This window comes from Magnolia sinica, chromosome 15, assembly GCF_029962835.1.
Source record: "Magnolia sinica isolate HGM2019 chromosome 15, MsV1, whole genome shotgun sequence".
NCBI classification, from domain to species: Eukaryota; Viridiplantae; Streptophyta; class Magnoliopsida; order Magnoliales; family Magnoliaceae; genus Magnolia; species Magnolia sinica.
The window spans coordinates 74,893,111-75,037,289 of NC_080587.1; the positions used below are offsets into that span (position 1 = coordinate 74,893,111).

General features: G+C 40.4%; 5 protein-coding genes across 11 annotated transcripts; 1 reads left to right on the top strand and 4 right to left on the bottom strand.

Annotated features, from left to right (window-relative positions):
• Positions 1–23,672: 23,672 nt before the first annotated feature.
• On the top strand, positions 23,673–29,621 carry LOC131227052 (beta-galactosidase 15-like). Its single transcript, XM_058222754.1, has 19 exons — positions 23,673–23,903; positions 24,790–24,885; positions 24,997–25,109; positions 25,225–25,291; positions 25,448–25,540; positions 25,672–25,815; positions 26,111–26,199; positions 26,322–26,427; positions 26,526–26,613; positions 26,823–26,941; positions 27,031–27,192; positions 27,326–27,519; positions 27,608–27,711; positions 27,825–27,934; positions 28,031–28,144; positions 28,229–28,333; positions 28,644–28,852; positions 29,017–29,293; positions 29,422–29,621. Exons 1-19 carry the CDS (start codon positions 23,748–23,750, stop codon positions 29,530–29,532), a joined length of 2,457 nt encoding a protein of 818 aa, XP_058078737.1. The 5' UTR covers positions 23,673–23,747; the 3' UTR covers positions 29,533–29,621.
• Positions 29,622–38,568: 8,947 nt separating this feature from the next.
• Positions 38,569–50,511, bottom strand: LOC131227011 (U-box domain-containing protein 35-like). 7 transcript variants are annotated; one of them, XM_058222701.1, is made up of 10 exons: positions 49,618–49,864; positions 48,464–48,585; positions 48,244–48,315; positions 46,941–47,062; positions 46,654–46,858; positions 46,509–46,548; positions 43,805–44,241; positions 41,101–41,523; positions 39,753–40,493; positions 38,569–38,772 (listed from the first exon to the last, which is right to left on the bottom strand). In XM_058222701.1, the coding sequence occupies exons 5-10, from the start codon at positions 46,816–46,818 to the stop codon at positions 38,668–38,670; spliced, it is 1,911 nt and encodes a 636-aa protein (XP_058078684.1). In that variant the 5' UTR covers positions 46,819–46,858; positions 46,941–47,062; positions 48,244–48,315; positions 48,464–48,585; positions 49,618–49,864; the 3' UTR covers positions 38,569–38,667. The 7 variants fall into 7 exon arrangements, with proteins under 7 accessions (XP_058078684.1, XP_058078683.1, XP_058078681.1 ...); XM_058222700.1 differs by lacking the exon at positions 48,244–48,315 and having other exon boundaries at positions 39,790–40,493; positions 49,726–50,511; XM_058222698.1 differs by lacking the exon at positions 48,244–48,315 and having other exon boundaries at positions 49,726–50,505.
• An 11,531-nt stretch (positions 50,512–62,042) lies between these two features.
• On the bottom strand, positions 62,043–62,979 carry LOC131227313 (ethylene-responsive transcription factor ERF017-like). Its single transcript, XM_058223088.1, has one exon. It carries the CDS (start codon positions 62,915–62,917, stop codon positions 62,336–62,338), a length of 582 nt encoding a protein of 193 aa, XP_058079071.1. The 5' UTR covers positions 62,918–62,979; the 3' UTR covers positions 62,043–62,335.
• A 17,318-nt stretch (positions 62,980–80,297) lies between these two features.
• LOC131226999 (uncharacterized) lies at positions 80,298–81,339 on the bottom strand. The gene is made up of 2 exons (XM_058222686.1): positions 80,620–81,339; positions 80,298–80,537 (listed from the first exon to the last, which is right to left on the bottom strand). The coding sequence occupies exons 1-2, from the start codon at positions 81,337–81,339 to the stop codon at positions 80,298–80,300; spliced, it is 960 nt and encodes a 319-aa protein (XP_058078669.1).
• Positions 81,340–100,998: 19,659 nt separating this feature from the next.
• On the bottom strand, positions 100,999–101,973 carry LOC131227081 (ethylene-responsive transcription factor ERF017-like). Its single transcript, XM_058222786.1, has one exon. It carries the CDS (start codon positions 101,904–101,906, stop codon positions 101,340–101,342), a length of 567 nt encoding a protein of 188 aa, XP_058078769.1. The 5' UTR covers positions 101,907–101,973; the 3' UTR covers positions 100,999–101,339.
• Between the last annotated feature and the right edge of the window lie 42,206 nt (positions 101,974–144,179).

Below are 144,179 nucleotides of genomic sequence, written 5' to 3' on the forward strand. Positions count from 1 at the left end.
GTTGGCTAGTGGAAGGAGAGGAGGAGTGGGGCTGGCATGGTGCCTGATAATGGGGTTGGGGCTGCTGGCCATAGGTAAAAGGGGAGGTGTGGGGTTGAATGGGTGAGTGGAGCTAGGGAAAGGGCTGACTGTGGGTTGAGAAATAGGCTAGCGAGGCTGCCAGCCAAAATTTGTTGTGCTGATGGCAGGGAAGGGGTAGCTGGGCCTTGGGCGACGGGAAATGAACAGGGATAGATGGCATCAACCAGCAACAGTGGGGAGAGAAGGGAGGATGTTTGCTCGAGGGGCTGCTGCTGCGTCTTAGGAAGGGGAAGCGGAGCTACACTGGGTATGAGGTGTAGATGCTGTGGCCGGAGGGCTGAATAACTGAGGCCTTGTGATAACAGTCTGCTAGAGATAAGATCGGATGGAGGGGTTGACGTCAGAAACGTGGCAATGATCGCAGCAAGAACATTTTGAGGCGAGATTAATCCCTGCTTGCTGCACAACAGCATCCACAGGAACGGCCCTACGCATAACTTTCCAGTAGAAAACAACTATGTTTAGGCCGGGGTGAGCGAAGCTTGGCCCAAGCTGATTTGAGGGTGAATTTGTCATCCTTGGAAAGGTTCCAATTGAGCTTGTCATCTTTGTTTGTGAACAATATACCGCACTTTGAGATAGCCTGGGGGGGGGGGCAAGTAGTTTGCTGCTTGGGTGAGATTCCAGGTACCGGATGAGTTCCTGAATTCAGAAACAGATTTGTCTTTGAGAGGTGGCTGAGGAGGAGGGGTAGCCGCTAGCAGGTCCATACCTATCCAATTTTGGAGCCAAAATTTGACGTTACCAGAGCCAATTAATTATCTAGATTTGTGGATGCAAAATTGCAGCTTGTTGTTAATGTCCTTCCATAGGCTAGAAGTTCTGCTCCTGCCATGGTGGAGAGGGGTTGCAGGTGACCGAAAATACTTAGCTGAAATAAGCCTTGCCCATTGGGATTTCCCCTGGATGAGGTGCCAAGTCATCTTGCAGCGGAATGCTTGCATGGCGTCGTTTATACGGCAGATCCTAAGGCCTCCCTCTAAGGTTGGATAACAGATCTCTTTCCAGCTGACCTAGTGGTGCCAATTTGACCCTTCTGCTAATCCCCAGAAGAAGGAAGCCATTGATTCTCAATGTACTGGGTGGCTCTAGCTGGAATATTGACTAAGGAGAGGATGTGCATGGGCATGCTAGCAAGGACGTGCCGAATAAGAACCACCTTGGTAGTCATTGAGGAGCTTAGCCTTCCATCATATAATCCTTTGGTAGATCTTCTGAATGAGGGGTAGCAGGTGGCAATATCAGACCCTCCCTTTGAGCAAGGGGACACCAAGATATGTGATGAGGAAGGACACTTTTCTATTGAGGGGATCTCTTGAGAAGAATGAAGCTGCTCTTGGAGGAATTAACTTTCTAACCCGAGGCATTCTATAGTATGGTTCACTTAAGTATTGAATCTACTACAGTTTTGGGCTCATGACCTAAAAAAAACTGACAAGAAGGATGGACAAAACATTGTTGATCATGGTGGGGCCCATATCCTGTTTGGGTCACCACCCAATCCGCTGCTAAGGGGGCATCTAAGCATGGCCACTAACCTAGCGGACCACACCTTCAAGGGCTGTCATAAAATCTCTTAGACAGGAACTTGTAGCCAGTCTAACCACCCAACGGCCTCCTCTCTATTGAATGTGGACAGTTGCTACATTTTGTTTCTCTACCTCTGTGTATTTTTCCAATTAGGGAGATTTCAAGGACCTGTTCCATGCGGGCCATCAGATCAACGGTCTTGATCACAAAACTGACGGTTCACGACACAAACCGCATCTTCAAGAACCAATACACGAGTAGCAAGGGTACTTCTGTCATTTAAGTAAAGTTAAGAGGGCAATTTTGTCATACGGGCTTACATCCCTCTCTGATCTGACATCCCCAGGACGATAGTCAGAACTTACAAGGACCGTCAATTTCATGCCCACGGCCCACCACTGAACATTTTCACGTGGGAGCGCAACGTGGCCATTTCTTATTGGTTGATCTCTCTCAAGCCACGTGACGCAACAGGTGTCGATTTTTTGCCACTACGCGACGGTTGTAGACGTCACGACACGTCAAGATGTCGACGGCCTTTCGCTGTCGCTTTTTCTTTTTTTCTTTGCCGGAAAAGGAATCCCTTTTTTCGAACGGACCTCAAAAATCATTTCAATACAATTAATGGATTTGCGACCCCAAGACGCACCCTTTTCTAACCCGCACTTTCACACGCACCCCTTTCTACCCGTACCTTTACACGCGTCAATCTTTCTATCCTCCATCTATTTCGAAAATCTGATCGGTTCATAAGGTGTGGCCCACATTTTTTATGGAAATATACTGTGATAAGGAGGGTTTTCTCTTTGTGACGTCCACACTGATATGTCTAACTTGGACCGTTGGAGATTTTGTTTAAACCGTCCACTGTTTCATCCTGATATTTTTGTTTGGTCATCATCTGTGTGTGGTCCACTTTAATCATTTTCAGATGTAAAAAAAAAAAAAAAAGGTTGGCTCGTGTGAAGCGTGTAAAAGTACACGTAGGGATGATGCGTGTGGGGTAGCAAATCATGTAATTAAATATCATGGCCCACCATATGCCCGCTTCTGGTTTTGGAATCCGCTACATTTCAAAACTCTTTAAATGAGAAAAAATCTTAGCCACCCACGTGTCCACTAATGAAGAGTGGTTCACATTCCGTCTCTAGGAGAATAATGTTTGGTTCTCGACCCAATGAGATCTGGAGGAATGATCGCGTACGTATGAATGTACGGTGATTACCATACGTCCAAGATGTGTTGGGCCCACCCGTAATGTTTATGTAGAATCCAAACCGTGCATATGGTGAGATTTCTATTGATCAGCGTACATCCCAAGAACCATCCGGATCGAAAACTGAGTTGGGGCACGCAACAAACGGTCTAGATGATCATCGGAATTTTCTACTTGTTCCAACTGTCAACGGTCAGAGAGCTAGGGTTGGACCCAGCTAATGTATGGATCCTATAATAGAGGGTGGGCAACGTATATTGGAAATTCTGACGGTCTGGATCGCAAAGAATGACCACACGTGCAGAGCTACTGAGCAGTGATGGATATGGCTTATATACACATGCGTTTCAAGTTCTGGGAAGTGGGGCCCATCGATCGGTAATCTAGACCATTGATCTATTGCATTCCACTGAGGATGGACGATTCCCCAACCACATCACAGATTGCATGAACTCATCATGATTTTTCATGGACCACGGTCATATTTCTCTTCTTAATGGTCCATCAGTGGGCCAAAAATTGAAAGGCGGAAAACTGTTCGTCTATGAAGATATTTGGTAAATAATCCATCCAAACCGAGATGCAACAGGTCAACGGCCTGGATTACCAAAAAATGGGCCCCACTTGTTGGAATTAAAAGAAGAAGAAGAATGCCAATCACCCATCATATAAACCTACTTACTCTGAAAAGGGTGGCTGATTTTTTAATAAATATTATTTCTTAGGTGAGAAGGAGTTGCATTGTTCTTATAAAATAAAAAATAAATAATTAAACAGATTAATAGAGTTTTAATCTTGATGAAATTTCTAATGAAAGTGATGTTAGAAACAGAATAAGATATTTGGACAATGACTCATCTCCTTCTCTCTCTAATATCAAATTATTATTAATTAAATATTTTATAAGTATTTAATCTTGATAAAATTCATAATGAAAGCGATGTTTGGATGGTTTTTCTTTTTTTATTTTAAAAAACTTCAATAGTGCATAATCTTGATTTTACCATTATAATGTCTCCACCAATTGAAGTGCTCAAAAATTATTATTTTTTTCAACAAAAAATGACAAAAATGTTCTCTTCCATTTTTTAGAAACTGGCTAAGTTTATCGTTGCGCCGCACATGGTTTGTGTACAATCATTATACCTAAGCATATTATCAAACTAACAAAAAATCAGGCAACTCAAATCATTACATGGGCCACATGTGAATTATGGCATTTTGGGACATGGAGGTTGCTTTTATGGTATGGCCTAATTTATGATTGGATGGACCAATATTTTTTTGTTATCTTGATAATCAGGTTGGAGTGGGCCTCTTGAATAGCTTCAATGTTGTTGGAGTGGTGATAAGGAAAACCAATGTGGGTCATGATCTACTGGCCTTGTAGATGAGATAGGGCCAATCTTAGTTATTAATCTTGATGAACATGAGTCATTTAATTAATATATTGTGTATCCTTAAACGTGTATTAATCATGGGTTATGTGAGAAAAGATTCCTTTATGTTTATTGAGAATTTGAGATTAGACATAACGGTTCTTAACTAGGTAGAATTGTAATCTATGGATCTTAGTACCTTGATATGCTATGATTATTACTTATGCAAAGGACACATATGTAGACATTATTGTACAAGATGAATAATCATCCTTTAAGAGAGGCCTGACTTATGTAAGGATGGACAATTTTCATGATTGAGAGCCGACATAGTGTCGGTTATACTTTCGCCCTTATTCTACACGAGATTGTAAGTGTGCTAATGATATAAGCTTTTAATATTGGACATTTGAATACTTGTATTGGAAGATCTAATTCAATCCAATAGTTTAGGAGCTCATTAGACTAGACTATGATCATTGTAATTAAAGAATTGATTTGGCATGAAAATGATTAATCTTTAACCTTGAGTACATCTAAGGATTGTAATTTTAACTATAGTTCATTGTATAAAGTTTTCTAGAGGTCATTGAACATGGGTGATGCTAGTACATTAATCAAGATTCATTGATTCTTGCACGAGCTAACATGGGATCGACTAGGTTTATCCAGAACTTGTTTATGACTAAATTATCTTATATTAGAGACTTATTAAGTGATTTTATCACTAGTTCTATCACATTAAACATTTTAATCAACTTTACAATGATTTTCAACTACTAATTTTATTTTATTTTAATTATTAAAACTATTTTAATAACACTTGATGATGGCCTAATGGTCTAGATTTGATTGTCCACTATTTGATTAGTATGTATTGTTGATAATACTTGATTAAGATAGTTTAACAGATTTTTCTTATAGTAAAGTATAAAGAAGTTTCGTATGATGGTAATGTTCCATACCTATATACACCCATGAAACCTTGACACCATCTTATTAAAATTCTATCTCAAAGGAAAGTGCAGAGATTTGGAGAAAGCCCCGAACGCCAAGTCTTGTTGACCCCCTCCCCACCACCGTCACTTGGAGAGAGGGAAAAGGGAGATAATGGTTTCTTATCTCACTCATCATCCTTCTGTATCTATTCACCTTTACATTTATGGATGTGTGTGGTCCACCTATTAGATGGTGTACATCTCCTTGACTCTCACCACAGGAGCTGATAACGACTCTTTCACCTCTTCCACCTAAGATAGATTAAGAAAGGACTTTTTTTTTATTATAAATGATTATGTGAAATTTGAATTTGAAATCCTCTATCTGTATATATTTTCATTCATTGTAAATATTAGTAAATAATGTATAACAAGGAGGATAGCAAGTAATCTCATGATTGGTGAGATATTAATTACAAGGATTTGCTGAAATTCTAGTAAAACAAATTCAAATTTTGAATTGCCAAGAGGTCTAGTCAATTATAAAAAATCCGATATACTCATTCAAATTAGAACATAGATGTTATGCATGCCCCGTTTGGATATTGGTATTGCATATCCTACCCAATTACTCTTTTCTATGATAACAAAGCAATATTACACATTGTTAATAATCATTTATCCCATGAATGAAGAAAGCACATCGAATTAGATTGTCATCTACTTAGTAAAAAGATACAATCTTGACTTATCAGGATTGCTTACCTTCATACTTTCGACCAGCTTGTAAACCTTTTTAATAAAGCATTAGGATGATATTGTTTTTATTTCCTAATTAGTACTTTAGTCAAGTAATTTTTATAATTGGTGGAATCCTAATTACAAGGATTCAGGTATGGCTCCATAATTCAGTGGTAGACAATCTCTGTTTCAACACGGAGATCATGGGATCAAGTGTTTGTGTGGTGTAGGTGTGTGTATATAATTTTTTTTTTTTACAAAGATTAACTAAAATTCTGGAAATACAATTTAAAATTGAATTGATTAAGAGATCCTATTAATTATAGAAAATTTAATAGTTTGATGGCAAGTCATCGTGAAAAATCGTCTTGTAATGCAAACGTGTAAGGTAAGATCTCTTCATGATGTTTGATCTTTAAATAATTTGATATTGTTGCAATTAGAGATTTATAAAGGAATGTTGAATTGAATCTTAGGATTTTGTTGATTTTCTGCTACATTTGGACCTAAAAATCTAACATATATCATCCACGACATTAGTGCCATGATGTTTAATTCTACAACCAGTCATAAAATCATGAGGGCATTTAGGTAATTTTATCTTAAAATGGCAACTAAGTTTTTATTAATATTTTTCATAAAATGAATTTTTTACAGTTTTTATGGTCCAACAATCTTCGAGGAAATAATGGACTCACTTTTCTTTTTTTTTTTTTCAAAATTGGTGCCATTTAGAATTATGGGCCTATGTGATGTGTGATGTTCATATGATAACCACATTGTCCCAAAAAAAATAATAATAATAAATTATGTTAATTAGATGACGCATAAATAAATACCAGCCACTTCCCAGATGACCCACACAGACATGTCAAGTAATTAAGGTATGTACACCACGGAAACACAACAACCTAATGGTGCCAAGTGATGTGTTATTCACATATAGTGCATAAAATAAAAGGCTCCATGGGATAACCATTATGTGTGTATGACATCTAATCTATTAATTCATCATTTGTAACATATTATATTACAATGTCATTCCATTAATCAAGCCGCTACACAACTTAGGGGAGACCCAAAATATAAAAAGTGAGGAGGGGGCTGTTGTAATTGTGTATGACATCCATTCCATCTATCATCTGCAACAGATTATGTTAGTATTGAGGTAGCGATGATGAAATAGGGAGACATGTTTCTCTCCTTCTTTCTCAGTCTCCTCCTTACATGCCTACTATTTGAAGCCTATCTGTATTAGGTTTTATCATGTGCTCTCTTTCTTGTAGTGTCTTCTATTTAAGGAGAACACATGTAGAGAGCGAATTTTTCTAAGATATTTCTTGGTGAGATTGACAGACCATGTAAATCTCTATTGCCTTTTCTCTCATACTTTCTCTTAAGCTTTAGCTTTTGGTTTGATTTTATTTTATTTTTTCTTTTGTAGTTTTATATTGCTTACATTAGTTGTAAGCAAGTATTTTTTTCGCAATAATAGAACATAATCTGATTAATCAGGCCGATCCACAACTTAGGCGGGACACACAAAAGATGGAGACCCAAAAAATCTAAACCTTCATGTGGTCCACTAAATTTTGGGTATGGTAGTGGTTTTGCCCTTAATAGTATTGATATTTCAGTTTAATTTTTGTCACGTGTAGTATGCCTGAGCGTGCCAGAATTGAGATAACAGCTCGATCCAAACTGATCAACTTTGGCCCCAAGCATCGAAATAAGCAAATACGTTCAATATGAACGTAAATGACCAGATTCTAAGAAAATCAGTCTCTTACTCAGCCACTTGTAGAATTTGATAATAATCAAGTGATAATCGGAGGATGTGATTCTTCCTCCGAAGATGGGTTACTTTGTGTATTCCATAAGAAATGACTTTCAGAAACAAGTGCAATCAAACAAAAAGGAAAAATTTACAATCGATTACTAAGAGCAACTGCAGGAATGCATATCTTGAAAGGCTTGCGTGATATAGGATAAAGAACAAATCCATCGTATGAGTATAGATTTGAATTACAGTTGAAGATTATACCTAACAATTACCGCTAATAGATTATCACTACTCATAGGATAAGCTGAGATAAAAGAAATTTTGATTGATTTGATTTGATTGGTTATGTTGGAGTGTTTTTTTATAGATATTTTGCTCTGTTGATTTCCTATGACATTTATAGAGTTTTGTTGTAGTTTATTTTTTTATATCCTTTTACCATTACTGCAATGGTTACAGTAGTTGAAAAGTCTTTCTAAATCTTTCTCTTATTTACATCTTTTTTTAGTTACATTTCTTTTCATGATGATTCTTCTTCTGTCAACCAAGACTTTGTTCCTCTCGGTCACTTTTGTATCTCAAACAGCTCGACCATATTTCTCTCTTAACTCATAACTTGACCACAACATTCTGTCGACCATTCCTTGACATGTAAAACTGAATTTACGCAAGCAATAATCTTGCCACTCCAAGTATCTTGAAGATCTTTTCATCCACTTCCTATTCCCCATGCAATGCCACATGTCGCCCTCCTATTGCCTTTCCCAAAATGGCCAAAAATATGGTACAACAAATGGTAGTTGTGTGGACTTTATGAAAGAGTTGGATGCCATATAAACATCATGGTGGGCCTTAAAAAAGTTGTAATGGTGAACGTCCTTGTTTCCACTATTCCTTATTGTGTGGCCCACTTGAGTTTGGATTCAACCTGAGTTGTGGGTTCATAGCTCAACGAATAGATTAAGTGAACATTTGCCACACATCATGGTGCCCCACAAAACTTTTGGACGTATAAGCCAACGGCTTGCTGCTCAAATTCTATAAAATAAGAAAAAATAATAAATCTAGCCACAAATTTGAACGGACCATCGTCCATCAAAGCAACATTAGTCGCAAAGGTCATGTGGGGCTCGCTCAACTGTGTTGCTGAAAGTGACATACCCTTGAAGCCATACATTACATTTATTGCCACATGAGCGTCCTTGTTTCCACTATTCTTTGTTGTGTGGCCCACTTAAGTTTGGATTCAACCTGAGTTATGGGTTCACGACTCAACTAATAGATGGAGTGAACTTTGACACACATCATGGTGCCCTACAAAACTTTTGGACGTGTAAGCCAACGGCAGACTGCTCAAATTCTATAAAATAAGAAAAAATAATGAATCCAGCCACAAATTTAAACGGTCCATCGTCCATTAAAGCAACATTAGTCGCAAAGCTCATGTGGGGCTCGCTCAACTGTGTTGTTGAAAGTGACATACCCTCGAAGCCATACATTACATTTACCGCTACTATCATTTCAGCCAAGTAAGTTGATATATATGTCCATCTTGATTTCTTTTATATAAAATCTTTAAAAAAATAGTAAAAATTCAAAAATAATGGATTAATAAAAAAAAATGAAAATAAGATAGTATAGGATGCTCCATTTACATTTTCAAAATTTGAAGACCGAGGAAAGAAACAAGCTGGACATCCCTTCATGCAAAAGGTGGGCCCCATCATGAAGATCAAGCCCTCTCACTCACCATGTGGGCCCCACACAGATGGGAGTCATATGACCATCGTCCATTGATTAAAATATTGTGGCCCACTAGATTAATGTACTGGTTTGATTGTTAGGGGAGGTAATCTTCATGATGAGCCCAGCTTTTACACTAATCATATATCTTACATGTGCCATATTGGTGAGAAAGTTGATGTAACTGGGGTTATATGCATGGTGTTCATCCCTATTGTTACCAATTCCTGGGAAAGCCAATCAAAATGAGTTATATGTAATCATGATGAATTTGCATGGTGTATTTGAAGATTTTTTGGGATATACAAAAAGGATTCTACGATAATACAGTTGGCGCGCATCGAACAATGCCACATAATTTACTAAGTGTTCGAGTGAAGAGTGATCATGCTGAAACGGTTAAAGGACAGATGACAGGTTTAGAAGCAGAAAGAATTATGTCATGTTGAAACAATTATAGTAACCGTCAGAAGATGAGAAACATCTAAATGGCCGGGTTAAGGCTATGAACAGCAAAGTAATTCAGGAAAGCAAAGTATCTTGTACCAACCGAGCCAAACCAAATGTATCTTTCAATTATCTATCATTTACATTCCTTAGTGTAACCCTTTTTTACTTTTACCCATCAATTACATTCTGTAATATAATCCTTAACTTTTTCCTGCTATTTACATTCCTTAGTGTAGCCCATAACGGTAATCAAGTAGCTATTAACTTTAGCTATAATCCAAGTTTACGCTCATATGCTGGATTCAGTTCAAGCATCAATTAGAGTTCTCCATCGAGGAAAGTATTTTACAACTATTTTTCATAACAGATTGTAAGAATTCCTATCTTGTTGCATTTTTATTTGTATTAAAAAAGTCATTTCATACGGAAGGCAAATGTGCAACTCTTTATCAGAGGACGAACTCTACCCTTTGAGTATCGCCTGATCATTTTGACATACTGTGCAAGTGGCTGAATGAGCGACCGATCTTATTCGATCTTGGTCACATACTACGTGTTTGCCTATCTTGACGCTTGGGGTCATAGTTGTTCGGTTTGAATTGAGCCGCACATTCAATTCTGGCACCCCTGCATTTATCACGTGACCGAAACTGTAAATCGAATGACAACACATGGTTAAAGGACTAGGTGGCTCAATCTGACTCATTCGGCCTTGAATCAAGTTGTGACTTGCATGAGTAGGGGCTGAATTAGCTTGGCTCGGGTGACTGAGAGGGTTCGCAATATCAAATCGGATTGGGTCTAGCCAAGTTTGAGTTGACTTGAATGAGTCATAAGAAACTAGTCCAAGTCTTAAAACTATATATATATATATATATATATATATATATATATATATATATATATATATATATATAAAATTTTCCTCGATCTTATAATATTGTAGAAGCATTAATTGATTTGTACAATAGAAATTATTAGTAGCTTGATTTCATGTCATTACACAATGATGTAGAGAGGGCCACCGATGCATTCTTAGCATAGTTGGATTAAAAGAAACTTGAACAAAGTGTAAGTAGTTCATCAGAATCGGGTCCAATTCTACTAGGGATAAGGCATGACATAAATGGGTCCAAGTTTGAAGAGATCCATTATAAATATGGGCATGTCCGTATCGAAGAGATTCATTTTAGATATGGAGAAATTGTTGTAACCGTAAAATAGTCGTAATTTTTTATTAGGGCATGGTTGCAAAATGCACGACCTATCGATCTTTATATAACAATGCAATATTCAGGATCAACTTACCACCTATGCTGTTTAAAGACGTTTGATTTACAAGAAAACACATGTCTTTGGGTCAGCATCGAGATTAGGAGAATTTTTTTTTAAAAAGAAAATCTATTATTGTCATTTTTAGGAGTTTTAAACTTTTCATCTTTTTAGAAGTTGCTTGTATTAACGCTAGGAGTATTTCATTAAAATCTTATTGAACATTTTTATTCTTGGCAAAATTAGCACTTGAGTAGATTTGCTATTTTAATCAATTTCTATTTGAATTAAGGTTTTTGTTCACCTATATAATTGATGTAATCAAACAATCTTAGATTATTATTCAATAAAATAAAATATTTAAAATTTCTTTTTATGAAACTCACCTTGTAGATTTAAAGTCTTGAATACTTGAAGAAGATGATGATATTCTTTTTACCATTTCATACTCCTCCCAAATTTAGGATTTGAATGAGAATGCTACATGACTCGTTCAAATTGGCTTGAACTTGGTCCAATATGGTCCAGTTTGACACCACGAGTCAAAATTGAAAATACCGCGTGACTAAGTGTGACAAAGTCAACTTAACTACCCTAGTCACTAATTTGGGATGAATGAGTCAATCTGAGTAACCGAGTCTTAAAACAATACATCCAAAACAACATTAGGATGACATTTACCAATCTAGGCTGGATGAATGGACTTAAAATAAATTCATTGGTTATCATACGTGTTGCTATCATCTAGCTGAATTAAAATTTTTTTAAAGGAACCTGACTTTTTAAATATTAGTTTGGGATACCTACCTTTGATTTTGTAAACATGGATTCATTGATTGATTAGATTAATGGATTTTGATGATTCAATGAAATCCGGAAGGATATTGACATAATATCGATTAATTTTATTACGTGTATAATTTTATTTTTTAATGTGATTGTGATGCCTCAGCAAGAAAATGGTCATCTAGTGGTCCCCACCAATGTTTTTAAGAATCAGATGAGCGTAGTGCAACTCAGTTGAGTAAGCTCGGACTCAATCCGATCTGACCCTGTTGGACGCAACGAGTCGCTAGTGGGCCCCACCATTCTCCCTCAGCTTACTACATGTGTGCCTCCCACGTTGGGAGTGGATTAGGTGTGGCCCTTACGGTGGGGCCCACCTTGATATATGTATTCTATATTTGTGCTATCCATCCAATTTTTTAGATCATTTTAGGGCATGAGCGCAAAAATGAAAAAGATTCAAATTTCAGGTCAACCATACTATAGGAAACAGTGGTGATTGAAAGCATTACCGTAAAAACTTCATAGGGCCTATTGTAATTTTTAATAATATTTATTCGCCATCCAATACGTTGATAAGGTCGAATAAATGAAGGAAAAAAAAAAAAACAGATGTCAGCTTGATCTAAAACATTTTTGACCTATTAATGGTCAATCACTACTGTTTCCTATGGTATGATCCACCTAAGAACTGGATCTAGTTCATTTTTGGGCTCATGTCTTTAAAATGATATGGCTAATGACCTGAGGATCGCACTTGGGCTAGGCCTAGCATGGGTCTAGCAATGCAACCCTGAGCTGAGCCCGGGAAAATGGTTAGGCTCAGCCCAACCAAACCAATCCCAACTAGCTTGAAAATGGAAAAAACATTTTTTTTAAAAATCCTTTTAATCTCACTTAAATGTTTTTAAATTATCTATTTATCAAGTGGCCCATACATATACAAAGAAATAAAACCATCCTTTGACCTTAAGAAGTATAGTCGCCTAACCAAAGATTGGAATACATGTAAGTGAGGTTGGTCTAAAATGACTGGATCCATTTGGGCTTGGAGCTTTGGTTTCTTTGAGCTTTTTTTTTTTGGTACCCACGCGCACACACCCACACACTCACGCTAGTGGAATTTCACCACCTATGGATACTCGAACCCTTGTCCTTGTTCTTTGAGCTTTGTTGGCCTTGTTCTTTCGGCCTTTGGTCCATTTGGGGAACGGATTAGATGTAGCCCTCACCGTGGGGCCTACATTGATGTATGTATTTTATACTGTGAGATCATTTTGAGGCTTGAGCCAAAAAATGAAGGAGATTGAAGTTTCAAATGGACCATATTATAGGAAAATGTGGTGATTGACTATTAATGGGCCACAAAAGTTTGATCAAGCTGATATTTTCCTTTTACTCCTTTATCTAGGTTTGTGTTCTTATCAATACGTTGGATGGCAAATAAACAATATGGAAACATTACAGTTGACCCTAGAAAGTTTTTAACTGTAGAGCATTCAATCACCATTGTTTCCTATGATGTGGTCCACCTGAGATTTTGATCAGCTTCGTTTTTGGGCTCATTACCTATAATGGCCTAGCAAAATGGATGGACGGCATGGATATATCAAGGTGGGCCCTAGGCTCATACCCTCGTGGTCCTCTCCATGCTGATCTTCCAAACAAAAATAAAAAAAAATGATTGGGTCGTGCATGTGCGGCTCAAGTGCTAGGCCCAAAGCTGGGTCGGCTGGGTTACCCAGACCATTGCCACATAGAAATCCGCTGCATTTCAAGGGTAAGGGTAGAGCTGGGCGAGTTAGGGCTGACCCGCCTCGATCTAGTTTTGAAATAGGTATGACCCAAACTCGACCGACTTAGTACCGAGTCCAACATACTTGACCTAATCCGAGTTCGGGTCCAGCCTGGACTAATCCGGACTGAGTCCGACCCAGTCACAAGTACCGAGTCAGGTTGAATCGGCACTGATGCAAGTCGGGTGCAATGGGTATTCACGGGCTAAAATGACAACTCAAAACCTAGATTCACATGCCAGAATTGCAACTTCTCCATTGCATCCTCTCCATCAACTCGAAACTTTTATTATTATTATTATTATTTTTTAATACATATGTAGGAGTCAAGTTTCCGATTGAAGTCACTATCGAGTTGGATTTTGAGTTGAGTCGAGTCGGGTTTAGTTACTCAACTCGATTCAAATTGACTCACCCATTTGGTTCAGACCGGATCTGAACGAGTTCGACGAGTCGAGTTTGTCAATTCAAGCCGTCTCGTGCCCAGCTCTAGGTAAAGGTGTGAAACAAAAGCTTTATGGGGCCGCCGTGATATGCGTCCAACTTCCACTTTGTCCCTTAGTAATGACACCTCATTTTAAGACTTGGGCCTACCCCAGTTGATACAAAATTCAAGTGGACCACACCACAGTAAATAATGTTAATTAGGGCACCGCCATTGAATACGTGGCCCACCGTGATGTTTACGTGCCATCCAATCCGTTAATAAAGTGAGTCTGATGGAGATGGAGGGGAAGAAAAAAGAACTTCATCCAAAGCTTCAAGTTGGAGAGATGGATTTGATGGTGCTTGTTTTCATTATCCTTGTTCTACTTGGGACCCAAAAATAGACCGACCTGAAATTCATGTGGGCCACATTAGGTAATATAATGTGTGTGTGGCCCACCTGAGTTTTTTTAATGATTTTGTATGTGTCCAGTCATCCCAGTAGGGTGCATCTTCTGAATGGATAGGATGGCGTATACAAAATACATGTGGGCCCCACACATAATCTGCAAGGTTTTTAATCGGTGGGCATCCCCATCTCAATTTCTCATGTGGAGTGGCCCACCTGAGCTTTTAGTTGGCCTTGTTTCGGGTGCCCAGGAGAACATAAGAGAGCCCACGTGATGGACGGATGGGATGTTATGGTCTGCTGACACACGGAATTACTGTAGTTGATTAGGCTTCCGTTGTGATTTTTTTCGTGATTGTTCTAATGTTTTGAATGGTTGGAATTTTGCCACGTGGCCCATCCCTGTTGGGCCCGTGACATGGATGGTCCGTACAGAAAAGAAAGTCACGTTAATGTTTATAGCGAGCCGAGCCATCTAACACCCGTTTGGTGCCTTCTCCATGGGGGCAGTACACCGAGTCGAGCGGGCCTCAGCTTGACTCGGCTCGGCCCCTAGCTCACCTCAGCTCAAACTCGGCTCAGTCCTCGAGCATGACTGGCCAGCTCGGCTTGGTTAGGTCAGCAGCTCAGGCTAGATCGAGCCGAGTTCGAGCTCAAATCAAGCCTCTGTGGTATTTTCACAAACACATGTATTGCATTTCATCAAATAACTTATAGGCAACATCAAAAATTAAGGAAAAATGGTATTTGTTTCATATGCATACCTTTCTTGTCACTAGCCAACACTTTGTTGAGTCATTTCATCAAATACTTGGTGAGCAACATCAATATCAGAGTAATTGAGTCACTGAGCTAGTTCGATCCAAGTTTGATTCGAATCAAGTTGAGCTTGGGTAATCTCGAACTTGGTTCGAAATTTTTTCGAGCTAAAAAAATCAGCTTGACTCAGCTAGAACTCTAGTTCAAACCAAGTCAAATCGAGCTTTTTTGAGTCGAGTCGAGCGAGCTAACCGGGCTAACTCGGTTCGTGTACACCCCTACTCTCTATTGTTTCGGAGCCCTTGACACAAAATCCACGCACTCCTCTCCTGGAAATGCTTTGTGGCCCCACCATGATTTACATATTTTATCTATGTCGTGTTGTTTAGATGCCTTCAATTTGTATATGAAATAGGAGTCCTAATTGATTGACCAGGCTAATTGATCAATCGAGTGAGTCTCAAATTATACAAATTGGTCTCTAAACATTTTTAGACATATTTGGTTGATCAAACTATTGGGTCGATTGATTGACACAATTTCAAAAATACTTATAAACTCTCTGGATCCTTTTGAGCATGTTCGAGCGATCGTTAGATCACTCAATCAATGTCAATCGATCGATGCTTAAACCAATGATGTGCGCGATTTTACATAATTACATGAATTGTTTCTTATTCTGGTTGTTATACTATTAATCGTGAATTGTTTTCCTATTCTAGTTGTTATACTATTAATATGGGTATAATATGTGATTATGGTATGATTAAAAGAACGAAAACATTTTTAAAAGGGTTTTGAAAGGAGGCTGGGTTTTGTGAAGAGTTTCGAATCAATAAGTGATTTTATCTCTTGTAAATCGTTATTTCCAGTGAAATTTATTATTGCTTTGTGCTGTGGCTTTTTCCTGCAAGGATTTTCTACATAAAAATCATGTGTTTTATACATGCTTTGTTACATTTATCTTTCAATGTTTAATTCAAATTCGGAATTTGCTTCCTCAATCCCCCAACAAATGATATCAGAGTTATATGTTGAGATTTGAGTTTGAATATAAAAAACATCGATTTAATTATGCATGTTCGACGATGTCTTTTATAATGTTCTTGATTAAAAGACTACCGTAAGGCTTTGAAGGATGTTAAAAAGCTTGTACATGACAAAATTTCTATCAAATCGTATGTATCTTAAAAAAGCAATTCTATAATCTGAAGATGATAGATGGGTCTATTATTAATAAACACATCAGTGCATTTAATCAGTTACTTTACATATTAACGAGTGTGGAGTGAAGATTGACAAGGAAGATCAAGCTTCGATTCTGTTGAATTTTATTCTAGATTCTTATGAGAGTCTCCTAGATACTACGTGATATGGTAGGAAGACCATTGACATCGAAACTGACTTCTCAGCCTTTCATTTGAATCAGTTAAGAAAGAAGGACAATGGCGATGATTCTTTTACAGTTGCATTGGTAGCTAGGGGAAAAAATTCTGAGTGAGAAAAGGGAAACTTGTGATCTTAGTTAAAGTCTAAGGGCAAAATGAAGATAAAGTGTTGGAATTGTGGAAAACAGGGCATATGAAGAATGATTTTGAAATCCTAAAACTCAAAAGGGAGAAAATTTAGATAAAACATGGTAGGAGGCCAACACAGTAGAGTCTAAGTGAGGAAGTAGGTGGTTGTAACATTCTAATTGCATTCAAATCAAAACATCTTAACAATTAGTGGATTTTGGATTCAGGGGCCTCATACCACATGATTTTTCAGTGGACTTGGTTCGCCAATCACATCGAGTATGATGGTGGCCATGTGTTTATGGGTAATGACTTTGTTTGTATAGTTATTGGATTTGGATCGGTGCACATTAAGATGTTTGATGGAACAGAGCATATCCTGATGGATGTGAAACTTTTCTGCTCTTGTGAAAACTTTAAGTTTCTTTTTTGGTTTACGAGTTTTGGTTGCTGAGTTCATTATTGAGATAACTTAGCATTTTCTAGTTAAACTACAAGTGTTTCAATTCTGCTTTTAGTGAATGCACTGCTGGGACCGGGTCATAATCGTTGTATTCTTGAGATCGATTGCTTTGGAAATATGTTACACTTGGAACATTATCCAAGGAAAGCAAATTCTATTTCAAGCCAAGTGACTCACATCACGCCTTGACTCAACTTTATAAGTTTTCTATTTCATTTATTAAAAAATAAATAAAAATTTTTTTTTTTAAATTTTTTTTAATTTTAAATAATCTATTTGATTCAACCAAATGTAAAAGGATAGGGTAAATGATATTTGGTGTGCCTCACAAATGAAAAAGGAGAAAATGGAAGAAAATGGGAAAATTAAGGTTTAGAAAAGACCTATTGGACCGGGCCGGGTTTATGGGCTTTTAAGGTGCTATCGGATTCCGGCCCGATTTACAATCTGGGTACTGATTTAATCCGAGCCGACCATCGGGCCTGATACATCACCCAAACCCGGCCTAAGATGGCCCAAACCCGAGGTCCACGGGACTACCCGGCCCATTGACAGCCCTTAGTATGAACACTCTATGTCAACACGTGTTTCATACACCACTTAAAAAACCCACGTCTTGGGGGAAATCATATTCAAAATGTAAAATCCGCTCCGTCCATCCAGTTTGAGATTTGATGTTAGACATTTAAGTCCAAACATAAGCTATATCTGTCCATCGGGTTTGGGAGCAATTCTACATTATTTTTATTAGTGTGCCTATGTAAGTTTTTAATTGAGATTATCTCATGTATCGTTCAAATGACGGTTGTCTCTTGATGGACGGAGTGGATTTTATATACACAACATGGTAGACCCCACACATGATATCCTCTCCACGCTTACAACAGGCAAGAAAAATTAAGGCTACATGGGAAAGAAAGGTAGGAAGGAGGTCCAATCTAACCCGTCCATAATGCCCAAAATCTCTACTGTTTTTTGACAAGTAGGTATATTTTTTGTGATGAATTTATCCTCTTTTAACTGATGCTACCAAGACTAATTGTAAGGGTAAAATTGTTCAAAATTACGTTAACCTTACGCATGGCATCTAGGGTTGGGTTGGGTCCGGTCGGGCAGGTTAGGTTAAGTTAGTGCTCAACTCTAGCCCAACCTAAGATTCTTATACTTCGATCCTAACCCAACCCAACTCAACCTCGGGTTAGCAATTCTCAACCCAAGCTCAACTTAGGCAGGCTCGGTCGAGTTCATCCGGTGGACATATGCTAATATTTTTGTTATTACATTAGTCTATTATATTTCAATACACGTCTTATTTTTTATACCTATGATTTTCTTAATTATATATGTAGTTATTAATCATAAATAACTTTATTTTTTCTAAACAATCAAGCTAAAATATAAGACAACTACTCCTTTAAAAGTTGTGTTGTGTAGCATGCAATCTATTTGGGAGAGAGTTATCTAGTGTATCTGGTTAGCTTGAGGTCATTGAAAATGACGTAGACTATTGAGACCCGATAGCAATGGAATTTCCTATGCCTTCATCATAGACGTTTCACATTCAATTATAATCTATAACTTATATATCGATCGGGTTCAACCCAAGTTTTATTGAATTAGTGTTTGTATAGCCTTATATATCGATCGGATTCAACCCAAGTTTTATCAGATTGGTGTTTGTATAGCCCAAGCTTGAAACTGAACCTGATATATTCTGCCCAAGCCCAACCCAATGTCAGGTCAGTCACGGGTCAGTCGGGTTAAACCCGCCTGACTTTCAGCCCTAGCATCCAAGGTCAAGTAGCCGGGTGATGTATCAAAGTCTGATAAGCACAAGAACGAATGGCTTAAGTTTCGTATAATCCTATTTATTTAATTTATTATTATTAATATCTTTTTCCCTACGTTTCAGATAATCCTATTTATTATTATTATTATTATTATTATTATTATTATCATTATTATCATTATAATAGCCATTTATCAAATGAATGGAGATTTTCTTATATTGGTGAATTTGAGATAAACCATCCATGCCAGGCCCCGCATACAGGGGATCTCAGTCTACAAAACTGTCCAATAATTTATCTAAAACATTCATGAGCAATTCATGATAGAGCCCATTAGATGGACAGCCCTGATACATTTCACTGCCACGTGTAGCTTAGAGAGATGGCTATACTATATTGTTCTAAAACCATGAGATTATTTTACAAAATTGCGCTTGCAGAGTTGGCATTGTTGTAAACAGTCTCAAACCATCTCGAGTGAGAAATGGGATTGAATTTTAAGGCCCATTCCAGCCCTTGGACTTGATCCTCCAACCTAAGCATGATCAGAGACAGGACAGTCCCAACCCAGCTCAATTGAGAAATGGGCTTAAATTTTAGTGCCCATTACAACCCTTGGGCTTGATCCTCCAACCTAAGTCTGGTCCACTTGAGCTATGGATTTGCCTCATTTTTGGGCCTGTCCACTTAAATTATCTGGCAAAATGGATGGACAGCGTGTTGGGAGACTATGGAAGTAAACTTTGAATTCGAATTGAACACAAAAGATATATTGGAACATTTGGTTGAATCAAATAGATTATTTAAAATTTAAAAAAAAAAAGATTTTTTTTTTTAATAAATGAAATAGAAAACTTATAAAGTTGAGTCAAGGCGTGATGTGAGTCACTTGGCTTGAAATAGAATTTGCTTTCCTTGGACAATGTTCCAAGTGTAACATATTGCCACATAAGTTCTGGCAGGGCTCGGGCTTTGTGTAAATTTCCTGGGCCGGACTCGAGCAGTCGAGCTAGACTATTTCTGCACCGGCACAAGCTTTTCTTCAGAAATGCAGGCATCGCCTGGAGAGAGATAGGCCCAGATCTAACCCGGCCCATTGACAGCCCTAGTTCATGCATGTTTGTTGCTGGCCCTGTCAGGCTTTTATACTTAGACCACCTTGAGCTGGGTTGGGTTGAACCATTTTGGCAGGTCACATGCCTAGACCGAGCTTGGGCCTATGTCGAAGCTCTAGCCGGGCCTTTTGACACCCTGACTCTCTGTCTCTCACCACGTGAGTGGCACGTTCCGTGTTCCCACTCTATGTAAAATCCACTCCGTCCATCGTTGGAATTTTATTGGGCCCCACAAAAGTTTTGGATCATGCTGATATATATATATTTTTTTCTACTTCATACTAGTGGTAATCTCCCTTTGAACGGTTTGGATGGCACACAAACATCACAGTAAACTCTAGGAAGATTTAAATGGTGTAGTTTTCATTTCGTGTGGCCCACCTGCTTCTTGGATCCGTCTCATATTTGTGCTCCTAATATAAAATGATTAGGAGAAACGGATGGACGAAGCGGATTTTAAACGTTGATCTCAGGATAACTCCTCAAACACGTGTTGCAGACGCTCACGGAATTTGCTGGATCACATCCGTTTTGCATACGATACGTCAAAGCTGGAGTACATCGGACGTAATGCGATACGATACGTCAAAGCCGGTGTACATCGGACGTAATGCGATACGATACGTCACCAATAGGGGATCGGATTAGGTGCGACCCTGGCCTTATTGAAGATGGTGCATTCCTTACGTGGGCCCACCTTGATGTATGTATTCTATATCCACACCGTCCATCCGTTTTTCCAGATCGTTCTAGGGGATGATTCTGAAAATGAAGAAGATCCTATTCTCATGTGAACCATGCCATAGGAAATAATGGTGATTGAACGCTCTACCATTAAATACTTCCTAAGGCCCAACGTAATGTTTATTTTCCATCCAACCTTTCGATAAATTAACATAACCTGGATGAATAGGAAAAAAACAAATATCAGCTTGATCCAGAAATTATGTGGCCATTAATGGTCAATTACCACTATTTTTTATGGTATGAGCCACCTTAGAATTGGATCTGCTTCATTTTTTGTATCATGATATAAAATGATCCGTAAAAACAGATGGACAGTGTGGATATAGAATAAATACATCAAGATGGGCCCCATTGTTAGGGCCGCACCGCCTTTGGTGATGCCGAGGCCGAACCTAATCCGGACGCGGATTTCCTGCCAAAGGCGTAAGAATTTTGGGTGGGGCCACTATGATGTTTGTGAGAAATCTAACCCGTTCATCAGTTTTTCGAGCACATTTTAGTAAATGAGACCAAAAATGAGGAGGATCCGAAACTTAAGTGGGCCATACAAGATGAAACAGTGGGGAAAGGAATGGCCACCGTTGAAACCTTCCCTGGCTCCACCTTGATGTTTACATTCCATCCAAACGTTTATAAGGTCATTTTCACTGAGATGAAGTGAAAACACCGAGAACTTAAACTGATACAAAACTTTTGTGGCCATTTCCTCTCGTGTGGCTCATTTAAGTTTTGGATACACCTTATTTTTTGGCCGCATGTACTAAAATGAGCTCAAAAAACGGATGAACAGAGCGTCTTTCTCACAAATATGGCAGTGGGCCCACACAGAATCCTTGTTCCTGCGAAAGGCTTTCGCAGGAAATCCGCGTCCAACTTAATCCTCTCCCGAACGGAAACGGATTGGCTAGTGGCTGATGGTCAGTCATATATAGGCTCCACCATGATGTATATGTTTCATCCATTCCGTTAATCCATTTTTACATATCATTTTAGGGCTTGATCCCAAATATGAGATGGATAGAAATCTCAGGTGGACAACACCACAGGAAAACAATAGTGATTGGATATCCACCATTAAAATCTTCCTAAGGCGCACTGTACTGTTTATTTCACATCCAATCTGTTGATTAGGTCATGCAGGCCCCGATGAAGGTAAAAAAACAAAAATCAGCTTTATCCAAAACTTTCATGGCCCCCAAAAGGTTTTTAATGGTCGACGCTCATTCAACACTGTTTTCCTATAATGTGGTCCACCTGAGATTGATATATACCTCATGTTTTGCCTAGTTTCATAAAATGATCTGAAAAAATAGATGGACGGCATGGATGAAACACATACATCATTGTGGGGCCCACAGAGCACCGACCACCAGCCATCGGCTGCTGGCAGGGGGAGTAGCCAATCCGTTCCCCGAACGAACATATCCCCACAGTACACGTGGCAGGGTGATGATAAGTCCGTTGTTTTTGTTTGACCCGATACCCACCAGTCTTACTCGGAGCGAAAAACACCAAGCCTTTGTGGGGCCCACCATTGTGTACATGTAACATCCAATTCGTCCATCAGGTTCTATCTTCTATTCCAGGTGTTGAGGGGTAAAACAATCATCCAGAGACACAACTCAAGTGGGCCTAGCCATAGGGAAGAATAGGGATGTGATGCCAGCCATAGATTTTTGTGTAGGGCTTCCATGATGCGTATCTTTAATCAAAACCGTTAATCATGTCTATCTTACCATGATGAAGTGAATAAACAAAAATTAGTCTGATCTAAAACTAAGGCGTGTCACACCTGGAGATTTTAAAGGTTTTAGTAACAATTTTACATTTTTTCTGTTGGTAGGGCCATGGAGGTTTTATATCCGGATGATGTTTTGTATGTATTGTTAAAATGAGAATTATCATCTGATGGACGGAGTGGATTTTGATAGAAATCATGACGTGTCATATGTTTTAGGTATTCTAGAACAGCTGTTGTTTAAGATCACAGTCTATCCCGTTATCTGATCCTCCGTTCTTTGCTAGGTCACGCGCGTGTGCAAGTAATCTCATGCACCCACCACACATGTGCCAGCATGGCACATATGTACTAGATCCAATCCATCCATCAGGTTACTCTGACTATCTAAATGTTTTATAAAAATAATTATTTCCATTAAACAAGTGGAACCCACTACTGGAGACAGACTAATGCATTAGAAAACTTTAGCAGTGTTTTCAGAGCCGTACATCTGTATTATAAAATGTTGCCCACATGATCAATGGACCAACCTTCTTGTCAAATGGATGGACTGGATTAAGGACCTATTATGCCTGCTGGCACATACTGCAAACACGTGTACGCTTAACAAGGCAAGACATTTGAAATAAGATATTTTTTTAATCACAATTCACACGTGATTATCTAAAATGCATTTTTTTTTGCACTTGCAAGTGTACCATGCACCAACCCACATATATGTCAAATCAAACGGTTGAAATCATTGTCCCACGTTAAATAAGCTACAACACAAAATCACATCAATAAAAGATCTTGATTGTACAACCTAATTTTATAGTGGGTCCCACTATTTTGAATGGCTTGGATTTAGTTATGGTGTACTAATTGTTAAATGGTTAAGTGCATGTGTACAGATAAACTATACTCATATAGTGTACAGATTTAAAAAATAACAATTTAAAAAAAAATTAAAATCAAACTCTTTCCTATATCCATTTATCACGTCCAACACAAACATCCCTATAAATACTATCATTTACATACATTCATGAAATCCTACTTTAGATTAATTTCTAGATAATCAAGATGGGTAGTTTTATTTTCTCTTTTATTTTAGTATTTGGGTTTTTATCTTTAGTATCAGCAACTATTGTAAATCATGATGGAAGAGCAGTCACCATCGATGGACAGAGACGAATTTTGATAGCTGGTGCAATCCATTACCCTCGCAGCACTGCAGAGGTTTAGATTTTTTTTAGAGATTTTTATTTTAATTTATTATTTTCCATCTAATACATTTTTTTACATATTTCTATTTTTGTATCATATTTTAATTCATGTATTTTTTTTTCTTTGATGAAATTGAATTTTATGAATAATTATGTGGGACCCACTAGACAATCATATAGGATCTTTTATCAAACTAGTAATGTGTGGACCATCATAGTGCATGTGGGAGGATGTATGAATAGGATTTGTGCATGGTATTTTCGACAAAATCCAATTTTTAAATTATATGATTTTACCACCACTTGAATGGACCAAATTGCTTGGATTTTGCACCATAGGAAATAGTGGGGACCACAAAACTTTTAAATCAGGCTTATATATATATATATATATATATATATAGCTATAGCTTCTTCCCACGTGAATAACCTTATATTTTTTGATAAGGTATATTTGCTTTTTATACAGGATTATCCTAACATTCAGTATCTATTGATACTCTGGCACCGTATGATTATGATACACAAGCACTCACAGATTTGCTGCAACTCAAATTAAATCATCTAGTTAGCGAAAGCACTTTTGAGATATGTCATTGCTTGTTTTTCATCCATCTGTCTAATCCCGAGCTTCAAACACAAATGCATACTAATGAACGTTCCAGATCCAAGCACGTGTGTCATACTGTTTATTATTGTGTATATATGTGTTCTGTGCTTCATGTTCTTATGACGGCTGTACTATAATTCTTTGTTTCTTGTCGTATCATTCCACGTACCAAAATCAATATCATTTGTTAAATTAATTAATTTTACTGGAATTGTTTATTTTGATTTATATATTTTTACTTAAATTTTTTTTTGATTTTTTTTTAAAAAATTTTATATTATGTTGTCAGATGTGGCCAGATTTGATTCAGAAAGCGAAGGACGGTGGAATCGATACAATTGAAACATATGTTTTTTGGAATTTCCATGAACCACAGCGTCGCGAGGTTTTAATTTTCTAATATGATCTTTGAATAATTCGCTGAGAATTATTTATTAATTTAATGAAATAATTAATAAATCATTAAATACTAATATTTTTTCTTTTGATTTTGTAGTATGATTTCAATGGAGATAAGGATATCATCAGATTTCTTAAGACAATACAGGATGCAGGATTATACGCAATTCTTCGAATTGGACCATATGCATGTGCTGAATGGAATTATGGGTAATTTTTATAATTTAAATGAATTAATTAATAAATATTTTTAATAATTAATATACATTGTAAATTATTTTTAATTTATTAACTTTTATTTAACAATTATTTTTTTTTGGGTCAGTGGATTTCCAGTTTGGCTGCATAGTTTGCCTGGGATAGAGTTGAGAACTGACAATGAAATATTCAAGGTTTTACTTCTTCTCTATTTTTTTTTCTTCCCTTCATTTCTAGTGTGGTGATTGTTCCATAGTACCAAACGCTAAAACGTGGACAATCCGATTTTTAGGCCAATATACTTGTTTATTGCTCAATTTTTATTTATTTATTTATTTTGTAATTCTCAGAATGAAATGCAAAATTTCACAACATTAATAGTGAATATGGTTAAGGAAGCAAAGCTCTTGGCCTCACAGGGTGGCCCAATTATTCTCACTCAGGTATTCATTTAATGTATACATTAATAATTTTATTTTATATTTCTTATACATGTTATTTTTATAATCATCGTTGGAAATTCATATTTATATGAATTAAAATTACTTATTTTTAAATTTTTTATTAATGACAGATTGAAAATGAATATGGTAATGTTATGTGGGCATATGGAGCCAAAGGTAAAAACTATCTTCAATGGTGTGTGAATTTGGCCAATTCCCTTAACGTCGACATTCCTTGGATCATGTGTCAGCAAGGAAATGCGCCGCAGCCAATGGTAATTACTTAATATTTTAGTATCTCTCTCTCTCTCTCTCTCTCTCTCTCTCACTATATATATATATATATATATTTATTACTTAATATTTTAGTAATATATGCTAAAACTTGTGAGAACTTTTTAAGAACTCATCTCACCTGGTATGAGTATGAGATCCCAATTGTCCACGTAATGCAACACCCCGTGAAACTTCAAAGGCCCAACTTTTATCTTGATTCAAATATATATATATATATATATTCAAATTTTTTTATAATTTGTTAAAAGATTTTTTGTTTATATATTCAAACAGATTAATACATGCAATGGATATTACTGTGATGCTTTTACCCCAAATAACCCTAGCAGTCCAAAGATTTGGACTGAGAATTGGATTGGCTGGTATGATCTCTCTCTCTCTCTCTCTCTCTCTCTCTCTCTCTCTTATCTCTCTTTTTTTCTTTTTGTTATAATTTTGAGTAGAGCTATGTTCCTTGAAAATGAGATAAAAGAGTTACTCTTAGGTTTAAATCATGGGGTGAGAGGGACCCACATAGAAGAGCTGAAGATGTGGCATTTGCAGTTGCTCGTTTCTACCAAAGAGGTGGTACTATCCAAAATTATTACATGGTACGTACTGTTATTACCATGCATGTAGTATCTTTTACATATATATGTAAATTTGTTTTTTTATATATATAATTTATTGATATTACACATAATTTCAGTACCATGGAGGGACCAATTTTGGCCGTACAACAGGCGGTCCATACATCGCAACATCTTATGATTACGATGGTTTCCTTGATGAATATGGTAATTGCATTCTATTAATATTATCTTAAATTAGAATTTAATTTTACATGACTCTACCATTTAGATTTATGTTAGAAAATCAATTGATTCTACTATATGCGAAACATATTTGTAGAAGACGTAAATCCTATACGCATAAATCATAGACTCACTCATTAAAAATTACACTTAAATATCTTCATCAAACTTATAAATTTAATTTTTCTCAGGTAATTTGAATCAACCCAAGTGGGGTCATCTCAAGAATCTTCATTTCATCATCAAATCAATGGAGACAGTTCTTACGTATGGTAATATAGAAACGATGAATTTCGGTAATGGAGTTGAGGTGGGTTCACAATGTATTTTTTACTGTTCTCTTGAAAATTACTAATACTCGAACTTACAAAACTAATGTTTCGAATGCTGTATTTATAGGCCACGATGTACACTACTAATGATAACTCCAGCTGCTTCTTGAGTAATTATAATCAATCAGTAGATGCAACAATCACTTTCCAAGAAAAAAAATACTTTTTACCTGCATGGTCTGTCAGCATTCTTCCTGATTGTGATCAAGTCGTCTACAACACTGCAATTGTAAGTTTAAACTTACTAATTTTTCATGAAATTCATTCAAATTATTATTTTCTTACAAGTGCATTGATTTTTGGTGATTTTCTTTTATCATATTTGAAATACTTTATTTGTAATTATTTTATTTTTATTATAGGTAAACACTCAAACATCTGTGATGGTTAAGAAGTCAAACATGGCTGAAAATGAGCCCGAGAAGCTAAATTGGGTATGGCGTCCTGAGGATATAAACGATTCTCTCAAAGGCAAAGGTTCGTTTACTGCAAATAGCCTTCTTGAACAAAAAATAGCGACATCCGACGCAAGTGATTATTTATGGTACATGACCAGGTAAATTTTCATTCATTCATTCATTTATTCATTTTTAATTTTGATGATTATGATTATTAACAAATAAAAATGTTTGAATATTTTGCAGTGTGAACATTAGCAAGAACGATCCATTCTTTAATAAACAGGTTACACTGCGTGTTAATACAATGGGTCATGGTCTTTACATCTATTTCAATGGGGAGTTAGTAGGTAAATCATTCATTATCAATGTTGATTAATAATTCGAAGGTGGTGATGCATGCAGTGCGTAATTTTTGAAATTTATTACAAAGAACTAAATTTTTTTAATTCAATATGATCAGGATCAAAATATGCTACGGGTGGAAAATACAAATTTGTGTTTGAAGTACCAATCAAGATGAAATCCAAAACGAATTACATTACCCTACTGAGTGTTACAGTTGGATTAAAGGTTAATAATATCTATTACCCATCTCTTTGCATTGATAATCTCTACTTATGTTGTAAATTAATTAAAATATCTATTTAATGTTTTTTCTATGAGTAGAATTACGGTCCACATTTTGATTTGGAACCTGTTGGGATTGCGGGCGGACCCGTTCAACTAATCGGTAGTGGAAACATTACAAAGGACTTGTCAAACAACGCATGGACGTATAAGGTGAAATAATTACAAAAATCTTGTTATTTTTTAAAATTTTAATATTTTGACCCATTGTTGAATAATTGCTATGGGAATAAATAGGTTGGACTGAATGGTGAGGACACACAAATCTACAATGATTTCTCACATCAACTTGAATGGCATTCAGATGATATTCCTATCAAGAGGCCTATGACTTGGTACAAGGTATTCTCTTTTCCTCTCAATTTTCTTTTTCTTATCAATGAAAGTACGACTTAGAAGTCTCATATTTCTCAAAAAAATGATTCATTTGGTAACATTTCTCGAAAAAGTGATTCGATTGGTAAGATAAAGATGAGATCAATGAGAGTGATAGTCAAATATTTCTTTTAGAACATATTGATTTGACCCCATAAGCGAGACCACCACCCAATAGCATGTTACCGCCAGAAGCAGAACCCCATATTTCTTCTAATTTATTACAACCCATATTGATAGTTTAATCCTTTTTTTTTTCTTTTTTTCTTTTTTGTAGACAACATTCAAGGCTCCTTTGGGATTAGAACCTGTGGTGGTGGACTTGCAAGGCTTGGGAAAAGGCCAAGCATGGGTAAATGGTCACCACATTGGGAGGTATTGGCCCACCTTCATGTCACCATCATATGGTTGCGAGGAATGTGATTATCGCGGAGCATATGGTCCAAGCAGATGCGAAACTAATTGCGGCGAGCCCACACAAAGATGGTAAATCTCATGCATTTATCACATTGTACAAATCTAATTTGTGCGTTACCAGTGTACTAGTGTTGCTTTTTATGGGTGAATCTTATCACTATTTTATTTTTAAGATCTCTACTATACTTCGATGCAAGATTGAATTGATTAATATGAATTTAACTTGAATACAGGTACCATGTGCCTAGATCATACCTCCAAACAGATAATAACACATTAATCTTGTTGGAGGAAGCAGGCGGCAATCCGACGATGGTTAATTTCCAAACAGTCACTATTGGGACTGTTTGTGCAAATGTTAATGAGGGGAAAACATTAGAATTATCATGCCAAGGCGGTCGGGCCATTTCTGAAGTCCAATTTGCTAGCTTTGGGGACCCCGAAGGCACTTGCGGGTCATTCCGGAAAGGCACTTGTGAGGCTGTTGATGCTCTTTTGGTGGTACAAAAGGTGATTTAAGTTCACTTCATGCTCCCCTCCTATAGTTTCAATTTGTAATTTAAATTTCCAATGGGCTTCTAAAGACCTAGGTTTGCAACTCTGAATTTTTTTTAAAAATATTTTTGAAAATTTCGCAGGCATGTGTGGGACAAGCAAGCTGTTCGGTGGATGTTTCAGAGAGCATGTTGGGGCCGAGCAATTGCGATAGCAGCATCAGCAAGAGGCTTGCGGTCCAAGCTATTTGTTAGTGTAATCATTTTAATGACTTTTTAATAATAAAATGTATTTTATTTAGTTTAATTGTTATAGTAGGAATTTTATTTGAGATTTTACATTAATAAAAGTTTAGCTATTTTAGTAATTTGGTTGTGACTTTGATTCAGATTTTCATCAGATTTTGAATATCATCATGGCCAATGTGGCTTATTGATGGTAGATTTTTGTACACATGACATGTCTATAGTTGTTATGTTGCACCCCTAGTCCAGATCATGGATTGGGAAGTTTGTGCAGTGGGAAGTTAAGTGGGGCCCACCATGATGTTTGTGTAAAAAAAAAAAAAAATCAACCCCGTCCATCCATTTTGCCAGCTGATAAGTTCAGGTGGGCCACACCACAGTGGGAATGAGATGGTGACCATAGGTTTGCGTGTGAGGCCACCTTGTGGTGTCTTTCATCAAATCCGTCAATCAGGTCTAACTCAGAGGATGAAGAGGAAATATCTTCTTGTGAGAGCAATTACATTGTTCTCATTGGTGTAGTCCTTGTGAGTTTTTAATGGGGATTATCTTTTATATAGTTCACCTGATGAATGGAGAAGATTTTACATATGTAACATGGTGGACCCCATGCATTGTATTCTCTTCATGAAGTCCTTGATAGTGAAAGAATTTTTCACAAATTTTTAAATAATTAATATATTTTAATTGTTATTAGGGCTTTTATTCATTTATTAAGGTTTTTGAAGCATTAAGGAACTCATCAGAAGAAAAGGTACTGGGATTTGTACTCCACCTTTTATATTAATAAATATTTAAGAGTATTACATTTATACCATGTCTGAGAAATCAGTCCTATGTGTGAAATGTATGGATTTGGATCTGAAGAGGATGATAGGCACCATGAAAGTGCATGTGGTGGTATACCATCTTGTGTTGCTCTTCAGTGGTACAGAGATATTAGCCTGCAAGATGTATGCACAACATCCAACCCGTCCATCTGATGGGTCACCTCATGTTACTCCCAAGTCCAAAAAACCCGGCCCAATCCATGAACCATGTAGGCCACAGCTAGTGAAACAGCTGGGAGGGGATTCACACCCTTGATTTGCGCCAGGGCCAAATGATTTGCAACTCTACTGATTTTGGTCTGATCCTTCATCCAGGCCAGATGAATGGTGTGAATGGCCTTGGATTCCACATACAAAGTTACAGTAAGGTTGGGTTATGTGGGCCCCAATATGTTGTGTATATGATATCTGAACCGTGCATCCAGTGACTCCCCTCTTAAGCATGGGATGTCCCAAAAATCAGCCATCCCACTGATATGGTGTGGCCCAATATGGAAGGCTCCTTGCAGAGGGGGGAAAATGGTGAATCTTTAAGCATCATAGGTGACCCATTGGCCATATTTTTAAAATTAAATATCTAAGTTTTTGACCACTGATCGTAGAGTTACAGTTGCCGCCTGATGGACCCCACATTGGACTGAACATGATGCAAATCGCTATGCTCAAACAATCCTACCCATTAGATGAAGTGGTCATGAATAGACAAGTCTAAAACCGAAAGGAGGGCTGCCAATGATGTTCAATGACTAAAATCTATTTATTAGGGCGTGTTGGGATTCACGTATAGGGCTGTATTGCATTGTTATTTAATCGTTGACAAACAGATTGTTTGGGAAGGACTGACTTTGGAAATGTAATTAGTTGATATATGCATATTCACTGTTTGTTGAAGGATCGAACTGAAATGAACGGTTAAGCAGACCACATACAATACAAGGTATGGACCTCGTCTATGACATAATCTCATTTCACCATTGATTTTAGATTGTAGCTACGTGGGTCCCATCACGATGTATGTGTTTTATCCAAACCATCAATCAACTTATATTGATTAACATACAGTATGACACCCAATATTAAGCCTATCCTAGATGTAACATAGATAATAAGGATCAATCTATCTAATCAATATGTAGAACACCAATATCACTGTAGAGTAGGCCAATGAAGGTTTATAGTGTTGGATATCCATCTACTGATTATTATGGCTGAAATTGAGGTTCTGCTTTCATATAGACACAACACAGACTTACCCTTTGAAAATTTACTGAAAATTAAAGAACCGGCGTTTAAATGAAGCAAACAAACACAGTTGGAAATAACAGTAGACATACAATACGATAAATACAAATAAAAAAAACGATTTGGCCGTAAACTGAAAAGGAAAAAAAAAAAAGAAGGGGGTGACCAGTGTTTTGAGGGTGTAACAAAAAAAATTACAGTCCCGAAAAGAAAACGCCTCATTGGTCCTGAGCTTTCTCAACTCATTTTAAATTACCATATCGGCCACACCCCACCTAATGATCCCATATCATCAGAAACTTGAAAAAAATCACGCAACTACTGCGTATATAAGCACGACTCCAATCAGAATTTTAATGATGCCGTTCAAAATCCCTTCGTCATTAGTATTTCGATTTATGTCCGATATCGAGACGCCAGATCCCTGCACTATATTTTGATGTGGCGGTGGTTGAAAGGGAGCGGAACCATCTTCAACTTTTTCCAATGGTCTTTCTATTGTGCTTGATGACGCCTCGTTATGTACACCATAGGTGTTGCCCTACCCAACTTGCTGTAGAGTGGCCTAAATACATGTAATCAAGTTACTATTATACCTTAGATACAATGGATGAATCTGATAATAACCATAAATTCCTAAACATGTTTTCAGAATTTTTCGTATGCAATTTAAGTTCATACCTTGAATGTGGTCCACTCTGTGATAGCCTCAACATGCGTTCTGAACGATCGGTGTCTGGACCCACTGAATCTTTCAACCTGTTCCCGAGCATCCTCCCAGTTGTCATATATTCCTAGCACTCTACCCACAAATACGACATACTATTTACCCATTTCTACCTGCAAATAAAACACTTTATCAAAATTGAAGTGCATTGTGTGGTCATGGAGTATCCCGAGTCTTATATAAAACTAAGAACAGCGCATATGGTCATGCAGTATCCTTGTTTTCTCACCTGGAAAAAACCTTCACTTCAATCACAAACTCTTCTCGAATATACTTATCCAAATGATGCAAAAAAATTCATGCTTGATATATATATATATATGGGAAAAGGTACTATGTGCTCGACCTCACGATAAGCTCCTGTGAGGTCAAGTTGTGTGGGCCCCACCGTGATGCGTGTCGACCAGCAACACCATGCATTTGATGGGTCCCCTCTAAATTATGGGATATCCCAAAAATCAGCCGTATACAGAACTCAGGTGGGGCCCACCTGAGTTTTGAATGCTGCTGAAACTTGGTCTGAACCCTCATCCAAGTGGGACACACATAATGGATGGGCTGGATTTGCAAACCACATCTTGGTGGGCCCAAAAAATGATTATGAATTTTTTAATGAAGCACGGCCCCTCCCCACTTCTGTATGTGGTGTGGCCCACACAAGTCACAGATTGACTTGATTTTTGAGACCTAGGCCCACGATGGAATGGTGCATCTGACTGATGGGGTAGATGTTCGAAACGCATCACTGGGGACCCACACAACTTGACCTCATCGGACAGACTTGTGAGGTCGAGCGCATAGTACCTTTTCCCTATATATATATTTAAACCCTCTTTATCTATAAGCAGTATGCATACGTAACCAAGTATCATTACATGAAGTCAGACTGTGACACCACAATTATGACTGTAAGAAGAAGTAATCATCTCTGTTCATTATATTTATCAATAGCTGATTAGTGAGATGGTAGCATTACGATTGAGATATCAGAATATAAAAGATAGAAGCTAAAATATGGAGATGAATGAGATTTCTTAATAAGGAAATAGTAGCATCAAATTCAATCAATTTGAACGATCTTAGAAGCAATTTGAGGCAGACATCACACCAGGTTCCTAAATTAACAACTGAACCATACAGTTGACAATATATCAATTGAAGACAATTGAAGAAATCTAGTCTGCAAGTCTGAGGTAGACATCACAGCAGGTTCTTGCAATATATTTATAACCTACAGTGGACAATATATCAATTGAAGACAACTGAAGATATCTGCTCTGATAGTCTGAGGCAGACATCACAGCAGGTTCTTGCATTATGTAAAAGACCTACAGCAGGTATCTTGACTATAAAAGGATGATCAATATAAGCAAATATAAATAAAAAATAACTTTTGGATGGTACGACAATCAACATCATCAAAATTCAAAATTAATTGTCAGAAGAACAGCGCAAGCAAGCCTAAATCCCACAGCATCCAAACTCATCCAACCATAACATTTATACAACACATTTAAAAAAGAAAAGAAAATTCAAAACAGTTTGTTCAAGAACTCATAACCAAAGTATCAAAGGCAAAGTTTTTCTAAACAGAACCACTGCGTTCAAGGAGTTTTTGCACCCACTCCTTATGCCTCTTGTGACTCATCTTCATGAAAAACCCAACACTAACAAAGTCCCCCCTGCATCATCCATGTAGCACGCAGTTGATCCTCAGGGCTGAGTCCCTCTATCTCTTCAAGTATACTCAAAATTTTCTGGACTCGGGTCATTTTCTTGCCCTGGGACCTTGTAATAGTGAGGGATTTCACAACATTAGCCACTTCACCCATTCAATCGCCAATTACATCCCTCGGCTTCCCCTTTTTTTACGGGACAAGCCGGTAGCGGTAAAATGAGTGTTCTTGGACCCCCTTGAGGTATCCACATTTATTGCATTAACCTTATTCAACCGATTAGATGCATCATTGACATGAGGGGTTGAACTAGTGTCGTGGTCCTCCCCAGAGTCTGAAAAAAGGCGAACTGTGTCAGTCCCATATTCATTTGAATCAGAGTCAGAATTTAACTCATTTCTACTTCATCGGCAACCCGAAAGTGGTGATGAGTAAGTTGTGCTCGCAAAAGACCCATGAGCACAGTCGTTCCCGAACATGAATGACAAATCGTTGTATCTGTCAATATGTTTGCCACGCACCCTTTCGACGAATGGTGAGACTGCAAAAAGTGAAATACAAAGTTATTAACACATTTTAATGAATAAAACCGAACGAAAGATATAACAAACAATTTTTGAATATTACTTACAGCAATGTACCCATCCCACACTTCGTCTGTCGCCGTCACCATTTTGTTTTCACTGTCTCATCCAAATCCGAAGGCATTCAGCATGTCTTGCATGGCCTAAAAAAATCTTTTTAACGTCCGCAAGCGGTTAGAAATATGTTTGTTCTCAAGATCAATACCACATCTATCAAAATTTTCTATTATGGTGGCCTTATAAGCCTCCGGTTTGAATCCCACATCACTTTTCCTCCCGAGATTTACTTGTTCTACTAGTGCATCAACTAATGCATTGTCCATCTGGTCTGTCCATTGAATCCGCTCAGTTTTCCAAACAACCGAACGTTTACTTTTGCTGCCACTTGTCAGATTTTTCCTACTAGGGCTACCAATAAGCTTACTCGGTCATGCTGTGTTTTTTTGTTTTTTTTGGAGCTTGTCTCACGTCCCGGGAAACCCGTCTCAATCAAACACCTTTTTCCCTTGTATGTACTTTATAAGAAATTCAAATTATCTACGCATTTCTAACCGTTAATGGGAATATGAATACTTAAAATAAAAACTTAATTGCAGTTTAAATGAAACCACATAAAGTAAAGATTAAGGCATGCTGAAATATAATATGACAATTACTGTTATATGGCATGCAATCAATATTAAATTTACTGTCATAATAATATCCATGCATGATAAAGTAACTATCAAATCCATAAAATCCAGTTAAAAATCCAGCCAACCAAATACAAATTTTTTTAAAAACAATTTGCTGTTACACAAACAGCATAATACATAAACAGTAGTAAGGCAAAGTCAATGACGTTGTCGGGTCCGAGGAGACTGTCATTCCACATCCTATCTACAATGTCATCCCTCTTTTTCATCCACTCTTCTCTTGATCTGCCACGCGAGATAAAGCACGATCTTCTGCGGCCGAACTTACGTTCACAGTAGATAGCGATATTTCATCAGCACTGTCTGCAATATCCTCAATTATTTCTGTAAATCCGTCTTCACCACAGACACAGATAAAGTTGTGTATAACACAACAAGCTATAACAATATTTACTTGAGTTTTAAATTTGAACTGTGGTGCTACACGGAGTATAGGGAAACGACCTTTCAAGAGTCCGAAACAACGTTCAATGACATTTCGCAGCTGTGCATGACAATAATTGAAGAGTTCTTTCTTATTTACAGGCTTTCGTCTGGTACAAAACTTATTCAAATGATATCTGACACCTCGATAAAGTGTCATAAACCCAGAAGAATGCGCATAACCTGCATCAACGACATAGTACTTCCCTACACAAAGCAACGTATGGGTATTACAAATTTGTACAAAATATGTTCTACTATTTTTTTCTTATGAAATCACATCGGTGTTTAGTTACCATGAGCAACAAGGAAACAATTTGGTCGACAGGTTAATGCATTATGCAAAACACGAACATCAAATGCCGAAGCATCCTAACCCGTAAGCACGTATACAAATTTGATATCGAAAGTACAAGCTGTCATTACATTCGGAGACAAAAAACCTTTCCGATTTCAAAAGATGACACTTGCTTCTTTGAACAAATGTGCAGGTATATGAGTCTCATCGAGTGCCCCAATACAATCCTACAAAAATGTTGTTATAACTTTTAGATTGTTATTTAGAAATAGCACATAGTTAATTCCATACAAATCTGTATATCACTGATTATTTTACCTGAAAATATGATGACCATATATGATTATTAGATATATCTTTCGGTGTATGTAAACCTGAAAACTTCATATATTCCGGATAAAGTCCAATTACAGCATCAAGAACTCTTTGGAAATGACGACTAACAGTCTTACCAGACCTGGAAAAGCGATGACCAATGACCCAGTTTCATACATTGTGGCTTATTGTATGCAGGAACAATACCACTTGTTCCTCCAAACTACACCTTGAATCCGAAATAAAATTCTGATCTCTTAGTAGAGAGCATAATTCGAAGAACCTATCCCAACTCATCGTTAACTGTGCTAAACAGTCAACGTCGCTCTTTTTAATGATTCCATTTATGAATCTATTTCTTTCAATATAACCACATCTAGGCGATGCCTTCATACAATAATGCTGGTAATATTCAGCAACTCCCATAACACACGTAGCCATTGCGATCGCAATTAATGCAGCAGTTACTTCGTTTTCATTCCATTCACTACTGGAAGACTGATCTCCGTTGGAGTCCCCACTATGAGACCACATTTAGATAAATGGGGGCTTCACCTGTTATTCTTCTCAATTATTTTGTAATAATTAATGCATATGACATAACTGAAGTATATGTACAACGATGAATTGAAGTATACTCAATTATTTATAATAATAAAAAAAAAGACACAGCATACCATTTCTTAACAGAAATGACAGATATGAGATATAAGTAAATTTGGGGTATAATAAATGCATGCAGTCATTGCATTCTCGCATGATAAAGTGGAAAAAAATGAGTTATTAATTAGGGAAAGTTTAACAATCCTTGGTTGGAAAATTACGTATATCATAAAATAGATGATGCCCTCATAAACATGTATTGATTTTAGGCATGAATCAGCAGAGTATACATACACACCTTTGTTCTTTGTTAAGTGAAAATGAATTGATTAGTATGACGATCTGCACGTATGCAAATATCGTTTTCTGCATCAGTGGTTGACAGACAATTTTGTAAAGTATTATGAGTTCAACACGAACTTTGAAAATAGAATGGAAATGATATTCCAGCAATATGAAAAATATAGCTTACAACACTCACGAAATCTGGTCTGCTAGCCTTTCAGACACATATCATATGCGAAGAATATTTATAGCATTATGGACAACAATAAATAGAAACTAGGGTTTCGACATGCATTTACTCGGATGATACATTGAGACATTGTAATATTGAGGATGAAGTATCACCTTTTATAATCAACGCACCACCGCAAGAAACAAACCCTTCAAAAATATAACAGAACAGAGGTTTTTGGGTGGAATAAAATGGAAGAAAAAAACTTCTGATATAGGCATATACGAAAAAGAGTAAGCATCGGTAGATGGAAATCATAAATCCATCAACAGTGTATGACATGCAGTGGTCATGTCTCATAAGTCATGAGGTGAATCCATCAACCAGATTCAGTTCAGATACGCATTCACCTCATGTAGATCTAGACAGTAAAGAAAATCGGATTGAAAAGTATTGTAGGATACACCCTCTACGTAGGGTATAGGAAAGAAGTGTTTACGCAAATACTCATCTCCTCCTGTAAAAGAGGGTACACGGTGAGAAGCGGTATCCATCAATGAAAGGATGGATACGATCGATTTAAAAAGATAATCACCTGTTGTCCCAGAATGTATAGTGAGAAGAAAATCATATACCTTCTTTCACTTCTGCCCTTAGGGTAAACTATTTTGGGCGAGAGAAGAAGGAGATTTATGGCAGGATCAACATAAGATGAAGACATCCCATCTTCAACGTAAGTGAAGAAGACGATGCTAACAACCACATCTACGTCTCAGATATGGTCATAATGACATCCAATCCTCTCGCAAGAGGGTTGAGACAGACGGAGAAGAAGAACGAGAGTGCAGGAAGGAGAGATGGACCAGCAAAGCACGCTGCGGACGAAGGTCTTCTCTCTTTACAGAGGCGGTGCAGTGCAATGAGGGCGCTGCACTGCCCTTAGATGGTTTCTACTATTATCTCACCACAATGATTTTCCGGCGACGGGCACTAGGCAGGCGGTCCAAATTGATGACTGGCCCACCCATGCGTCTAAAACACATGGGCATCACATCATATTTCTTCTATCCTCTCTTAATAGATGACTCCCATTTGCTGTGGTGCAGACTCAGACAATGAAAGAAAGGTAGAAAAACTTTTGGAGGGGAAAAATCAATTCATTATGCCAAACAAACAGATTCATTACAAGGCATGCTACAAATTGCGTTTTTCCTTCTTTTTGCTTTCATGAATTTAAGCATTGGTTATCCAAGTGAATAAAAGGATCCAACCGCATAATGGGTCACCGCAATGACTACTTGTTCAATCCTCCCATGATCTTGGACCTGGTATAGCCTTTCACAATTCGGTTGTCATCTAGGAAGCTGGAATCTTTTATGGAGGGGACGCTGATGACCTCCTGCCACAATTCCCATCATAAATCCATTATTAGAAAGTACAAAAGAGATGGTTATTGATGCATGTGAACGAAATAAAATGCTGGATATTTTTTATATATATAGAGGAGAAAAAACACAAATTCAAGAAAAAAAAAAAAAACTGGTGGTTGTGTTCTAACAAAATCTAGAGGCCTTTTGATAGTGATACTATTGCAAAGAAGAGGCATGGCTGCAGCCCACTCATGGTGATCAGACCTGGAAATGCATAGTTAAGGATATGTCCAGAAGAATGAGGGTATTGTCCACATTCAATGACCAAAATTGGCACCAACCAGATGGGTATGGTTCTCAGATCCCCATGATTTCTGGGCTATGGTCTATCCATCTCAAGACCCAGAAGATCTCCCCTGTGCATGTGCCACGTGGACAGTGAATACACTGGAAACAAGTAAACCTCCATGCCCAAGGAGGCAGTGTGGCAAATATCACCAAGATTTTGAAAATCCCACGGCAATATCACAAAAATTACACTAAACAATATTATCACGATATTTCAAAACGTGGGCAGATGTTAAAATATTGCAGTATTATCACAATATCAACTCAAAAATCATAAAACACTTGAGGAATTTGTTTACACACACACACACACACGAAAGCGCACACCAGTTCTCATGAGAACTCGTAAGAACTTTTTCAGAACTCGTGACATGTGATGGGGCCCAAAATCTGAACCATCCATGTGATGCAGCACCCCATGAAACCCTGAGGGCCCGATTTTCACTTTGATCCAAAATTTTAGTGGGCCATGGAAAAAGGAAACAGTTTCCTCCCTTTGTCCCTCTCTTTTCCCATGGTCCACAAAGTTTTGGATAATGTAAAAGTCGGGCCTGAGGGTTTCATGGGTGCTGCATCACTCTCTCACTCTCTCTCTCAAGGAGGATGAAGATGAATGAACAGCAGTGAACATCGTCAGCAAGAAATGGATCTTTCAACTGACCTGGTAACTATTGGCATAACAATGGCGAGAGGAAAACCTTGGACTTGGCTGCAGCTGGTCGGCAAGCTCCTTCAATCGGATCAGTTCTGGCAGCACAACTGTCTGCAAATCCGGTCGGTCCTTGCGCCTAAGCTCCGCGCACTTCAACGCTAGCTTCGCAAACTTCAACGCGTCCTCCATCGGCCAGTCCGGCACAGCAACATCCAGAATCCGTTTAAACCTGCCTGCGTTTATTGCCCTCTCGACATTATGCGCGAGCCCCATCGGTGGTAGGGCCGTGACAAGCTGCAGGAGGATGATCCCAAGTGCGTAGATGTCGGATTTGATGCCCAACAAGCCAGTTTGCTGGTACTCGGGGTCAATGTAGCAGAACGTCCCAGCAGCAGCAGTCATGCGGTATTGGGTGACAGAGTCGGTGACTGAAGGGGGCACAAGGCGGGCCAGCCCAACGTCGGCAATCTTGCTGACAAAATTGTGGTCAAGGAGGATGTTGCCGGGCTTGAGGTCGCGGTGGACGAGAGGTTCGGGCTTGGTCTGGTGTAGGAAGAGGAGACCAGTGGCGATCTCAGAGGCAATCTTGAAGCGGAGCTGCCAGGAGAGGGGAGGGGTGTTGTCACGGCAAAAAAGGCGGTCCTCAAGGCTACCATTGGCCATGTACTCATATACCAGGCACCCACAATCAGGACAGGCGCCCATGAGGAGTACCATGTTCGGATGTCGAATGCAGCTTAATACTTCTATCTGAGGAAATTGAAAAGACGATGGTCTTTTGGTCATTGCCAAACAAAAACCCATAGAGGGTGCTAAAGCTTAAGCTGAGATTATGAAAATGCCATTTGAAAATTGGAAGATTCTAGTCCAATCACAAACGGCATTTGGGAATCTTTTTCGAGAGGAATTATATGAAATCTTATGTGAGGAGATGCATCCTATCCTTTGGCCTTCGGTCTGTACACGTGAGGCTGATGGTTTGGTGCTCCAGACCATCGGTCTCACGGACCCCATCATGGATGACCCATGGCTCAAAGTTAACAGAAATGTAGACTCCTAAGAAATAAAATACACCAACAGTCTACATTTTAGCAGAAAAAGGGCCAAACAACAGACAACTAGAAGCTTTAAATCTAGATTATTTTTGGGGCACAGACCACTCATTGTGGGGCCCACAAGATAATGGTCCGGACCCACATGTACAAACTCAAGGCCTGAGGGTAAGGATAATATAGTTCCTCGTTTTAGAGAAAACAAAAAAAAAAAAAACAAAAAACACAAAAACAAAACAAGAATGACAGTAAAAGAGCCTGCAGATTAAAGAAAATAGACGGGCAGGCGAGAAGCTTTGACACACCTCCTGCTGAAACTGTTTCATTCCTTGAGATGTATCTGCTCGGAGAATCTTGATGGCGACAAGAGTACTATCAAGATTAGCTTTAAAAACTGGTCCGTATCCCCCTTCACCGATCTTGAGTTTCTCAGAGAAGTTACTCGTTGCAATCTCAATCTCTTTGATGGTATATCTTCTATACCGGACATCCTTAGACAATGATTGCAAGATCTTCCTCTCCTCCTCTCCCTCCACCAAAAATCTCCTCTCTTTGTTCTGCCTCTTGGTTTCATCCAACTCCGCCATATTTAGGGCAGCTTGGGATGCTCCTAGCGCTGCCCTACTCCTCTCCTTCTCCTCTGTCATTCCAGTTGCTGCTGCTCTGGAAAATCTTTTTGGTTCCCTTCCCCGCTCCTTTTCGACCTTCGATGGTTGGAGATCTTGGGCCTGGTACAGAAGAAGAAATTTTGTCTGAATTACACCCCCAAAGAAATCAGGAACAAATGTCAAGAGAAGTTAAGCAATATCTGAAAACGTCATGGATATTTTTCTCGTCCATTCTGAAATGCATAAAGTCATCATCACTGGGAAGCTCATCTCCCTGCAATTGTGCTTAGCAGTGCCCTTCAAAAGCAACCTGAAGTAGGAGTTTTTGCATGAGGGATGTTCATCCTAAACAAGTTGAGGTCAGCATGACAATCATTAGTCACAACATGAGGGGGAATTGGGGGTTTCAACAGTCTGCGATTTTGTGAGAAATGAAAAGTTTATTTACGAGTAGACTTTAACTTGTTTCTTTTGGTCAGAATAGTTTTAGGAAAGTACATACTGCTCTAAAATCTGGGGAAGAAAGTTACAAATTTCAAAGTTAGAGAATTCAGGAATCTACTGTAGGAATTAAAAGAAAATAAGCATGTTGAGTTGATAGTAAAATACTCTAGGAGGCACTACAAATATGGGGCATGTTGATGACAGAGAGGTTGACCTGTCCTCTTTGATAAAATATTCTCCACCATTACTGTGCTTTCTCTTTGGAAAGCTGTCATTTTACATTAGAAACTCCAATTTTAATCAAGGTCATGCATGTTAACCCCCACACCTACTGCGTCCGAGGGCACACACAATCCATTACATAGCACATCCGCTATCCAGGTCACAGAGGCTGGCTGATTGAAGGTCGGGCCCATCCAAAGGTCCTGATAAAAAATCTGTCCAATCCAACCATTCAGATTGAAATTTTGAACCATCCAGTTTTCCAGATTGAAGGCCTAATCACATTAATAGTCCAGATTGTACTAATGGGCATTCTCGACCAGATCAATGGTCCTATTGGACAGTGGGATCCAAAGGTCCATAGAATTTATCATTTTAATAAGTTGTTAGGGTTAGAGTTAGGTTATGACTCATTGAACAAGTTTCCCTGAGGTGTATTTCAGTAACTTACTTTTTGGGCAAATTTCATATAAAAAAAATGTCTCGAGTGAAAAGAAATCGGACCTATTAGGAAGCATATAGAGTTGGCTTTCAAATGACTCCAAGATTATGTAATTCCAATATCATTTAAGTTATGGCCGGTTTATGGAAAGCATGTATGGTTGTGACAGAATCCAAGGATGCTCAGGTCACTTTTAATATGTTACTGAAATATAGTCATCATACAAGTAATGGATTTTTAAGACTATTAGGGTTTCTTTTGCTTGGAGTAGAAGTATAAAACATGTAAAAACTCTTCTATGAATATTTGATGGTATTTTGTTTTGCCTGGAGTAGGAAGTATAAAACATGTAGAAACTCTTCTATGAATATTTATGGTATTTTTTTAATAAAAAATCAATTTTATCATCTTTATGGTTTAAGCATGTGTTGTTACCTCTTGGCATGTGTTACTTATATCAGAACATTAGTTTCTAGATTTTCTATCTTAGCATGCGTTGCTTCTCTATCTTGACCTTAATCATCAAAATGAGGAGAACTCAGAAGTTAGTCATCACAAAGAGGCACACAGCTAATTCAAAATTCATTTTGTTTACTAAAATCCATAACCACTCCCTCCCTCACACAAACGCCAATCCACTGTTCATGCTTTGTGCAATTAAATTCCTATTTACCAAAACCAAACTTATACTTTAGAGGTCCAGAAAGGCAATACAAAAATACAACTTTTCCCACCAAAAGCACAAACCTGACCACAGAACAGCATTGTTTTCTTTTTTTCTTTTTCTTTTCTTTTTTTGCAAGATGATGCATATTGTTAGGGCCAAAGGCCAAAGAAAAGAAAAACTATAGAAAGAAGAAAGGAAAAGACAAGAAAAACATTTTTTAAAAATACAAAGCCCGAAACCCCAGCTCAGAGAAAACTCAAGGTAACCACTTAGATAACAACAAAAACACCCGAGTGGTCACCCTAGCCAAAGAATTACTCTAGTTCCGAACGACATGATTGTTTCTTTCCAGCCAAATCGACCATATAAAAAATTTAAAATTAAAATTAAAAAACTAATCCATGCCTGAGAATCCCTGCCCAAACAATGCCAAGGATGATAAAATTGGATTGACAAATAAGCCAAAGCTAAATACCCTCTCTGGCATCATGCTTATATCCAGGGAAGTTTTGGACACAAGGAGGTCTGAAGTTCAGGAACCACTCTGCTAATTACATAGATGCCGATAACAACAATTACCTTCCTGTCAGAAATTATAATGTAAAACAAGGCATGGTGGATCATACCTGTGAGTGTGAAGACCAAGAAGCTCCACCAGGCTCCTGCAAGCCCAACAGCGAATGCCCATACTCACTGAATCCAGATTGATTTGACCAGTATTGCTTGCCAGATCTGCTAGGCTCAAAAACTCTCATTTTCTCATCGTGATGGTAATATCCATCACGTGTACCAAAAAACCTCGACTGTCGTGCCATGCCGTCAATTTGGTCTCGCAAAACATAAATATTTGGTTGTTCAATGCTGTTCCTGAGTGGGCTTGGACATGAACTCATACTCTGATAAGAAAAATCGAGATGCCCTCCACCTTGGCTAACACTATTGATCCTTTCATTGATTTGATTTTCATTGCTCCCAGCGCTGATACCTCTTTCAGGACCACATAGAATTCTTGAGTTTCTCTCCGGTGGAGACCTAATTTGTGAATTCAGATGCATACCCTTAGCTATGAGAAGATGAGAATAATGAAGCCGAAAAAGTAAACCATGGATATCAATTTGTTTGCAAGATTTCTCAGGATATGATAAATAGAAAGGAGCTCCTACATAAATGACGACATGTTCCCAATAGTCTTATAGTTGAAACAAAACAAAATGTTCTTGATAGATCTGTATTGATTGTGGCAACCAGATGTTTTGGTCAGAGGAAAATTTAAGAATTCATTAGTTTTGTTTATCTTTCAAGACTGACAGGCATGAAATAAAGTGTTTGCCTTGTTTCGATTGTTTCAGAAAAATAAAAAATAAAAACAAATTACCTTTAAATAAGTTTGAAATGTGTGAATTTCAATTGTTTTGATTGATACTCTCCTTTTTTTGTGAAGCAGAGGATCAGATGGTTGAGTTTCTTTACATGTTGATCTGTTGGTTTGAAGTGATATCATGTCTGAAGGTTAATAAATCCAAGTGTGAATTCTTTGGAATTCATCTTGCCTCGGAGGCAACTTTTTGCCTGGCAGATAAGTTTGGTTGTAAAGCAGGATCCTTTCCTACTCTATATCTTGGATTACCTCTATATATAGGTAAGCCCCTGTTGTATCTGTGGGATAAAATTTTAGAAAGGTTCGAAAGAAAAATCTCCTCTTGGAAAGGTAAACTCCTATCCCTAGGAGGTAGATTGACCCTTATTAAGGCAACCATGTCGATCCTGCCTGTCTATCATGTCCCTCTTTCAATGCCCCAAATCAGTTGTTGCTAAAAGCGATACAATTTGGAGAGATTTTTTTGTGGCAGGGTGGATCTTCGTCAAGGAAGTTCCCCTTGTTGAACTGGTAAGAGGTCTGCTCTCCCTACTCTCGAGGGGAGCAGGTACCAAGAGCCTAGATCTGGTCAATTTTGCTCTTCTAGGCAAATGGCTGTAGCGCCTTGCCAACGAGGGTTGTCTATGGAGATCCTTAATCTTAGCCAAGTATGGTGCTTATCAAATGGGTTGTTACCAAAAACTCATCCCTATATCGCTCTTGCTACATATGGAAAAGCATTGTTAAAACAGTCCCTTCTGTTTCCCAAATATCTGGATTCTCTATAGGTAATGGTTTGAGGGTAAGATTTTGGATTAATCCTTAGGCTGGGGATAATCCTCTCATCACTGACTTTCCAGAGTTTGCTGCCATAAGCACTAATATTAATATTTCAGTTGCTTCCTGCTTCAATAGAAGTGATGAGGAAGGTTCTTGGTCTCCTCCTTTTAGAAGACTGCAAGGTAGAGAGGCTGATAGCTTAGCTAATCTTGTCTTGCTTGCAGGGGGCATTTCAATCTCTATGGAAGAGGAAGATAGACTATCATGGAGATTATCTGCTTCGAGAAGATTCTCTGTGTTCTTTCTACAACACCCTATCCAAATCAACCGTCTTGGAGAGCAGAAGTCTTACGAGTGAAGTCTGGTTCCACAGAGCTCCTCCCAAACTTGCGGCTTTCACTTGGCTATTTGGAAGGAGTCGCAAGCTTACGATCAACAATCTGTGCAAAGGAGAATGATCCTCCTTAACGCTTGCCTCTTATGTAAATAAGACACTGAATGGATCAATCACTTGTTTGTGCATTGCCCATTCTCAACGGGAGCTTGGAATGGTATTCTCGCTCTCGCCCAATGCATGGCTCGATTGAAGGTCTTTTGTACTGTTGTCATGTGTCGGATGGAGGAAGATTAGGAAGAAAGAATTGGAAACTGCTCATGTTAGCTGCTCTTTGGTCTATTTGGGGAGAAAGAAACAATTGATGTTTCTGCAATAAAAGCATCTCGGTTGCGGGGCTCTTCAATAGGGTTCTTTATTTTAGGGATTTGGACCCTTAATTGTTGTTTTTGGGCTCTTGTTTGGCTTTCCTAGCTTTGGTGCTGGTAGTGCTGTTATATTCTTAGTTTAGATTTAGGTTTTCTAGCTTTCATTGGGTTTTTAGTTTTTTTTTTTTTTTTAAAGCTTTCTGATTGTAGGTTTTCTTCCTCTTCTGTTTTTGTTTTCCTTTTCCTTTGGCTGTGGCCCAATAATAATTCTCACCTTTCAAAAAAAAAAAAAATCGAAATGTGTTGGTACTTCAAACACCCAACGGGATGCTCAATACAATGAAGTTGAGCATCTTAAATCAGTTTATTTACACAAAATAAGAGGATGAAAACATATTATCACCATGTAATTTATGGGAAGCATTTCAAGTGAAAAGTATGCTTGCCATGTTTCTCGGAAACATTTACAGACAAGAGGTCTAGCTACGTACCTGACAAACTCTTGATCATGGTGTGTGGGAACCGGCTCGCCTGCAGAATACCCCCCAAAAAAAGAGAATAAATAGATTTGTCAGTAACATCCTCAAAACGATATTTAAAATAAATAAATAAATTACTTTCTGCAGAATGTGATACAGCAGCTATTCTAGAAGACAAACTTTTAGTAGATTGGAATGCATTCCCGGCAGCTTCGAACTTGGGACTTGACCGTCTAGGATATGTATTAGGTTTAGGAGCCTGTCGGGTCAACGTTATCCTTCCCTTCGATATGACATATAAAGAGCAGAATTCTGGCACCATCTTCAAAACGGATGTAGGGACATCTGCTTGCTTAAAAGCTCTGCAAATTAAACTAAAGCCTTCAACAAAAAGTTGAGAGAGAGAGAGAGAAAGAGAGATAGAGAGAGAGAGAGGTACATCACCTAGTGAATGCACTTCTAGATGATGTACCAAGAATGAGCTTATCGGCAGATTGATGCACAACATAATTGATGATGGCCTTTGATATATCATCATCATCTAGGATGACTTCCTTGCACTGTAACTGAATTGATAGCAAGATATTGTCCATATCAGCATGAGACTCATGAAGGAGAATTTTGGAACTCACCATGTTTGCATACGCAATGAAAAGATAAATATATATATATATATATATATATATATATATATAAGGGGGTAAAAGATACAAGATTCATCAAGTTACTAGATAGAAAATGCCACAAATTAAGCTATAACAGGATACCGATTCTTTAGCTAGAAACCTGCAAGCTCATTTGCATCTCCAAATAAACGTGAAAAGAAACATAAATGACAACAACAATGACCTAATTCATAAAAAATAAAAATAAAAAAGATTTGCCAAGGTTCCTAGAATCTCCTTCAATGCTTATCGCCCAGAGAATGGTTCCCTAAAGGGATGCAAATCCATATTGATAGCTCAACTGTCAGCTTCTGGACTCACCTGCTAAGGATGGCCCTTAAAAGAGCATAGCTTCTTAGCCATCCATTTGGATTTCTCAATATCATAATCTCCCGAATTTCCCACAGAGCTTCTATCAATATTCAGTTTCCAATACCCCAACAATGGACCATTTAACACATCTTTTGCTTCTAGTGTGGGAGTTCTTTTCTTTCTTTCTTTCTTTCTTTCTTTTTTTTTCACCAAAAGGTGGGAGCACACCACCTATAAGTATTTTTCACAGGTAAAACTGCATGGTAGTAGGACACATCCATGAAATATCAGGACTCTCAATATAGTGAACAAACACACCACCCTCTTGCAAAAGTGTGAGGCTTTTATGCTTGATGAGATTCTAAAAGTTTGCGGTAAAAAAAAATAAAAAAATTTAATAAAAAATAAAAAATCAATCAGTGGCAGAAGTAGAGAATAGTTAAGACCTCTTTCCTTCTACCAGTGTTGCTGCTAAGACGTAAATTGTTTCCTAACATGACTTCTTTGAATAAAATCTTCTCATATTGATTTTCTTTTTTTAAAGAAAGAAAGAAAGAAAAGAAAAGAAAAAAGGAAAAAGGTAGATAACTTCTCCTAAGTTACTGGCATGATAAAAGGCTTGGAAAAGTATTTAGGCACCTAAAAAGGTAAGCAGTTTCTTTTTTCTTTGAAAGGTAAGCAGTTAGTCATAAAAAACTTTGATACAACATGTAACAGAGACCATGTTCCATTTTCCCACAATAAAATAATAATGAAGGAAACCAGCATACCTGGCTGTGTAGGAGATATGGCCAACTCACATCACCAGAGGGTTCCAATTATAGACATGCAATAAAAAATAACTAGTTCCTCACGAGCATTCATTAACCTTTTAAATTATTGTTGGTACTTATTCGATCTAGAGAAAATCAAGAAGCTAAGAAACTTAAGTAGCTATCAGTTATCCCAATACAAAAACCAAAAATTATTGAATGATGGTCAAACGTATACCGCTCGTCTACTGCAGAAACATTGGAATGGAAGGAGTAGTTCTTTGGTCTGTAAATCAATCTGTTGAAGAAATGTGGATGCTAACTCCTCATCAACATCTGAAATAGGAAGCTGTTGCCCAGCTGCATATTAAACACACATCCATAGCAATTCAACTTAATGAGAACTGGAAAACATTTGCAACAATAACGCCTAATGCAATGAGCCTATCTGATGTTTTGAAAAAGAAAATGCCAAATTCAAGGGATCATTTTGTATCTGATGCAGCCGGAAGAAAAACGTCCTCTCAATCATTTCCACCATAAACATGACCATGTGGACAATGCCAGATCATCTGTGAGTGTGCTCCATGGACAGATCATAAGCCCAAGAGTCAATCTTAACAATCAGGTAGAAATTGATTCTTGTCCATTGAATGTGGACGCCCTTTTTTTATATATCAAATATCCATCTGCAGGCTAGCAATTGAACATTGTGATTGTCCAATTGGCGTACTTTGTGGGCCATAGCTTTTCCATGGCAGGGCTGGTTGCATGGCAATGAAAATTTTAAATGTGAGCCGCATGTGCGGTGATGATGTCAGGATAGAAAGGAAAAGCTATCCAGGCAAGCAGATAGAAAGCATCGAAAACCTAGCCTTTTTCTTTTCCAGACAGTGTTCAACTAAAAAAACCCTGGATAAATAAGGAAAAACCCAAAGTGAAAAGAGACAAATCTCATTTTCCAAAGAGAGACTATATTGATTGGTTAATTTCATTGTGCCAGCCCATAACGAGATCAGTTAAACCAAAAGTCACACAAATCCTAACCGTCATGATAAAAAATAGCCCAAAATGTTAAGTCCTCCAATGGGACAGTTAGGATCATCTAATCAAGGTAATTCCCAGAATATCGCCAGCCCATCAAGGCCCACTGACATGAGCAGGCCTGCCAGTAGCGACTAGTCTCATCCCTTTCTGGTGTCTTTGTAAAATCATTTCGAACAAAAAATAATAATAATAATAAATAAATAAATAATAGTGAAGAGGTTGTGTGCGTGCAGTGCACACATCTCTTACCATCCAATAATGGGAGGCAGAGAGACTAACGCACATTCCAAAATGCGAATTTCAAATTTCTCATTTTGAAATGCCCGACAGGTTCATACCAACCACCTATAGTGGACAACGTGCGTGTTGTCTCTCAATATCGACTGCAGAAACGTGCTCTTAAAGATGCAATAATCCAATGTCTAGAAGAAAAATGGGATATTCGAAGTTCACTTGGTGTAGGAATGGTGATTATCTTCTTCCGAATATGGAGCAGGAAGAAGACCTGGCCCTTGGATATGACATTATCCGCGGCCCATTTCAGTGCATGTTGGCTGTTCTTATCAGCGTCGACTGCGACCACCACCACCTGAGGTTCTGAGCCCTTACCACCCTTCCTGTTTCGAATAACGCCGCTCCTCATTCCCTCCAAAAAAGAGCCTTAATTTCTCAAAGATCACCTCCGATATCTCTCGATTCAAGAGAATCCAACCTCCCTCTGCTACCGCCGCAGAATTCTCTGAGATTCCAAGAACTACTCAATCTTCCGACCCTTCAAATCGGCAGGATTTCTCGAAATCTGCAGTTCTGGAAGTGATTTCTCAGCTATTCTTGTTTGGATCTTGACCTTCTTCTTCTCGTTTTGGGATTTTTGCGTATTCCAGAAAGAACAGGGACGGGGGCTTTCTAGGGTTAGGATTTCCGAAGGGGGTAAGATGAGGGAGAAATAGAGTTTTCTGAGGACAGACTGTTGGAAGAAGAACAGCCATTTTCCAGCGAAGACAGGTTTCTGAAATTAGGGATTTTCGGTTTTTCTTGTTCCTCTCCCTTTTGTACAGGAAGGCGGGAGCAAGTAAGGTAGTGTGAAATGACTAAAATAACCTTTTCTTTGTATACTAATGACCGTTGCAGACCTGCGAAGGGTACCCGCGAGATTTGCTATCCGAATCCGAATCCGAGTCTGCTTGATCCAAAACTTTTGTGGCTCATTAATGGACAATCACCACTGTTTCCTATGAAATTGGTCCACCTGAGAACTAGATCTGCTTCATTTTTAGGATCATACCCTAAAATAATTTGAAAAAAATTGGATGGACGGTATAGATATATGATACATACACTAAGGTGGGGCCCACAGTAAGGGCCGCACCTATTCCACTCCCTTTCCCATATTCGTTTCCGTTTTCTACCATTTTGAGGGACACCGATCAGATGGCTTGGATTACCCAATCCATATAGATTTTATATCATTTTCCATCTACAGAAGCAGGAATTAGGTAGACGGTCCAAAATGATGAGTCTCAGCTCCACGTGTGCTGCGGAGAGATGGCTCTAGGGAGGACGGATTGCGTGGTGACCCCAACATCACCTAACTACGCTGTGTTAAGACCATGTGGGCCTCACTGTAATGTATATGTTTTATCCACTCCGTCCATCCATTTTTCCATATCATTTTAGATAACTAACCAAAAACATATGGGTATACAAAGCACAAGTGGACCACACCACAGGAAACAGAGGTGATAATGACTTCTACCGTTGAAACCTTCGTAGGGCCCACAATGATGTTTATTTCCCATCCAACCTGTTCATAAGTTCAAACAGACCTGGATGAAGGCAAAACACAAATATTAGCTTGATCCAAAACTTCGTAGGCCCCCGAGAAGTTTTCAACGGTAGACATTCAATCTACTTTTCAGGTGGTATGGTCCACTTGAGCTTTGGATACGCTTAATTCCTGCTTCATACCCTAAAACAAGCTGTAAAAACGGATGGACGGTGTGGATAAAACAAATACATCACGGTGGGCCTCACGGAGTCCTAACATCACGCAGCTACGTGATGCTGGGTAACCACGCAATCTGCTACCCTCAGCGTGATGACATGTAGACGCCTCCGGGCTGGAAACGGATTGGCTACTCCCCCTGACACCAGCCAATGGCTGATGGTCGGTGCTCTGTGGGCCCCACAATGATGTATGTGTTTCATCTATGCCGTCCATCTATTTTTAAAGATCGTTTTAAGATATGAGACCAAAAATGAGGTATATCCCAATCTCAATTGGACCACATTACAGAAAACAGTGTTGAATGAGCGTCGACCATTAAAAACATTTTGGGGCCATAAAAGTTTTGGATGAAGATGATTTTTGTTTTCTCCCTTCATCTGGGCTGCATGACCTAATCAACATATTGGATGTAAAATAAACAGTACAGTGGGCCTTAGGAGAACTTTAATGGTGGATATCTAATCACTATTGTTTTCATGTGGTGTGGCCCACCTGAGACTTATATCCTTCTCATTTTTGAAATAAATACATAAAATGATCTGTAAAAATGGATGAACGGAAGGGATGAAACACATACATCATGGTGGGGCCCACAAAGTACCGACCACCAGCCACGGGGCTGGTGCCATGGCGAGTGACCAATCCGTTTCCCTACGGGCTGGGGTTTGTACATATGGCGTTTATGAATATGTGATCCGCACCGTTGATCTGGTGTTATCCACCTTTGACGGAGCTTGCATTAAAGATATCCTTGCTGGACAATCCAGGCCATTGGATTTGGTCCCTTTAATGTGAACCAATTATGTTATTTCTTTTTTCTTTTTTTCACAGCGGACCATTTGCAGGCGGCCAGTCCAACGGTTAGATCTAGTAGATTGAAGAGATCAACTCACACGTTGTAAACAAGGAACAAGTGGCATATTATACAAGATCTGGTCCATTAATCAGGAAACTTCCACCTTAAAATACCATGGCCTAAAAAAGGGGCTTGAATTTTAAGCCCGAGTCCAACCCATGGGCTGGTGTTCTATCTCGAGTCTGACCGAGGTGGACCAGATCCGAAAGCCCATGGGCCAACTTGGCACATTGACATCCTCACCAGCGGTGCACCCTTATTGATGACTGGTCCCATACGGCTCGTGGCTCAGGAGCGAGTAAAGCCATCTGTATTCTATCTCACCGTACAGCCTTTTCTAGCCAATGGGCCATTTTTTCAGGACATCCACACCATGAAAACGGTAGGCCTCGGGAGGGAGATCATCTAGTACAAAGCAAGCACGGTCTGAATATAAGGTGTGCGACGCCACTGGAATCAATGGATAACCGATGGCCTGACTCATCAACTACATGTGGCCCACATAATTAGAGAATGAACCTTATTTTGGATATGGGACATCTTAATGATGGGACCTACAATTTAGACGGTAAGGATTTTCCATAAAAATGGCATATTAACGGAAAAAATGAGCTGCATAACAACTTACCATGCAGCCTGCTGTACGGAAACTGTGCATAAAAAATCTTCAAATTTTGTCTCAACGGTAAATCGAAGAAGGTGATCGTTAGATCATTGGCTAGGATCTTCCAGTCAGTGAGACTACCGGTACATGTCCGTCCACGGTGTGGCCTAACAGATCAACGGTTTAGATCACAGAACCAAAGGTCCGATCGTCCAAACTGAAAAACCAGTCCTGGAAACTGTAATCTCCTGAGACGAAATTCCCGAGAAGAGTGCTATCATCCACGAGCCACTCTCTTTTTTTAAGCACATGGGAAGAACAAAAATGCACGTGGGGAATTGCAGCACGTAGAAACGAAAAGCAACTGATTCAGAACCCCCGTTCAAATAATATAACCAGAAATAGTCAGAATCGTGTGTTAGTTTCTCACTGTATATTTTAAAAAGGGGAGACTCTTAAAACTTACAGCGGTATAAATGTACGGAAATCTAGAGCATCCAGATCGTTGACCAAACCATGGACGGAGCAGAACAGACAAACTGGCTCAAGGAGAACATTGATCATCTGATCGTTCTGCTGGAAATTGGACCATTGGCTATTTTACTTTTGACCGTCTACTTGATGGTCATTAATTCGATGGCACCTATACCTTTTTTAAATTACTTCAAATGGGCTATCCTATCCATCTAATGAAAGTCTTCTTTCTTTTTTTTTCTTTCTTTTTTTTTGGTTTTTTTGGCAAATGATAGCCGTTGCTTAGCTCTTTCATCCCATACTTGTGGGGCCGGTCCCCAACAAACAAATGCAGAATGCATAATGACCCTACCGGTCACTACTAGTCAGGTGCTTTGTTCCTGAACTATGATCTATGTTTTTATCAGCTTAATTCATACTCTCTTTTATGCGCAGCTTATTTTAGAGCATGAACATGTACACACTCCTTTTGGCTCTGGTTATTGAAAATTCAATTGATCAAGTGGGTAGGGTTCTTGGTGAGTTGCAAGAACAACCGACGGGCCTGATCAGCAGATTCAAAATTTAGACATTTTGAAAACTATGATTAGCACCTTAAAGTTGTTTCTGTCGTATCAGTAACGTTGTGTTTTTTAAAATAAAAATAAAATTTATTTTTAGAAAGTAAATAAATATATTAATTATTTAAACTTTTCATAAATAGTATGTATACCCAATCGGTAAGATAATGAGTTTTTGTTTATGCAACCAGGGTTCAAATCTCCTCGAGGATGGCGCGCGGCGTGGGCTATAGGGCTGCTTGGGCGCTTTATTAGGCACACTTGCGCATCGTCGTAAGGAGCAAAAAGTGTCTTAATCTTTTTGGCACACGGTTCAATCTTTTTGGACCATAGTACCCTGATGTTTTAATACCTTTTTTATGATTGAGAGTAATTGTAACATGATTGTACATATGACACCTATGCCATGTGTCGCTTATGTGGATACAATTTTTCCTGTTGAATAATTGCTTCTGTCTGAATGGGTATAGAAATAATTGTCATAGGATAAAGAGTCATATCCTTTCATGGAAGGCAATTATTTGCTTTAAATGGGTATGAATTTCTTGAAGAGACACTTTAGCAACTTTTCAGGAAGAAATCCATAATCTTTCAATTGATATAAATCCTGGATACTATGATCCAGAAGAAAATACTTTTATCCTTAAGATTATATCATCTTTTGTACAATTACTCTCGATCTGATCTCTTGCTAAGTTTTTTCTTTAATGTCTTAAGGCATATCAGTGTCAAAACTAGAGATCTGTTTAACACTTAAATGTGCAAAATTTGTGTTGAAAATCAGATTGAGAGTCCATTGTATCCTGAAGACAATTTGCAGATTTCCTTCGTTTGCACTTGTTGGAACTTCTAGAAAAATGACAGCAAATCTGTCTTAAGAAATTGACTATTTAAGTCGAGCCTTGAACCCGATCAATCCGATTATTTCGTTATCGTTTTCTTCTATCCTCTGTTGTGTCTTACATTTCTAACAGGTAAAGCATCATAAATTCAAGCAAGTCACATATTTATGGTCTCATCACTGCACGGAAGCAACCAATGGACTAGATTGAAAAAGATAAAACTGTAGGCTCATGGCAAACCGATGATGATGCCATCATCACTACTCTTGTTTTTTCACTGGTATAGGTGTCAAGGGACCTATTTTGTTAAAACAAAGTCATACCACGTGGACAACTAGTCCTTCACAAGATGACAGTCACCTGTCGCACTTTTTACCAACCTAAAAGCCATATTTGAGTCCTACAGATGCCACAATCACAAAATAGTGACACATGTCCACCATTGGCTCACCACAAGCTCACGATCTCCGTCTATGAATGCAACGCAAGAGTAAGCATTCTAAAGGACAGAGTGACACGGGAGGGGGCAATGAAATAGAGAGAGAGATGACCAACGAGCGAAAAATATAGGATAGGTCTTCTCCGAAGACTTTGAAAATTTCTTGATTGATGCCGAGGTCTTACCTGATTTAGGAGAGTAGCTCTAGGAAAAATAGTCCACAAAAGAAGTCAGTGAAGTCAAAGAATATGTTTGGAATCAGAAACTAAAATTACGGTTTACGTTCAAGTACAACTACGATAGGAGCATAAAACTATGGTTAAGTCCTAAAGGGGGTGAATATGTTCTTTTTAAATTTAAAGCTCAACAACCCACTCAACAAAATTCTAACATGTGCATAATTATGAATTAATCAATAAATCACAAGGTGAATGGAAATGAAATGGTAACATTCACATAGGCATTGAATTAAACATGTAGAGTGCAATTTATCTATATATTCATAGTCATTTAACAAATTAAAACATACATATATATAATTCATTCACCACATTGCATGATGTTTATAGTGATTCGACTACTTGTTTACTCCGCTCCTAACTAACACATTCTCTCTATGAATGTACCAGATTTCACTATCACTTATGGCTTTAAATTAAGTTCACTGTAAACATTTACAACCTACACAAGGTTCTACACGTTTTGCACCCGTTGTTGGCCTACACAAGCTCTTGGCAAGTTTAGATTGCAAACCCATAATTAGCTCCTACATAAGGACTAATCACGTATACTCCTATCGGAGGCTTACACGAGGTTTTATCGAGTTTGGGTCTTCAAACTCTTGAAACCCAAATATACACAAGAAATGGTTTCAAACAATGGACTCTAACACTAAGACTGACTTAGCTGGATGAGCCCCATGATAGTGTATTGTTGAAGATGCTTCATCTTCCATGAATCAACTTCTTCTTCAGCACCCACGAACAACAACCTTGAATGAGTTTAGTAATATAGTACCAATGTATGGGGGATGAGTGAGGGTGAATCTTTGTATAAGGTATGGCTTTGTAGGGTAAGAAAGGGATTCACCTAATCTTACATTTAATGGCTTTTATGACAAATAATTTGCATATTTCAGTTAGGTCAAGCCATTAATAAATACTTGAGTTTATGATTCAATTCGAGCTTTAAATTCTCATTGATGCTCTTAAACACAATGATTAAATGATGAACTCAAAGTGATAAGATCTAAGAATGAAGGATATGTAAGGGGGAACACTCTCTCAAAGCTCCAATGGCTAGCTAGGCTCGATCTATTGAATTAAGGCTCACTCAATTGACATTAATTCAAATGTTAGGCAAAAGCTCGCTGGACACTTTGGAGCATCCTCGATTGATCGAGAGAGCTCGAGCATAACCCGAACTTGGGCATTTTTTTTTTATAGAGAACTTGCTAGATTATTTTGGGCATCCTCGATCGATTGAGAGGGCTTGAGGATCTGTTTGAACGATCGAGCAAAGCCCAAACTTGTGGATTTGAGAGATTTCTCTATTTTTCAGATATTGTACAAAGTTTTCCCAAGTCTACACCATTCTAAGGGACATCTCCTCTAGCTAATGGAGGCTACGTGTATTCCTATCAATGGACAAGCCAACTCGAGGGTTTGGTTTTAGGGTTTACAAGGTTCACATGGATCACAAGAATTCTATGGCTTAAGGTTCTAGAAAACCAAAGCACCACATTGTTTACCTATCACTTCAAGCTCGATTGTCGTAGTTCTTCGAATCTTTAGCACTTTCATCTATCAATAGGGCTCATTAGACTCAACGACACAAGACACCTGCCAATTGACAAGCATATGTACTTATAGGGATATCTGACCATCCCTTTTTGTTAAAAAGGGTGTCGAGTCTTTCATTTTTCATCTCACATCTCAAACCAACTTGCATTCTAGTCCACGCATTTCAGATACATCAAAAGCACATACTTTCTTTTATCTTTATTTTGCAAGTCTCTCTCTTGTCCATTTTCCTTTTTTTACTTTATTTTGCCTACTTAGGGACTTAAACCTTGTGCAATAAGGCCATGTGTCGTTTATTTTCTCTTTTTGCTTGTGTGGACTCTTAAACCTCGTGAAGCATGACTAGATGCAATAATGCCAAGGCTCTATTGAATCCACTAAAAATTGTTAAATCCCGTAGAGTAGATACCGCATATGATGCGAGCAGAAAAATGGCGCCCTTTTTTTTTCTATAATCGAACTTTTTACTCATAATTTATGGTCACAGACCAATCGCATGAGTCACTTGAGTCAGAAAATCTTACGATTCCCGAACCTTTAAGTGATTATACGGTTTCTAGCCTCCCATATATTATAAAATTTTATTTACCTAGTGACAACTCCAAAACAAGTGCAACTTCACCTTCAAGTCAACTCCACATTCAAATCAAACCAAACCAGAACATACCAAACTGAAAAAGAAAGTCAACTAAGCAAGGGCATTTCCACGCTCATGCAGGAAGGCGTTCACCAAACACAAAATGAAGTAAATCCAAATATAAAGCTAACTACAAAACAAGAAAGTTTTGATAATTGAACACCACCATTTAAAACTTCCCCAGTCCATTGTATGTTTATTTTCCATCTAACCTATTGAGAGGTCACATAGGCCTAAATAGAGGAAAAACACAATTATTACCTTGATCCAAAGCTATTATGGCCTCTAAGGAGTTTTTTGATCCGACAATCCTAACTAGCGTACAAAAATAAATTATTCAAACCAAGTAAAATATATCTAAAATCATTAACTTGACGCATCTATTTGGTGAGACCCTCTTTAAATAGATTATGATACCATTCAAAAAAAAAAACGAAAAATGTTAACATTATATCCATGACTTATAAAATGTGCAGTAGTAATCAGTTTAACCGGAAACTTTTTAACCCTAAAAAATTATTGAACAGTAGGCATTCTATCCCTCACTTTTCTATTGTGTGGTTCACTTGAGCTTCTAATCTCACTCATTTTGAATTAATGCCCTAAAATGAGCCAGTCAAACGGATGGATGGTATGGATGTCAAAGTGAGAGAAGTGAGCCCCACTAATATGGACAAGCAAGACAGCATCATCAAATGCAATAGCTTCAAGCAATGAAATGTAAAACAGTAGAAACATTATTACACTAGGAATAAAATATCCTCAAGATATTTACTTTCTGAAAAATAGACAGTCAAAGAAAAAAAATACAACTTATTCTGAAAGTTCCATGGCTGAAGCCTTAAATAGTTATACTGACAAGACTCAAGCAAAGCACATCAGAAGACAGGTGGGACCATTTCACTCTACTCCTTGATATTGCCACCTTTTTATTTCTACTTAGCTTGATGCTATAATGGGGAGTGGGTTAGGTGAGAAAATGTACTCACATGAGACAATGCAACCCATACTATGGGGCCCGCCTTGATGTATATATTCTGTATCCACACCGTCCATCTGTTTTTCCAAATCATTTTACTTATGTCACACTAAAAATGAAATAGATTCAATTATCAGGTGAACCATCCAGTAGAAAACAATGGTGATTGATCATCAGTGGGCTACAAAAGTTTCAGATGAAACTTATATTTGTTTTTTTCCCTTTATTTAGGTTTATGTGACCTTATCAATAGATTGGATGGCAAATAAACATTAAGTGCACCTTGAGAAAATTTTAATGGTAGGGCATTCAATTACCACCGTTTCTGAAGGTATGTTAACCTGATAATTGGATCTGGTTCGATTTTGGAATAATTCACTAAAATAATCTGGAAAAATGGAAGAACGGAGTGGATACAGAATAAATACATCAAGGTGGGCCCCATGGTAAGGGATGCACTGTCTTGGGTAAGTTCCGGGTCTCACCTAATCCTCTCCCAACATGATACAAATATATTACTGAAAATGGGTAAAAAAGGATGGCGACGAAAACTTGGACCGTCAACTCCCAAATAGGAGGGAATATTTACGATCACCTATCTTAGAATCGTGTGTTAGTTTCTCACTATGTATTTTAAAGGATGGAGAGCCTTCAAACTTACAGTGGTCTTGTTGTACGGAAATCTAGACCGTCCAGATCGTTGACCCATCCCTGGACGGAGCAGGAAGAAAATTTGGCACTAAGAAGACAACATTGACCATCTGATTTTTTCAGTTGGAATTTGGACCGTTGGCTATTTCACTTTCAACCATACACTTGATGGCCATTATTTGGACGCCACATGCATAGTTTTTAAAGGGAGCGGATTAGCTGTTACCCGTGTAACAGGAGAAACGGATTGGCTACTACCCCTGCCACCAGCCCTGTGGCTGATGGTCGGTGATATGTGGCCCCACTATGATGTATGTGTTTCATCCATTCCATTCATCCATTTTTACATATCATTTTAGGGCTTGATCCCAAAAATGAGAGGTATATAAATCTCAGGTGGACCACACCACAGGAAAACAATAGTGATTGGATATCCACCGTTAAAATTAGGGTTGTACACTAACCAAGTTAGCTCGGTTACCTTGCTTGACTCGGCTAAAAAAAATCGATTTGAAATTAAGTTCGAGCCAAGTTGAGTTGATTTTTTTAGCGCGAAAAAAATTTCGAAGTGGGTTTGAGCTTGTCCGAGCACGACACGACTCGGATTGAACCCCAACTCAAAATCGAACTCCGAGCGAACGAATTGAGTGACCTAATTACTTTGATATTGATTTTGCTCACCAAGTGTCTGTATAGGAACCTTACTTTTGCTCAGGTGGTAGACTCTCAGGAGTTTCAACACTCGGTCAAGGGTTCGAGTATTCATACGTGATGAAATCCCACTACGGCGTGAGTGTGTGGGTGTGTGTGTGCATGTGTACAAAAAAAAAGGAAAGTATATATATGAAACAAATACCCCGCTACTGTGTTTTACATACCGTGAGAATTTGAAGGTGTAATTCATGTGTTTGTGAAAATGTTGCACAAGCAAAATCGGCTCGAACTAACCAAGCTGTTGACCGAACCGATCCGAGCTGGATAGTCAGGCTCAAGGGCTGAGCCGAGACGAGTTCGAGCTAGGTGAGCTAGTGGTTGAGCAGAGTCGAGTTGTGCCAACCGCGGCTCAATTCAACTCGTGTACACCTCGAATTAAAGTACTCTTAAGGCCCATTGTATTGTTTATTTGACATCCAATCTGTTGATTAGGTCATACAGAGACCCAGATGAAGGGAAAAAACAAAGATTAGCTTGATCCAAAACTTCTATGGCCCCTCAAAAGGTTTTAATGGTCTCATTCGTCACTGCTTCCTTTAATGTGGTCCACTTGAGACGGGGATATACCTTATTTTTATTTCATACATAAAATGATCCGGAAAAAATAGATGGACGGCATGGATGAAATACATACATCATGGTGGGGCCACAGAGCACACAGACCACCTGTGGCAGGGGAGTAGCCATTCCGTTTCCTGTAACACGTTAGTGTTAGTGGGTGTTACCCTCACCATACGCATGGGGCCCACCTTGATGAAATTGTTGTATATCTACTCTGTCCATCCGTTTTTCCATCTCATTTCAGCACTTGATCTCAAAATTTAAGAATATACAAATTTCAGGTGGACCACACTACTGGATGCTGTGGTGTTTGACGATTAAAAGCTTATCGTGGGCCATAAAAGTCTTGGATCAATCTGATCTTTGTAGTTTCCCTTCATCCAGGTCTGTTTGACCTCATCAACCGGTTGGAGGGGAAATAAAAATTACGGTGGGCTTGTTGTCTTTTAATGGTAGGCAATCAGTCGCCACTGTTTCCTGTGGTGTGGTCCATCTGAGATTTATATCTCCTCGATTTTTTGGGACTATATATTAAAATTATTTTGGAAAACGGGTGGACAGTGTGGATATATAACAAATTCATCAAGGTGGGCCCCACGGTCAGTGTAACAACCACTAACGTGTTAACCGGGTAACACCTCATCCTTAGTGTAGCTGTCTCCTCCAAGGGGACGGATTTCATATACTGACCCTGCAAGCAGTGGGCCCCATCATGATGCGTGTATTTTATCCACGCCCTCCATCCATTTTTTGATTTCATTTTAGGCAATGAATCCGAAAATGAGCTAGATCCAAATCTCAGGTGGGCCACACCACAGAAAAAGTGGTGATTGAACGCCCACCACTAAAAACTTCTTTGGGTCCACTGTATAGAGACATAGATGAAGGCAAAAACACAAACATTATCTTGATCCAAAACTTTCATGGCCCCTAAGAAGTATTTAACGGTGGGCATTCAATCTCCATATTATCCCATGGTGTGGTCCATCTAAGATTTGGATCTGACTCCTTTTTCGGCACATGCCATAAAATGAGCTAGCAAAATGGATGGACGGCGGGGATATCCACAGATATCACAGTGGGCCCACATAGCTTTCCAGCACCGACCACTGACACGGTGGTCATTGGTCAACATGCAATTCGCGTCCCCCCAACAAACACGATCATCTTCCCATTGATCTTCTCGTTTGACCCCAAGTGCACTAATTTGACTATCAAAAGTAGATAAAAAGTACTTCTCTTATTAAAATATTGGATTACAATATAATATTTTATCGCTTTTTACTGGGATTTATACACTAGAAATGCTGACGTCCAACTAGTTATACCCAATCTTACCGTCCATCCAGCTGATAACTTATTGGACGGAGTGGATTATGTACGTGCATGACATATTGGAAGTTATTCTATGGATGGTCACTCCACGTGATTCACAGGCCGGGGACCTTTGATTTGTTGACTCTTTAGACAGTCAACGGTAGTATTCCACGAAACAATCATACTACTATTTCCAGAAATGATCCGGTGCTCTGCGAGCACTATAATTAAAGTATTCATAAGTGACAATGGGATATTTGCACAGCCCAACTGATTCATCCTAACCGTCCATTATACGTGATAGACTAATATCAGATGATAGACTCCATCTTTAAGTTCTTATTTGACTTAACTACTTTTCCATAAGAAATCTTTACCGTCCAATTTTGAAATATTAAATTGATGGATGGAATCAGACGATCAATGTAATTTTCATCATGGAGTACAGAAAATTTGTAGTGGACCTAATATACAGTACGGATGAATGGATGGGATCCGTCCAAGTGTCCTTTAGTCAATGGGAGTACCGTATTATAGTGATCTCAGAGCAACGGATCATTTCATATCTCCTCAATGCAAAAGGTCCTCCTGCAGTACAACAAACATGGTGCAGTGCGCATCAAAAGCTCCAAAGTCCCGGCGACGGATAAAATGCGCCGCCTGCATTCTGCGGGTCATCATCGTCATCGTCGTCTTCCTCCCCCTCTCTCGCAGTAAAAACCCATCCCGTCGGAAATTCATCGAACGGAGAATCGAAGAGGCCAAGATCCGAGTTCCCATCCATCACCGGCCAGCACGAAGGATTCTCCGCCGGAGACTCTGACGACACCTTCGGGTCCGGTAATGGCGCCGGACCCGAAGGAGCAACCGCCGAACCCTCGAGCGCGAACCTCCTAGCAGCCTTCCCGATCTCCTCCGACGTCAAGCTCTCCGCGGACGGGATGTCCGGAAGCGAGTCCGGGAAGTTGAATGTCGCCGACGGGCCACGTAAGCAAAATACGGCGGCGTCATACGCCCTTGCCGCTTTCTCCGGCGCATCATAAGACCCGAGCCAGATCCTCTCTCTGCTATTCGGCAGCCGTACTTCCGCCACCCATTTCCCCCATTTCCGCATCCTAACGCCCTTATAACGGCCGCTAGAACTTCCAGCAGAGGACTCGCCTCTCTCCGGCTTCGACCGTTTGTCCGAAGAGGATTTCATCGTCCTTAGATAACGGAATATTCCCAGACTTAACGGAAAACGTTATTCGTACTCGAGCTGGGACACGAATTCCATATCAAAAGAGCGGGAGTTGCTGCGGGTCTTATTTATAGGTGGGGACGAGGGAGGAAAGGATTGTAAAAGAACCGCGTTTGGTGCCACGTGGATGCCACGTAGTCAAACTGCAGTGTATCTAAGCAAAAACGCGGGCGCTTGAATATGTCGTTAGACAGCTGGAGCCGCTACCACCGTGTGTGAGTGTGGGCAGGTGAGATATGTGACATCACCACCGTTGGATAACTGTTGTCTGCAGCTGTCTGGGTTGGACCTTCTTGCTGATAAGCAATTTAAATTTTGTTTTTATCCGGACATGTGGGGCCACGGAATAAATGTTTTGGAATTTAATATTTTTCATGGCCTTGTTTATTTTGTTAGGTATGGAGGTGTACATAACTTGGGTAGTTCACAGTAGCTAATGGCTGTCATTTCAACTTAGCTCTTCCCTACAACGGGTTCCCCTAAGTTTTGGATTAATATTATTTTGGGTTCAATGACTTAAGAGTGGTGATCCACCATTGGCTTGATTTGGAGGTGGACTAAAATTTATATTAAGTAATTTGGAGGGTCCTTACTCTTGCTTGGTGGTAGACTCTCAGGAGTTTCAACTCCCGGTCAAGGGTTCAAGTACCCATCGGGTGAAATTCCACCAGCGGGTGTGTGTGCTTGTGTTTAAAAAATAAAAATAAAATTAGGTTCACTAAAGTTAAAAAATGGACAATCTTCCTTTTCTCTAACGGTGATTTTAAGGGGTTATTTGGTTTGCTGAAATTCTGGCTAACTTAGATAATGATTGTAATTTACTTTTATTTTTTATATGCTATGTAATTATTGATTTTTCATGTATAATAATAACATTTGTTGTATTATTTTAATGTTAAATTATTGTTAATATATATTTATACTGTTATTTAAATTTAAGTGTTCACGGTCATAAATACAAAGAAACAATTCATTGGATGAGACCTAACTTTAGGGCCCACTCTAACGTATGGTTCTCTATACACTACCTAACAGTTTTTGTTTTTTTTTTTCAACTTATTTTAAGTGATGATATCTTTTAAATATATATTTAAAAAAAAAAAACATATAAAGGTACATATATAGCAGCCCACTCTAACGTGTGGTTCTCTATCCACCATCTAACAGTTTATTTTCTTTTTTTCAACTTATTTTAAGTGACGATATCTTTAAAAAACAATTTTAAAAAAAAACATATAAAGGTATATATATAGCGGAATGTACAATTTTCCACAAACTGGTATGAAACTTGTGTGAACTTTTTTGAGAACTCATCACATATGATGTGACTCTAAAATCTGAATGGTCCACGTGAATCAACACCTCATTAAACCATCTGAGTCCAATTTTTACTTTGACTCAAAATTTTATTTGGCTATTAAAAATAAAAATAGTTTTCTTCCTTTGGTTTACATTTCTCTTTTCTATGGCCTACCAAATTTTTAGATCTAGGTGAAAAAAATTTTCCCCCAAAGTTTCATATGATTTTGCATCACATGGACTGTTAGCATTAAATGCCCGTGACACGTGTGAAAAAGTATGCACACGTGAGCATCAGTCGTACGCCCCACACACACATGTAGATCATGAGAAATTTATGAAGCAAATAATTGTAAGGGGCTAACCCAACCTAATCCACACCCTAATGACTAAGATTCATGCTTTCGCTATAGCTCAGTCACTTTGATTCCTAGCTTTTGAACGGTTTTGATCACTGGCATGCTTGCTATGCGTACTAACTTCTGTGGAATGCCGGACTACCGGCCCGTTGTGTCCCTTTTGCATTAAACGCGTGGAAGCACGCCGCCGGGAGAGGACACTGATCCTTCCCTTCTTCCGCAGACCATTGTTGTCCGTGCGGTTCTGACGTGCCAGGCACGATATTCGGCACTTGCGTGGACCGAAGGGGTGAGGTCACACCTCAGTGGGTGTTACCCTTAACGTGTGGGGTTTATTTTGATCATTTTTTTCATATCCATGCCAAACATCCATTTTTACAGATAATTTTAACACCTAATAAGAAAAATTAAGTAGGTCCAAATTTCATGTGTACCACACCACAGAAATCAGCACTTATGATGACTCTCACCGTTGAAAATTTTCTAAAGGCCCACCGTGATATTTATTTTCCATCCAACCTATTTATAAAGTTACATAGACCTGGATGAATAGAAAAAACAAATTGCAACTCCATCCAAAACTCCTGTGGCCCCAAGAAGTTTTCAATGGTAAGAGTTTAATCCGCGTTGTATAGTCCACTTGAAACTTGGATCTGCCTCATTTTTGTGATTATATCATAAAATGATACGAAAATATAGATGGACGGTGTGGATAAAACCATACATTACAGTGGCCACTCAAGGCTCCTACTCGTTCCCAGCAGACCGGGGGTAGGACGTAATCCGCGTCGGTTAATCTGCTCCCGAACCGAAGAACACTCAATTCCTCGGACGCGGGGATGTCGTTGCCTTATCCAGGTATCTACTGGATGGTTCTCTTTGGGCCCACCATGATGTATGTGTCTTATCCATGCTGGCCATTCATTTTTTATCATTATTTTATGGCATGAACCTAAAAATGAGGCATAGGTGGACCACACCACAGGAAAATGTAGTGATTGAACGGTCAATATTAAAAACTTCCTAAGGCCCACTGTAATGTTTATTCGCCTTCCAACCTGTTAATTAAGTCTCACAAACCTGGATTAAGCAAAAATACAAATATTAGCCTGATCTGGAACTTTTGAACGGTGGGCGTTCAATCACCACTGATTCTTGTGGTGTGGTCCACCTGAGATTTGGACCTGCTTTATTTTGGTAATACCCTGAAAAGAGCAGGAAAAGTAAATGGACGGCGTGAATAAAAGACATACATTATGAATCTAAATGATGGGCCAAAAAGCACCGTCCAGCAGCCATGTCGCTGCTGTCAGTGTGTGCAGTCCGCGTCCCAATTCCTCGTTTGTCTATTCATCCACACGCATACCCACTCACGTGAGCGGATTAGGGACGCAACTTCGCCCACAGAGATGCCATTGATGAATCCGGCCTGTCCATTAGTTTCACAAGAGCATAATAAGACATTGAATTAAAAAATCTGGTAGATTCAAAACTCTGTGGATCCTTAACTGTGGAGCCCACTATGATGTATTTGACTCACATACACACCGGCCATCCATTTTGACAGTACATTTTAGGGCATGATCTAAAAAATGAAGTCTTATATGGGCCATACCATAGACAACAGTTGTGATTAAATCCCCAACGTTAAAAACTACATGGGGTTATTAGAATGTTTATTTGCCATCGAAATTATTGATAATGTTACAAAGATTTGGATGAATAAACCACGTAAACATCAGCTTGACCCAAAACTTTTGTGGCCATGAGAAAATTTTAATGGTCCATTACTCATGTTTCCTTTATTATGGTCCACCTGAGATTGGATTGCTTTCAAATGGTATATGATCCTGTTTCTGTATTATGGTCCACCTGAAATTTTGGATTGCCTAGCTTTTTATATAATGACATAAAATGAGTTTTCAAAATGAATGGACGCGGTGGATATGAGGCATATATATCATGGTGGGCCCGATGCTCAAGGATTCCACCCACCTCGGTGGATCTACCGAAGGATCCATAGAAGCCGCGCCTTGAATAGCACATTAGTGGGTGTTTCTGTGCCTGCCATTTTGATGCATGTGTTGTATGTCACAGTTAGAGCTGGGCATGTATGATCCAATCCGGTGGATCTAACCTGATCCGATCCGATCCGAACCGACGACCTGGATCAGTGCGGATCGAATTGGGCCATTCAGATCCAAATGTTTTTCAGATCGAGTTCGGATCGTGGTCAATCTGGACCGATCCGATCCAAATGGATCCGATCCGATCTGATCCGATCTAGAGCGGGTAGTCGGGTAGTGTAAAAATATTTTTTGGTTCATCCACTGTGAGGTTGATAAACTCAATAGCTCTGATCATTGGAGCATGGCCCGCTTGTACAAATTCAAAAACCTAAGATACTATACACCACATATCGTCCTTCATATCTTTTGGACAAGATATGATTTTGATGAGGAATGCTCAGCCGCAAACCAATTAGCACGAAAGTCCTACGAACTTTTTTGAAAACTCATCATATATGATGAGTCTCAAAAATCCAAACGGTTCATGTGAAGCAGAACCTCATGAAACCTCCTGGTACAAATTTTTACTTTGAATCAAAACTTTGGCGGGCCATGAAAAATGAAAACAGTTTCTTCCCTTGATTTACATTTCTCTTTTCTTTGGCCTAACAAATCTTAGATTAGGGTGAAAATTTGTCCCCAGGGATTTCATAGGATTCCGCATCTTATGGACCGTTCAGATTAGACTCTTATGACACATGTGCAAAGGTGCGTACATGCACAAGTGCGTAGGTGAGCATGCCTCTGAATTCTGATTTTGTAATGCCGCCAGAATTAACATGTCGTGCACAACACGTCAACAGGGGAAGCGGATTGCATTCACTACGCTTAGCATACTGAGTAAACTCTATGAGGTCCACCATGATTTATGTATCTGATTTGCTCCGTCCATCCATTTTACCAGACAATTTTAGGGCCTGAGCCCAAAAATAAACTATATATAATGTTCAAATGGACCACACCACAAGAAATAGTTGAATTGAAAGTTTACCGTTGAAAAAATCTTGGGGGCCATAGAAGTTTTGGATCAAGCTTATATTTGTGTTTTCCATTCACCCATGTCTATATGATATTATGAATAGGTTGGATCATAAATAAACATCATTGTGGGACCATTATTCCCATTGTTTACTGTCGTATGATCCATTTGATCTTTGGATGTTCTTCAATTTTGGGCTCATCCCCTTAAATTAGATGGAAGAACGGATGGACGGTGTAGATAGACCACATACATTCAAGGTGGGCCTAACTGAATTTACTCAGTACGATAAGAGCTATTGAGTAACTCAATACGCAATCCGATTCCCAACACAGGCACAAGCGTGTTTACGTAGATACGTGTCATGCAAAGACGAGCGGAGACGCGCCTCGAGCTCTGAGTTGTACGAACGGCTCAAATGAGATCAAAATTACATGGGCCCCATAATGATGTATTTATTATATCCATACCGTTTATCCATTTTTCGTGATCATTTTAGAGCATTTGAAAAAAATGAATCATATTTAAAGCTCAAATGGACCACATTGAAAATAACAGTGAGGATAATGATTTTCACCGTTAAAAAATTCGTAAGGCCCACCATAACGTTTATTTTCCATTTAATCGGTTAATAAGGTTAAAAATACATGGATGAAGAGGAAAAACAATTTTCATATTAATCCAAAACTTCCGTGATCTCCAAAAGGGTTTTAATGGTAAACGTTCAATCCCCCATTGTTTTTATAGTGTGGTCCAACTGATCTTTAGATCTGTCTTATTTTTCGGCTCGAGCCTTAAGACGAACTCTCCAAATGGATGGACGCTTTGGATATAACGCATACCTCGTATTTTGACCTACGGACCCAACCCGATCCGAACCATATCCAACCCGATCTGACTTGGTTTCCCTGACTGAGTCGGACTCGGTTCAAGTTAAGCCAACCATGCATCGGATCGGTTCGAGTCAGATGTCCCGGACTCGGTCTCGAATCGGATCGAGTTCTGGTCAGCCCATGTAAATTTCGGACCTAATTAAGTTGGACCCAATCCAATCTGACTTGGTTTGATGCCCAACTCTAGTCACAGCTGTCTATATGTTTTTAAAAGCTGATTTTAAGGCATGCTTCCAAAATTGAGACATCTAAATTTCAAGTGGTAGAATGCCCATCATTAAAAACTTCTTGGGTGTGAATACTGGATCGGCCGAATTTCACTCATGTAAGTTGATGGATGTTTTAGATGTGGATAGAATGGGTTATATTTGACTGGAGTCACCACTAGCCAATTAATTCGATTTCATAGTCAGTTAAACCCTATAGAAACATTAGTATAAAGAATCTGAGAATTCTTTGTTCTAAAATGACTCATTGATATGTGACTGAAGACTCTTAGCAAGGGACTATAGTTACAAAGAGGGAAAAGATTAAGCACCCACTCTGCCCGTACAAATGTATGGTTTCTACTTCACAAGATCTCATAAACTTTTGATGATTGAAATTAATTCTTGCATACTAATAATGCAAGGCGTGTGTAACGTCGTGGTAAATGCAACGCTTATGACAAGCTATAACATAGGCTGGATACATCTACTTTCACTCTCCTACTTGCCAAAGCAATAATCAACCAATCCAAGTTTCTGATGGGCAAGATTCGATTAACTCGATAAGTCGTGGAGCATACGTTTGAACTAATAATATGCTAAGTGCTATGAATGTAATGTAGTTGAGTATGTAAAGATGCATATGTGATGCATTGTTGAATGTTATGTTTATAATAAGCTGTAACCTAGGTTGGATAAGTCGCCTTGACTCTCCCACCTGCTAAAGTGATAACTAATAAACAAAAGTTTCTAATGGGAAGAATCCAATTATATTGATAAGCCGTAGAGAATATGCTCATAGTCGATTAGGTGCACGATACCATGAATGGAATAAACTGGGTGATTTAGAAGGGAATAGATGTTGCACGAAGCTTATGTAAAGATGGACGAAGCTGACTGAAAGTTGAATGGTAAGATGGACGGTATTATCATGAGGATCAGATCGAGTGCCTTGGATTGAGGCTTTTGATTGCTCATGTGGCTAAGGTTTTGGTTTGGACTAGGCTAACCTAGGTTGAACTCTCTCTTACTACTCTCTCCTCTCCTCAGTGAATGGATGAAATGGGTAGGCTAAGAAGGATTTTCTCCTTAGTGGAGAAGGCTTAAGTTTTCCGAGATGAGAAGGTGTAGGTCTCCTTGACTTATGGATTCCTCTTCTTGATGCATTGAAATGTGAAGGGGATGGGGCGATTTATAGCCCTCAAGTCTGGTTTTCTTACAACTCTTGTTAACTCCAAAGTTGAAAAGGATTTGGATGGCCTGTCTTTGAGATAACTACATGGCATGATCTCAATGGTCGGATTAGATGGCGTAGATCATAATTTTGGTGCTAGTGAGGGGCACTAGATTCCTTTCACATTGTCACATGATTGGAGGTTGCAAGAGGAGAATTTTCACTTGGGTTGAAGTCTCTCACCAAACAAGGGGCGGCTTGTCCTGGACGTTGCAAAAGCCACATGTGGTGCCCTACTTTGGCAGGTGAGCTCCCTTAAACTTGTGGGGGATCTTGCTCCCTAGGTGTCCTATAACTATTTTCCTGAATTTTCATGGGCTTCGGAGTTTGGGCTTTACCTTGTTTTGACTTTGGACTTGACTAGATGGGTGGATTGGGTGAGCTGACAAGGTGGGTTGATCGGGTGAGTTAACTCATCGAGCTAATCGAGATAATTGAGTGAGTTGCCTCGGTGAGTCAAGTGAGTTGAATCAATGAGTTGTCTTGGTGAGTTGGGTGCTGGAATTGCTAGGGTTTAGGCTCCTATGGCTTAGGTTTCTAGGGTTAGATTCCTAGGGTTTGGTTTTGTCAAGGGTTAAGTGAGTTGACTCGGTTCAATTTAATTAACTTGTCGGCCTTGGGTGAGGTGTCTAAATTGGGGTCCACAAAAGTTATGAATCAAGAGGATGTTTGTGTTTTCCCATTTATCTAGGCCCGTGTGACCTTATTAATAGGTTGGATGGCAAACAAACACCATGGTGGACCTTAGGAATTTTTTTACTTTGGGCATCAATGACCATTGTTACCTATGGTATGGTCCACTTGAGAATTGGATTTACTTTACTTTTTTTTTTGGGGACCATGCCTTAAAATGAGCTGGAAATCCAATGGATAGCATGGATATAAAGCAAATACATCAAGGTGGTCACCCACACATAAACCTAAGGTTAACAAGAGGTCACTTGATACATGTGCTTTATATCCATGCCCTCCACCATATTTACAGCTCATTTTAAGGCATGGTCCATCATAGTTCCATCCCTTTAGTGAGCACATTTTAGGGCATGAGCAAAAAAACAATTCAAAGTTCAAGTGGGCCACACTGTTGTACTCAATTCAATCAAATTGGACCACTCGTGTGATCAATGGTCTAGATTCAATATGCGTGTGTGAGTAGGAAGTGCATGCATGTTAGAGTCTGCTTAACTTGAGGGTTGATTGAATTGTTGGTGTTTTCCTCTCTAAGACAGACATATTAGAGACTAGAATCGGAGATCTAGGTTCCTCTCAACCACCAATATTGTGCTCCTTGGTGAAAGGAAATGTGATGCTAATCCTTTGAAATGAGTTCTTTTTACCTGGTGACAATAAACGTGAGTTTACGGGCTTAAGGACTTGTTTTCTCACCAACACTTAAAGTTTAAAACACTTCTCAAGTGAACAAAGATATACATTCAAATTAAATGAGGCAAAATGTTGTCGATTTCATTAGATATTGTAAAATGGTGTTTATTATAATCGACAATTTGCGAGACAACCAAATGAATAAATAGAAATGAAAATGGATAAATACATGATGTGCCTATCGGAATAGATGAATCGAGGTAAGTGTAATTAACAAAATTTGAACTTAGAAAATGACGATCTACAACTTAAGGTTGCAGAAAGACTTTCTCTTCCTAAGGTACGATAACGGGAACCACTAGGTAATAACTAAACTATAAAAAAAATTTTTAAAAAAATGTAAAAGAAAGATAAATAAAATATAGACTGATGTGTTTGGCGTAGGGCCTCGAGATTTTATTTAATTGCTCCTTTTATAACCTCTTGAAGTGGTGAAACCCTCATTTGGGTTTCCTTGTTGCTTCTACATTTTTGTGCTTATGTCGTTGTTTTGGATACGAGAATTTCTCTAATTTCTCCAGAAATTCCAACTTGCATTGGAAAGAATGATTCCGGTTAGATTTGGACTTCCTGGCTTCTTAGATATCGTAGTTGATCCGCCTTAAGGTGCTTGTGGTCTATTAAGGATTAGGGCAAAATATGTTGAAATCCCTTTAATTAAGATAACCCAATATGAGGTTGGATCCAAATCAATGTCAACCGTTCTCCATCTCTGATGCCGTTCTACTGAATGGATTTGGCGAGAGGTCACCAAAAGGTGTTAGACAGTCTAAATCAGGCCTTGTGTGACACTTTCACCATTCACTGTAGGGTGGTTTTGAATGCTGGAAAAGATGGATAGACAGTATCCATCTCATCCTAACTCTTGAGTCCCTAATCGAGATGCGACTCTAGAGACATTTGGGTACTCTCTCTGTTTCTTCCTATTTTCAAATTGTCTGGTGGAAGGGTTCTTACCTTCTCATCCAGCTCTCACATTGCCTTTGTCCGAATCAATGGACAACTTACGATTATCCGATGAGAATTTATCCCCCAACTTAGGTTTGGACCTAAACCGAGTTAGCTTGGACAAGGGTTTAACCTCATGATGTTCAAAACCTTCTCAATGACTCCTCGAACGTCTTTGGAATAATTTACCATTTTGGTAGGATCTTGAGAGACAATAATACCGAGGATATATATCATCACTAAATTCATGATAAATGCATTCTTCGGCGGGTCTTTTGTAACCATGCATGATCATTTCCTCATAAATGAGTACGTCGATCGTAGCCACCACGTGGCATGCAACGACTCACCCTTTCAAAGGTATAAGTAAGGGTTTGTACCATCACATTAATAGCTGTATACATGGGAAAATCAACTGATGATTTCTTGGGGTGCGAGTATGCTTCCCGCTGTGTACCAAGCTCATAATAATACCACATGGTAGTTCTTTATTGGCCAAGTAAGGACACCAAAAATAGGTGTAAACGCATATAACACGAAAAAGGTGAGAATAATCACACACTTAGGTTGAAACCTTCCCAAGGGCCCACCATTGTTGAGGACGAAATATGGATCGCCCTCCTCTTCGCTGTTGATGACAAAATCTAGACCACCCTTTGCTTCGTGCTCCTTGAATGAACCCTGGTCCTACTTAAAAGATGAGCAAAGGAGACCCTGGCTAAGCCTGGGGACCCTCCGATGCGTAAGTCAGGGCAAGGGAATCAGGGTCTAAGTTCACAAGTAAAGGGAGAGTACCTGTTCTTCCGCCCCTGTAGCAATGGGGTCTTATTGTATTTATACTTGACTGTCGGACCATCGAAGTCCATCAATCTCGGCGCGATTCACTCAATCAGTGGGATTTTTCAGATCGTGGGGATATTGTGTGCAATTCGAGGATCGTGTAAGATATTATGCACATCATGCATATCTGCGAGCGAAGTAACCGACCACATCCACTTATGGTAGTTTCTAAGCTTAGCTCATGGGGCGCCTACTTCGGGATCTTGCCTCGGCTCGACCCTTTTGACAGATGAGGCTTCAGTCAGAGTGATTACCGGCCTTCGTTGAACAGTGGCCGCGTTTACAGTCTGAGCCGAGCTGGTGGACTTAGCCTCTCGTCAATTGTGCGTTCCGAATGACTTCTTTTATGAGGTCCGAGGCGAAGTGTCGGGCCTACTTTATTAAGTCGAGTTTTCTCCTGGTCGTTAGTCTCAAGGCCGAGGCACCTCTGCGCCTCATTGATGAATCCTTCAGTTGTGGGCATCGCAGGGATTAGTTATCTGTTTGATGACGTCGGCCCTCGGAATTACGAGGGGCTTGGATCTTCCCCTGACAGAAGCCCCCTACTCTTCGAGGTCGGTTACGGACTTGGAGAGTAAGCATTCGGAAGATCAACCGCCTTGTCTGCTGAATCTTCCATGTGTGCCGATATTAACCTGATTTTGAAAATTTGAAGCGACGCGCCCTCAGGGTTTCTAGCCCACGGGCAAATATTTAGCGGCCGCGTGGCAACGGTTAAGATTTCGAATCATCATCTGCCTATGGCCTATTGCCACGTACATCCTGATCAGTGTTTCAGACGAAGCTTTCATTACTCGGGCGTCGTTTCGTTTATCCGGAGCATGCTGCTCGATGTCAGAGACGTACTGCTCGACAGAGCCTGGGCCAATGTCGTGTGGCCACGTAAACTCTAAAGTTGGCTCGCGACGATTCGGCTGTGACCATCATTTCTTGTCATTAATGCAGAGATTTGGCGAGGTCTATATAAGCCTCCTTTGGAGACCTCTGTTTTTCTTCTGCGCTTTGTGTTTGAGTTGTTACCAGAAGAGGCGATTTCCGGCGAGGGCGATTCCTACCGGTCAAGGTTTTCTGACAGGCGATTTCGACCGATCAGGCATTTCTGCGAAAGCGATTCCCGGTGATCGTCCGGTGAGTCTCCTTCCTCGTGCTTCTTTGCGTACCTTCCTTGTGCTTCTTTGCGTACCTTCCCTTTAAGATGTTGTTTGACTTGGAGACCGTTCGGGAATATGATGACGATTTCGAGTCGGGGAGCTCTGATGACAGGAGAGAGGCATCTGAAGGTCCCTATGAAGCTGTACCCCTATTCCCTCCGCCTAAGACAAAAAGAAGTTGGGGCTAGGATTCGAAGGGTTGTTAAGAAGGCTGCTCAAGCCCCCCGGGTTAGAACTACCGAGGCCACAGGGATGCCAACAAGTGGACGGACCTTGGAGGTAGTCCTATGAGGTTCCTTGCTCTCCGAGTCTCAGATGGAATGGATCCGCTTGGAGTTTCAGATCCTCGACTCCGTCCAGATAAGAGCTCCTGGGCCCCTTGACATCGGTGGTACGCCTGCGGAGGGAGAGGTTGCCATTTTCCTTTTGCGCTGCAATGCGGGCTCCGACTTCCTCTGCATCCCTTCATTCGAGTCGTGATAGCCTACCTTGGCTTAGCTCCCGGACAATTTACCCCTAATGCTTGGAGGGTGCTGATTTCTTCTTATATCATCTGGCGTCAAGTTGGGATCCGGAGCTAACCCCTGAGGAGTTGATAAGTTTGTACCTGATCAAGCACGACAGTCAGGAACCATGGTACTACTTCGCGACCCGAGGCAGTAAGGGGTCGGGGCTTGTAATAAATCTTCCATCCTCTAATAAGGACTGGAAGAATAAATGGTTCTGGACTGCGGGCGAATGGGAGACGCCGGTGACTAAGCTCAGAACCTTAACAACACGGGTTCCCACCCCATTTTCAAAACCAGGTCGGACCAATTATTCCCTCCTTTCTTCATACTCTTTGTTGTACTAGTCAGACTGAAGCTATATTTATCTTTGTAGATTTTCTAAAGGGCACACCTCTCCTTGATTCGGCCCAGAAGAATCGCATAGCTAAGGCCAGGGCGCGATCGGGAGAGCTCCGTTCCTAGTCGGACCTGATCACCGCCACCAACCTTCATTGGTGCAGGCTGTGCAAGTCCTAACCTTTTTCGACGTCTTTCAGTAGGTTTTTTTCTCTCTTTTTTTGGCAGGGATTGAACTCTCAAACGTGATTATTTGACCCATTGCTTTTGATAGGTATGGCCGAGGCATCTGGTTCTCGGAGGAGGAAAGCCGCTTTGATGGCTGAAGAAATGTTGAGAGCCGAGCCCCTGTCAAAGTCCACCGCTCGAAAGAGGCAGGCCATTCCTCCTCCTAGCCTCGCTCTCACTTTTGCAGCTCCGGCTGTTGCTCCAATTCCTGCTGCGACACCAGTCGCAACGTCTGTTCGGCCCTAAGTTCCAACAATCGTTGTCCTGACTCCAGCGACTATAACTTCCCTTCCACCTCCACCTACCGTAGCCTCCCTTGCCGTGGAGGTTCCTCTCCCAGCCCCCAAGCCTTGTATTGCTGTCCCTTCTTCCTTCGAGCGGGAGGAGGCTATCCGAATAGCTGATGATATGCTTTCTCCTCCCGATGATGGGAATAATCTTAGGGCGAGGTCCAAGTCTCAGCAGGCAGTCGGATCGAAGCTGAGGAAGCCATGGGCTCGGCCCAGGTGGGGACGAGCGGTGAAAGGTTTCAACCGGGCTACCACCTATCTTGCCTGATGCCTTAGGCTGCCAAACATGCCCCAGAGGAGGATATAGCCCGCCTTCTCGACAGATCGGACAGCTCCTTTTTGAACGACATGACTTCCATTTTTTACATGGTATTTTTCGTCGCCTTTCTACTTCTTAGTTTCCATTTCTTTCACACCCGTATGTTTATTTCTCTGTTTTCATTCAGTCTGTCCCAAAGCTCCTTTCGACTCCGGAGAGGGCACGGGAGTTGGAAAAGAGAGAGGCCGAGGTGGAGGCCCTTAAGAACGAAGTGGGGATCTTGCAAGATGAAGCCAATTTCCTCCTTCTTGAGCAGGGCAAGCTGCGTCGACGGCTTGAGGAATGGGAGGCTAGGGAGCGGGATGGACAGGCTAGGGAGCTCCAACTGCAAGGGGTCATGAGTAATCTCAAGGCCCATTGTGGTGCGGCGGAGGCTGATCTGGCACAAGCTAGGGTTCATGTGGATTCATTGGCTAAGGAGATTACTCGATTAGGCGAAGTCTTAAAGCGGGCTAAGGCTGAAGCGGCAGAAGAGCAGAGCTGAGCTGTCTCTGAGGTGAGGGAAACTCAACGGGCTAAGGACAAGGCTTCTCTAGCTGTGGCGGTGGCTGCAGCAGTGGACGCTTTCAAAACTTTAAAGGAAAGGGACACCGAAGCCGCCAAGTTTTACAACCGCGGCTTCGATGACTGCATTGAGGCAGTCCGAGACCTGTATCCGGACCTTAACCTGGAACCTTTGATGTCTGAAGATGTCGGAGAGGTGCCTGTCAAAGATGTCAGCCCGGATCAGACCCCCGATGCTCAAGCTCCTCCTCCCCCGACCGCGTAGATTGGACCGCTTGCTTTTCCTTTTCTTTTAGAACTTATCGAAACTTTTCTTTTTTGGTTACTTTTTGATCTTCTAATGAAGGTTCATGAATGATGATTTCTGACCTTCTGGAGAGGGCATATGAATGACAATTTTCCTTGTGTTACTGTAGTTAATTTTTAAAAGTCGATCATTGATTGTTGAGTGCCGAACTGATTCGTTGATAGGTTGATTTGCTTTAGGACATGGTCGAGCTGACCCTTTGACCAGTCAGCTTCTTCCAAGTCCAGACCCATAGGGGGTCGGCCCATCCCATAATTGGCGAGGAGGTTCTGCTTCATTCGTTAGTCAGTGGTCCGACTCCTCTATTAGAGGGGTCGGGTCACCTTCTTGGCTTTCCCCTACGCAGAATTTTTATGGGTTAATGAAGTGATTAGTTCATTGAGTCTGCCGCTGTATATGAGAAGCAAATTTTCCTGAGTAGATAATTCGTTCATGTAGATAAGAAGAGGTGAACTTTATTAAGAGCCTTAAAGGCCTGTCGGTTGGAGGCGTACATTTATTGAGAGCCCAAAAGGCCTGTCGCTCGGAGGCATGCATTTGTTGAAGGCCTTAAAAGGCTCGACGTCATGGATAGTAAATTTTTAAATGTTCGGCATTCCAGGGGTGGGGGAGCTGGCGACCCTCGAGATCTTCTAAGTGGTAGGAGCCCAGTTTGGTCAATCAGACGACCCAGTAAAGCCCTTCCCAGTTAAGCCCGAGTGTTCCAACCCCCGGCTCAACGGTGTTCTGGAATACCCGGTGAAGGACTAAGTCCCCAGGTCGGAATCACCTGGTTTTGACTTTTGAATTATAGAATCGTGCAACTTGTTGATTACAAGCTGCGACTCAGAGCTTCGAGATATCTCTGATTTCTTCGAGCAAATCTAGATTAGCCGCGATCTGCTTGGAGTTCTGATTTTCATGATAATTCTTAATCCGAGCCGTAGGGAGACCGATTTCTACTGACACCCTCGCCTCCGAGCCGTAAGAGAGTGAGAACGGAGTTTCTCTTGTTGAGGATTGAGTCGTGGTCCTGTAGGCCTAGAGAAAGAATGGAAGTTCCCCTGCCCAGTTGCCTTTCGCTTTCTCCAACTTCGTCTTGAGATGGTGCTTGATAACTTTATTAACTGCTTCCACCTGTCCATTAGACTGGGGATGTCGAGGAGAAGAGTATGCATTCGTGATGCAGAGTCCTTGACACATGCTTCGAAATTTGTCGTTGTCAAACTGCCGGCCATTATCTGATACGATGGTGCGCGAAATTCCGAACCGGCAAATAATATTTTTTCAGACAAAGTTAATCACCTTCTGTTTTGTGATCTTGGCAACAGGCTCGACCTCAGCCCACTTGGTAAGGTAATCGACCGCAACGATAGCAAACTTGACTTGTCCTTTTCGTGTGGGCAAAGGACCAATGATGTCGATTTCCCACTGGACGAATGGCCAGGGACCGCTCATAGGAGTCATTTCTTCTGCAGGTTGTCTCGGCACAGGTGCAAAATGCTGGCATTTGTCACATTTCTGAACATAGTCTTTAGTGTCCTCTTTGATAGTCGGCCAAAAATATCTTTGTCGGAGTGTTTTCAGGGCCAAGGCACGGCTGCCAGAATGGTTCCCACAGATTCCTTCGTGAACCTCTCGAATGACATATTCAGCCTCATCGGGCCGAAGACACCTGAGGTAGGGCTAAGAATGTCCTTTTTTATATAGGACACCATACAAGATGGTATATCGAGCTGCTTGGACTCTCAGTCGCTAGCTTCCAACTTATCTGAGGGGACTTCACCAGTCGTGAGGTAGTTGAAGATTGGGTCCATCCAGCTGGGATTGGCACGACTCAGATTGATCTCCTTTTTCTCATCTTGATCGATGCTTGGGTGCTCTACGAATTTAATGGGGATGACTCATGGGATCTTCCCTTCCGCGGCTGAGGCGAGCCGTGCTAGGGCGTCGGCCCATGAATTTTTCGCTCTCGGAATTTGACGGACAGTACAACTCCAAAATCTTTCGATCAGTTTCTTCACCTCATCAAGATAAGCGATCATCCCTGTTTCCTTAGCTTCATACTCGGTGGAAATGTGGTTTACCACCAACTGAGAGTCGCATCGGACCTAAAGAGATTAAACACCTAGACTCGCTGCCAGCCTGAGTCCGGCTAGCAAAGCCTCATATTCAGCAACATCGTTTGAGGCCTTGAATCCAAGCCTAATCGCATATTGGATAGTCGTGGAATCAGGCGCGATCAGGACTATTCCGGCGCCGGCCCCTTTGATATTGGACGACCCGTCCACATAGAGGACCCATCCCGGGTCCGATACCTCCTTTTGGTCTCCTGGGGGGACATGTGGACTTATTTCGACCTCCGCATTGATCTCTCCCGTGCTCGGAGCGGTGAATTCGGTAATGAAGTCGGCCACTGCTTGGCCCTTGATTGCTGTGTTCAGACGAAATTGGATGTTGAACTCACCAAGTTTGATGACCCACTTGGTCATCTAACCTGACACCTCGGGCCTCTGAAGAACTTGTCTGAGAGGGGAGTCCGTTAACACCACCACAGAATGAGCTTGGAAATATGGATGTAACCTTCGAGCTGAAACAATGAGACTGAGTGCCAGCTTTTCCAAGGGTGAATATCTCGTCTCTACAAGTACCATAGCCTTGCTCATGTAATATACAGGGCGTTGCTTGCCCCCGACCTCCCTGATCAGGGCCGATCTGACGGCCAAGGCCGAGACTGCGAGGTAGAGGAACAGTGGTTCACCTTCTTTAGGTTTGGATAGCAAAGGTGGTGATCCCAGGTATTGCTTCAGTTGTTGGAAGGCTTGTTCGCACTCTGATGTCCACTCTGCCTTCTTATTACCCCTCAACTATTGGAAGAAGGGGAGGCATTTATCTGTAGCTCTGGATATGAAGCGTCTGAGTGCTGCGACTCGCCCTGTGAGGCATTGTATTTCCTTTAGAGTCCGAGGTGAACTCATGCTGAAGAGCGCCTTGATCTTATCAGGGTTCGCCTCAATGCCTCTCTGACTGACTTGAAACCCAAGGAACTTTCCTGAGCCGACTCCGAAAGTGCACTTCGTGGGATTCAGCTTCATCTGGTATTCTTGGAGGACAGCGAACGTTTCTCCGAGATCCATCAAGTGATCGGCTACCTTAATACTTTTTACTAACATATCATCAACGTACACTTCCATTGTGTGCTCGATCTGTTTGGAAAACATTTGATTGACCAGTCTTTGATACGTGGCCCTAGCATTTTTCAGGCCAAATGGCATGACTTAGTAACAGTAGAGTCCCTTGTTTATGACAAATATAGTTTTTTGCCTGTCTAGGGGATACATCGCGATCTAGTTATACCCTGAGTATGCATCCAAAAAAGAGAGTAATTCGTAACCGGCCATGCTGTCCACTAGCTGATCGATCCGAGGCAACGAAAAACTATCTTTCGGACAAGCTTTGTTCAGATCTGAGTAATTCACGCAAACCCACCACTTCCCATTGGCTTTCTTCACAAGGACCACATTCGTAATCCAGTCAAGATAATGTACTCTTCTATGAATCCGACGTCAAGCAGAACAGAGACCTCGTTAGCTATTGCTTCATATCGTTCGGCGTCAAACGACCTTCTCTTCTGCTTGACAGGTCTGTGATCTGGATCCACGTTCAGCCTGTGCGCTATGACATCCGGAGAAATTTTGGACATCTTGGTGGGACCATGCGAAGACATCCCTGTGTTGTCATAAGAAGGCTAGTATTCCGAGCCACAGTTCAGAGTTCAACGTTGTCCCGAGTTGAACGGTTCTGCTCGGATCGACTTCATCAAGCGGTACCTTCTCTAGGTCTTCCACGGACGAGCCTTCCACAAGCCCTCTGGGGTCCAGTATGTTGATGGTGAGTGATTGCTTAATTGAACCTTTCTTTACTGCCATTGCATAACGTCTCCGAGCTTCCCGCTGATCGTCTCGGAGATGGCCTATTCCGTCCTTGGTGGGGAATTTCATCATTGGATGATACGTGGAGACAGCTGCTCTCATCGCATTGAGAGAAGGTCTGCCTAGAATGACGTTGTGTACTGATGGTACATTAACAACTAGGAAGTCCACCATGAGTGTGATTTGATGTTGTCCTTCTCCGGCAGTCACCGGGAAGGAGATGGCTCCTTCGGAGATCACTCTTTCCCTGGCAAAGCCATGCAGTGGGGTCTTCACAGGCCTGAGATGAGACCTCGGAATCCTCATTCTTTCAAAGGCTTCGGAATACATCACATCGGCTGAGCTCTCGGTGTCAACCAAGATGCGGTATACTTTACGGTTCGCTATGGTCATAGTAACCACTAGGGCATCATCATGTGGATGGTGGATTCCGTGTGCGTCTTCTTCTGTGAAGGTCAGAGTGCACGGGTTGACGCGGAGTTCCTTACTGGGTCGCTCGGTTAAATGGACGTAATGTTCCAGGTTAGGCTTCCGGGAATGGGCTTTCCGTGCCCTATTCGAATCTCCTCCACCAGACGAACCTCCGAAGATGGTACGGATTTGAGCGGGCTCTTCCATTGTATTATTTGGCCACTTTCGCTATCTTCCTTCTTTCCAAGCCACTTTTTCCTCATTGGTGTATCGATGCAGGTGTCCCTTCCGAATAAGGGCTTCGATCTCATCCTTGAGATCCACACAATCGGCCGTATTATGGCCGTGATCTTGGTGGAATCGACAGTACTTACTCTTATCTCGATGATCCGGGTCGGCCCTCATACAAACAGGCCAATTTAATAGTTTTTCTCCCCGAATGTCTAGTAAAATCTGCTCGGCAGACGCGTTAAGGGGGGTGTAGGAACGAAATTTTCCCTCCGGCCTTCTATTTGGATGACGATCGTGAGGGGCGCGGTCGTCGGTCCCCTTGCTGGACGGTTGAACTTCCCCATTCCTAGGCCTCTTCCCTTTATCATTCATCACTGACACTTGGATATTTTTATGAGCATTGTAGAATTCTTCCGCGTTGGTGTATTTTTGAGCTCGGGTGACTAGTTCAGCCAGCGTCTTCGGCGGGTTCTTTCCAATGGAGAAAGTGAATTTCCCTTCTCTTAGCCCGCTAAACACAGCAGCGAGCGCCATTTTATCGTCATAATCCTCTATCAACAGTGCTTCCTCGTTAAAGCAGACGATGTAGTTTTTCAATGACTCCTTCGGCTCTTATTTGATAGCGAACAAATGGGTGTTGGGTTTCCGACTTCTCTTACCACTTATGAATTGGGTAAGGAATAGTCGACTCAACTCTGCGAAGGAACTAATGGAATTTGGTTTGAGCTGCTGGTACCAACTCCGAGCGGAACCTGTAAGTGTGATCGAGAACCCCTAGCACATTATAGCGTCCGTCGCTGTCTGGATGTGCATCCACGAGCGATAGGCTTCCACATGCTCAGATGGGTCTCCAGACCTAGAATATTGAATGATGGGAGGTATACGGAACCTCTGGGGCATCACTTCGCTCATGATTTCCGAGGTGAAGGGAGGCTCGATCTCTTCCATCATTACCTGAACGGCGGCAGGGATTGTCGTCGGCTGTTGTTTCTTTTCCAGTGCTAAGAATTTGTCGTTGAGCTCCGTGAACCGTTTTTCCCACGGGTCCTTATTTTCCACTATGATTTCTCGGGTGTTTTCTGTCTCCAGAGTTCTCCTTCCCCTCCTCCGTTCTAACCGATGGCGGAGCTCCGTCGACGTCAGGGCTGAAGTGACTAAAGCTTTGGTCGGAGCTCGCGTGGCCTCATTCCGTGCCGAGTCTCGGATTTGAGTTGGAAGAGGATTATGCCCCGAAACCGGCATCTGAGGGTGTTGAGGCGCCTCGGGTCTCATACTTCCCGGCACGGAGTGAGTTTCCACGACCAGATCGATTGCTTCAGGAACAGGATTCTCCTGAGCTGGGCGTGGTTGTGGCTCCTGTTGTTGCTTCATCTTATTCACCTCGTCACGTAGGGCTTGTATCTCACCCTGCATGGCGCGATATTTGCTTGCTCGATTGCGAGAGCGCTGGGAAGGCCCCGGGGCTGATTCTTCATGAAATAGTGAGGAGGAACGCGTTTACTCATTCGGCTCCGGTTCGGCAGCTACCGCTTTCTTCTTCCCTTTAGCCATTATCCTTGAGAATATGAACCTAACCTTTTGCATCAGTTTCCCATAGACAGCGCCAAAAACTGTTGAGGACGAAATCTGGATCACCCTCCGCTTCGTTGTTGATGACAAAATCTAAACCACCCTTCGCTTCGTGCTCCTTGAATGAACCCTGGTCCTACACAAAAGATGAGCAAAGGAGACCCTGGCTAAGCCTGGGGACCCTCCGATGCCTAAGTCAGGGTAAGGGAATCAGGGTCTAAGTTCACAAGTAAAGAGAGAGTACCCGTTCTTCCACCCCTGTAGCAATGGAGTCTTATTGTATTTATACTTGACTGTCGGACCGTCGAGGTCCATTAATCTCGGCGTGATTCACTCAATTAGTGGGATTTTTTGGATCGTGGGGATATTGTGCGCAATTCGAGGATCGTGTAAGATATTAAGCACATCATGCATATCTGCGAGCGAAGTAAACGGCAACGTCCACTTATGGTAGTTTCTAAGCTTAACTCATGGGGCGCCTACTTCGGCATCCTGCCTCGACTCGGCCCTTTTGACAGATGAGGCTTCAGTTAGAGTGATTACCGGCCTTCGTTGAACAGTGGCCATGTTTACAGTCTGAGCCGAGCTGGTGGACTTAGCCTCTCGTCAGTTATGCGTTCCGAAAGATTTCTTTTACGAGGTCCGAGGCGAAGCGTCGGACCTACTTTATTAAGTCGAGTTTTCTCCTGATCGTTAGTCTCAAGGCTGAAGCACCTCTGCGTCTCATTGATGAATCCTTCAGTTGTGGGCATCGCAAGGAGTAGTTATTTGTTTGATGACGTCGGCCCTCGGAATTATGAGGGGCTCGGATCTTCTCATAACAACCATAATATTTATTTGCATCCAAGCTATTAGTAAGCTCACACGGACTTGTACGGTGGATGTTCAATTCACATTATTTCCTTTTGTATGGTCCACTTGAACTTTAGACATGTTACATTTTTGGAATCGAGTCCCGAAAATTATTGTTGAGATGGATGAGGGAGTTGATAAAATACATAACTCACGTTGACCCCACAGAATTTACTCAGTCCGCTCGGCCTACTGAATTACTCGGTGCGCAATCCGCATCCCACACAATGGGAGCGGATTAGGTGAGACCCCGGATCCACCCAGGTGGATGAGATCCCTGACTGTGGGGCCCACTGTCATGTATTTGACTACATCCACGCCGTCCATGTGTATTGAAAGTTCATTTTAGGGTGTGATCCAAATAATGAATCAGATCCAAATCCCAAATGGACCATATACAGGGAAGAGTGGTGATTGGCCGTCAAAAACTTCTTGTGAGCCAAAGAGCTTTGGATCAAGATGATATTTGTGTGGTCTCTTCATCCAGGTGTTTTTTACCTTATCAAAAGGTTGGGTGGAAAATCAAAATTCCGGTGGAATCCATGAGGTTTTTAACGGTGAAGATACAATCACTATTCTTTCCTATGGTGTGGTCCAACTTAAGATTCAATTCATCTTAATTTTTGGGATCATGCCCTAAAATGAACCTTCAAAATAGTTAGAAGGAGTGGATTTAAGGAATATGTATCACTATAAGCCCCACAATCAGGGGTCCCACCCATCTCGGTGTACGCGGGATCTCACCAAATCCGCTCCCTCACACTAGCCCTCGGAGCCTGCCACCAGGGATATCCGTGGTCGCGGGGTCATCACGCAATCCGCTTCCGCGGATTATGCTTACGTAGACAGTGATGCCAATTGCCCAAGTTCCTGTAGACAGAAGTTAAGTGGAACCCACCACAATATCCCAGTAAAATCCACTCCATCCATCCGTTTCTCCATATTAATTAATGACATAATTCCAAAAATTAGGCAGATCGAAAACTCAAGTGGACCACACGACAGGAAACAATAGGAATGGAAACGGCCACCATCCAAACCTCCTGGCCCCAGATTTATTTTTATATCCCATCCAAACCGTTCAAAAATTTATCCACACGGGATAAACTAAACTGAAAGAACAAATATCATGATCCAAAACTTCTGTCCCCACGAAAGGTTTCAACGGTGGACGTTCTGTCCCCACTGTTTCCTATATCATGGCCCACTTAATTTTTAAATATTCTTACCTTTTGTACTCATCTCTATTGTCCTGACATCATCTTACGAAACTGATGAACGGATTGGATGTCACATAGATGTCATTGTGGGCCCCACATAAAACTTCCAGTTGCCGCGGTACATGCAATTCCTGTCCATCCGCAAAAGTTGAAAACGCCGGTAGTTTGTTTATCAAAGAACATGACTTTTCTTTGATAGGTGCTTGTATTATAAAGCGACCTCTTTTCATATCTGATGATTTCACACGTACCTGGAACCTTCCACGTAAGCATGTGGTCACACCAACAATTATGGAAACACGTGTGGGATCTGAGCTTTGAATCTCCTTGGAAACGTTGATTGGATCTCCTTAATAGAAGTAAGATATTTCACTTCTCTGGTGGGCCACAATGTACAAAGAAAATTGATTTTTTGTAGTTTTTTTTTTTTAATTTTTTATTTGTTACCTACCGTCCAATTTTGTTTTGTTGGAGGACCCAACCTGCCGCGAAAATCTAATAGTTCACACGTGTGTTCTGTATTAGCACACGTACTTGCATATGGACTCGGAAGGCTTCAACTCTTAGGGCCTGTTTGGCCGGGCAGATTGGAAGGGAATGGAAGATAGATCCTGGGATTGGCGGCATGCCAAACAGACAGGGGATCCTGATCCCGAGATATAGCAATCCCATGGATCTTAAGACAATCTACTGACATCACCATCATTACCTTTAATTCCAATTCAATCCACCCTAATCCCTTCAAAATTGCCCAGGATGTGTTTGGTTCGAGGGATTGAAAGGGATCGGAAGGTTTAATCCTCGGATTGGCCAGGCATTCCAAACACACCCGATATAGCAATCCTAAGATATAGCAATCTCATGGATCTTGCACCAATCCACTGACGAAGCTATCATTGCCTTGAAATCCATGCAATCCACTCTAATACCATCCAATCCCATCCAATCTGCCCGGCCAAACAGGCGTGTTTAATTAGTGATAATTACTGTGTATTCACGTGGATAACTAGGTGCGTTTAACGGCTGCCGAAAGTATGTTTTAGATAAATGATGGTCATTTTGAGAATTTTAAAATGTTCACACTGCTTTCTTTACCTTTTTAAAAAGATTTAATGTAGTGGCCCACAATGACTTGTTCTCATCTGGAGCCTAGCACACATAAAAATCAACTTCATCCGTTGGTTGAATTGTGCATGCAAAATATCAACTTAGTAAAATATTTATTTGATAAGGACAATTAGAATAATATAAAATTGCTCCAAAATTATTATGTTTAAACAACGTGGCCTGCTTTATTTTATTTTATTTTATTATTTTTTTAAAGCTAATATTTGTATCTTCTATTTATTCTAGTGAGTCAGACTTGATTAATAAGTTAGATGAAAAATACACCACATGGGGCCCACACATAAACTTATGGTCATCATCCTATCCACACTTTTCCATATGGCGTGGCCCGTTAACTTATGTGTGTGTGTGCACACACACATAACTCAACAGGCAAAAAGGTTCTATGATGTCGAGCGGTGTGGGCCCCACTGTGATGCGTGTCGAACATCTACCCTATTAGTCAGATGCACCATTCCATGGTGGGCCTGAGGCTTAAAAATCAAGTCAATCTGTGACTTGTGTGGGCCACACCACATATGTCACGCCCCAAACTCGAAAAATGGGCTCACAAAATTTTCGATCGCCGAATCCGGCGTCGACAACCTCCGTAATGCCTCATTCTCGGCTTTCGGCACTCATTTGCCAAATTCTGATCCTGTGATCCTACAAGGATGATTTTCAGTATGATTTTTATTTTTATTTTTGTAATGAAGCATAACCAAGTCACAAACCAACATCACCACATATCCGCCATATCAAAAACTTTAAGTATAATGTGGAAATAGAAATACAAGGTGATCAAAAAGCTCCAAAATAATCCGATACGCACTCCTGCCTCAACGCTGTTATGATCCAACGACACCTGCATGCAACGGTCGTGTATAAGCTTACAAAAGCTTAGAGGGTGGTGTCAGTATGTGCGCAAAGCAAGTGTCAAGTATACAATATCAGAGTAATGTGGAAATATGAGGATAAGTCCATGAATACAATCAGCTGTACCAAAGCTATATGACGCAAGATATGAATGTTATTGGCCGTACCAAGGCCATGCGATGTGAGGCTTATGTAGTCAAATGTCATATGCGAGATGCAAAGCAAGCATGCCAGTCCTCATCAAGTACACATATCAGTACAGTTTCTCTTTGAAATATCACCGGGGTCTAGTATACTTCACATTGACTGCCACCTCCCTAACCGCACAGCCCAGCAAGTGAAAGTGACCACACTATCCGCCTGACCAGTAGTCTGCCAATACCTATCTGGCTCGTCGATAGCGGACTCATTTGTGAGTTGGTCAAACTCAGCCTATCTTACAACCCCCTCACTCGAGTGGATAACGCTACACCCCCTTCCAACCGACCACGATACAGTGGGAGACGTGGCCTACTGGTATTCGGCACTCGGGCGCTCGTGTATCCACTCGGTCTAAACATTGGAGCATCTCCTGGTACTAAAAAGGTTCTGGGACTTTCACCCAAGGACATCCTAAGTACCCACACTGCTAGAACCAAGTATTTTCGGTATCTGATTTGGTCATCCACGATGTGCCTGTGAAGCTACAACCCTGATGTCACTAGGGCGTACAATTATTATGACACACAAATGCAAGATGCATGAATCACACCGTCAAATCATGCAGCAATCTAGCGCGTACCGCGCGATCATGTGGGGCACTCCGTCTCATAAGGAGTCCCGTAAATGTCTCAGCCCAACCGGCTTATACTATGATCAAACATTCCTCATATCAAGCATACATATGATGTGTATGGGCATGAGTCATGGAATTATACTAAGCATATTATATGGTGATGAACTATCCTTCTAACGAGAATAGGCCTAAACGGCTTACACATAACAAGTATGGGCCTATCAATGGGCCCTAGGGAGAGTTATAATGCAGACATTTAACCAACATTATTCTTACAATGTGGATGTCAAACCATCATTACTCACAAGGCACGATCCGTCATAAACATCATCACACAAACCATGGTGGAATCACACATTGCAATAGCCTTGTGTACATCTCATTGAGCCTCGACCTATGGGCCTTAGATACATCAAATGGGCCGCATAACATGGGCCACGAATACATCAAGATGGGTCTCAACGACGGGCCTCATACATCACATCGGGCCTAATCAAATAGGCCCCAAGTACATCACATCGGGCTTAATCAAATGGGCCAAATCAATGGGCCGAATCAAAATGGGCCAAGACGAATGGGCCGAACCCAACTCATCTATTTTAAAAATTAATATATATATATATATAAAAGAAATGAATTATATCAAAAGATCAATTAGACTATATCATAAATAGCAGTGGAGATAATGATTTCTACGCTTAAATTCTAGTGGGTCCCACGTGCGGCCCACCATAACGTTTATTTTCCACCCACTCTGTTGGTAAGGTCACACAGACCCGGATGAAGAAGAAAACAAATTTCATAATGATCCAAAACTTCTGTCAACCCAAAAAGGTTTTCAATGGCAGATGTTCAATCCTCACTGTTTCCCTGTAATGTGGACCACCTGAGTTTCACGTACAACTAATTTTTGCGAGGGGGCCCACTGCTTAAAAGGGGCAAGCAAATGCACGGTGTTGATGTTCGACGCGCATCACGGTGGGGCTTACGCATGGGACCCACGTCCCTACGTCCAAGCAGCAGACGCTGCTTGCTGCAGCGTCCTCTAGACATTGATAGCAACAATGTCTACGTCCTCTGGACATTGACAGCAACAATGTCTACTGTTTGCAATTTTTTTTTTTGTATTTCAAAGGAATTTCATAGGTGGGGCCTGCATCCGAAAAATCCAACTCAGCCATTAGATTCCATGGCTCAAGATCGATCAAACAAATCCAATATGTGATGTGTTTTGGAGTATAGAAGTATTAGAGTGGATTTTAACAGTAAAAACCTCTGTTTTCTAGGAAATGGCCCGCCAGAAAATCGGATTGGCTTCATTTTTCGGCTCAACGCCTAAAATGAAATGGGAAATGGGATGGACGGCGTGGATTAAAACCATACATCAAGGTGGGGCCTGCATGGACGGCCCTTCCCAAAAGCTTTGAACCAAAGCTAATATTTGTGTTTTCAGTTAACGTCCAGCGTCCCGGTTTGGGCACACCACGCATATAAGGTGGGCCCTGCTCAGGTGGACCACCAAATGGTGGATGGTGTGGATATAACACATATATAAAGTGGGCCCCACCTACAGATGGCTTGGATAAAATACATGCTTCATGGTGGGGTCCATCCGGGTGGGCCACATGGCCACATCATCACATACAATAGGAAAAATGAAAGAGAGAGAGACACACACACACGTGTGATGGAGGGACCCCGACACTATGGGCCCTTATTTTCAAGCATTCAATCATACATCAAGTGGGTTTTAATATATGTGGGCCCACCAAATCAAAAATCAACGGTGGATATTACTTCTCCACCAAAATTGAAGGTCTAGATGACCTCTTTAAATCTAGAAAGTAAACATCATGATGGGGTCCATGGAGGATGACCCCATCATGGAATGATCATGAGAATCAAGGTGGGCCATCGGCCACAACTAGGGTCCAAAGTGAGATCCATACCATCAATCGGTAGGCCTCACTTGGCCCATCATCAAAACATGAAAATCTAGTCTATAAAGTACCCACCGTTTGATCTTCTTAGTCTGACAAAAGGCCGAACTCTTTGTGCCTCTCTTTAATGGAAGATGATGAGAGATGAAGGGTTAAGATGATGGATTTTGGGGTGGAAAGTGGGCCACACACATGCACTTTTCTCTCTTTGAATTCCTTGGACGTGCACCTCTCTTTTGCTCTTTGTTGCTTGGAAAATGTGAAGAGAAAGAGACAGAGAGAATGGGTGATTGTAAGAGAGGTGATGGATGTGAGGTGATAGTGTACTTGACTTGAGAGTTGACTTGGGGAGAAAGAAAGCATGGGTTGTGTACTTTGATTGATTGATTGATGGGACATGTTGTAGAGATTCTCTTGGGATTACAAACCCGCGGCGTTTTTTTGAAATAAACGCTGGCCCACATCTCCTGGCTAGGGTATCGAATCAGTGTGCAAAACGCGACGACGGTGCGGTCGCAATGGTACAAATCTCAAATTAAGCCGACTCAAATCTACAGGATATGACTTAGGATCACGCGCAAACGTCGATTATAGGTAGCAGGTTACCGAAATTCGATGGTCTCTTTTCTATGGCCCACCAGAATTTTAAATCAGGGTGAAAATTTATCCCTCGAAATTTCATGGGATTTCGCATCACATGGACTGTTCAGATTATACGCCCATGACACATGTGCAAAGGTGCGCACGTGCATAAGTGCATAGGTGAGCATGACTCTCTCTCTCTCTCTCTCTATATATATATATGTGTATATATATATATGCTAACATTAAATATAGAATTTGATAAGTAGATTTTACACACAAATGGTAAGCTCCATGGTTTTTTTTTTTTTAAATAAAAAAATTTCTCTCTCCTTTATCTTTCTGTACCCTCACACTATACCCTTAGTTGTAAAAAAACTTTTTGTTAAATGACAAGTTATTTTACTATGTATCATGCCAAGAGCAATTAAATTGATATTTTTGCCCAGGCAATTACTGGGATTTGTGCTGCGGAATCACACAGATCTAGAGTAGCAATCCAAGAGCACCAAGCAAACCAAATTTCAGGTGGGCCCCACCAGGGTCCTTTTATATGTTTTAGGCATGTCTTCACGTGATTTTTTATGGTATGGCCTACTTAAGCTGAGATATCCTATAATTTAAAGGGGACCCATCAAATGCACGATGTTGATGTTTAACACACATCACGATGGGGCCCACACAGCACGACCTCACGTATGCTTATTTAAGACATTTGTTAGCAACTATCTCCACCATATCTTCAATCTTTAACCGTGTAAGCTTCTTGACCGCATCACATTATAGCTTCTCGTGTACACTCCGTCCTTCTTTTACACCATCGCCAAGCCCAGATAAGTTGCACAGAACTTAAACTTCTCTATATGAATAACCTTGGTGATCATGTCATCCGGATTCATGATGGTGTGAATCTTTTCCAGAGTTACGCCTCCTTCTTCAAGCACCTGTTGGATAACATAGACATCCAACTAATTGCTCCACCCACTAGTACAAACGAGTAACCTAAAGTCGACTTTATGAAATCCACACTGCCTACGTAATCTGAGTCCACATACCCAACCAACTTTGTCACTGTCTTCCCAAAAGTAAAGACGTAGTCTTCTTACCATCTCACTGTTATCCAATATTGCTTGTCGGAGTATTTGCTCACAATACCGATAGCCTATGAAATAACTGGTCTAATACAGACTATAGCATACACTGCCAACCGCATTCGAATAAGACTCATAAGATATATCATGTTTTTTCTCATCTATTTTGGGACATGTCCTGAGGAAAACTTGAGGAGAGACATGTAGGGAATGCTCTCTGGCTTTGCCTGGTCCATCATATCCTTGATCAATACCTACCCAAGGTATTCTACCTGAGATAATCAAAGCCTACTCCTCTTTTAGTCTCAATGCCGAAAACTATCTTTGTAGCCCCCTAATCCTTCATCCTAAATGTCCCACTTAATCGAGTCTTCAGTACATTAAATTCAGACATGTTATAATTGGCGATCTACATGTCATCAGCATACAATTCCTAACTCACCATGAATGAATCAAACCACTACCTAGGTGACAGTTCATACCACGACTTCCTGCTAACTTTTTTTCTCAACCTTTTTAATTTCGAACTGCTTGATTACTTCATGTAGATCTGCTCTTTCAATTTTCCTTGCAGAAGTTTAAACTCCACACCTTCCTTTCCAGCTCAACATCACATTGGCTAACCAGCGCCAATCACGAATCTAATAGACACTTGCTATACCGTCAGAGCGAATATCTCTGAGAAGCTGATCCCTTCTCTCTGAGCATAACCCTTCGCCACCAACCTTACTTTGTATCTTTGTTGTATCCTCCTGAAGATTCACCTGCATCCATCCACTTTCCGTCCCACTAGAAGCTCCACCAGCTCCCATGTGTCGATCTGGTACAACGAGTCCATCACATCACCTGTAGTCACCTTTCACTTCTCAGCATCAGGCTCACCTAGAGCCATCTGAATAAAAGACGGATCCCTTGCGATATTGGAGTATAGAAGATGGATCCCTTGCGATATTGGAGTCGTCCATGTACCTCGTTGATATCTTACGATTATGCTATGTGATTCTTCTCACAGGTGGTTGCCTCACCTGCTCTGTATCTCTATTCACGTGTCAAATCCTTCCTGCCCTGCCCGCTCATGTGGCCATGCCCAGAATGCCATACACGTGCAGAGGTGGAATTCGTTACAGCCACTGCAGCTCTACCTTTTGAAGTGCTCCCGATCAACCTGTAAACATTATCGAGTCATTGCACTTTCATGATTACCCATGCCCTCTTAGATACTTTAAGGGCCCGTTTGGCCGGGTGGATTGGAAGGGATTGAATGGTATTAGGTTGGATGGCATGGATTTCTAGGTAATGATGGTGTTGTCAGTGGATTGTCTGGAGATCCATGGGATTGATATATCCCTAGATTGCTATATCCAGTCTGTTTGGCGCGCCCAGCCAATCCCGGTATTAAACCTTCTCATCCATTTCAATCCCTCAAACCAAACACGTCCCAGGCAAATTTGAAGGATTAGGGTGGATTGGATGGGATTTAAATGTAATGATGGTGTTGACAGCGAATTGTCTTGAGATACATGGGATTGGGATCAGATCACCGACTCTGTTTGGCACGCCAGGCCAATCCCGGGATTTGACTTCCAATCCCTTTTAATACCATCCAATCCCTTCCAATCCGACCGGCCAAACGGGCCCTAAGAGTACCATCAATACCTGTGAACTTGCAGCCCATTGCTTCAAGTACACCAAGAGAAATCAGATTATTCTTCATGTCAGGAACGTGCCCCACATTAGTCAGGGTACGCTCCACCCAATCAAACATTTTGATACGCACCATACCAACAGCCACAACATTATAGGCATTGTCATTGCCCATAAATACATGTCCACCATCGCACTCCTTGTAACTGGTGAACCAACTCCAATGAGGAGTCATGTGAAAAGACGTCCCTGTGTCTAGAATCCACTCGGCCTTACGATCATCGTATGGGTATCTAATCATAGACACAAACAAAACATCATCATCACATCCACTTAATCTATCTGACGTGGTAGCATTGGCCTCCCTATATGAAGGCTCAGATTCTTCTCTCTTAGATTTAGGATTTGTACAATCCTTCTTCACATGTCCTTCCATCACACAGTTCTAGCACTTTACCTTTCCTTTGCCCTTGCCCTTAGATTTGGATCTAGAACCTGAAGAACTTGTTCCTTATTTAGAATTCCTAGCCCTTGTAAGCAGTGTATCAGAAGATATCCCCATGTCGAAATTAAGCTTTCTCATAGCCTTTCCTTGAAGGGTTGAGATAATGGTGTCGACACTTAGGGTTTTATTCATGGTGCATATTGTGTCCTTCAATGACTCATACGACGCCGAAAGAGAATTCAACAACATATATGCTTATTCTTAATCTTTCATCACTTCCTCCATATCAAGCAATTTGCAAACCAATTTTAAGTTGTTGATGTGAGCCTTCAGATCTCAAACCTTTGCCATCTTGAAGTTATACCACTACTGCTTCAAGTGTAGGCCATTTTCAGAGAATTTTTTCGCATAAACGTCCTCTAAATTCACCCACAACTTAGCCGCAGTTTTCTTCCTCATGACATTATAGAGAACCTCATCCATGAGACATAAATGGATAGATGGTAAGGCCTTCTTATCAAGAGAATTCCAATTATCATTAGTTATAGTAGACTTTCGCTCCTCAAGAGCACTATCTTCGCCTTACTTGATTAAGGAACTAATCATCTTAATCTTTTATAACTCAAAATTATTTTTCCTTAAGTACTTCTCAATCTCATACCTAGTACTTACCATTGTTACTTATCCCTCATATTCATATATGTGCCCCAACGATTGCTCTAATACCACTTGTTGGGATTTGTGTTGTGGAATCACACAGATCTAAATCTAGGATAGCAATCCAAGAGCACCAAGCAAACACAAGAGAATACAAAGATATAATGTGGAAAACCCTTGCGGGAAAAAACTATGGCACAAAGCGACAAAATTCCACTATGAAAATAGAAATTACAAAGAGAATGGACTTACCCGATTCGAACAACATCAAATCTCACCCTTGTTACACCCTTTTGAAACCCTAAAACCTTTTAGGAACCCTTAGAACCCCTTTAGAAAGCCTTAACATTGCTTGAAAAAAGCCCTAGGGACACCTATTTATAGTTTAGGAAACTTCACTTACGCACCTCTCTGAGACCACCTAAAATTTACCCAGTCCGGGCAGAATCCACGCACCGTCTGCGTAACCCTTGACTAGTTAAGTCTGGGCTTCGATTGGCTGAAGGACCCATTCGACTGGTTGAGGCAGTCCCTCGACTAGTCGAGCACCTCAGAACTCCAAAATACACCGTCGCTGAACTTCGATCCGAGTGAGCTTCGACTAGTTGAGCTAGCTAGCCCCTCGACTAGTCAAGTAGCATAGTAAAATCAGATTTAAGACATCTGTTTGCAACAATTACTTTTAGTAGAGGCGTAGCGTTATAAAAATTACAAAAATTAGAAAATTTGTATGCTTTTAAAACAACTGATAGGAAAGTTATTGCATCACAAATGATTTAGATTTTACCCGCTCCTCCTTGCACCTTGTCGTGATTGGGTAGCCTGCTCACATCTCTTTTGCTTTTGCATGCAACCGACTTATAGTTTAGATATCATCCATCAAAGGCTACATGGGGTCAATTGTGATGATTGTATAACATCCATCTGTATATCTTTTTCACCACCTCATGTAGGACCTTAGCCCAAGTATGAGGTGAATTTAAAACTTTAGTAGGCTACAAAATTGGAAAAACTGAAATGATTTGCCAATCATTGGCACATATTTCTTTCATTTTCCATTTCCCTTCGAAAATTTCTCCTAATTGTTCTCTCTCCCTTTCTCTTTCCATGTACATTACACATGACACTTTTGTTAGTATATATAACACCAACAAACATTTTTGTTTTGATGATTTCCCCCAACAATTAGTTTTTACGAGAGTTTAAACCTAAGGTATAAAAGGACTTAAGAGAAAATTTCAATATAGATGAAGGTAGTTTGAGAATTAAAATGTGAGTTCATCAACTAAGATCATTTCTTGTCATTTCAAAAAGGCCTTAAGAAGCTACTTAGTAACTTGTCTCTCAATATCTCTTCGTTTATCTCTAGACAAGCAATAGATGTGTCCTAGCCCTAGTGCATATAACGCTAGTAGAGAGGGTCGATTTTGTCTTGTAATTAGTTTTACAAGAGCACCAACCTTTCAATATTCAAATAACACATAAGGCATTTAAAATATTGGACCATTGATCTTTAATATCGACCCAATCAGGATATCTATCTCCAATTTCAATCCATCTAACCGTCCAAATTTGATATCAACCCAATTGAGCCTCTGATATTTAATATCAACTCAATTGTCCAATTAATATTCAATACCAGCCCAATTAGACCATTCATCTCCACTTTGGGCCCAATTAAACCGCTGATCTTCTATTTTAGACTAATTGGATAATTGGTCTTTAGTATTATTCAAAAAAGACTATTCATCTTCAATATTAGCCCAATCACATTGTTGATCATCAATATCTATTAGATTGTTTATCTCTAATTTCAACCTAATGAGGCCATTCTTCTCTGATAATGGTCTACTATAATGCTCAATGTTTGATATCAATGTAATTGGACCATTCATCTCCAATTTCGACCAAAAAAATATTTTAATCTTTGATATATGTCCAATATAGTTAGTGATTTTTCAATATTGGCCCAATTAGACTGTTCATTTTTTATATCGATCAAATTTAATCATTGATATTAAGTGACGTCCAAATCAAACCATTCATCTGGCGTAATCTGATCTTTTGTCTTCAATATCTACCCAATCCTACTATTAATTTTTAATTCATCTCAATTGGACCGTTGATCTTCAATATTGGACCAATCAACCCATTCATATCTAATATTAGCCACATGAGACCATTCATGCTTGATATTAGTGTAGTCCTGCCAATGATCTTCAATATCAACCCAAGTGGAGAGTGGGTCTTCAATAAAGTATCGTTCATCTCTAACTTCAGCCAAATCAAACGGTTCATTTTTTATTTTGGTCCAACGAAACTATTCATTTTTAGTATCATTCGAATTGAGCCCTTCATCATCGACACTATTAGACTTAGGCCTACTCGGACTAGTCATCTCTAACTTGGCCAAATCAATAGTTGATCTTTATTGTTTGTTCAACTAGACTATTGTTCTATTCCGGCCAATTTGACTACTCATCTTGATATCATTCTAATTGGACAAATCCACTTATGTCATCAATCCAATCAAACTATTAATCTTTCATATTGGCTAAATTGAATCATTAATCATCAATATCGGCCCAATCAAGCTATTGTTCTCTAATTTTCAGCCATTAACACCATTCATCTTTGATATCAATCTATTTTAATTATCAATGTTCGATATCAATCCAATCAAACTGATAATTTTGAATTTCAGTCCATTATGACCGTTCATCTCTAATTTCAAGCCAATTAGACTACTTATCTTTATTATCTATATAATCCAACTGCATCTTTTGTATCATTCAAATTGGACCATTTTACTTCAATATTGATCCCATCAGGCTATCAATTTTCAATATTTGTCCAATAAGACAATTTATTTCCAAATTTAGTTGAAACAAACAGTGACCCCTTTATGGCCACATTTGATTGTCAATCCCTGCTAAGCAATCAGAGCATGTTATCTTTGTAACCTGATTGCGGAGGAGAAAACAAACGTGTGCATATAAAAAGGAAAATGGTACCATGAGGTTGGCCTCGAGCTTCCCATGAGGTTGAGTTGTGTGGGCCTTATTGTGATCTATGTCAAACATCCATCTCATCAATCAGATGCATCCTTCTGTGTTGGGCTATGGGCCTAAAAACTAGGCCAATCCATGGCTTAGGTGGGACCCATCATAAACAACAATTGAGAGTAGATATCTGCCCATTGAAACCTTCATGGTCATTTATTGGCCCCACCAAGATGTAGTTTAGACATTCAACTCATTTATTGTGTAACCAGGGGTCACGCTAAGTTTCAATCGTATTCAAAACTCAGATGGGCCCCATGTAATGCCTCAACATCCAACACATGAGTACAGAGACTCAGGTCTCACAAGGGTGTTAACACTATGATGGTTCGGTACATTGACACCAATTTTGGTAATGCTGCGATTTTTACCACATGAGTATTGTGCCATCACAGTGGAAACCTAGGTTTTCCCATGAGAAACATTGCACATGCAGGTATTTTACAAGTGTCTACGTAGTCAAATTAGCATTAATCCCATATACAAAATAAATCAGAATAGCATATATCAAACTGCAGATACCTAAAGATGAGTAATAATAACTAATCCATTAAGTTAGCAAGGTAAAACATCCAATTAAAAGTGTATGAATCTAAAAGGTGCCTATAGAGAACACCACAAACCGTAAATTCAACCCAATGGATGAGGCATGAATATCAAAAGAAAGACTAAAAGTCTATCAGCTTGAACTCCTATAGTTTTGCTAAATTACCACTCATGAGTGACTAACTCAGTGAGAAATCCCCCAAGATTACATAACGACATATTAATCAAGTGTAGTTTTAGAAAATAAAATAGGTAACATAATAATCATATTATGCAATTTTGATTAACTGCATAAATGTATGAGTGCACATCAGCTTATGCATACAAATCCAGTTGTCTTTTGGGAGTAGCCACCAACAAAAATACCTCTAAGTACATACCTTATCAATGACTACCCACCTATAGTAATATGAGTAGCTAAGAATCAATAAAAATATCTCAGCTAGAGGTATGTGCTACTGCAATATCTAGCTCACAACAAAAGTAGCTAGCCGCCAATGAAAATAAACCGAGTACATGCTTAAAATGGCTAGCACATCAAAAGGTGTCGTTCGAACAATGGACTAGGAGGCAGCAAAAGTAAACCGAGTACGTGTTACCATAACATCAAGCCACCTGATAATGCCCATGTGCTATATATATATATGATTAATCCAACCTTTATTTGTCCAATTCACAAGCAACTTATTCAAACAAAACCTTCACAACTAGTGACCAACCTCAATCCAATAAGTAAACCTTACCATCACCAACTCATATACGATTTCAATAAAGAGTTCCTCTTAACAAAGCCAATAAGGCACAAACAAAGTCATATATGCACTAAGTCCAAATAGTTACGCAACGAGAGGGATTCCACCCAATAATGCCAAGATAGAGTCCCAAAAAATTATAGATAGTAACTCTACACACTCACGGGATGTCCAATAGTCTAAGGTGCAATACAAGTTTGCGTTACACACGAATCACATATAACTTCACGAAGGTATGTTATAATTCATATTCACATGGATTCCATGAGTCAAATATTATATTTAAGTGATCGAACACTTCAAGGAGTGCATGTATGTGAATCAACCTAAACAAAAAACTAAACATGTGAAGTTCTCTTATTCAACTTTTAGGATTCAGGATTCTTACAAATATTTTTAAAATTAATATATGATCTTGCATTACAAGAGTTATCACATGATTTATAGGTTAATTAGTATAACTATTAAATATTAAGACCATCGCAGGAATAAAAATGTCGCAAGAAAGCTTAAAGGGTAGATCTCACCTTAGAAATGGAATCTATCGATTTCGATGCAGCTTAGGCGTATGAAATTTGAGAGAAATACTCCAAACCTTAAATCAACAACAAATCAATTGTTAATAACTTAGATCCTAACTTAATTAAACTTCAAATGAGAGTTTAGGAATTTATCTACCTCGATTCAAATGATCCCCAACTCGATTTGACGAAACGGGTCTAAGCTCAGCGCAAATCCAAAGCTTACGCAAAACTACGCTTGAATACAACTTCCAGGTAAGAATAGGCCGCTACCAATTACTTGTTGGGACCTTAAAACTTAATATGAACAAACCCTAATATCAAAATCTCTAAGATTTGGATGAACGGAATGATTTCTTATTATATTTTATTCAAGTGACAAGAGATTGGGGGAAACAACAAATATTACACGGCTAGAGGACTTCTTATCCGATTAATTGAGGGTTTATCTGGTTGGGGAAGACGTGAGATGACATGCACGATCCAAATTTGGAAACGAATTGCTCGAAGCGGCAATCCACACTAGATTTCTCACTCCCACACTCTCACTCTTTACTTCTCCCTCTCTAACCCATCTAGGTCTTGGAAATGAAAGAAAAAATGGAAATGGGTTTTTATAGCATCAAATGAAAAATTCGGTGGTTTACAAATTACTGAAATCCAGATGTTGTAGGTGAGATTGATCCAAACCAACATTCCATCGGTTGGGCTGACAGGGCCTAAATTGTATTGCATTGGGCTCAAGTCACTGTTCTAGGAACCTACGGGTTGAGTGAGGTGGTTCATCATCAATTATAACCTCAATGGTTCTAGTTTTTGGTGAGATCAAACAAAGATTTCGACTGATTAGTCATTAGGGACTAATCAACTGCATGTCGCAGGTTGAACCTTTGGGCTGAATATTCAATTTGATGTGTTTTAGGGTAGATTCTACCTAGCCAGACATTCGGGTGCACGGACCAGCGATTCAAGAGATCTAGGTCCCACAACTAGTTCTACATTATTGGCTTGCTACACATAACGTTTATTGAGATTTAAGCTCTTAAATTTAAGGTTTTGCCTGATTTCTGTGAGTCTTTTGGACTCGTGAACGCTTACATGGGCGGCTATATGCCTATTTGAAAAATCTTCTACGTACCACCAGAAAACATCCAATACTCAAGTATTAAAAGGTTGGGCTATTACATCCCAACAAATGCTTTTACATGTTCTATGTATGATTTCACACAGTTTCTAACTGTGTCCCACTCTGGTTCCAGATATGTGGATTGCTGGGATATCCCATAACTTAAAGGGGAGCCACAAAATGCAAGGTGCAGTTGTTGGATACACATTATGGTGGAGCCCATAGTCAACCTCTAGGTGCCATTCTCCATATAAAAAAGCTTAAACATACACACATTGATTACAATAGAGGTTCGATAATTGAGCTAAGCTATACAAGACATAGGGTCCATGGAGAATGGATTCTCGTGCACCCCGGCCTCACCCAAGACGGTGCAGCCCCTATTATGGGCCTGCCTTAATATATGTATTTCATATCCATGCCATCCATGGTCTCGCCAGATCATTTTCATTTTAGGGAATGAGTAAAAAAATTTTAAAAAAATAATTAAAAAAAATAATCCAAATCTCAAACTAGGAAAGGGGAGTGATTGAGAGCCCCACTATTAAAAAATAAAATAAAATCCTAAGCCCACGGTGATGTTTATTTCTCATCCAACTCATTCATAAGGTCACGCAGACATGGTAAAAGGGAAAACACAAATATCAGCTTGATTCAACTGTAGCAGTTCAATTCCAACTATTTCCCCTAATGTGCTCCACTTTAGCTTTGAATATACTTCAATTTTGGGTTCATGCCCTAAAATAATCTAGAAAAACAGGATAGACGGCGATGATAAGACACATACATCACAGTGGACTCCACATAGTTCAACGTACAGAGTCCCATGAAGAGGGTCCACCAAAGTTACTTAGCACAGTAATTGATAGATTGACTTGAAATTATGAAATATTCGAAGTACTCTCAATTTACAAAAACAATATATTTATATCAAACCTATTTCTCAACAAAATACATTTTTTTCTATAATACATCATTTTCAGGTGTACAATAACATTCAAGACCTATCGAAATCGCCTCTGGAGTATGAAGAAAGGACCATAGATATTAAAAACTACGGTCTAAATATCAGTATCTTACTCCAAATTTCAAACCATAAGCTGATGGCACAATTAAAAAAACTTGGCCATCTGCCGGAGAACGTCATTTTCCGGGGAAGGAGTCAGAACCACCAGCCACCAAACACGCCGGGATTCCACTTTTCCGACTACTCAAAAATTCCAAAGAAACGAATCCTGAGAGAAATCCCCACCGCCTTCCTCAGCCAAAGAATCCATTTCCGGTGGCGGCGCGGCCGTAAAAATCCCCTCCGTAAAATAGTCGAATGCCGGAAATGCTTCCAAATCTGACACACGCCCACCGAATTCCGTTTGCTCTATCGAATCGGAGAAAAACCAATTGCTCGTCGGATTGAGCTCCGCTGCCGGATTCTCGCTGTTGGATCCCGACGACGTGTCCTTATCCAGCAATGGCGGCGCGCCGTTGGCGAATCTTGCGGCGACTGCTTGGATCTCCGTCGGATTGAGCGACCCGCCGCCAGAGATCTCCGGCGGGTTGTCGGGGAAATTGAATTTCCCCTTCCTGCCACGTAAGCAATATACGGCGGCGTCGAACGCCCTCGCCGCCTTCTCCGGCGTGTCGTAAGATCCCAGCCATATCCGTTCCCGGCTGTTCGGCAATCGGATTTCTGACACCCATTTTCCCCATTTCCTCTTCCTGACGCCTCTGTACCGGAATTCAGCATCGCCAGCGTTCTTCTCAGACGACGGTTTCACCATTTCTTCAGGTAAGATCAACGGCTGTGGTGCTGACACTTGGCGTTCACTTTTCGGCGGGAGATTCGGAGAGAATTTTGATTGTAGATATTAAAAAGCGGCTCTTCTTATTTATACTCTGTTCGGTTGCTCTGTTGCGGGCATGGAAGCGTGTCTGAAAATGAAAGGATGCGTGGCGGAGGAAGATTGGCTGAGATACGGGCCTACGCGGATGGGAAAGTCGTCACGTGGGGGCGGATTTTGTGGGGGCTTTTTCATGTGTTTTAATTTCCGGAAGAGGTTAGTTTGGTACTCTTAAATGGAGTGATGCTTCATACACAATCAGACGTATATTTTGTAAGGTATGATATTTATAAATAATTTGGACCGTCAAAAACGTGCATCTGATAATAATATGTTTTATATCATTGATATTTGATGTAAAAATAGACGGTTGAAAAGAAATAATCAATGGGCTGAAATCAACACATAAATGTTCATTAATCAGTTGTTATTTTTATCTGATCAATCTAATTTTTGGGTTATAAAATATCCAAAATATGAACCACGTTTTTCACGGTTTGTATATATTTAAATTTCTGTGACCATGTCATATCCACACCTCATGAGTGCACGTGTACAGTACATCAAATTCTACCAGTAGAAAATAAATCTCCCTTCTACTACGAGACATATTTGAGGATCCATACGCATGCACTGATATTGCTTGACTTTCTATCCATGTAGCTCAATCAAAAGCGTTTAAAACTCTAATTATGGTGGTTCATACCTCATTTAGAACGAATGGATAAAAATAAATTCATAATTTATGGGATTGTGATAGATATCTAAAGTCATTAATCATGTTAGTTAAATTCAGGAATTTTACTACTATTTGCTATAATATTTCAATAAATATAAATTGGACGGTTGGATTTAGAAAAATATGTTTCAGATATACAATAATTGTGTGAAGGTGTATGGATCTTCAATGCTCTGTGGATTATCAGATAACTCCGCTTCTAGAACAGAATTTGGTGGTTGACTCGATTTTAAAGTCTTCGTTTCCTCGCAAGTCCGCTAGTTACCCGACAGTGACCCGACACAACCCGGACCCGAATCTTCTACCGCACTTGATTTACACAGAACGTGGCCAATATATCCTAAATTCAAAATCTAATCTGTCCATCAGGTGATAAAATTTATTTTCACCGCAAATACACAAAATCATCCCTATAAAGTACTCAAATGGGCCACACCTAAGGGAGAAATGTAAAAGTGGGCCAAAGCTTCAACCTTCATAGGGTCCGCTGACCTTGCATCAAGCTGGTTTTTTATATTTCCTCCATCCTAGCGATTCATACCTGATGAATGGACTGATGAAAGATACACTCCATGGAGGCCCCACACACAAACCTACCATTGGTGTCCCATCGTCGTTGTTACCAGTGGTGTGGCCCACCTAAGTTATGGATCTGATTTATTTATTTTTTCGCCCATAGACTTAGGATTGGGAGGAACACTTGATGGACGGAGTCGATTTAATATATACAACATGGTGGACCCAAAAATGTTTGGCTCATTTATGCACTATCATAGAATATTTGTGCCCATACAAATTTTCAAACCATTTAAATGATCAGGTGGGCCACACTATTTAAATAATAGACAACCGATGATCTGACTCAACATGCAGGTGTGGCCCACCTAGTAAGCAGATCAGCCTTCTTTTAGAGAAGGGTGGTCGTCGCAGTAAGGCCCACTGAAGGGACGGCCAACTTTTCTTTCTCTGAAACTGACTAGAAAGCCCTTTATATGACCATGCACAACTAAACCGTTGACCATCGTTCCCGACCGTCCATCTCGTGGGATGGATCCCTTATGGCCATGGTAAAAATAAAAATCACATCAATGGGACAATCGTAACAATCCCTTCTCATCACCTTTTTTTCCACTAAAATCGTTAACTTTTGAGTTTTGCTATCCATTTCAAGTCCACACCCACATGCATAGCGCAAGTGATAGACCGGGCGAAATATACTCATTAAAACACCGAGGACTTGGCATCGATTCCCTAGCTGGGAGTCCCTAACAGTGAAGTGTGATGTGACAGTAGTTGTCATGACAAGCTAACAAAAAAAGAAAAAAACGGCAACAAATACCTATCCTTTTTTTTTCTTTTTTTTTTTTAATACACACGCACACATATCCCACGTACACCCACGCTAGTAGAATTTCACCACATGGGTACTCGAACCCTTGACCCGGCGTTGAAACTCCCGAGAGTCTACCACCCGAGTACGAGTAAGGGCCCACAAATACCTATCCTTTTGAATATGGAGCATCCATTGAAAAGCCCTTAGATATACGGTCCTTATCTACCTTTTAACATGTGAAAGGTTCTCATTCACCGTTTAGAATGCCCATCCATGATACAACCCACTAGGTGTACGGTCCATATCCGCCGTTTATCTGCCACGTGTACGGTAAAAAGGTACGTTACATATTACGATAAAGAGAGCCCTATCATATCATTACTGAAGTATCCCCAAGTCCAAGTGCTTGGATAAGCCTACACGGGTGTATAAGGAAAGTCATTTACACGCCTTACAGACGACAGTTGAATGGCCCATTAGTAATAGATCCAGTCCATTCATTAGTGAGAAAACACTTTTCAAATCTTCCCTTAAAAATTAATAACAGAAAACTTTTCAGGTGACCCACATTTTAATAAAAAATATATGATTCTTTAAGAGTTAAAATTTTCTAAAATTATTACCAAAATTAAAAAATAACCAGATTTATTTTTATATTTGAAATTTAAAATATCAGATCTACGTGATGGACGGTTAGGATATTGGACCTATCACCAAACCTAGCACATTATGATGACGTGTACATGAACTTCCTCATTCACGCATCTGGGCTTAGCAAAGCTCCGTACCCAACGTCCGAAGCGCATATACTTTGATACTCTGGCAGAGTGGGATGGATGATAAGCGGGCACATACAAAAATTGTGTACGCGGACAACAGATAATTCAAATCAAACTGTCCAAATTGTAGGACCCAGTTTAGATGTATCATCAATCTCTTATTTTATTACCTTACTATCCGATTGGTAGACATTTATTGGATGGTTAAAAATGAAAACATCCAACGGTCCTATTTCAATAAACAAGTGTCCACCAATCAGAGGTCAGGAATTTTCTACCAATCTGATTTTGGATTCTTAACTTGGAGAGGGTGAACTCCACTCCACAATACAGTCCGTTTAATTTGATTTAATGCATGCCTTGTACACAATTTTCAGCACCTGAGTATCAAGCATCATCGCAGCCAGGGTATAAAATAACTCCTTGTGCCAAAAGGTCCCATTTTCAGGACACCCTTCTAGATGATGCACTCATTTGCCGTCCGTACTTAAAAAAAGGAGGAAATGATAACATAAGAAGCTTTCACTTTTCCAGCACATCCATACCATGAAAATTGTGAACCACACGATGAAAATCCCTTGCAATTGAAGTGAGCACGAGATCCACTCATTAGGTGGGCCACACCTATAAGAGGAAAGAGCTGTCCATTAATCATGACAGTATGGCCCACCCGAGATAGTGGATGTCCTAGCTGACTAATTGATGTTAATGAACTGGCTAAATGATTCTCTTTTGTCTATATACATTTTACCACACACCAGACTGATGGACGCAGATTAAGTAGCACCGTATCTTTATGGTGTGTGGTAAAATGAGACCAAAAAAAGAAGCATGTCGATGTCTCAAATACACCACACCACTGAAAATAATAGTAGGAATTGTTAGTCTAAAGTTGAAAACCTCTGGGCAGATATAGGAATTTTGGATAGTTAATATTTATAATTTTCGCTTTGTTTAGATTTGCGTGGCCTTATGAATTATGTTGGATGGCTAATAAACTTCACAATGGGCTTTGGGAAGGTTTTAATGGTGGGTATCATCATCACGCGTGCCTTTTCCTTCTTGTGGTGTGGTCCCCTCAAGCCTTTGAGTTAATGCTTTTTGGGCTCATTCCGTAAATTGATATGTCAAAATGGAGGAATGGCATAGATAAAACACATACATCACTGTGGGCCTCATAAATCTCATGCTAAGATCGTCTGTCTCTAGCTATGTCCTGGAGAAGATAGTACTTAGAGTTAGGCATTGAGTTGAGTCAGACCGAGTTTGGGCTGACCTAACTAGATCCGGTTTTGAAATATACCTGGCCCAAACTTGACTCAACTCGGTACCGAGTGCAACATGCTTGACCCGATCCAAGCCCAAGTCTTACCTGGACTAATCTGGACCGAGTCCGACCCGATCACAGGTATTGAGTCGAGTTGGGTGCAACGGGTATCCATAGGATGGAATCACAACCCAAAACCTAGATCACCTGTTGGAACTGCAATCTCTCCATCAACTACTTGACATCTCATATTTGAAACATCAGATATGGGTTTTGTGTGTGTGCGTGTGCGTGTGTGTGTGTGTGTACAAATTCGGTTTTGGATCGAGTCGAGTTGGTACCGAGTTGGATTTTGGGTTGAGTCGAGTCGAGTCGAGTTATTGGGTGACCCAAACTTCACTTGGTTTGAGTTTGGATTGGACAAATTCTACTTGGTTTGGATTAATCCATCCACTCAGTTCGGATCGAGTCGGATCTGAATGAGTCTAACGTGTCGAGTCATCTTGTGCCCAACTTTAGTAGTACCCAATCTGGCCCCATCTTGGTACAAGTGACATAACTTTTGACCGAGTCACCTTTAAACTGCACCCCCCACATCTTTTGCATGGCTCAACTAAACAAACAAACAAGGGATTAGTGGGAAAGATGAGCAATGCCAATGGGCACAACTTGGGTGACTACTTATATAAGATAATGGTTAGAATGGGCATAATTTTTAAAGCCTATGGTTGGCTCACAAAAAAGTCATTTTTGGGTAAAATTTCACCTTAGAGAAAATCTTAATAACTCCTAAAGTTTATATTTTAGGTTTTTTTAGGGGTACAAAGAGAATTCCATTCTAGTTAAAGTTTTTATTTGAGTCTTCTAATAATAACAAATAAATGATATTAATTATAGGGAATGTAATGAGACAAGCTAGGGCTACGACCAAGCTAGGAGTTAGCCCTCACATGGACAAAGTCACATAAACCTACAACATCGCCCTTGTAAAGAAAAGGAATTAAATGATCGATAGCTAACCCGTATGGGTTTGGTCGAACAACTACCATTATGGGTTTGCCCCTCATGGGCCCTAGTTCGATTCTCCTCTTCAAAATTCAAAATTCAAAATTACCCTATACACGTGATTTGCAACCATCTGCAGGGATTAGTCTCACCTTAAGATAGAGGATGGTTTAGGTCGGAAGCAGATTGTGTCCTATTAATCCATTCGGGCAGAGCTCTGTGGGGGCCACCGTGATGTAACCATCTTACCCACACTGTCCATACCTATTAATAGATCATTTTATGGCATGATCCAAAAAATGAAGCATGTCTAGTTATCCCGTGGACCACACCGAAGGAAGTGATGGTGATAATGACACCCACCATTGAAACCTCTCTAAGGGCCACTGTGATTTTTTTTTTTTTTTACCATCTAACCTATTCATAAGGTTATGTAGACCTGGATGAAATGAAAACACAAATATCAGCTTGATCCCAAATTTCTGCAGCTCTCGAGAAGTTTTTAATGGTGGGCCTTCAATTCGAACTTTGTGGCACACTTAAGCATTGATTCTGCCTCATTTTTGGCTTCATATTGTAGAATGATCTGTAAATAGGGATGGACGGCATGGATAAGACGTTTGCATCATGGTGGCCTCCACAGAGCTCTGCCCCGACAAATTATCGTCCGGCGAGGGTAGGACGCAATCCGCTTCTGGTTGGGTCCCATCATGTGTACAGTTAACTAGATCGTGACTACACCTTATCCATAGCTCAAGTGGTAGATTGAGTGAAGATACCTCTTTTCAACACTAAGGTCTTGGTATGGATTCCCTAGTGGGGGTGGCTAACACCGAAGTGTGTTCTGACAGTGGGGTGTGTACTAACAAGCCAACTGAAAACAAAAAAACAAACAAAAAAAAAAAAAAACACTAGATCGTGACCAGATGGATGAGTACAAAGAGAGGGTTACCGATGTCACCCGCCTATATGACGGGCCCACATCTATTGGCCACGTATATTGTGGGCCACACATGTAAGATCACCCCACTTGTATAGTGGGCTAAATTGTGACAATTAAGTCCTAAACATATACCAATGATGTGTGGGCTCTACATGTTCGGTTAGCCATAAATGCACAATGGTCTAGAATTCTGAACCATGGGTCTAAGTAATCAATCCAAACATATGAGTGAATGATGCCCAATTTAAAATCCACACCATTAATTTCATCAGTTCAAATAATGTTTGGATGAAAAATACAATTTTCCATCAGATTTAGGCCATCCATTGTATTAGTCTGAACGGTATATGGAAGATGCCCTAACAAATTCGCCCGACTTAAATCTTCTTAAATCCAAACAATCATTCCAACCTAGAGATATCATATATCTTCAAAGTTATTTTAGAGATATGGTCCATTGAGGCTGGACAATTTGGATGTTTTAGACCGTAAAAGAGTGCTAGTACATGTGAGCAGGATATTCCACACACAAACACTCGCGACTTTGGACCTTCTAGATAGCTATAAATGAGTGTCACATGTGAGTAGAGGTGGGCATCGAGTCGAGTCGGACCGGATTGGGTCCAACTCGACTTGATCAGAATTTTCAAGAACCTGACCCAAACTTGATCCGATCCAGGACTGAGTCCAGCAGGTTTGACTCGATCTGATCCGAATCTTTGCTGGCCTGACCCGAACCGAGTCCGACTCTGTCTGGGAAACCAAATCGAGTTGGATCGAGTTGAGTCTAGGGAGATAAAGGGAGAGCAAGGAGGAGATGTGGGAAACCGAGAGAGAAAGAAGGAGAGAAAGGAGGAGAGAAGGAAGGAGAGGAGGGAAATCGGGAGAGAAAGGAGAGATGGGTGGGTGTGGCGCCTCCTTCGGGTAGAGAAAGAGGGGTTAGGGTTCATTTGGATTTCAGATTTCAGATTGGTCTGGATTGACAATTATTCGAACTCAATCTAATGTACGGTCGGATCTAAGTGGTCCTACTCGATCCGCACCGATCTAGGCCTTCAGTTCGATTCAGATCTGGTCAAATCCACCAGATCAAGTCAGATTCGCCGAATCGGGTCGGATTCTGCCCAACTCTACATGTGAGGAGGATATTTCACACACGGGTACACATATAAGTCTGGACTAAGCTTGTGAGACCTAAAACTTTTTATGTGGTTGATAATAATGCCTAGATATTTTATCTTAAAAGTAAGAGAACATAGAAAATATCTAAGATTCTAAGTCAACTTATGATTATAAATTATTTTGGTTATCCATTTATGTCGATGCACGTGTGTTCACATGTTTGGAGACAATAGTAGGGATTAGGATTAGGTGGGATAGAATTGCATTCGGACTCATACAAAAATCCACTATACATTTGTGGGACCCACATTGATGTATGTGTTTTATCCATGCAGTCCATTTGTATGCGATTAGAGGTGTACACGAGTTGAACCGAGTCGAGCTTGAACAGCTCGACTCAGCTCGGTCCTCGAGCCTGACCAGCTAGCTCGGGTCGATTCGATCAGTAGCTTGAGCCAGTTTGAGCCGAGTTCAAGCTAAGATCAAGCCTATGCGGCATTTCACAAATACATGGAGTGCACTTTCAATTTCTTACTGTATGTAAAATGGCAGCAGTTGTTTATAGGTATTTCATCAAACACCTTGCAGGCAACATCAAAATCAAGAAAAAATGGTATTTGTTTCATGTACATACCTTCCTTACCACTAGTCGACACTTCGTTGAGTCATTTCATTAAACACTTGGTGAGCAACATCAATATAAAAGTAACCGAGTTACGGAACTGGTTCGATCTGAGTTGAGTCGAGCTCGGGTAAGCTAGAACTTGGTTCGAAATTTTTTTGAGCTAAAAAAATCAGCTCAATTCGGCTTGAACTCAATTTCGAATTGAGCTCTTTCGAGTCGAGTCAAGCGAGCTAACCGAGCTAACTCAGTTCATGTACAGCCCTATATGCGATCTTTACATATGATATTCTGTGTTGTATATGTGTGCATGTGATCAACATCAGCAGTGAATTTGGTTTGTAAATTATTATTGCATGATTCATCAAATATGGGTTTTGCTTAATACGGTATTTAATCCGATCCCAAAAGTGAGAATTGGATGGTCAAAATACTAATGTATTTCTGAACATGCAATCCTTGTATAATATTGGTGTTAAGTTCATCTAATAATCCTTGACTCAGGTGATGAAAGGTTTAGAACTTATAAATGTGCCGGGTTGTACTATATGCATGCATGTCTACAATCTACCCCATGAGTCGTGAGTGGAAAGGAGACTGTAGTACGCGGGCTATTAGAAATAGTCAGGGAAGGTGGCCCACCTAAGGCCGAAAATGATCGAGTGATGTAAAGCTGAAGAATCCCATGATTTCCCGATCATATGACTAGAATTTCAACAAGTGTCTTGATTGAGTACTGGAAAAGACCCAGAAGAGAACAAGCACGCTGAGAGCGTGTACGGTGAGTGGGACTCACATGAAGGGATCGAAAATGTGATGTGATGGAAGGACGGTATTATTGCATTCAGGCCTGGAAAAGGCACTTATACAAAGAGATTTTTACTACTGTACGACTCACTTATGAGCCAGGCACCTTACAAAGCCCTCCTATAGTTTTCGAGAATAATCCCCTGCCGTGAGGACGCACATTTATTACACCAAAATGCCCTGCTTGATCAGAAATGTGATTTATGAAAGATGGGGCTCCTATAAAACGGATTATCTTCTTAGCTATAACCGTAGCCACTTAAAGTAACTTTGCTTTATCAGAAATGTGATTTTTGAAAACTGGGATTCCTTATAGCCACGGATTATAACAGTAACCATTGAAAAAAAAAAAAAAAAAGTGCACAAACTGCACGGCACTATTTTTTTAAATTTTACATGGAGAACTTTATTCTACCTACATTTGTCTCTAATACATATTTATATAAATATGTATATATAAGTATATAAAAAAAAATTTCTCTTTTTATTCATTTAACAAGCATATCTCCTAGAGCAAAATGAGTTACTTGATGTACTATATGATTTTGGGGTGGGAGAAGCTACTTTAGCCGACCAACCTGGTTATTTTCCAAGATTCCATGAGGTTGATGGTCGAAAATCCATTTCATTCACTTCGCGGTCAATTTCAATAAGTTCGCAATCAATTTCAATCAGTTCACAGTCAATTCCATGCATTTCGCAGTCAATTCCGGCGAATTCCCTTCACTTCACAGTCAATTCCATTCATTTCGCAGTCAATTCCCTTCACATCACTGTCAATTCCATGCATTTTGCGGACAATTTCGACGAATTCTCTTCACTTCACGGTCAATTCCATTCATTTTGCGGTTAATTCCCTTCACTTCACGGTCAATTCCATGCATTTTGTGGTCAATTCCCTTCACTTCACGATCAATTCCATGCATTTTGCGGCCAATTCCAACTAATTCTCTTCACTTCACGGTCAATTCCATTCATTTCGCAGACAATTCCCTTCACTTCATGGTCACTTCCATGCATTTCACGGTTAATTCCGACGAACTCCCTTCACTTCACGGTCAATTCCCTTTACTTCACGGTCAATTCCATGCATTTCACGGTCAACTCCCTTCACTTCACGGTCAATTCCATGCATTTCCTGGTCAATTCCGGCAAATTCCCTTCACTTCACGTTCAATTCCATTCATTTCGCGATCAATTCCCTTCACTTCACGGTCAATTCCATGCATTTCGCGGTCAATTCCCTTCACTTCATGGTCAATTTCATGCATTTCGCAACCAATTCTGGCGAATTTCCTTCACTTCACGGTCAATTCCATGCATTTCGTGGTCAATTCCCTTCACTTCACGGTCAATTCCATGCATTTCACGGTCAACTCCCTTCACTTCATGGTCAATTCCATGCATTTCACGGTCAATTCCGGTGAATTCCCTTCACTTCACGGTCAATTTCATTCATATCGTTGTCAATTCCCTTCACATCATGGTCAATTACTTGCATTTCACAGTCAATTCCCTTCACTTCAAGGTCAATTCCATTCATTTTGCGGTCAATTCTGGTGAATTCCCTTCACTTCATTATCAATTCCATGCATTTCGCGGTCAATTCCCTTCACTTCACGGTCAATTCCATACAATTCGTGGTCAATTCTGGCGAATTCCCTTCACTTCACGGTCAATTCCATTAATTTCGCGATCAACTCCCTTCACTTCACGGTCAATTCCATGCATTTCGCGGTCAATTCCCTTCATTTTACGGTCAATTCCATGCATTTCATGGTCAATTCCCTTCACGGTCAATTCCATGCATTTCGCAGTCAATTCCGGCGAATTCCCTTCACTTCACGGTCAATTCCATTCATTTCGCAGTCAATTCCCTTCACTTCACGGTCAATTCCATGCATTTCGCGGTCAATTCCCTTCACTTCACGGTCAATTTCATGCATTTCGCGGTCAATTTCGGCGAATTCCCTTCACTTCACGGTTAATTTCATGCATTTCGTGGTCATCTCCCTTCACTTCACGGTCAATTCCATGTATTTCGTGGTCAATTTCGACAAATTTCCTTCACTTCACGGTCAATTTCATTCATTTTGGGGTCAATTCCCTCACTTCACGATCAATTCCATGCATTTCACGGTCAATTCCCTTCACTTCACAGTCAATTTCATGCATTTCACAGTCAATTCTGGTGAATTCCCTTCACTTCAAAATTAATTCCCTTCACTTCACGGTCAATTTCCTTCACTTCACGGTCAATTCCATGCATTTCGTGGTCAATTCCAATGAATTCACTTCACATCACGGTCAATTCCATTAATTTCACGATCAATTTCCTTCACTTCACGGTCAATTCCATGCATTTCGCGGTCTATTCCCTTCACTTTAGGGATAATTCCATACATTTCAAGGTCAATTCCCTTTACTTTACGGTCAATTCCAGGCATTTCGCAGTCAATTCTGGTGAATTACCTTCACTTCATGGTCAATTCCATACATTTCACGATCAATTCCCTTCACTTCACCATCAATTCATGCATTTCGCGACCAATTCTGTCCAATTCCATTCATGTCATGGTCAATTCCATTCATTTCACGGTCAATTCCCTTCACTTCAAGTTCAATTCCATATTTCACGGTCAATTCCCTTCACTTCATGATCAATTCCATGCATTTCGCGGTCAATTTCCTTCACTTCACGGTCAATTCTATACATTTCGTGGTCAATTCCGTGCATTTGCTTCACGGTGAATTCCCTTCACTTCACGATCAATTCCCATGCATTTTGCGGTGAAGTGAAGGAGATGCATGGAATTGACCGCCAAATGAATGGAATTGACCGCGAAATGAATGAAATTGACCGGAATTAACCGCGAAATGCATGGAATTGACCGTGAAGTGAAGGGAATTGATTGTGAAATGCATGAAATTGACTGTGAAGTGAAGAGAATTGACTGCAAAAAGCATGGAATTGACTGTGAAGTGAAGTGAATTGACCGCGAAATGCATGGAATTGACCGTGAAGTGAAGGGAATTCGTCGGAATTGACCGTGAAATGCATGCAATTGATCGTGAAGTGAAGGGAATTGACCGCGAAATGCATGGAATTGACCGTGAAGTGAAGTGAATTCGTCGGAATTGACCACGAAATGCATAGAATTGACCGTAAGTGAAGGAAATTGACTGCGAAATGCATGGAATTGACCGTGAAGTGAAGAGAATTCACCGAAATTGACCGCAAAATGCATGGAATTGACCATGAGGTGAAGGGAATTGATCGTGAAATGCATGAAATTGATCATGAAGTGAAGGGAATTCGCCATAATTGACTGCGAAATGTATGGAATTGAATGTGAAGTGAAGGGAATTGACCACGTAATGCATGAAATTGACTGTGAAGTGAAGGGAATTCGCCGGAATTGACCGCGAAATGCATGGAATTGACCGTGAAGTGAAGGGAATTGACCACGAAATGCATGGAATTGACCATGAAGTGAAGGGAATTGACCGTGAAATGCATGGAATTGACCGTGAAGTGAAGGAAATTGACCACAAAATGAATGAAATTGACCGTGAAGTGAAGGGAATTCGCCAGAATTGACCATGAAATGCATGAAATTGACCGTGAAGTGAAGGGAATTGACCGTGAAATGCATGAAATTGACCGTGAAGTGAAGGGAATTGACCACGAAATGAATGGAATTGACCGTGAAGTGAAGGGAATTCCCCGAAATTTTTTAAAGCATGTTTTAAAAAATTAGGTAGATCTAAAGCTTGAGTGAACCACTCTACAAAAGTAGTTGGGACAATGATGGCCACCATTGAAACCTTCTTACGGTCCACCGTGATGTTTATTTTCCATACAACCTGTCTTGATGCAAAGAAGAAAAAAATCAGCTTGAATCAAAATTTTTGTAGCCCAACAAGTTTTACATAATACTACTTTCTACAGTGTGGTCCACTTGAACTTAGGGGTGTACAAGAACGAAGCTAGCTTGGTCAACTCGCTCGACTTGGCTCGAAAAAGCTCGAATCGGCTCGGTTTGAAGCTGAGTTCGATCTGAGTTGAGCTAGTTTTTAGAGCCAGAAAATGAGTTCGAGCCAAGTTCGAGCTAGCCCTAGCTCGACTCGACTCGGTTCGATATATAGCTTGAACCTGGCTCGAGTCAGATTAACTCAGGTAAGTAGTATAAGTAAAAGAATAGAAAAAGAAGAAGAAATGGGTATTCTCTAATGTTTCAGCAGGAATTCCATAAATGAATCTGTGTAATTGAAGTAAATGCAAAATAGAAAAGAAAGCAATGGGTATTCCCTGACGTTGCTTACCAAGTGTTTGGTGAAATGACTCAACGAAATGTCGGCTGGTGGCAAAGAATGTATGTTATAAATTCCTTTTTTTCTTGATTTTGGTGTTGCTTACAAGGTGTTTGATGAAATACCTATAAAACCACTACTAGTGTTTTACATTCAGTGAGAATTTGAAGGTGCAGTCCATGTGTTTGATGAAATACCAGTAAAACCACTTACAACCATTAGTGACATGATCTACAAGTCTCTAGAGTCAGGCATGGTGGTATGGGACACTATGCTTAAGCTGTCGGCTTATACTGGGATGATGAGCCTCCCCGTAGTGACCGTGAGCAATCTAGGGCACAAACCTGCCTCATGAGCCGCGTATGGTGGTATGGGACACCATGCTCGAGCTGTCGGCTTACGATGGGGTGACGAGCCTCCCCGTAGTGACTGTAAGCAATCTAGTTTACAACCCGCGTTTCATATGAGTTCAAATGGGAGTGATGAACCCAAACAGATCAAGGCTCGCAGGCACGGGGTCGCTACGGCCTCCCTAGGCCTCGCGATCGAGTTAGGGCTTTTGATTTCGTGGGAGTGCCTTAGTTTCTCCAATCTTACAGAACAAACGAACTTAACTAAACACTCAGCTAGCAAGACCATTGTCACATTGCATTAGCTAGGTGTGGCGACTCAGCAGTTAAGATTGCGTGATGAGGGAGTGTTGATCATTTGCGAACGTAAGATGGAGTCTCTGTGAGGGAGTGTTGAATTGTGAGAGTATGCATCATATCATAACAATATGCGTGTGCATTAACAAGAGTATCTAGGGATCGTATGCTTAGTTGTTTTTCATTAATTGTGCCTGTGGAATTGATAACTTATGTAACTTGATGTTAATGAAGCCACTGAGTTGATCACTCACTCCCTGTAATGCCCTGAACTTTTCGATACACGAGCATCAGAAGTTCTCGAGCGTTACCATAAGATTTAACGTAACATATACGTGTGTACGACACCAATCCAATTATCCTAACCTTACATCCTTGCCCCAACACAAACCTAACCACTAAGAATGATTTTTATTCATATATCAAGTCATCTGACCGTTGATTTTAAAGACTAGACCATCCATCATGAGACCTGACTTATGCACTTCCCTCAAGTAAATTAGTGAATAACCGACTATCCGTAACGATTTAGATATAAGGTCATTTGTAAGATATAATTGGAAAAGTGCATACAAGCCTATAGAACCATTGGATTTTACAAAACTCCAAGATCAGCAATAATTACGAAAAATAACATCGACCTAGACCCCAAATCCCAAATCACATGTTTCCCACAATCCAGTTAATGTGAAATTTAACACCAGGCCTATACACCATAAATTAACCATACATGTCAATTTTCAGCCATTGGATCCTCATAACAGTGGCCCAATTGGGAAATCAGTCCCTAACCGTCGATTATGATCCACTTGATCTTTGGATATGCTTTGAATTTGGGCTCAACCCCTTAAATTAGATGGAAAAACTAATGGACAGTGTAGATTTCCAGAAAAACATAATTGTGGGCCCCACCTTAGTGTGTACCCTCACAGGTGTGCGTGCAACTGCGGTGCACTGGACTCTTGAGCGGGTCAAACCAGGTTTGACCCGATATCTCCCGCCCGAAGAGGAATCTCTCTCCTCTTTTTCCATTTTCTTTCCAGCGAATGTACGGAGTCCGTTTGAAGGTCTGGTAGCCCACTTTCACGATCATCCAAGATGATTTAAACCATTCATCATGACCAGAGGGAAATTTTGACCAATGCCCTACCTCTTTCGCACCATACCCGGCCGAACCTCGTGACCGATCTCTGTCCAAAAGCCTTACACAAAGATGGTGAAGAAACTAATTCGGTTCTAAAGTCCTGCGTAAGAAACCCAAAAGGGACCCATTGGATTGATCATAACTGTCCAAAACCAAGGGTTGGGGATTCCGATCCCACCCTAGCCAACCAAAAAGGGAGAGAAGGAAACATGGAGTGCAGTTTTCACCGCTTCTCCCTCACGTAACCCTGTTTTTCGAGGAGTGCATGTGAAAGATCATGACATTCCTTTCGCAAGAAGATATTGTGATCAGACCATAAAAACTTATGGGCTAGGGATGGTCGGGCAGCAATCTTAGACCGTTCGGAAGGACTGCCTCAATCTAAGAAAATCAAGGGAGCAATCTGCCAGCAAGATCAGTGCCTATCTTTTTGATCACACACAGAAGATTGAGATAAACAACAGGTGGTTAAGACTCAATCAGGGGCGTCCATTGGGTGACCCTGTTTTAGAAGAAGACTGTCCATAAGTCAGATGTGGCCGATAGTCATTGCGATCCTCGCAAATCTGTGTCCACGCATAGATCGTAGTGAAAGTTCCTACACAAGTTGAGTGCGAAAGGGGAGTTGTATCTGACTGTAACTTCTCTGTCCCTCAAGGACGAGCGTTATAAAACATGAGAGAGAGAGAGTGGTCGGATGAGAATATGGTCTGTCTAGACCATTTGTCTGACCCACAGCAGCAAGGAGGCATGCACAGCAAAGAGAAAGAGAAAGAAAAGAGAAAAGAAAGAGAAAGGGAAAGAAAAGAAAAGCAAAGAAAGAAAGAAAGAAAAGAAGGAAAGAAAGAAAGAAAGAGGAAGAGAAGGAAAAAGAAAAGAAAAGGAAAAGGATGGAGAAGATAAGAAAAGAAGAGAAAAGAAATAGAGAGGAAGCGAGAGGCTGAGTGTTGCTCGGGTTCAAGTGACAACTCACTGAGTTGTTGAGTTTGGGTTTAAATCTGGGGTGGATCCCTTTAAGGAATAGAGGTAAGCTTTTAAGTTTAGCTTCTCGATTTTCTTTGGGTTTTCAATAACTATATGTAGGTTATTCAGGATCGAGTGGAGCCGAGCGACTCAACTAAGTAAATTTGCTGAAGACTCGGGTTGGGTCAGATCGGCTAAGGTTGAGTACTAACCAGGTTAACCCTCTCGTCTACTAAATTTATATCCAATAAGTTGACTTGGTAAACTAGATCATAAACCTAGATCTTAAGTCAAATCCTAGCATTCTATCTAAACCATATAAGACAGTTAATTGAGTGATCTAATCACCCGAATTGTTTTAAATCATGTTAGAATTCAATCATACGGTGTATGCTCACTCTTGAGGAAGAAAACGATGTTAAAGGTGAGGGTTTTATCCTTTAAGCTTACATTAATTTAATTAGCTATATTTATCCTGCTTTTTATGCCTTCATGTTATTTTATCCCGCCTTTTATGTACCTTTTCTCTTAATTGAGTTGATGCATTTTATCTTGCCTTTGCACTTGTCCTTTACATGGCTTTATCTATTCTCGGATTTCCATTACCTTCTCTCTGTTTTCGTTTTAAATTGTTATCATCAATTTTTGTCTCTTTCGAGGTTTTTACATAACATCCTTTGTAAGGGGCTTTCCTGGATCCATGGGAGGCTATGGATAAAAGCATTGCTCTTGCCTTACCATGTTTATTGATTTAGCTCTGCCACTTTCCATATCCAAGAATCAGCCATTGCCGCTCTTATATTTATTGAGTTAGCCTTAATCTCTCTCCTCATATTCGAGTTGACCTTCGTCACTCGCCTCTTATTCGAGCTGGTTTATTGTCACACGCCTCTTTTACCTTAAGGGCTTAGTAGGTGTCTTAATATTCTTAACCTTCCCTGGTTTAAGGATTGCTCTCTTGGTGCAAGTACTGTGTTGGGAATCCCTCCTCTAGCGATTAAATAAATATTGTGGACGTAATGCGTTTTCGTTAGTGGCCCCGGGGAGACACGTAATTCCATGTTTCTCAAGTGATGGTGCAACAACTAGTGTGTATAAATCGTTCTATATACGTGACACATCAGTTCTTTCTTTTGGGGGTTGGATGTCGCATTTAGTCGCTCCAATCTGGTCTTTTCTTTTGGGGAATTAGATATCGCTTAGTCACTCCATTTCTGACCTTTTAGGGGTTGGTTGTCACTTTAGTCGCTCCAATCCGGGTTGCGAGATTCACCTGGTCATGTGTGGTGTTCCTTTTGGGATAACCGCGTAAAACCATGTTAAACATGGGACACGCCGGCGAATCTCCGTAGTATGGGATGTGGGGTGAGTCGGATAACTCTAATCATATTTCACATTATGGTGATCACTAAGTGTGATATACCGCATATACTTTGGTAGCCATACATCTCATATAGATTGCTTGTGCATTGATACCTCTTGTAATTGTAGAGTACTTGACGATCACAACCTTTACATTGTTTTATGAACCTCTTGAATTACTGTTAATCTTAAAGGATAACCATCACTATGTGTAGGGCGTTGACCCTCTCCCAACTATATAGATATTGTAGGTGACGTACAGATTGAAGAATTAGAGGTCAACTTCCTATACAAGACTACTCCAAAAGAATACGAAGATAGTTTATTTATTTAGTTTATACTTCCATTGCGAACTCGATAAATGTAATAAGATTCTATTGAGAAGGCATTTGATTATTCTTTTTTACTTTGATGAAATATAATCAATACAGTTGATTTTATTTTTGTGGATGTTACCTTCATGAATGTATTTGGATGTGATCCAAATGGAAAAAAAAGTGTGATTTTCAAAAGCATCCAAGTTTATACATTATTAACACCCGGGCATTTGATTATTCCTTTTATTTTGATAAACTATAATCAATACAGTTGATTTTATTCTTGTGGATGTTACCTTCATGAATGTATCTGAATATGATCCAAATGAAGAAAAAAAATGTGATTTTCAAAAGCATCCAAGTTTATACATTATTAACATCGAATTTTCTCGAGCACGAATATGAACTCTGGCCGAGAAAATTCGAGATGTTACAGTTGGTATCAGAGCATGAGAATGAGATTAACTGGGCCTGAGGGGAGTGGACCACCGTAAGCTTTACGTGATTAAGAACATACAATAAATTAAATACATACACTTAGGAGAATTCCCCATGAAACTATGAAGTTAAGAAATTAAAAATCCATATTTAGGCCCCCATCAATCTTCCTATAAAATTTCAGTTCCATTGTCGTCTAGTTCGGTTAGGATATCTGGCTTTCATGACAAAGCAAAGAATATTTTCCCCAAGGATGTAAAGTGATCGGGGCTATGAAATTTTAAACCATAAGGCACGAGTGGTTTTATCCAAATACTGAATCTCAGGGTTGAGATTTTCTTTTAAGGGGGGTAGGCTGTAGCATCCCAATCACGTAGTCAAGTATACGCACACCAAGACCTACATGTATCTGACTTATGAGTAGTACATTAAAGAATCAGAATACACAGTGAAAGCGTAATGAGCCACGTAGACTCATCCTTTATAAGACTACCGTTGAGGGTCAAATATTGCATATTCGACCCCAGTTATTACTTGGTTTTATGAACATGATAATGCTTAACATTCTCTTTTAATCATGTTTGTGTTGCAAGGTGAATTTAAGAGCTTAGATTGAATAGGGTACTAAAGGTATAGATTTGATGCTCAAGAATCACCAATGTAAGGGACGGATCATAGGAGACCGAGATTGAAGAATTCACACGCCAAAGATCCTAGGAAATCAAATAATTGAAGATAAGGAAGCCTGAAAATCATCCTAAATGCAAGATAACAGGGTTCCCACCATCCGTTTGGCACAAAACTTTATATCCGGCCTGAGGATCATAAAGTAACCGTACACTTAAAATTTCAGCCCTTGAATCTTTGTGGAAGTGGTACAACGGAAAGATTAGCCACAAATCACTAATTTGGTGCCCACTTGATCTCTGGATATGCCTCAAATTTAAGCTCTACCCCTTAAATTAGAAGAAAAACTAAATGGACGGAGTAGATCTACTCTACCCATTAAGGTGGACCCTGCTTCACATGGCTATTGTACACAGCGGGAATGCACTTGTTGTGTACCGTGCCAGCAAAAACTGTCAGCATCCGCTGACCTGCGAAATCCCACCCGAATTTGGAAACCGGACGGACGATGTCCTCTTGCGAATGACTGATGGCCCACGTGGACGATCCAAACCGTCCATCTTACAGAGGGAGTCGAACCGATCAAACCCATGTTAACCGTTTGCAACCATGCTTGTGCACGTGCCGGCCACAACGATCACAAGAAGATTGTCCTGCAACGTTCAAAGCAGTTACAACCGATTTGATTCCTTGGGCCACACCAAACTCGAGCAAAAATGTCCATTCTTAACCAAAATTCTGAGGTGAATCCAATGGACGGAGTGAATTTTCCAGATGACGCTGATCATGGGCCCCACTGACACCACGACTCCAAAATTTGCAGCAGGTACGTGTGGACGCCGCCTGGCCCACTGTAGGCCATTGTGTGACCTTAATTACGGTCGGATTGATGATCCAAACCGTCCAAAAGATGGAGAAGGGGGTCACGACCCTTCCTTCGCGGTCAGTTTGAGTAGACGGGACGATTTTTCTCCCCAAACTCATTTTAAACGCAACTCATCTCGTGGTTTCGCTAGGAAAGGAGAGGAGCGCGCAAGCTCCACCACCTCTTACTACATACGGTTCTCTCCAGCTGACCGACCTACACCATAGCTATAAAAGGAGAGAGCATGGAGAGAGAGGGGGCATCAGACGTGGAAAGTGGATGTGAGCAAGAGAAAGTGAGCGTGGACGGCCGGCTTCAAAGAGTTTTTCTCCTCCTTTAGTTTTCTTCCTTTGATATTTTTTTAGTTAATCATGTCTATGATTGGCTAAACCTCTTATCTAGGGCTAAGAGTGAAGCTTGTAGTGTGATGGGATCTTTTCTATGGCTTTGATTCATGTTTATGTTGAACTGACTTCGATTCTAGTTTGATTATAAGGAATACTCGCAGCTTTTAATGGTTTCTTGTGACTTAAATTACAATGGATCTGCAATAGCTTTAAGTATATTCTTTTCATTTTTGTGATTGTGAAATTAGGAACCCTGTTATTCGCCATCGTCCCATGGGCATGGTTGGATGATGGAATCCTTCTAAGCTTCATAATTCTCTTAGATTGGTTGTGGATTGGTAAATTTTATTATTTGCTTTGTCTCATGGACATGGTTTAGTGATGGAATCAATTCTAGTTCTCATTCCTCTCATCTATTGAGAACTAAATCAAAGGAAGTTTAGATTTGATTTTTGTTGAGATATCTTCCAATTGGATAAAGATGGGACTCTGATTCTAGTTGTGTTAGTGAATCAAGCATAGATCTCCCTGATCTCTACAAGTGGATCCTTGGAAACCCTAGTTTCCCACCTTTGAATTTTACAAGTTTTAGTTACATAATTTACAATTATCCTCTTAAATTGTCCTGATTTAGATCATATCTTCTTCTAGTTCTAGTTCTAGTTGCTTTTAAAAAACACACGAGATTAGTCCCTGTGGATTTGACCTCGGTCTCACTGAGATTATTATTACATCGCAACCCTACACTTGGGGTTGTGAACAACTACCAGAATATGTGTGATTTCCCATGAGTCTAAAACGATCAGGATTATGGACTAATGGAACCATGGTTATACGGAAGATGCGTGGTTTGACTCAGATTCTAAGTCCTAGAGAATCTGTAATGATCCCAATGCCTCAATCAAGAAAATGATCGAGATTTAACAGATTTACGAACTGATACCAGTAGACCCTCTATAATGCATAGGCAAAGGATCTATGTATCGGACTCAAACCCACCACGCCCATCAATTCATATCACCTAGAACACAGGAAATCCTTAGAGGCATGTAATACGGCTTGGGTAATAAAGGCACTAAATTTTGGGGGGCAAAATTATTTTTTAAGGGGGTAAGATTGTAACACACCGAACTTTTCGATACTCGAGCATCGAAAGTTCTCGAGTGTTACCATAAGATTCAACGTAACATATACGTGTGTACGACACCAATCCAATTATCATAAACTTACATCCTTGCCCCGACACAAACCTAACCGTTGGGAATGATTTTCATTCATATATCAAGCCATCTGACTGCTGATTTTAAAGACTAGACCATCCATCATGAGATTTGACTTATGCACATCCCTCAAGTAAATTAGCGAATAACCGACTATCCGTAACGATTTAGATATAAGCTTATTTATAAGATATACTTAAAAAAGTGCATACAAGCCTATAAAATCATTGGATTTCACAAAACTCTAAGATCAGCAATAATTACGAAAAATGCTATTAACCTAGACCCCAAATCTCAAATCACATGTTTCCCACAATCCAATTAATATGAAATTTAACATCAGGCCTATACACCATAAATTAACCATACATGTCAGTTTTCATCCATTGGATCCTCATAGCAGTGGCCCAATTGGGAAATCAACCCCTAACCGTCGATTATGATCCACTTGATCTTTGGATATGCTTCGAATTTGGGCTCAACCCCTTAAATTAGATGGAAAAATTGATGGACGGTGTAGATTTCCAGAAAAACATCATTGTGGACCCCACCTTAGTGTGTACCCTCACAGGTGTGCGTGCACCTGTGGTGCACTGGACTCTGGGGTGGTTTGACCTGACATCTCCCTCCCGAAGAGGAAGTTCTCTCCTCTTCTTCCGTTTTCTTTCCAGCGGATGAACGGAGTCTGTTTGAAGGTCTGGTAGCCCACTTTCACAATCATCCAAGATGATCTAAACCGTTCATCACGACCAGAGGGAAAATTCGACCAATGCCCTATCTCTTTTGCACCAAACTCGACCGAACCCAGTGACTGATCTCTGTTCGAAAGCCTTACGCAAAGATGGTGAAGAAACCAATTCAGTTCCAAGGTCCTGCGTAAGAAACTTAAAAGGGACCCACTAGAGTGATCATAACCGTCCAAAACCAAGGGTTGGGGATTCTGATCCCACCCTAGCCGACCAAAAAGGGAGAGAAGGAAATAGGGAGTGCAGTTTTCACTGCTTCTCCCTCACGTAACCGTGTTTTTCGAGGAGTGCGTGCGAAATATCAGGAAATTCCTTTCGCAAGATGATATTGCGATCGGACCATAAAAACCTATGGGCTAGGGATCGTCGGGCAGCGATCTTAGACTGTTCGGAAGGACCGCCTCAATCTAAGAAAGTCAAGGGAGCAATCTGCCAGCAAGATCGGTTCCTATCTTTTCGATCACACACAGAAGATTGAGATCAACAGTGGGTGGTTGAGACTCAATCAAGGGCGTCCATTGGCTAATCCTGTTTCAGAAGAAGACTATCCATAGGTCAGATGGGGGCGATCGCCGTTGCGATCCTTGCAAATCTGTGTCCATGCACAGATCGCAACGAAAGTTCCCGCGCAAGCGGAGTGCGAAAGGGGAGTTGTATCCGAATGCAACTTCTCTCTCCCTTGAGGAGAGAGAGAGAGAGTGGTCAGACGAGAATATGGTCTGTCCAGACCATTTATCCGACCCACATCAGCAAGGAGGCACACACAACAAAGAGAAAGAGAAAGAAAAGAGAAAAGAAAGAGAAAGGGAAAGAAAAGAAAAGAAAAGAAAGAAAGAAAGAAAGAAAGAGGAAGAGAAGGAAAAAGAAAAGGAAATGAAAAGAATGGAGAAGATAAGAAAAGAAATAGAGAGGAAGCGAGAGGCAGAGTGTTGCTCGGGTTCAAGTGACAACTCACTAAGTTGTTGAGTTTGGGTTTAAATCTGGGGTGGATCCCTTTAAGGAATAGAGGTAAGCTTTTAAGTTTAGCTTCTTAATTTTCTTTGGATTTTCAATAACCATATGTAGTTTGTTTAAGATTGAGTGGAACCGAGTCGACTCAACTAGGTAAATTTGCTGAAGACTCGGGTCGGGTTGGATCAGCTAAGGTTGAGTACTAACTAAGTTAACCCTCTCGTCTACTAAATTTATATCCAATAAGTTGACTTGGTAAACTAGATCATAAACCTAGATCTTAAGTCAAATCCTAGCCTTCTATCTAAACCATATGAGACAGTTAATTGAGTGATCTAACCACCCAAATTGTTTTAAATCATGTTAGAATTCAATCCTACGGTGTATACTCACCCTTGAGGAAGAAAACGGTGCTAAAGGTGAGGGTTTTTAAACTTACATTAATTTAATTAGTTATATTTATCCTGCTTTTTTATGTCTTCATGTTATTTTATCCCGCCTTTTACATACCTTTTGTCTTAATTGAGTTCATGCATTTTATCTCGCCTTTACACTTGTTCTTTACATGCATTCATCTGTTCTCGAATTTTTATTACCTTCTCTCTGTTTTCATTTTAAATTGTTATCATCAATTTTTGCTTCTTTCAAGGTTTTTACATAACATCTTTTGTAAGGGGCTTTCCTGAATTCATGGGAGGCTATGGATACAAGCCTTGATCTTACCTTACCATTTATTGATTTAGCTCTGCCACTCTCTGTATCCAAGAATCGACTGTTACATCTCTTCTGTTTATTGAGTTAGCCTTGATCACTTTCCTCATATTCGACTTGACCTTCGTCACTCGCCTCTTATTCGAGCTAGTTTATTGTCACTTGTCTCTTTTACCTTAAGGGCTTGGCAGGTGTCTTGATATTTTTAACGTTCCTTGGATTAAGGATTGCTCTCTTGGTACAAGTACTATGTTGGAAATCCCTCCTCTAGTGATCAAATAAATATCATAGACGTAATGCATTTTCGGTAGCAGCCCTGGGGCGACACTTAATTTCATGTTTCTCAGGTGATGGTGCAACAGCTGGTGTGTGTAAATTGTTCTATATACGTAACACATCAGTTCTTTCTTTTAGGGGTTGGATGTTGCATTTAGTCGCTCCAATCCGGTCTTTTCTTTTGGAGAATTGGATGTCGCTCAGTCGCACCATTTTCGGTCTTTTAGGGATTAGTTGTATCTTTAGTCGCTCCAATTCGGGTTGCAAGACTCACCTGATCATGTGTGGTGTTCGTTTTGTAATAACCACATAAAACCATATTAAACGTGGGACACGCCAGCGAATCTTCATAGTATAAGATGCGGGGCGAGGCGGATAACTCTAATCATATTCTACATTGTGGTGATCGTTAAGTGTGATATACTGCATATATTTTGCTAGGCATGCATTTTATATAGATTGCTTGTGCATTGATACCTCTTGTAGTTGTAGAGTATTTGACATATCAGAACATTTACATTGTTTTATGAACCTCTTAAATTACTGTTAATCTTAAAGGATAACCATCACCATGAGTAGGGCGTTGACCCTCTCCCAACCGTACAGATGTTGTAGGTGACGTATAGATTGAAAACTTAGAGGATCAACTTTCTATAGAAGACTACACCAAAAGAATATGAAGATAGTTTATTTATTTAGTTTTATACTTCCGCTGTGAACTCAATAAATGTAATAAGCTTCCATTGAGAAGGTATTTGATTATTCTTTTTTACTTTGATGAAATATAATAAATACAGTTGATTTTATTCTTGTGGATGTTACTTTCATGAATGTATCTGGATGTGATCTAAATGGAAAAAAAATAAGGTTGTAACACCCCGTATTTTCTATACTCGGGTGTTACCGTTAAACCGTAGGAAGTATTTAGGCGTGTCAGGATCTAGGATATCATCCTCAGATAATTCACAAAGAGACCACCTTTGTAAACCATGAACAACTCTAGAAAAATTTCATTAATACAACTCTCATCGAGTTAAGTCTGAGATCATTCTAAAAGTCCATTGAAACTCAAGACAAATCCTACTCACCAACCACTTTATAGAGTAAGAAAATATAAAACGAACTTGTAATTCGATATCTACATCATAGTATGCACATTTACTTAGCAATATCACAATCCAACCACTAAACTTGACTAGTGCATTTCACGTCTGTATCATGTAAAGCCTTGTGGACAATCAAATCACATTCAAAACAAATCCAAACCACCTGAATTAGATCGGGAAGTTACAGATATCTCGTAATGACCCAAACCGTCACCCTAGTGTGCTATTAGACCTCAAAACATTTAAAATTTGGGGCTAAATCATTGCATCCACCATTCACAATACCTAGAACCCTCAACCTAACAATACACCACTTATTTCTCACTCAAAACAAAGTCTAGGATAATTCGAACCATTGATGTCCAGATCGGAAAGGATCTGACCACCAAACAGTTAGTAAATGTATAGTTAGGCTCACAATAGGAGAAGTATGACCCACCTAACCTTAAGAGCATACCAACTTCTAATTATGGGCCATTAGTGGACCTTCCAAGACAAATGGACGGTGCTGATTGGCCCAAATCACGACGTGGACCCCACATCAAATCTGTGCGTGTGCACAGATACCATGCACATGCCATGCACAAAGCCTTTGTATCGGGTCAAACGAGCTCTGACCCGATAGAAAACCAAAACTCCGATTTTTTTTAAATCCTCTCCCGCCGGCAGAATTTCAAACAGACGGCTCATCTGTTGCTGATATTGGCCCACCATCATGATCACCTTGCCAGATTTGAACCGTTCATCATACCCAACAGGGACCACTGACCAAACCCATGGTGGAAATCATCAGCAATATCATGCCTGCACTACGATCTAGAGTCCAGCAGAGTGTGGCGCTCAGAACTTCTGATGAAGAGGAAAAAAGCCGCGTCATCCTGCCCTGTTGGTAGTTGCACTCACCTCAGCAATGGTCGGAGCCACGTACGCATGCTCCGTATAAGCCAAGTCACCCGATTTTCGAAAATACCTACTCCCAGCCAAAAAGGCAGAAAGAATATTTCCATTTTTGGGCTAGAGAAATCCCAGCCGTTTCACGCAATCTAGTAGGCTCTCTTGGATGATCCTGGACGTCGGCCTTAGGGCTTTTGAAAATCTCATACCTAGCCGAGAAGTCCAGAAGAAATTGACGAAACATGGGATCGGCGCAAAACCGCCTCCCTGCGGCTAAACGCGTTTAATATACAGCCTTCTATCCACCATAATATGGACCCCACCTTGCTGTTAGGACATATCAGGACCGTCCAAACAGTCCTGATCTGTGGATAAACTGCCCCATGAGAAAACGCCATTATCAGTCTATCACCTTCTCCAATCTGGCCGGTGGATTCACATTCTATAAAGTTAATCCTTTCGCTCATCCAAACCGTCTATCGTGTGGCCCACCCCATTTAAAATCCATCAGGGATGAATGTAAAAACCCGTGCACACATCCAATCGATAGAGAGACGGCTGATGATGGGTTTCTTAGCACCTCTTTCGCTAAAAATGCACTAACCCACGTGATTAGTCATGGAAATCTCTAGAAGCAGGGGAAAGCCTATAAATAACCAGGCTTTTAGGGCGAATGTCGAGGCAGTTTAAGGGAGGAAAGAGAGAAAGAGAAAGGGAGTTCGTGAGGGGCACCAAAGCGGCCGCAACTGGTCGTAACTCAACCAAGTTGCAGGTTGGGATAGAGTTCCCACTCTATCCTCCTATTCGTTAGTAGAGTGGTAGGATTCGAGAGAAAGAAGCAGTAGAGGAGAAGGAGATCTTCCGTCTTTGCTCCAACTTCCGACCGAGAGTGTTCGACTCCACCTAGCCATTCGCCCGACGTAACTGACCGAGTTCAATCTGACTCAGCTCATGTGAGCAACTAAACCCACTAACTCAGCTTCGTTACCCTCTCTCATCTCACCCCCACTAAAAGAATCCCTGTGCCAGACCTCCGACTCAGCCATATTTGGAAGCGAGTCTCGAACCAGCCACCTGCTGGTGACTCAGTCGAACACCAAGTCACAGCCCTTGGATGCAGCTCTAACCGATCAGAACCTGACCTTTATTGTGCCATCAAGTAAGACGGGCCTCAGTATAGGTATCGTAACCGAACTCACCTCTATTGTGGTTTTCTTTCATCTAACTCGTTAACAAGTTGATTGCCTAACTATCTAACCAAGTTAACTCAGTAATAACCCCTGAAATGAACGACCAGGGCATATCCCTGACTGAAAATCTGGGGTATTCACTACACATCCAAGACCCTGGTAGCAGATTTCTACAACAAGTGGATTTCTTAAAAGGAAAACTCAACTAGTAGTGCTGATTACAACTACCATCTTTGAAGGGCACTCTCTTTTAATCAAGTTTAGAGCAAGAACTCATAAACTCACCTCATAGGAAGAATTAAATCAAGAGGAGCATTCAATCAAGGTCAGGGATATCCCACATGGCTTCCTCATTTCAATGATTTCTAAATTAGTTTAAGCTTAAAAGTATGAAGATGATATAATTATGTGAATGTTAATGTTGCTTCTTTAAATCTTAAATTGATATTAACAATAATGTAGGATTGTCTTGAATCTGGCTGTTTTAATTCATCTTATGAGAATTGTGTCGTGCTCTCTATGTCATACTTTGCATTACCTTGTTATATGTACACTTTCACTAATTGTGTTAGGAAGTAATAAATCTTACCTCCATTGAATGATGAATTTACTCCATAATACACTTTATATGCTAGAGTCATTCTAATCTAAATCTATAGTGTTTAAAGTCTTAGAATGGTATACTATTTCTTTCAATCCTAATTAGTTATGTTGAATGTGAGTGATATGCTAATGCCTAATTACCAAGTCCTATATGATCATAGGGTGATTTGGACTTAATTATGCATGCTCCAAGTTACCTTTGTAATTGTAAATGTTGAGGCATGATTCTACTAGTAACTACAAGTATGATGATACCTAAACTTATTCTCAAGTCATATAACGAACCCTAGGTGTGGAATGCCAACCATTGTGGGAAGTAGAATAAACTTGTCTCAATGTTAAATTTCTTGATATGCCACAACTATGACCCCCTTTTGACTTAGAGGAAGTAAAAGACTTTATACTTAGCTCTTGTCGAATGTTTGGCATCCTATTAAAGACCACAAGCGTTGACCATATTTATAAGAATAACCTTATGCATGAGTATCATGGTGCATGACATCCACACATGACATGTGATCTTTTCCAAGTGCTCATGTAAGCCACACCTTGTTCGAATTTCTGAAGGTATTATCCTTTCAGTTTTACTCACAGGTCATGTACATTTGGGTCACTTTGGGCGCTTTTTCTTTTCATAAGGCTTTTCTGGGATTAGACACTCCTCAGGCGTACCCCATGTATTTTTTCAAGAGATATCCTTGGGCGTACTCACCTGCATGGTCTTTTTCGGGTGGCTAGTTCTCCTTGGGCGTATCTTTAAATATTTATCCGAGTGACTAGTTCTCCTTGGGTGACCCTTTATTTTGACAGCTGGATGGGCATCCCCATATTTGTGACTTGAGCATATATAGATACATCCATACATGTACATTCGAGCTTATATTATCATCATCGTGATTGAATATGATTGGTTTAAACTGTTTTGGAATGACATGATATGCATGAATCCTTGCGGGAAATTCCCACTGAGTTTTCACTCACCCAATAGTGCGGTTGCACCAAATAGATGCAGGTTTGATGATAGGTGGAGACACCTATTACGGGATCCCAGGGACGGCTGAGGTGGAGTTAGGCAAGGAGTCTATGCCTTTGGAGCTCGACTGATAATTTAGGATTTACTTGCTTTCATATTTTAGATTTTGTGTTTTGTTTGAAATGTAATAAAATATTTTCCCTGTTGTGAGATTTCATTTTGCTCCCATTTACATGTATTAAACTTCCTTTTTGTTACTCCTGATATCTCTAGTTTTACATGGTTGTTTCCTTGTTGCATGTCATGAAATCTTCTAGTGATTAGATGTAAAGTTGGTTAGTACTTCATAGTGTAATACTCGGGTTCTCATACTCGAGCGATCGTCCTCGGGTTTTGAGAACTAGGGTGTTACAAAGGTGTATAAACTCGGTTATCTCGGGCATCCGAGTTTATACATTATTAATACCCAGTTATCTCGGGCACGAGTATGAACTCTGACCGTGAAAATTCAGGATGTTACACTCTCTGTCATGCCTCAAACTCGGAAACCGGGCTCACAAAATTCCCGATCGCCGAATCCAGCGTCGACAGCCTCCGTAGTACCCCATTCTCGGCTCCCGGCACCCATACGCTAGGTTCCGATCCTAGGATCCTACAAGGAGGATTTCAAACATGATTTGATTCGTAATTAGCATAACCACAAGTATACCCATATCACAAAAGCAACATCAACATCATATATCCACTAATAGAAACTTTGAATACAATACTGAAAGGGAAGAATACATATGTCAAAATAAAATTTAAGCTCCATAAGACCGCTGCATACTCCAAGCTCCACGCTGCTGCAACCTAACATCACCTGCACGCATCTATCGTGCATAAGCTTATAGAAAGCTTAGAGGGTGGTGTAAGTGTGTGCACAAGGTAAGTGCTAAGTATTCAATACAATGCCATGGTCATACAATACCGAAAATACCGGTAATCCATAAATCATACAATATCGGAATAAGCATAAATATTGATAAGATCATGAATTATCAGAGTAAGCAGAAATATTGATAAGATCATGAATTATCAGATTAAGCAGAAATATCAATAAGATCATGAATTATCAGAGTAAGAAGAAATATTGATAAGATCATACAATAACAGGGTAAGCGAAAATACGGACAAGTCCATGAGTCAATCGATGTCAGAATACGCAATATAGAACAACTATTCAAATAAGGAATCATAGATAGCCAAATATCAGATGCAGAGGATGCAATACAATATACATTCCTGATGAGTAACACAAATAGCGTCAGCCGTACCTAGGCCATATAAATGCAGAGACACAATAACCCAAAATGTTGTATGCCGCGAATGTTATGCAATATGCGGTGCGAATGGAATGACCATACTGGAGTGTGAAGTCGGGATGATAGTACGCAGTATCGCAGGCTATGGGGTCCATCACAAGGGACTTCTATCTAAACCAGTCCCATAACTAAATTTGGATAGTCAGACTCAATGTGGTAAACTCCTGATCTCAGGTTAGTCGCACGCCCCAACCGAAATCCTGGCCATTGCGAAGGCACACGTAACAACTAGTTGCGTACCACCAACCCGAGTGGATAGTGAATAAAATGAATGTATGAGCATGCAACTCCTACTCAATAAGTCCACATATCAGTACAATTTCTCTCTCTGGGATCATCACCTGGGTTTAGTACACTCCAAATGGCACTACCGCTCTCTTAGCCGCACAGTCCAAGTGAGCGTAAGAAACCTCACTATCCGTCTGGCCAATAGTCTGTTAATACCTATCCGGCACTTCGATAGCGGACCCATTCACGAGCTGGTCAAACTCAGCTTAGCATTGCCCCCTACCCTTGGGCGGGTAAGGCCACACCCCCTCCCAACCGACCACGACACAGTGGGAGACGCGGCCTCCTGGTATTCGGCACTCGGGGGCTCATGTATCCACTCGGTCTCGACGTTGGGGCATCTCTTGGCCACGGAGGTTTAGAGATTTTCACCCAGGGACATCTATAGTGCCCGTATGCTAGAACCAAACATTTTCGGTATCCCATTTGGCCATCCACGATATGCCTGTGGAGGCTACGGCCCTAATGTCGCTAGGGCGTACAATAATCATAATGCGAGATGCATGAGTCATACAAACCAGTCATGCATCAATCCTGTGCACACCGCGTGCTCATGTGAGATAACTTCCGCCTATCAGGGAGTCTCATAACAACATGCTCAATGATATATGCAATGATCAACCACATCTCATAACAAACATGCAGATGATGCGTATGGGCATGTATCATGATGCTATGCTGTCACATACTCATAATCGATATCAACAACCGGCATCGACAATCGACCTCGACAATGTAGACATTTAACCAACATTGCCCCCAAGGAATGTCCCTCATGGATTCTAACATATAGTGGACCCATAACCTCACACAAGGGCCAAATATAGAACACCATGGGGCTTATTCAAGAGCTTAATACATATCACGATAGGCCTCTCACATGGGCCTCATATACATCACAATAGACTCCATCGCCTGAACCTCAAATGCATCACAATGGGCCTCAACTACGCATCGCATATACATCATATAGGTCTCGACAATCGACCTCGACAATCAAAATCGATCTATCGATATTCTGCAATCGGCCAAGATAGATCAAAATCGGTAATCGGCCTCGATCGATAATCAGCCTCGATCGATAATCAACAATCGGTCACGACAAATCAGAATCGGTAATCGGCCTCGATCAATAATCAGCCTCAATCGACAATCGGTCGCGACAAATCAGAATCGGTAATCGACCTCGATCGATAATCAGCCTCGATCGGTATTAGGCAATCGGCCAAGACAAATCAGAATCGGTAATCGGCCTCGATCGATAATCGACAATTGGCCACGGCAAATAAGAATCGGTAATCGGCAATCGGCCGATAAGGCCTAAGGGAAGGTCACAATGTGGGCGTTTAACCATCATTACCTATCAATGTGGACATTCAACCAACATTGCTCCTAAACAGTGGACCACATAGAGTCAAACATAAGGTGGGTCCAAATATCCAACATGTGGGCCTCAAATAGTCATCACAGGTTGGCCTTATACATCACGATGGGTCGATACATTGGGCCGCACCATTTGGGCCTAATATACACATCACGGTGGGTCGCATCATTGGGCCGCACCAATGGGCCTCATGTACAACAAGTGGGCCGCATCAATGAGCCGCACTAATGGGCCTTATACACATCAAGTCGAGCCTCAATAAATGTGCCAAAGACATATCACAATGGGCCACGACATATGGGCCGAAAATGCGTCACAATGGGCCTCGACCCATGAGCCGAAGATACATCTCAGTGGGCCTTACCAAATGAGCTAAAAACACATCATAATGGGCCACAACCATGGGCCTCCAACATATCATAATGGGCCACAACCATGGGCCTCTCCAAAGGTCACGAACACAGCACAGTGGGCCGCATGACATGGGCCACACTAATGGGCCTTATACACATCAGGTGGGCTGCATCAATGGGCCGCATCAATGGGCCTAATACCATGGGCTTTAAATACACAACGAGTGGGCCTCATGGATGGGTCACAAATACATTAAGGTGGGCCTCACAGATGGGCCACAAGTAGTCAAGGTGGGCCTCATCTACCAAACTGATGGACAGTATGGAGTGAAACACGTACGTCATGGCAGGCCCACCGTCCTATGTTGGACAGTGCGATGGATACATCACCAAGGTGGGCCCCACATCTAGGGATGGACGATGTGGATACAATAAATACGTTAAGGTGTGGCCCATCGTCCAGATCTACTGGGTGTAAATACAGTAAATTCATCACGGCGGGTCCACGGCACCGCGGGATGGTGTGGGAGAAACACGTACATCACGGCGGTGTTCCACTATCCCACGACCGGATGGACGATATGTACAAACATCATGTGGGTCCCACTAATCTAGACGATGTGCACAGTGGGTGGGTGTCTACTGCCCAGACTATGGATGGTATGGATACAACATATGCATCATGGATGGGTCCACGCACATGGCCCACCAGAGATTTGAATCTACCACATTAGATGGTGTGGATGTGTACATCAAGCGGGGCCCACGACCTAGACGGTCTGAATGAGCACAAACGTCATTGTGCAACCCACTGTCCAGGGAGATAAAACACATGTATCATGGTATGGTCCACGGCTAAGATGGACGGTAGTGATAACACACTTATATTATGGTGGAGGCCTACCAGGTGGGTGGCATGGATGCTAAGGTGGGACCTACACAGCACCATCCAGCAACTGGACGGTGCATATACAAACATACATCATGGTGGATACCACAGCAGTGGACAATGTAGATGAACCACAATATCAAGGTGGTCCCACGTGGACTACGTGGATGCAAGTCACATACATCAAAGATGGCCCATGCCCTACACGTTCATCACGTGCAAGGTGGCCGTATAGTGGACCGCACGTGTCGTACATGGGCAACACATAAAATGGATACAATGAGGTGGGTCCAATTAATCTGAACAGATGAACGGCTTAGAGAAATACATGCATCACAGTGGACCCTTGAGATGGACGACATGGAATGAAGTACATGCATCAAGGTGGGGTCCACGTTCCCTTATTGGATGGATGGAGTGGATTACACATACATCACAGTGTGCTGCACCTACCACCGTCCAAATATGGACCTCAAAATGGGCCCACCAGATGAACAGGGTGAACATAAATTACATACATCATGGTTAGTCCCCGCAGCACCATCCACATGGACGATATGCATATTCAGCACATACATCATAGAAGGGCCCACGCGGATGAACTGATGGCATGGACAAGATCCACACATCAGTGGGTCTCGCCGTCCAGATAGACAGTGTGGATTTCACACACCCACAGAAACTGCTGACGTCTCATACAGCAGCTATATAGATGGTGTGTGACGTACGCCAGCCAACCCTCTTCTTCAGAGGTGGGTCCCACACGGGGCCCACCATAACGTTTACTCTCCATCCAATCCATTGATAAGGTCACACGGACTTGGATGCATGGTAAAAACAAATCTCAAGTTGATCCAAAGCTTCTGTGAAACCAAACAGGGTTTCAATGGCAGATGATCAATCCCACTATTACCTGTGATGTGGGCCACCTGAGAGCTGTATATGGCTAATTTTTGGGGGGGAACCCGCTGCCCTAAAGGGGCCATCAAATGCACGGCCTTGATGTTCCAAACACATCATGGTGGGGCCCACGGCTGGGACCGTGGGTCCTTGCCTGGCCAGCAGGCGCTACCTGCACACCCGCTGGCAGCAGCAGCGTCCTGCTGCATGTTTACTTATTTATTTTTTTATTTTTTTATTTTCCTGTGGTTTTTCACAGGTGGGACCCACATCAACAAAATCCACTCCATCCATTGGTTCCTGCAACCCATAATAAATGCAACGAGTCCAATATTGGGCATGTCTAGGGGTACAGAAATAGCAGGATAGTTTTCAATGGTAAAGAACTGTTTTCTATGCTATGGCCCGCCAAAACCTCGGATTGGATTTATTTTTCGGCTCAACGCCTAAAATGGGCTGGGGAGTGGAATTGACGGTGTGGATTAGACCGATACATCAAGGTGGGGCCTGCATAGGCGGCCCTTCCCAAAAGCCTTAAAACCCCTCCCCTTTTTCCTCCTTTTTCTTTTCTTCTTTATTTTTTTTAAGAGAGTGCACCTCACTGTCTCTTAACTCTTCAGTGGAGACGTCCAGCGTCCAGGGACGCTGGACGGACTGCGTACACATATTAATCAAGGTGGGTCCCACGTATATGGGGCCACCCCACGGCATGGATGAAATACATCAGTCATGGTGGGGTCCACATGGACCAAGATGGTATTTGTTATTTCCCTCCATCCTAACTGGCTCAAAACGGGCAGCAAGACGGGCCCCATTCACTGGACATCCAGAAAATTTGGACAGTCCAGATTGTCGATCAGGTGGGCCATACATACATAACATCCTATCATAAAAGAAAATAAAGAGAGGAGGGAGAGAGATAAAGATGGATCTAACCATAGAAGACACTCACCGTAGGATCTTCTTTTCCTTCTTCCGCCAACATGATCTAAAGCTCCAAGGGGTGGATTTTAACAGTCGAGATTAATTTTGGAGGATGGGATCGGGTGGTAGGGAGTGGACCACACCAAGCTTCTCCATGGAAGCTATGGACGTTAGAGCTCTTGGAATTGTTTTTGGAGAATAAAAGAGATGAGAGAGAGTGATGTAAAAGAAGTGATGCGAGAGAGAGAGAGAGGGTGAGGTGATAGGAAAGTTGACTTTTGGGAGTTGCTTTTGTACTTGGGAATGGGGAGAGTAATGGGTATACTTTTGACAAGTGAGGTGATTGATGTGATGGATTCTCTCGAAATTTATAATGTGCGGCGTTTTCCTCGAACTGAACGCAAACCCACATCTCCTGGCCAGGGTACCGCATCAACGTGCAAGATGCGGCATCGGAACCGCAGCGACGGCGCCGTCGCACTGGTACAAGTCTCGGGTCAAGCCGACTCTGATATACGGGACACGTCTTAGGGTCGCACGTAAACGCCGATAACCAATCGCGGGTCGTCAGAATTCAACCGGCATGACCGGCGAAGCCTACGGAACAATACAGGCTAGGATATGGGTCTTACACTCTCACTCTGGGACGGTGTTTTAAAATACCAACTAGACTCTATCTTATATGCAAGTATCACAGAGTTTGACACGCTAAACGAGGTGTCCATAGACTCGAAGGAGGAGCTCTCGTATATTCAGTTGCTCAGTGGGCCGATGTAGGACACCTGTGGGTCGTCGATAAGATCTTAGAGTTAACACATTTGTAAATTTTAGACCGTATATTTTGCTCAACAGTAGTCCCGTACTCTGTATGAATATGTTTTACTGATAGCCGATTTACCTGCACTAAAATTTACATTTATTCCAAAGTACATCGCATAATTTATTTTAATTTTATGAACTACTCAAATGCTAGGTGAAATAAACTATAAAATCCCGCTTCCGCAATGCATAAGTAGTACCCGGGATATTGGGAGTTAAGTACTTACTCGGCCTTCGAAATCCGGGGCGTTACAGCATGCATGACCCGATCTGAGTCCGAGTCTTGCCTGGATAATCTGGATCGAGTCTGACCTGATCACATATATCGAGTTAGGTCGAGTCGGCACCGAGTCGGGTTAGGTGCAATGGGTATCCACAAGCTAGAATCACAACCCAAAACCTAGATGCATCTGTCGAAATTGTAGTATCTCCATTTGCTACACTACATCTCATATTTAAAACAGCAAATATGTGGTGTGTGTGTACGAGTTGGGTTTCAGATCGAGTCGAGTCAGTATTGAGTTGGATTTTGGGTTGAGTGGAGTCGAGTTACTGGGTGACCTGAATTTAACTCGGTTTGAGTTCAAATTGAACAAAGTCTACTCGATTTGGATCGACTCATCCACTAAGTTCGGATTGAGTCGGATATGAACGAGTTAGACATGTCGAGTTGTCCCTAGCCTAGCTCTAGTAGTACCCAATATGGGGCCCATCTTAGAACAGGTGCCATGACTTTTGACCGAGTCACCTTCAAACTGCTCCCGGCATCTTTTACATGGCTCAGCTAAACAAACAAACAATGGGTTAGTGGGAAAGATAAGCAATGCTTGTGGGCACAACTTAGTGACTACTTATATAAGATAATGGTTAGAATGGGCATAATTTTTAAAGCCTATGGTTGGCTCACAAAAAAGTCATTTTTAGGTAAAATTTCACCTTAGAGAAAATCTTAACAACTCCTAAAGTTTTTATTTTTTTAATTTTAAAAGAAAGGGTTTAAAGAGAACTCCATTCTAGTCAAAGTTCTTATTTAAGTCTAATAATAACAAACAAATGGTATTAATTATAGGGAATGTAATGAGACAAGCTAGGGCTAGGGCCAGGCTAGGAAGTTAGCCCCTCACGTGGACAAACTCGCATAAACCTACAACATCATCCTTGCAATGAAAAGGAATTAAATGATCAATAGCTAACCCATACTAGTTTGGTCGAACAACTAGCATTATGGGTTTGCTCCCCACGGGCCCTAGTTCGATTCTCCTCTTCGAAATTCAAAATTACCCGATGCACATGATTTGCGAGCATCCGTAGGGATTGGTCTCACCTTAAAATAGAGGATGGCTTGGGTCCCATCATGTGTACAGTCAAAACTAGATCGTGACCAGATGGATGAGCACAAAGAGAGGGTTACCAACGACGCCCACCTATATGACGGGCCCACATCTATTAGCCACGTGTATTGTGGGCCACACATGTAAGATCACCCCACTTGTATAGTGGGCTAAATTGTGACCATTAAGTTCCTAAACATATACTTATGATGTGTGTTCCACATGTATGGTTAGCCATAAATGCACAATGGTCTAGAATACTGAACCATGGGTCTAAGTTATCAATCCAAACATATTAGTAAGTGATGCCCAATTTAAAATCCATACCATTAATTTCACCTGTTCAAATAATGTTTGGATGAAAAATACAATTTTCCATCAGATTTAGGCCATCCATTGTATTAGTCTGAAAGGTATATGGAAGATGCCCTAACAAATTCACCCGACTTAAATCTTCTTAAATCCAAACAATCATTCCAACCAAGAGATATCATATATCGTCAAAGTGATTTTAGAAATATGATCCATTGACGCTGGACAGACCGTAAACGAGTGCGAGTAGTCCATTACATGTGAGGAGGATATTTCGCAAACATAGACACCTGTGACTTTGGACCTTTTAGACAGCCATAAACGAGTGTCACGTGTGAGGAGGATATTTCACACACGAGTACACATATAAGTACAGACTAAGCTTGTGAGACCTAAAACTTTTTATGCGGTTGAAAATAATGCTTAGATATTTTTTTCTTAAAAGTAAGATAACATAGAAAATATCTAAGATTCTAAGTCAGCTTATGAATATAAATTATTTTGGCTGTCCATTTTATTTTATTTTTTATGCACATGTGTTCACATGTTTGGAGACAGCAGTAAGGATTAGGGTTAGATGTGATAGAATTGCATCTGGTCTTATGCAGGATTTCTGATGAATTTTAAAATCCACTACATTTGTTGGGCCCACATTGATGTATGTGTTTCATCCATGCAATCCATTCATATGTGATCTTTACATGTGATATTTGTGTTGTATATATGTGCAAGTGATTAACATCAATGGTGTTGGAAAAAATGTGTCGAAAATACTGAAAATAAAAATAATATAAAATTAATTATTTTTGTTTCACGATAAGACAAGCCTGTCTGGATCCTGCGTTTAGTAATCACGAAAGGTCTACTTAAGAACAATTCAACGCAATAGATCTTCTGATGAAATCAACTAGCGTCACTACAACCATACTATTCGCGCCCGTGCGCGACCCGAGCATCATAATCTTCAAAGCTCCAAGTAAGAATGCTACACAAACATCCACAAATAAACCATGATTTTATTCTTTTCATTTTTGCTGTGGTACAAAAGCACACACCGCACTTTTCAATTTGAAATTTTCAAAAAGTGTTTTGACAGTACAATGAAAATCTTAAAATTTTGAAATATTTTAAATTTTTAAAAACCACAAATTTCAACAAATGATGGATCAAACCTGTTGATTATTATTACATGATTCATCTAATATTAATTTTGCTTAATATAGTATTTAATTTGATCCTAAATGTGAGAATTCGATAGTCAAAATACTAATGTATTTCTAGACATGCTATCATTGTATTATAATGGTGTTAATTTCATCTAAGGGCCTGTTTGGTTTTATCAAAGAAGTCATCACGACTTTTGATGGACGTTTGGTAATTGAAATAAATTCAGGTAGATGAGGGTCTTCTAAAACGGTGGTATTTGGATGTAACCCAGCCGCCCGAATCGATCAAACGCTGCAGGTAATCGATTTAGATTACATCTTTTCCAAACCGTACAGAAAGAAAATGTGAGGTCCATAGGAGTATAGAAGCAGTGACCGTGCGTCCCAGATAGCTACATAATCATATTTCCTTCTTTCTTCTTCTTCATTGCAAGCCGAAAATGAGATTTCTTACATTACTTTCTTCTTCTTCACTCCGTTCAGGTAAACCGACAAGGATCGGATTCTTCAATCCTCTTTTGATAATAATGATTATCCATTTCTACAAACTTCTCATAGTTGGATAGTTAACGTAAATCCCTTCATTCAGTCCGTTAATAAATCTTCTCTGTTTCCATGGTTGACAGTCACAAACGGCATCAGAGAGAAGAAAGCTTGGTGGTCATTGCGCATTTTGGGAATAGATCAAAACGAAAACAGGTAGCTTCCAACGATCTTTTTGGTCCTTGCACCAATCGAACGTAATGGGTTTGGTCTGTAAATTTTCTGGCATTGCAATAGTGGTTGCCTTGCATGTTATCTTCATTTTCAATATTCTTATTTAGGGATTTCCTTGCCTTGCATGTTATTGCAACTGTCCTACCTTGCATGTTATTAAAAATTTTGGGTCTTGCATGTTATTGCAATTTCCCTTTTAATTGCATGTTTGTGGAATTTTTCCCTTGCTATTGGTACCCATTGCTTCCTTTTTACAGTCGACTGCTCCGTATCCAGCTACTGACATCTGCCCCACCACCTACGCAATACTCCCTGATAGGTATGGATTCATCTTCCTCAGTATATACTCTGCAAGGGATATTGTTCGAAGTGTTTGAGAATTTAGAGAAAATGACATGGATTTGCTAATAGCATTTGGTCGGACATATGTGGCCCTTATGATGACACTGATGTTCTTTGAAACATATATGGCCCATCTGCTAGGTTATCAGATTTTCTCTGAGAAATGTGATTATCCATTTCTAGATCATCTTCCTTGTCATTCTTTAGTCATAGTTCTTCTTCTTCTTCTTCTTCTTCTTCTTCTTCTTCTTCTACTTCAGTATTTCTTAATCAGGGATTCCCTTGCCTTGCATGTTATTGCAGATATCATGCCTTGCATGTTATTGCAATTTCTCTGAATTGTATGTTTGAAAAAAAATTTCCCTACTAATGCTACCGATTGCTACCTTCTTATACCATACTTCTCGGTATCCAACACGTGACATCTTCCCCACCACCTACGCATACTCCACGACAGGTACGGATTCTTCGTCTTCTTTGATTATCAATGCGCCTATGAAAAGGACTCCAGATTTATTAGACTATTTGGATATTTCTTAATGTTGTAGGTCTTGATGATATCTGACTGAGTTAACTCTGTCAGCTTGAGCCTAAGCATTCTTTTAACTTTTAAGCTAGGAAATAAAGAGGTCTGAGAATTTCACCTACAACCAGTTGTAGTTGTAGCTGATTTTCATTTTCTATTGTGGTTGTTTTTGTGGTTGAATTGGCTTTAGTATCCGATGCCTTGACTTGTTTTGATAGTTGGGTATCTCGTTAACAAGGCATAAATCAAATAAATAGGTTTTGCGACACAGAATGCTTGTTATCAGAAGCTTCTAGTAACTATTTCCCTATTTACTATATGTATTAGTGGGCCCCACATGAGCAACTGAGGGATCTTAATTTTCTTGCAACATAGTTTATGGGCCCCACTACATCATTCTTGTGAAATCCTCTCCGTTCATTGGTAGAATAACTAAATGTTATGATGAAGGTCCAAATTGGATTACATCCAATTTCCCAAGTGGGCCACACCATAGGAAAAGGTGGGGACTAGATGTCCTCCATTGGAACCTTATTGGGTTACAAAGGTTACATTTTGGATTATGGATCTATTTGTGTTTTCTGTGATTGGGTGTTAGCCATCCTAGTGATCTTTGAGAAGGTTTCAATGGTGGGTCCCCACTGTTTCCTATTGTGGCCCACTTGGGTTTTATATCTTCTTCATGTGAGTGCATGATTTACGCCCTTCAGCAGGTTGGGCCCTATCCCCTGTAAGGGGAAGAGTAGGACTCAAAACTATGGAATCGCTAATGCATTTTTTGACGATCTATTGGCTTGAAAATCTGTTAGATGATCATGCATGGAATTAATTCCAGGTGGGGCCTATTTAACCAATGAAGTGTCCCGTACGCCTAGAATTGAAAGGCTGCGTTTGGTTGTGCGACTACGAACCCAAATGTTCAGTTAAAATATGCAATTAGTATTGGTAACGATGCTTCTTCCAATTCATAATAACTAACCACCGTAGTTAATCAGTTCAAGTCTCCACAAAACAACAAAACATTTTGTTCTTATCACCATCATAAAACAACATTTTATATTTATCTCCCAGAGTCTACCTGGTGATGTCTTCCTTTGTGGATTTCATTCCAAATAATTTCTCTTATGACATGATGGACAACAAAATCTGATGGTATTTATAGACCCTTTTGATCGGTCAGACCATGATCCAATGTGAATAATTGTACTAAAGAAACAATTAGCTATAGATGAACAATTTCAAACTCTTGTTTTCTTCAACTCTATGGGACCTGCTGTTTGAAAAAGAATTATTTCATATCAAAGTTGTGTTACATATAGGAAATAATATATATTTTGAAGGACATTTGTTGTTACATCTAGATATGAAACTGGTGCTTGATATTGGTGTGGTAGATGCTGACTCAGTTTCATTCGGTGTGTTGTACAAGAAATAATCACATCATGGAGGGACATGGATGGACAGAAGAAGAGATGACTGCTTTTGCAGTGACCCTTACTACAGTAATAACAACTATTGCAATGGGAGAATATTGCAGTAATTACTTATTTATGACACCATCAAGGTTTGGGGACTATGAAAGAAGCATGATAATAAATGGGATTATTAGAACGAGTGACAATGAGTGTGTTGCGCAACTCAGAATGAACAAGGCCACAGTCTTCAACTTATGCTCGTTTCTCAATGATAGAAATCTCCTTCCTGATGAGAAACATGTTAGTATGGAAGAACAGCTTGTGATGTTCCTTCATACAGTAGAGCATAATGTGAGAAATCGTGTCGTCAGGCATCAGTTTATAAGGTCTGGAGAAACCGTAAGCTGATATTTTAGTAAAGCGTTGGATGCTATTGTCGGACTATATCCGGAGTCTGTAAAATTACCAAGTGCGGATACACCTATCGAGATTCTAGCCAATCCTAATTGGAGCACGTACTTTTAAGTATGCTCAATTGTAATCACATTATGCAACATCCAGTCTTGTGTGTAACACAACTTTATCCATTTATTTGGAGGAGATGGTTTGGTCGAAGATGAGGTGACATTAACCGATATAACGGAGAGTATAGATCTATCACTATATGAGATTAATGTCACACAACATGAAAAGGATGAATGGACGACATTTCAAATGAATCTCATCCCGTGAGTCGTAGCGTATGATAATCGCATGCTACATTATAATTTTTTAGTAGGTAATAGAAATATGTGATTCTAATCTCAGCTACCTACAAGCACGTGTATAGATTATCATCGTTTTGGCTGTTTCAAAATACGATTATACTCCCTTTCATCTTATATTATGTCATGTTTAAAATGTGTGTATCTTCCTTTGACTTTGTCAAAATTTTGCATTTATTATATGACATGTATGCAAGGTTGTAATGCTTATTAAATATATATCTTCATATCACTATTTGTAGATAATTGAAGTTAGTGACAGAAAAATATCACCAAACAAACGAAACAACCAGGCCCCCCTAACGAAACAAATTGGTCAAGACCCGTGTGTTACATCACGAAGGACGCCAAGAAAATATAAATTAAAATCACTCGATGAAAGTGGATCGTCAAGTGGTGTAATGCGCT

Bases quoted from the DNA above. Each gene is read 5' to 3' on its own strand.
- LOC131226999 (XM_058222686.1), bottom strand. From the start codon at position 81,339: ATGGAAGAGCCCGCTCAAATCCGTACCATCTTCGGAGGTTCGTCTGGT. The intron at 80,538-80,619 runs GTACCGCTTGAT...TCGGAATACTAG, and splicing joins CCGTGGAAGACCTAGAGAAG to CCTTCTTATGACAACACAGG.
- LOC131227052 (XM_058222754.1), top strand. From the start codon at position 23,748: ATGGGTAGTTTTATTTTCTCTTTTATTTTAGTATTTGGGTTTTTATCT. The intron at 23,904-24,789 runs GTTTAGATTTTT...TTATGTTGTCAG, and splicing joins ACCCTCGCAGCACTGCAGAG to ATGTGGCCAGATTTGATTCA. The intron at 26,428-26,525 runs GTACGTACTGTT...ACATAATTTCAG, and splicing joins CTATCCAAAATTATTACATG to TACCATGGAGGGACCAATTT.
- LOC131227081 (XM_058222786.1), bottom strand. From the start codon at position 101,906: ATGGTGAAACCGTCGTCTGAGAAGAACGCTGGCGATGCTGAATTCCGG.
- LOC131227011 (XM_058222698.1), bottom strand. From the start codon at position 49,915: ATGAGGAGCGGCGTTATTCGAAACAGGAAGGGTGGTAAGGGCTCAGAA. The intron at 41,524-43,804 runs GTATGATCCACC...CTTCTGTACCAG, and splicing joins CTTGGTCTTCACACTCACAG to GCCCAAGATCTCCAACCATC. The intron at 40,494-41,100 runs GTGTGTCAAAGC...CAATTTCCTCAG, and splicing joins TGAAACAGTTTCAGCAGGAG to ATAGAAGTATTAAGCTGCAT.
- LOC131227313 (XM_058223088.1), bottom strand. From the start codon at position 62,917: ATGAAATCCTCTTCGGACAAACGGTCGAAGCCGGAGAGAGGCGAGTCC.